Source organism: Scardinius erythrophthalmus, assembly GCF_964197995.2.
Source record: "Scardinius erythrophthalmus genome assembly, chromosome: 6".
Taxonomy (NCBI): domain Eukaryota; kingdom Metazoa; phylum Chordata; class Actinopteri; order Cypriniformes; family Leuciscidae; genus Scardinius; species Scardinius erythrophthalmus.
In genome coordinates this window covers 2610559-2754737 of record NC_138226.1, presented here as the reverse complement: position 1 = coordinate 2754737, position 144179 = coordinate 2610559, and the positions used below count along the sequence as shown (strand labels likewise).

General features: G+C 38.3%; 6 protein-coding genes across 9 annotated transcripts in view; 3 read left to right on the top strand and 3 right to left on the bottom strand.

Moving 5' to 3' along the window:
• actr3 (actin related protein 3) overlaps positions 1 to 12407 on the bottom strand; it is a 20347-nt gene extending 7940 nt beyond the window's left edge. The window contains exons 1-8 of the mRNA XM_081367597.1: positions 12188 to 12407; positions 11131 to 11186; positions 7751 to 7875; positions 5986 to 6096; positions 3634 to 3729; positions 2772 to 2879; positions 1684 to 1827; positions 1 to 112 (exon numbers count right to left, since the gene is read on the bottom strand). The exon at positions 1 to 112 is cut by the window's left edge and continues 62 nt beyond it. Of these exons, the coding sequence (XP_081223723.1) occupies positions 1 to 112; positions 1684 to 1827; positions 2772 to 2879; positions 3634 to 3729; positions 5986 to 6096; positions 7751 to 7875; positions 11131 to 11186; positions 12188 to 12231 (796 nt within the window). The 5' untranslated portion in view covers positions 12232 to 12407. The remainder of the gene's footprint in view (positions 113 to 1683; positions 1828 to 2771; positions 2880 to 3633; positions 3730 to 5985; positions 6097 to 7750; positions 7876 to 11130; positions 11187 to 12187) is intronic.
• Positions 12408 to 20002: 7595 nt separating this feature from the next.
• Positions 20003 to 22951, top strand: gpr39 (G protein-coupled receptor 39; the record flags this gene model as incomplete). The annotated part of the gene is made up of 2 exons (XM_081368553.1): positions 20003 to 20783; positions 22473 to 22951. 2 exons carry the CDS (start codon positions 20003 to 20005, stop codon positions 22949 to 22951), a joined length of 1260 nt encoding a protein of 419 aa, XP_081224679.1.
• Positions 22952 to 27613: 4662 nt separating this feature from the next.
• nmi (N-myc (and STAT) interactor) lies at positions 27614 to 40634 on the bottom strand. Of its 3 annotated transcripts, none has more exons than XM_081368775.1 (13): positions 40539 to 40634; positions 40056 to 40098; positions 37489 to 37547; positions 37320 to 37392; positions 37144 to 37202; positions 36983 to 37039; positions 36727 to 36885; positions 35027 to 35143; positions 33810 to 33975; positions 32913 to 33019; positions 31566 to 31752; positions 28421 to 28524; positions 27614 to 28314 (listed from the first exon to the last, which is right to left on the bottom strand). In XM_081368775.1, exons 5-13 carry the CDS (start codon positions 37177 to 37179, stop codon positions 28111 to 28113), a joined length of 1137 nt encoding a protein of 378 aa, XP_081224901.1. In that variant the 5' UTR covers positions 37180 to 37202; positions 37320 to 37392; positions 37489 to 37547; positions 40056 to 40098; positions 40539 to 40634; the 3' UTR covers positions 27614 to 28110. The 3 variants fall into 3 exon arrangements, with proteins under 3 accessions (XP_081224901.1, XP_081224900.1, XP_081224899.1); XM_081368774.1 differs by lacking the exon at positions 40539 to 40634 and adding an exon at positions 40262 to 40395; XM_081368773.1 differs by lacking the exons at positions 40056 to 40098; positions 40539 to 40634 and having other exon boundaries at positions 37489 to 37625.
• Positions 37535 to 68735, top strand: parp14rs3 (poly(ADP-ribose) polymerase family member 14-related sequence 3). The gene is made up of 26 exons (XM_081368770.1): positions 37535 to 37905; positions 39059 to 39240; positions 40080 to 40116; positions 40222 to 40383; positions 40613 to 40852; positions 42448 to 42684; positions 45092 to 47130; positions 47982 to 48051; positions 48223 to 48327; positions 48460 to 48522; positions 48609 to 48785; positions 50097 to 50260; positions 50343 to 50373; positions 50484 to 50588; positions 51801 to 51863; positions 53429 to 53605; positions 55115 to 55287; positions 56252 to 56354; positions 56441 to 56560; positions 56981 to 57043; positions 57127 to 57306; positions 57391 to 57570; positions 59702 to 60319; positions 63018 to 63172; positions 65186 to 65360; positions 66714 to 68735. Exons 1-26 carry the CDS (start codon positions 37734 to 37736, stop codon positions 67007 to 67009), a joined length of 6087 nt encoding a protein of 2028 aa, XP_081224896.1. The 5' UTR covers positions 37535 to 37733; the 3' UTR covers positions 67010 to 68735.
• Positions 68736 to 68809: 74 nt separating this feature from the next.
• Positions 68810 to 84579, bottom strand: ubxn4 (UBX domain protein 4). Of its 2 annotated transcripts, XR_014030361.1 has the most exons (14): positions 84446 to 84579; positions 83117 to 83219; positions 81141 to 81169; positions 80414 to 80532; positions 78732 to 78849; positions 78390 to 78513; positions 76569 to 76623; positions 76323 to 76487; positions 74717 to 74844; positions 73476 to 73578; positions 72946 to 73077; positions 71911 to 72128; positions 69985 to 70618; positions 68810 to 69102 (listed from the first exon to the last, which is right to left on the bottom strand). XR_014030361.1 is itself a non-coding variant. In XM_081368772.1 (13 exons), the coding sequence occupies exons 1-13, from the start codon at positions 84525 to 84527 to the stop codon at positions 70480 to 70482; spliced, it is 1515 nt and encodes a 504-aa protein (XP_081224898.1). In that variant the 5' UTR covers positions 84528 to 84579; the 3' UTR covers positions 68810 to 70479. The 2 variants fall into 2 exon arrangements, 1 of the variants encoding a protein (XP_081224898.1); XM_081368772.1 differs by having other exon boundaries at positions 68810 to 70618.
• Positions 84580 to 84603: 24 nt separating this feature from the next.
• On the top strand, positions 84604 to 132121 carry rab3gap1 (RAB3 GTPase activating protein subunit 1). The gene is made up of 24 exons (XM_081368771.1): positions 84604 to 84998; positions 85132 to 85187; positions 85964 to 86039; positions 86118 to 86250; positions 86328 to 86406; positions 87954 to 88073; positions 92031 to 92196; positions 93103 to 93202; positions 95266 to 95347; positions 97986 to 98054; positions 99810 to 99883; positions 99980 to 100072; positions 101146 to 101315; positions 104630 to 104737; positions 105559 to 105731; positions 108515 to 108569; positions 110884 to 111207; positions 111821 to 111958; positions 118450 to 118677; positions 121003 to 121099; positions 121181 to 121284; positions 122543 to 122658; positions 124492 to 124594; positions 131192 to 132121. Exons 1-24 carry the CDS (start codon positions 84981 to 84983, stop codon positions 131420 to 131422), a joined length of 2913 nt encoding a protein of 970 aa, XP_081224897.1. The 5' UTR covers positions 84604 to 84980; the 3' UTR covers positions 131423 to 132121.
• The last annotated feature ends 12058 nt before the right edge of the window (positions 132122 to 144179 follow it).

Below are 144179 nucleotides of genomic sequence, written 5' to 3'. Positions count from 1 at the left end.
CTTTCTTGCTGATGGCGTTGATGCCGGTGTACTGCTTGATCCATTTGGTCCCGTCTGTGTCGTACTTGCTGAACTCCTTCACCAGGTCGGGGCAGACGTAACTGAAGCGCTCCTGCACAGCAGAAAGACACGCTCAGAGGCCTCGTCTACACCGCAGGTCTAAAGCCCTATTCGGACGGGACTAGTGTATCATGGAGAGGTGGAGTAAAGTAATAATCACCAGAGCTTCTCTGTGGTTTTAGTCCTGTCCGAATGTGCGTCTCAGTGATCATCACGGACAATGTCAGTGAACATTACGGCGACTTTTACCTTCAGTAAAAAGGTCTGGAAAATGACCTCAGGTGATACTAATCCCGTGCGGATAGACCCGCTGTGAATATGTACGTAATTATTCCGTCATTTCCTGTTTAAAAGTAGTTTTCCGCAGTTTTTCAAGTATGGAGACGCTTGAAAAAGCATCAGTTGTGTTCTAGACGCTGGGACGAGTCTGTGGCAAAGCTCAAGTGTTTTACACACACCATCAGATCAGAGAGAAGATCGAACGCACTTGTTAGAGGCACGAAACATCTTTTAGCGTTAGATAAGAGCCTTTCACCAACACAATCCAATCTGAAGATAATTAATACATCGATTGACCGGACATAACTGTTTTATATATATAAATATAGGTTATATGTGTTTGTGCACGTGATATCAGGAAGCAGCGTAACACACACATGACGACAGGAGTGACGGCGGTGTGTAAATCGAGTTCACTTCTGCTAGTTTTACTGAGATCTCTTATCCCGTGCTTTAATGCCCAGTTATGATTTGTTGCCTATATGTTGCCGTTTACACGTTCTTTCAATTGTGACCCATATCCAATTCACGCGTTTACACTTGCCATACTATCTGAAACATCACGCATGCATAAAGGAGGTTCTTGCACAGATGGACGAACGCTAATTATGATTGATGCTATCTCTGTGATATGCAAAGTTCGCCAAACATCATGATTTTGAGCTGGAGGAGGAAGAAAAGGGCCATCCACTGGAGCCTGTGCATATGTTTGAGTTATTGTGTGCGAGAGAGATCTCAGGACTGGTGGGAGCATATTGTGGCGGCTGGGCTTTAACGAGGAGCAGTGGGTCCGAAATTATAGGAAAAATATAAAAAATAGGACAAACACTCTGATTAACATGGAAAAGAACCTTTTATCGCTTGTCGCGTGCAGTTAGGACACGGTGTAATGTCTCTGCCTGTTTACATGACAGTCGCACTGGCACATATCTGATTTATTTCCACATATGAATGAGGCTTGAAACCGATCTCAAAATATCCAAATGCGTGCGTTACGTAAGGAATAATGTAATGTTATAGAGAGGCGGTCGTTATAGCAAATAACAACCCCGACAGGCTGAACAGGAACAGGCTTGAATCAGCCTGAAGGGGTTGTTATTCGCTATAACGCCCGCCTCTCTATACATTATCCCGCTTATTACATGGCTACCTACAAAATAAATAAATGATTTGACACGAATTATTGATTTAAAAAGGAGTTTATTGATTTAAAAACGAATGTATTGCTTCCGCCAAAGAAAATAAACGAATAAAAATTCGGAATTGGGTCACATTTCACTGACAGTGTAAACGAGGCTAGCGTCTGGAGGACGAGTCGCTCTTGTGATCATCACACACACTCACCTTGACGGCTTTGGCGGTCTCCAGCGACTGCTCCGGTGGGATGCCCACCTCTCTCTCTCTCAGCAACTGCTGCGTGAAATACGTGATGTCCCGGCCAGCGATGGGAATGTGTTTAATGCAGCTGCCGATCACGTATCCCTCCGCCTGTCAATCAAAGCAGAGACTTCTTAACTTTCCTGCTCTGTCCTACTGAGTCCCGTGAGCATGTAGATCGACTTCAACAGGATCAAAACGCATTAGGAAACATCAAAACATGCATATCATGTGACAGTATCAAAATTTCAATCGCGGCAAAAAGTGATGTTCTTCCTCAGTATTTCTGTCTTGTTTTCCACATTCTTAAATCAAGACAGTAAAGAAGATATTCTAGTTTTCTGAAAAATGTATCAAACTTAAGTGAGTTTATGCTTAAAACAAGTAAAAATATCTGCGAAAATAAACTTAAAAGGAAAAACTAAATTATTTTTCTGATATTATTTCTTGTTTTAAACTCACTTCATTTTGACACATTTTTCAGTAAACATGACTTAATATCTTCAGTCATGTTGCTTCTCCAGTAAATGTATCTTGATTTAAGAATGTTTAGATATTTGTACTGGAAAACAAGCCAGAAACACTGAGGAAGAACATCATTTTTTGCAGCGCATCACTATAATTTCTAAAGCTTTTATCATGGTATTGAATTAAGTTAGTGTTGTCCTCCTAATAAACAAGTTTAATAACCTTTCCATATCACAAAAAGAACGCTGAAGATTTTAATGCAGTAAAACAATACACAATAAAAATATATTAAGTGAACAGATGTTTCAAACAGATTAAAGGACACAACCATAAAATAATACTATAATAAAGAAATTACAACATCTTCAGACATCTTATATGGCCAGATTGAAATGTAAAAATGTTTAAGTGTAAATAAATGTTTGAAAATAAAATGTAAAAATGGTACACATTATATTCCAGCTCTCAGGACTGACATGAGTCAAACCACAAGTGGACAGAATCATTCAGAATTAAAACAGCACATTTGACAGAATGATTGTTCTGTAGTGTGTGTGTGTGTGTGTGTGTGTGTGTGTGTCACGTACCACTGGAATGACGTGAGTAACTCCGTCTCCGCTGTCGATGACGGTTCCTGTGAGCGTTCGCTCCCCGACCTGCCGAGACGTCCATGATGCTGCCAGAGCCAAAACAGCCTGACGAACACACACACACACACACGATCAGCCAAACACAGATATGTGTGCGTTTGTGTGTGTGTTTTAGAGCTGCTCAATTAATCATTAAAAAGATTGTGATCTCGATTCAAACACCCACGCGATCTAATTCCTAAATGACAGCGAGTCGGCTCCGTCTATTAAACCTTTGACAAGCGAACAATCCAGAGAGAGCAGTTTGTCATGTGTAGATATGAAACAGCTTCACAAAGTCTTTTCAAACTGTTACAAACATTCAGATTATCACAAAAGTTTGTAGTTTGGATATAAACACTGATGTCTACGGTAGGGTAGAGTAAATCACCGTTTGAAAGTTACTTGATGCTTCAAAATAAAGATTGTATCAATTACATCGTTACAACAGTAGGTGGCGACAAGTGACTTAAAATCTATACATTTTAATTTATGTCATTGAATCATTCACTCAAAAGATTTGTTCAAAAAAGCTGATTCATTCAGTAATGAAGCAAGGAAAGTCATTGAATAATTCAGTCAAACTTTTTTTTGTTTTTTTATAATTCCTGCAAATTAATTAAATATTTTATAAAATAGACTTCATCAATTCACATTTTCTCAGAACCTCTATTAAAATACATGTTATTTTGTTTAGTCATTTATTCAGAATCGTGATCTCTATTTTAAACAAAAAAAATTGTGATTCTCAATTCATCCATGCAGCTCTAGTGTGTGTGTGTGTGTGTGTGTGTGTGTGTGTGTGTGTGTGTGTGTATACCTGCACAGCGATGTACAGCCCCGGCACATTAAAGGACTCAAACATGATCTCGGCCGTGTACTCGCGGTTTTCTGGCGTGTTTAAAGGTGGTTCAGTCTGCAACAGAGAAACCAAGAGCAGGAAGTGATGCGATGGTCTAAATTAAGATCTAGTAGAGTTACATCATGTTCTAACCAGACGCTTTACGCAATAAAAGGTGTCTTTCAATGTTAATCAGAGGTTACTATGTAACTATGTAATTTTATTTGAAATGGTTTCCATTTCTTTGATTACGAGATGCAACAAAATCTATAAATTACAACCAATCAGAAGAGTGTGTGGGCGGAGTCTCTCTGCAAGCACACGGATACAATCTTTATCATAGAATCGACTTGTTTGTTCACACTGAGTTGAACGTTTGTGTTTCCTGTAATTTATTTACAAGATCTGATGCGAAAAAGGTTGATATTCAACATCATATTAGATGCTTTTAACATTAAATGACGCACATAAACAGCACCTGAGATTATCATTGCCATACTTTGCATGTTGTTTTTCCAGCCACGACTTCACAGAAATAAAAAAACTTTTCTAATATAGCATAGAGACAGAGCGACACATGTCATAATCTGAAGGCCACACCCACACCGGGGGGGAAAACAATCCAACCGTCTCCATTGACTCTGCATTGAGAGATGCTGCCTCCTTGTCATTTATGACTTATAACAAAAAACAAAACAATGTCTAAAAGCTGCTATGTGACAAGGTGTACAGCAAACAAGCTGAAAAACCCAGAAACACGTTTTTATAAGCCGCCGACCCCAAAAAACGAGCATTTAAGGACATATAAGTGCATACAGGCTGGAACGAATGGGTAAATTGTGGGATCCTGACACTCAGTATGCACTAAAAATACACTACGTGTGCAGCAAGTTAAACATTTTGTCACTGGTGAGTCAAATATCCAAATGTCAGTTTTATGTATTATATTTCTGTAAGATAAGCTATCCTGTCGCCAATTACATTTCCCCCCAAGGGCATAATGTTAGTTCTCATAGTAATGAGACATCTCAATAGACCTTATTCAGAGCAGCGCCATGACAGGTATGAAAGTGAGGCTGTGAGGGATAGACTTGCTGTTTTCCCAATGGCATCCGCTGTAAAAAGCTGTATAAAGCTCCTAGATTATTTTCCACAGCTTATATAATTTTTTGGAAAGAAATTTTTCTAGTGTTTCATGAGCAGAACAATCCAAAATGTAAAAATCAAAGATGGTGCTGCTGTGAATAAGGTCTATTGCCTGTATCCACTTGTGTCAGTGTCAGGATCCCACAATTTACAAAATCGTTCCAGCCTGTTTCAACTTATATGTCCTTAAATGCTCGTTTTTTGGGGTCGGCGGCTTATAAAAACATGTTTCTGGGTTTTTCAGCTTGTTTGCTGTACACCTTGACGCATAGCAGCTTTTAGACTTTGTTTTGTATTTTGTTATAAGTCAAATGACAAGGAGGCAGCTTCTCGCAATGCAAAGTCAACGGAGACGGTTGGATTGTTTTCCCCCCTGGTGTGGGCGTGGCCTAAATACGCTCTGTCTCTATAGAGCTGGTAAGTCCCGCCCATCCGTAAAACCCCGCTGGACCTCTGGGTTGAAAAATCGTCAATGCAAGTGAATGTGAGAAAATAATTATTTTCTGGTCCCGTTTGAATTGTGCCATGAATGTGAACATATGTTGTCTGAATTTTTTATATAATTTTTCATGTTACGAGTTTGACAGTATATGGTATGATTCTTCGGCTAGCAGTTGTGGAAAAGACTACATGTCGAGAAAGACTACATGTCGCCTATGTGACGTCACCCCATAACACATTTTCCCTCCACTTGTCAAATCACGGTGCTAATGCTGCGATAATCTATGGAGACAGATCGAGACGCCTGTGTGTTTTGTACCCAAATTTCATCATTCAAACCAAATGGGCTGTTCTTTCTTCAGATTCCCGTCGAAAGCAGCGAAGAGTTGTAGTCCACAAAGTGCTCTCACACAAAGTCTAACCGTATCAAACTTCTACCCGCTAAATTGTAGCATTCTTCTCACGAAAAATTATATAAAAAATTCACAGACAACATATGTTCACATTCATGGCACAATTCAAACGGGACCAGAAAATAATTATTTTCTCACATTCACTTGCATTGACGATTTTTCAACCCAGAGGTCCAGTGGGGTTAGCGGAAGGGGCGGGACTTACCAGCTCTATCGTCAGCTGGTTAGGACAAAAACTCTGATTAACATGGACAATCACGTGTGTTAGTGTGTCCACCTAAAGCACAAGCTCATCACATGAGCATCAGCGATTAGGTGGAGTGTTACTCACCAACAGGAAGTAATGGTCCTCGGGTTCGGCCCTCAGGTACTTGAAGATCACCTGCTCCATAAACCTCTCCATCAGATCCCAGTCCTCCACGATCCCGTGCCGTATGGGCCACTGCAGAGACACACACACTCAGATCACACACACGTCTGGAGGAACGGCACGCTTTCTAACGGATTCTCACACTCTACAGATGATGATGATGATGAGAGACCTTCATCATCACGGCTGCTGGTCTTCATCACATGACTGATTCGAGTGTCATATCGCTTTATGCAATCTATAAGTATAAATTGTAATGCCATATCAGCAATTAAAAGCTATGTCTGAGCTGAGCATTACCTGCCGCTCACACCGGTGCTGTTTAAATACAATAAAATAAAACCAGACAAAATAAAATAGAAAAGTACAACAGATTTAAATTACATTTACATGTGATAAAAATTCTAAAACGTTTCCTGGGGCCGGTTTCACAAAGCTATTTTAGACCGGTCTATAGTGTGAGACAAGTCTAAAATTTGCTCTAGTCTAATGCAAGTTAGACTGTTTCACAAAAATAAAGACTGACTTAATTTAGACCAAAAGAATTAGACACCTTACCCAGGCTAACTTAGGTCTCTGTTACCTTGGCAACCAGCAGTAACAATCAGTTACATTACAAACAGCCAAAAGAAAAGGGAAAATGGCTCATAATTTAAACATTTCTTCTTGTTACTACATTCTCCGCTAAATTTCCCAAGTAAAATGTCCTTGTAACTGTTATACTCCTCCAACAAACACATATTCTCCGCTGGGGTAAACTGCACTGAGCGGTGAATGCGCTTACTCGATCCGCCATGTTTTTTGTTTTGAAAAGTGTCTTATTTTACCCAGAATGCATTGCAGTCCTACTTAAGATAGTCAGAGTCTTCAGTGCTTTGTGCAACGGTCTGATTTAGATGTCTATCTGAAGTCTGACTATCTACTATATCTAAGCCATAGTCAAAGTCTATATTTGTGAACCTGGCCCCTGGAAGTATTTTATTGAACAAGTCCTTAAGAGATCAATAAACTAGACGTTCATGTGGCATTTTGACACACATTATGGATAGAAATGTGATTTTCGCTCTTTCCAATGAAAATACAAGGAGTGTCACAAACATATACCACAACTGGCCAATCAAACTATTGTCTTGTATCGAGTTTGTAACTATTAATGGTAAAAAAATAAATAATAATAATAATAATAATAATAATAAATATATATATATATATGTTTTTGTATTCTTTTTTTTCCCCTTTTATTAATCAAGGATGCATTAAATTGGTCAAAAGTGACAGTAAAGACGTTCATAATGTTACAAAAGATTCTATTTAAAATAAATGCTTTTCTTTGTTAACTTTTTATCTATCAAAGAATCCTGGAAAAAAATGTATCACAGTTTCCCCAAAATTATGAAGCAGCAACTGTTTTCAACATTGATAATAATCATAAATGTTTCTTGAGCATCAAATCATTATATTATACTGATTTCTGAAGGATCATGTGACACTGAAGACTGGAGTAATGATGCTGAAAATACAGCTTTGATCACAGGAATAAATTCCACTTCACAATATAATCACATAGAAAACAGCTATTTTAAATTGTAATAATATTTCACTGTTTTACTGTATTTTTGACTGAATAAATGCAGCTGAGACTTTTTTCAAAACCACATTAAAACAAATCTGACCGACCCCAAACTTTTGAACCTACAAAATCAGTTTTTCATGCCAGTTCACTCACTTTGGTGGCGTAATTGGGTTTATCGATGGCTTCGTCTCCGATGAAGAAGTCGAGATCATCCACACCCTTCATCATCCTCCGCTGGGCCTGGTCGCCCACCTTCGCCGACTCCTTAATGGCGATGCCTGACAGAAGAAAAGGATGATGGGAAGCCAGAAATAGTCAGATTACAGTCAGTCATGAAGAGAGGCAGAAAAGAGAGAACTGAGTGCTGACGTGAGTCTACAAGAAAAGAAGAACGGCGTCATTTGAGGATGTGGTGAAGATTGTGAGATGATTTTATGATCTCTCAACCAATGAGTTGTCCAGTCATATGTGATTCAGTGCTCAACACACTCGTAACGCAGACACATACACTCTCCCAAAGCTGCTTTGAAACGGAGTTGAACTGTGTATAGAAACATTTGACGCAACAGAACTGAAATGGGATAATCGTAATGACTTTTTTAGTCGGTGAAAAGCAATTTCAAGCCAATAAACCACTTGAAACTGGCTTTGGAAGCTGCTTTTAAACACTCACTTCTATATGAGAGTTAGATTTAACTCTGCTTCCTGAAAACACCCTACAGACGTGCACTACACCCTACAGACTTTAGCCTAGTACACTAGACGTGCACTACACCCTATAGACTTTAGCCTAGTACACTAGATGTGCACTACACCCTATAGACTTTAGCCAAGTACACTACAGATATGCACTACACCCTACAGACTTTAGCCTAGTACACTACAGACGTGCACTACACCCTATAGACTTTAGCCAAGTACACTACAGATATGCACTACACCCTATAGACTTTAGCCTAGTACACTACAGACATGCACTACACCCTACAGACTTTAGCCTAGTACACTATAGATTAGGGCTGTCACTTTTGTGAAAAAATCCTGTTCGATTTTTGAGACATAAGTGTTCATTGAATCGATTGTAAAATCGATTTTCCACATGTCTAAAGACGTTTCCCATTTTAAACGCCAAATATGGGCAAATCCACGGACAACTAACAGGCATTAGGACGAACGTAAAGACGTCGCTTGAGACGCGCACAAGTCAGCAAATATTCCTGATGATTTATTGGTGCGAAGTTTCGTGCACAATGACAAACAGGAGTGCAACATTCTCGAAAAACAATAAGCAGAATGGACTACCATAACATAAATGAAAAACATTACCTCAGTCTTCAACATGGCTGTGTTTACGGTTAGAAATGTCAAACAAATTTCGCCTACGTAGGCGATTGAAGAACAGCCCGAAACTGTATCTGTATGCATGAGACTGTCTGCATACCGGCAGAATTCACAGTTTTGTAGTAAAAAGAGAAACATTATGCAGAAGTATAATTTGCTGTTATGCGTGTTTGTCAGAGCCTGCCGTTGCTGTGTGATGCGCGTTCGCTGCGGGCGCATCGTGACGAGCTGGACGCGCTCCAAGAGAAGACCGTTAAAATCGATTCCTTATTTTGGTTTTCGAAACTTGCGTTGGTTGGTCCGATCGATTGTGCAATCGATTTTCGAACGTAAAGTGACAGCCCTACTATAGATGTGCACTACACCCTATAGACTTTAGCCTAGTACACTATAGACGTGCACTACACCCTATAGACTTTAGCCTAGTACACTACAGACGTGCACTTCAACCTACAGACTTTAGCCTAGACACTACAGACGTGCACTACACACTACAAACTTTAGCCAAGTACACTACAGACGTGCACTACACCCTATAGACTTTAGCCTAGCACACTACAGACATGCACTACACCCTACAAACTTTAGCCAAGTACACTACAGACGTGGATTACACCCTAAAGACTTTAGCCTAGCACACTACAGACGTGCACTACACCCTACAGACTTTAGCCTAGTACACTAGATGTGCACTACACCCTACAAACTTTAGCCAAGTACACTACAGACGTGCATTACACCCTACAGACTTTAGCCTAGCACACTACAGACGTGCACTACACCCTATAGACTTTAGCCTAGCACACCACAGACGTGCACTACACCCTACAGGCTTTAGTCTAGTACACTACAGACGTGCACTTCACCCAATAGACTTCAGCCTAGTACACTACAGACATGCATTACACCCTATAGAAATACGCTTGGCACACTACAGATGTGTACTACACCCTACAGACAGAGTTGTCAAAAGTACCGACTTCGATACCAAATCGGCACCGAAATTTAAAAATGTGACGATATCAGCATCAATGCTATTGAACGGACTCTTAAACGCCTCTGATTGGCCATTGTGTTGATGCACTCAACATATATGTCTGTGATTGGCTACAGTGATCAACAATGACATTTGTGACGCTCTTCGTCGAGCACTTGCACAGATAAGAGCGTTTGAAAGCGGCATCTATCAGTGGATGTAGTAGGGATCTGCTGATAGACGCCTGCTTTTAAACTCTCCTGTGTGTATCTGTGTAAGCGCTCGGTGAAGAGCGTCAAAGATGTAATCGTTGATCACAGTAGCCAATCACAGACATATTTGCTGAGCGCGTGAACACAATGGCCAATCAGAGATGTTTAATAATCCGTTCAATAGCATTGATGCTGATATCGTCACATTTTTAAATTTCGGTACCTACTTGGTACAGAAGTCGCTACTTTTGACAATACAGCCTAGTACACTAGTGTCATGCATTACACCCTACAAATGTGCACTACACCCTACAGACATCAGCCTAGTACACTAGTGTCATGCACTACACCCTACAAATGTGCACTACACCCTACAGACATCAGCCTAGTACACTAGTGTCATGCATTACACCCTACATATGTGCACTACACCCTACAGACATCAGCCTAGTACACTAGTGCCATGCATTACACCCTACATATGTGCACTACACCCTACAGACATCAGCCTAGTACACTAGTGCCATGCATTACACCCTACAAATGTGCACTACACCCTACAGACATCAGCCTAGTACACTAGTGTCATGCATTACACCCTACATATGTGCACTACACCCTACAGACATCAGCCTAGTACACTAGTGTCATGCATTACACCCTACATATGTGCACTACACCCTACAGACATCAGCCTAGTACACTAGTGTCATGCATTACACCCTACATATGTGCACTACACCCTACAGACATCAGCCTAGTACACTAGTGTCATGCATTACACCCTACATATGTGCACTACACCCTACAGACATCAGCCTAGTACACTAGTGCCATGCATTACACCCTACAAATGTGCACTACACCCTACAGACATCAGCCTAGTACACTAGTGTCGTGCACTACACCCTACAGACATCTGCCTAGTACACTAGTGTCATGCACTACACCCTACAGATGTGCACTACACCCTACGTAGTCAGCACAGAAGAACAGACACTCACATGACGGAATGATGAACTGCGGTTCCGTGTTTCCTGCATATCCCAGTTTAGTGTACCTGAAACAAAAAGCAAACATTAATGCTCAAATTCATTCACTCATGATGCACGTCACTCATTTCGCAGTTCCTGGTTGGAGAGCAGCAGACCAAAATAAATAAAACACTGCAGGTCCCATTTATGAACAATTCACTCTGTCAGATTCATATTTATTTATTATGAGCACTTCATTCAAAGTGTGTTCATAAATCAAAAATATTTTTTCCTTTAAAATTACAACTCTGAAGGACCACATCTCACATACTGACTGTTTTTAACGACAATTACACCACCGTAGACCAACACACGAACCTTTTGCGTTTAAGAATTTTTTTTTATTTTAAATAATTTGTCAATTAATCACACACAGATGGGAGAACGTTTCATGTCTCAACATGTCAAACTATCTTCACACTGTCGATCTGTTCTGATCAATTACATCATCACAGAATCAAAACAGAGACAGATCTGCGGTTATAATACTTCACACATTCGTTAATGTCCAGCACTGATATTTGATACAGGTTATGGATATTACAGGACTTCGTGTTTTTCTGTGTTTGCCCATATAAGGCCGCAGCAAGAATACGGAAGTAGAGGAAGAGGAAGCAGCTGTGCGCATGCGCACAATAAAAGACAACAGATTCAATCATTTTCACTTGCTCTTCAAACACCTTTAGGTTTAAATTTTCACCATCGATCTAATCATGTTAGGCGGTCCTCTCCGCAAAAGAACAAGTCACAAATGTCATATGAGCGTTAAAGCGGAGCGTTTTATCGCCGCTCGGCGCGCCTGTAATCTCAGCATCACACATTCAGCACAAACACACTGATTTCATGACAGTTACTTGCGCATCTCTGTGCTGGTAAAAGCATATATCGCAAAATCCAAACAGCAGCTGATAAACGGAAAACAGCCATACAGCAAGAGAATGTTATCCGTGCAGAAGCGCGAGCGAGCGCGCGCGCCCGTGTAGCGCCGGTTTTCGTTAGCACTGGACAGATTGCGTTGTTAACTCACCCTGTGCCACAATCCACAACGCATGCCGGTAACCGAGCGGCCATCTCGAGTGGTTAAAGAGCCGGTGAGCTCCCGGTACAAGTGATCTGTCGCTCCGTTTGTGCGCGAGGCGGAACCCGGAAACGAGAAGGAAGCGATTTTCCACTTCCGCATTCAAGTGCAGAAGAAAGCGCGCACCCTAGAGCGGCCGCGAGCGTCACAGAGTGATGACGTGGGCGGGGCTGAGCGGCTCAAACACGTGACCGATAAAATGCCAGAACGCTTCTTTTTTTTTTTTTTTTTTCAAAGAACATTATTGGAGAGATTGTTTGTTTTGTGTGATATGGGAAAAGATTAATAGTGAAAAATCAGTAATTTTGTGGGTTTCTCCCATTACACACACTTGCAGTCTTTGCATTTCCTGTATTTGGCCCAAGTGTTCAAGTGTGTATAACTTTTGATGCAAACAATGCAAGTAAAGTTTGTACAGAGCTTTATGTGCATTTTTAGATTTTAAGTTTAACTTTAAAGTAAACGTCTAAATGTCTGTTTAGTAGTTCCTCAGTAACAGATTATGCAATTGTGCTGCTTCTAATCAAGTGTTTAAAAGCATTTGCAAATGTTTTACAAAATACTCATCCATGCACTACACCCTAAAGACATCAGTCTAGCACACTGCAGACGTGCACTTCACCCAGGTGTGGATTTTTAAGTGCACTTATTCCTGTCTCGTGCACACTCTGTGTCAAGTGGCTGTGTGTCAATTCTGTTCTATTTAATGTTTTAATAATGTTATCTGTGCATGTTGACATGAATGCAAAGCAAGCATGCCAAACTGAATGTTTGATTTTGATTGAGACAAAAAAGGAAGAGTAGAATGAGGCCTAAGCGCGCCACCTGCCGGACACTACAGTGACCTGCGCGCGAGAGAAGATGCCACGAGAACGCGCTCAGCTGTCAATCATTCTACGTGGACGCTTTGTTGATAAAACATTGATGTTTTAGGTTTAAAACTTGTCAAAGAGACATCAACAAGCTATTAATGAAAACACTCTTATCAACGATAAAACCAAAATGTAATTTATATTTTGTTTTTTGAATGAATTTGGCCAGCAGATGGCGCTCTATTGGTGCTCTGGTCTGATCTTATCTGCATCATAACTCAGTTATTTGTGCAGAGCACACGAGAGTAGATGTTATAAAGTATGGTAAGTAACGACGACAAGAATGCAGTTTAACAGAGACTTAAAACTTTACTCTCTCCATTGCGCAATCGTCAACACCTCTCATACATCAGCATCAGACCTGTCAATCAAGCGTCCGTTCACACCGAACGCGATTTCCATGGTTAGCCTACCACTAGTACTAACATATTTTAACCATGTGTAAACAAAAACATAATCTAATACATTGCATTCAAGGCATAATGAATGTTAACTGTTAACATGTTTTGAGTTGTGTTTATGTACAGTGGAAGCAGATTTCCAAATTTCAGATAAAAACATATCATTATTACCCATTTTACATTAGTAGCTAATTTTATTAATGTAATAATTTACAAGTTCAGTTTAGCGGTATCAGTAGCTATTGATATTGACGATACTGGCCTTTGAAAGTATCGGTATCATTTTGAAAATAAAATAAGTGTTATCCTCGATCAAATCACATGGATGTGATTTAAAGCCCCCCTGTGTTGAAAATCAAGCTTTCAATGTTTATGTGTCTATGTGGTGTTTTTAATATGCTTTAAGACAAACCAAATTAAATTAAATTCATAAGTCGACAGCATTGCTGAGTATTTTCTCCTTGCATGTTTGAGCTGTTTTAACAAAGCAACTTGCACTGACATATCTTAAAATATATCAGTGCCATTGCTTTGTCTCACGATGCACACCATAATGTTTTTTTTCTAAGACACATTTATAAAAGCTGCTTAAATGCCCTAATTGAAGGCCTGATCCTGGCTTAAAGGTGGTATCAGTGATTTCAGGCCCAAAAATATTTTAATTTATTTTCCTAACGATCCGCTAGCTGCCCGCCCCATAAGCATGTCGTCAAAAAAACGCGTCTCTGTAGGCAGCCTAGGCTCTGAGATCTGCACACAAAAACAATTGGTTTAGCCAAACACTCAAAACCAAAACAAATAGTGTTCCAACCAATCACCGACAGGGGGAGGGTGTTGTGAGGTTTTGTGCTCGTGCACGGCTGCACGTGAAGTCAGAGCTGAAGAAAAAGCTGGCACAAAACCTCACAACACCCTCCCCCTGTCGGTGATTGGTTGGAACACTATTTGTTTTGGTTTTGAGTGTTTGGCTAAACCAATTGTTTTTGTGTGCAGATCTCAGAGCCTAGGCTGCCTACAGAGACGCGTTTTTTTGACGACATGCTTATGGGGCGGGCAGCTAGCGGATCGTTAGGAAAGATTAGATGAATGTGAAAAAAATATTTTTGGGCCTGAAATCACTGATTCCACCTTTAATCTAAACCCTTTCTGTGAAACCAGGCCTATGCGTGACCCTGGACCACAAAACCAGTCTCGAGTCGCACGGGTATATCTGTGGCAATAGCCAACACAACATTGTATGGGTCAAAATTATAGATTTTTCTTTTATGCCAAAAATCATTAGGATATTAAGTAAAGATCATGTTCCATGAAGATATTTTGTAAATTTCCTACCATAAATATATTAAAAATATATATTTCTGTGAGTTAATGCAGCACAATCGCCAACATAAATGCGCAACTTTAAAGGAGATTTTCTCAATGTTTCGATTTTTTTGCCTCAGATTCCAGATTTACATAATAGTTGTATCTCGACCAAATATTGTCCTATCTTAACAAACCATACATCAATGGAAAGCTTATTTATTCAGCGTTCAGATTATGTATAAATCTCAATTTTAAATAATTGACCCTTGTGACTGGTTTTGTAGTCCAGGGTCACATATATTTTACACACTGAAAAAAGCCTGTATTTGACTGAAATTAGCGCAGGGAATGTTTACATGGTTGTCAATGAATGGGGCGCGTGGTTTAACAAGATCTTCCAAATAAATAGGCAAGAATAAACCTGCTGTCCTCCATGATTCTCTTTCTGACAATAAAGCAGCAAACTTGAAATCACGACTTCAGAAGTGGGAAGTAGGACATTTCCAACAGCACGTGAAGGCAGCATTAAAGGGATACTTCACCGATTAGCATTAAGCTTTGTATCAGTAGAAACCCGGTAGTATTCTAGAGTGACCTTGCTTCCCTCCCTCATGTCCCCCTGAGACGAGAGATTTCTGTATTGTGTGTCTGGAAAAAAAACTCAGATGACGCAAAAATCGTCATTTATCGTCATCTGAGGCTTTTCTATCCAGAGGCGAGAGACTACAGCCAGTAGGAGGAGCTCGTCCCGCATGTCCTCAACCCGCCCATAGGGGGATCTTACAATAAAACGCAGTCTTTTCAGTTTCGAGTCGACTAGTAGCCTAGTTGTATCATTTCTCCCGATACTGCCCTCTGTAACCGGTAGGCGTGGCTTGGGCGGGGCCTCGTAGGGCAGCGAAGCAAGTGCATTCTGGGAGTTGTTGTCTTTCATCCACATGAGCCAAAAATACATTTTCTGGCTTTTCTCAGTCTAGAAGGCACCAACTTCTACAATAATTTCACATTTCTACTACATTAATAACCCAATTTAGATACACATTCATCTTTACAGCGGTGAAATATCCCTTTAAGTATCTGATTTCAGAATTGGAATTGATTTTCGATCCCCTACCCTACTCTCTTCTCGTGTATATAAGAAGAGGGGATATTAGTGTGAGACAGAGATCTAATAAACTTTGGTACGACATGTACGTAGACTGTACGATGATCACACCTATTGGCTACGACACAAGATATTATATAGAATAAAATGTCATCAGCATGTGCTAGGGGTAAATAAACAGAGCAAGATGAATCACACTTTTGAGGAAATTGGGGTTTTTATGTGCGCTGAAAAAAAGAGGAAGCGAAAGAGGAGAATATGGCTTGGGAAAAGCATGCATGCCAATATTGCAATTTTTTTAGTTTTAGCGCCATCAATACGCCATTTTCATGATGCATTTTTATTGGCTAGTCAGGAGACGTAAGTCGTAGCAGCAAACACACACTGTGAGATGATCATGCTGAATTTATGACACTATTTTGGTTGCAAGACCGTCTCTGAATCTTTCTCACTGTACGACATTTTGTAACCATCAGATCATTCTCGGTCCTTTCACTGGTCAGAGGTCAAAGGTCAAATTTATTTATAAAGCACCTTAAAACAACATGAATGCTGACCAAAGTGCTGCACAACAGACATAACAAAATATCATCATACAATACAATTTAAAGCTGCAGTCCGTAGTTTTTCCTCTTTGTCGCCATCTCTGTTCGAAATCTGCAATTGCAGTTATTCGTGGAATTATCAACTTTACGTGGGTAAAGTTGATAATGGATGTAAAATAAAACATGGATGGCAGAACAATTTTGATCATAAAGTTGTGTTCTTATGAGGCTTCAGGACCGTTCTGGTCGGTGGCTCGACACACACCAATTCTACAAGGGAGTAAATTGCAACATCACAAACTAACATTGAATATGTCCCTTTATAAGATGTATGCAGTTCATACATGCGGACAAATGAGGATATTCCCATGCCTTACGAGGGCGGTTTGTGAAAGTTTACAGAGATCCTCTATTTATACTAAACCACATGCTTATTTCCTTATTTGGTGTGTGTGTCCATCCTGCCCTATAGTGGACCGCGACGGTTTCTCCAACATGGGCGGATGTTGCTAATAGATCATTTAGTTTTCTTCTAGCTGACCTTTCTTACCCAAACACTTCTTACATACAGGCATCCATCGTGAGTGTGTGGCAATATCTGCAGACAGAACCAGATTTAGCCTTACAATTAACAAGAGCACAACTACAAGTTAAACTCGAAAAATTAGAATATCGTGCAAAAGTTCATTTATTTCAGTAATTCAACTTAAAAGGTGAAACTAATATATTATATAGAAAATTACATGCAAAGTGAGATGTTTCAAGCCTTTATTTGTTATAATTTTGATGATTAATTCAAATTCAAAATCTCAGAAATTTTGAAAATGTTCATAAGCTGTAAGCCATAATCATCAAAATTATAACAAATAAAGGCTTGAAATATCTCACTTTGCATTTAATGAGTCTATGTAATATATTAGTTTCACCTTTTAAGTTGAATTACTGAAATAAATGAACTTTTTCACGATATTCAATTTTTTTTAGTTATTTGGAAGATGGAATTATGGGTAGCAATATTCAATTTGAAATGTAATATGCAAAATGACAATGCAATATGTAAAATGACAATGCATTTCTGTATTTAAATTAAAATTTTCCATTACATATGTGCAACATTTGGGCAAAATGAAAACTCAATTATATTGCCATTTCATACACTAGTTTTAATATGTAAATTGAATCCATACTAGACTATTAATACAACATATAGGACATGTAAAGAACAACGGTGCCGAGCACTTTAGGTCCTTTATAATAATAATAATAATAATAACCTTTATTTTCTATAGAGCCTTTAATTTTACATCTCAAAGTGCTTTACAGAATCAAATAAAGCAACAAAAATACACCATATAAAATAATTCACACTGAAAAATGTACACAAATATTCAATTACATTGTATTGCAGAAACACTGGGAACGTAAGACTGATTTATACATGTGATCACTTATCTCTGTTTTACAGCTCTAGTGTTTATCTGCGTTTGTGCTGAACTGAGACCTACAATAACACACATAAAGCAATTATGCAGCTTCACTTCAACTGCTGTTTGCATCACTGATGATTGATGACACAATACTGATGGTTTCAAAAGCAGCTTCACAAAAACTCTTAATACATTTTTCAGGAAACAAAACGTAATATCTTCAGTCATTTTGCTTCTCAAGTAAATGTATGTTAAGAATATTTAGATATTTGTACTGTAAAACACTGTACTGATGAAATTTATCTTTCAAAATCACAGCATCTTGTTAAAGCGATAATTCACAAAAAAATGATCATTCTGTCATAATTTACTCGCACTCGTGTCTTTTCAAACCTAAATGAGTTTTTTTCTCTGTAGAGCAAAAAAATATTTTTTTTTGTCCATACATTGTGGGTTTCTGTTTTGAATGCTGATGTTCTTCAGAATATCTTCTGTTGTGTTACAGGTTTGGAGCGACATGACGGTGAATACATGATGACAGGATCGTGATCATTAATGGGTGAATTATTGCTTTAAGACACTCTAAAAAAATATTCACCGTGGCTGAAACTTACACACACACTCACTCTCTCACACACACTCACACAACACACACAAACTCTAACTCTCTCTCACACACATTGTCACACACACACACACACACTCACTCACTCACTCACACACACACACTTACAGTCACACACACACACACACACACACACACACACACACACACACACACACACACACACACACACACACACACACACACACACACACACACACACACACACACACACTTTCCTGTCACACACACAGACACACACTTACAATGTCACTCACTCTCTCTCTCTCTCTCTCTCTCTCTCTCTCTCTCTCACACACACACACACACACACACACACACACACACTCACACACACACACACACACACACACACACACACACACACACGTACACACACACACACACACACACACACACACACACACACACACGTACACACACACACACACACACACACACACACATTGTCACACAAACTCACACATACACTTATACTGTCACACACACACACACACACACACACACACACACACACACACACACACAGACACACACTCATGCACACTTACACTGTCACACACTCACTCTGTCTCTCTCACACACACACACACACACACACACACACACACACACACACATACAAACACACACACACACACACATTGTCACACAAACTCACACATACACTTATACTGTCACACACACACACAGACACACACTCACGCACACTTACACTGTCACACACTCATTCTGTCTCTCACACACACACACACACACACACACACACACACACACACACACACACACACACACACACACACACACACACACACTTAAGCACACTCACAGACACGCACACTTACACTGTCACACACTCTCTTTCTCTCTCTCTCTCACACACACACACACACACACACACACACGTTGTCTTATTCGTTGTATATTCAATCCCGTAAACACAACCCTCACTGAAAACATTCTGCATTTTTACAGTTAAAATAACAACAAAAGCTGTTTTAAGCTGTTTTCCTCAGCTGTTTTTCCAATCCTTGCGGGGTCATTTTGTCTCTCTCTCTCTCTCTCACACACACACACACACACACACACACACAGTTTTGAGGAGGGCCGATCAGGACACACCCTTGTATTGTAAACGCATCACATGACTAATAGTTCCAGCTCAAATAGCGAAACTCGGTTCAGCTCACGGCAGAAACTCGCAACGCCTCCACGCTCATTTCTCAAACTCTAATCATTAACTCACACAAGATCAGCAACTGATCAAACCAAGCGGAGGAAGAAGTCGAGTGTGAAGAGGTGAGGCGCTGTGATCTTCATCATGAAGGAAACGAACCCAGTTTCAAACCCAGCTCTGTGATTTTAAGACTCAACCGTATATGTGCTGTGTTCGTTTGATGATTAATGGTGGTGATAACGGCTCAGATAAGCAGGACTAAAGTCAACAAGTCCAAGAGTGAACGCCAAACACAGTGACTGACATCATGGAGCAGAACGAGGAAGAGCCAAAAGACTGGAAATCACTGGAGCCGACTCACGGGGTGAAGGTCTTCCTCACGGTTTTGTACTGCCTTATTCTCACCCTCGGCATTGTGGGAAACAGCGTCACCATTCACGTCGCACAGGTGCTTCAGCGGAACGGATACCTGCAGAAAAACGTGACGGATCACATGGTTAGCTTGGCCTGCTCTGATTTGCTGGTGCTGTTGATCGGGATGCCGGTCGAGCTCTACAGCGCCATCTGGTTCCCGTTCTCTTCCTCGTCCGGCGACGCCTCCTGCAGGATCTACAACTTTTTGTTTGAGGCGTGCAGTTACGCCACCATTTTGAATGTGGCCACGTTGAGTTTTGAGCGTTACATGGCCATTTGCCATCCGTTCCGGTATAAAGCTTTGGGCGGAAGCCGTACGACGAAGCTCCTTCTGTCGGCGTGGCTTTGCTCATTCCTCGTCGCTCTTCCACTTCTCGTCGTTACGGGAACTGAAGGATACATTCCCGAAGGACGCCGGATGCCGGTGCAAAACCTGACTTTCTGCACCAACCTGAGCCAGCACTGGGTCATGTATCGCACTAGCATCTTCACAGCGTTCGTGCTCTATCTTCTCGTCCTGGTCGGTGTTGCGTTCATGTGCAGAGCGATGATTGTCGTTCTTCGGGCCCCGATGGGGCCTAATGAATCCGGCACGAATGGAGCCGGACGGGACGTTCCCAAACACGAGAGCACCCGCCTGAAAGCCTCCCGTAAACAGACCATCCTCTTCCTCGGTAAGACACTGTTTGCTCGCTTCATTAAAGGGGTGTGTATGTGAAGTTTTAGCTCAAAATACCCCACAGATATTTTTATATAGCATGTTAAAATTGTCACTTTTTGAGGGTGAGCAAAAACGCACCGTTTTTGTGTCTGTCCCTTTAAATGCAAATGAGCTGATGCTCCCGGCACAGGGGGCGGAGCTTCAACAGCTCGTGTCCTTTTACCTCACACACACATGCACTGAACATTTCAAAAACGTTTAGCCTTTTATGTTCAAACCGGAGTCAGACAATGATGGAGAGACTCAAGAAGAAGTGACAACATGTAGAAGCAACAGGACATTTCTGAATGGTTAGTTGATGAATTTATGAAGCTTATGTGTAGTTATCTTCTAGTCTTTGATTAGCATATTCTGTCATGATAATCTATAAATCGTGTTCAGGGGGCGGGGTTTATGTAAATTTTAGGGTTGGTGATGTCACTAACCCGGGAGGAATGTGGTGTAGTCTCTACCAGCCGTTTGTTGTAGTCCTTAAAAAGCGATTTCTTTAAAAGCAAATATCTCCCTTTGCTTTGAACTTTGAGCGTTGTAACTTTGCAGATGTTGTTTATGCTCACACAGCAACATTACACACTAACTAAAGCTAGAAAAGTGAAATCATAATCAACCACCCCTTTAATACATGAATTGTTTGTCTCCTCTCAGGTCTCGGCCAGTAAGACAAGTCAAGTCAGCTTTATTTCTACAGCACTTTCTACAGTACAGCAAGCAATTTTGCGTTTAAAAGACGTCTAATAGCTGTCCAAGCACAGCCCTGACGTCTAGGCTAAAACAAGGCATTTTCAAAGTGAAAATTTAATAGACGTCTAACCATATCCCAAGAATAGACGCATAGAACATGCTGTAACATGAACACCTTGTAATCACTTTTGACTTCACTTACATAATGGAATATCATACATTTTGCAAGTTATTTTGGCAATAACGACATGCAAACAAATTCAAGGTTATTTTGGCTAGAAGTGGGTTACTCATAGCCGGACTATATCAGGTCTGTATTAACCTAGACAGTGAAATAACGGCTATATTGCTTGCTGGGAAACTTCATCAAATATGAGGCAAATACAAATTCAGCAGCTGTAAAGCAGCTCTAAAAAGACATGTCATTATTCAGCTTAATTCAAAAAAGGTTGTTCTCATCTGGTAGTGTCTAATTTACAAGACAAAAAAAAAAAAAAAAAAAAAGGTTTACCTTTAACCTGACCTAACCTTACACAAACATCCACTGAGCACTGAGCACATTCTCTCTGTCAATCAAGTCCACGGAGATACTTGGGGAATAGTGACAGGAATTCAGACTCATTTTAGTGAGCCAGATCATTTGGTTCAGTTCAGCAATAAGAACGGCTCTTTCACTCCCAAAGGGCTCTTCATTTAAATCAGGCCCTAATAGCTATTTCCTAACAAAATGAGTGATTATTAGACATTTTCGAGTGCTCTGGAGTAGGACTGAAAAACAGAGTAAAAATATTCCTCGAGAAAAGATCTTTGCAAACTCAAGGGAACCTTGCCTACACTTTATTTGTAATTCTACATCTGTTTTGTACCTCCCTAGTGGATCCTGACATGTTGATTCTCTTCTCACACATTATTCTGCTTCCTCTCCTCCATGTCTGTCTGTGTATGTGTACGCATCTGTTAGTGCTGATCGTCTGCGCTCTGTTCGTGTGCTGGATGCCAAACCAGATCCGCAGGCTGATGACAGCAGCGTTGCCCAAGTCATCGTGGACCGCGAGCTACCTGAGAAACTACGTGAAGCTGCACCTGGTGGCCGACAGCTTCTTCTATCTGAGCTCGGTGTTGAATCCGCTGCTGTATAACCTCTCCTCACGCCAGTTTCGCTCTGCGTTCTGGCAGACACTCCTGTGCCGTTTGTCTCTCGAGCACGTCAACAGAAGAACACTGGAAAGCAGTCAAGCCTCAAAGAGCTCCAGAAACACCGTACGCCCCCTGCTGAGACGATCGCTAAACCGCATACGGACGGTCACCAGCGACAGATCGACGCCTCCATCTTCAGAAGAGAGACAAAGTGCTCCGAACTCCACAGACCAACAACCGGCCACCTCTGAACCGCTGGAGGAGGAGAGAAATCAAGCCACCACACCACCTGACACTGACTGATGAACAAACTAACTGTGTACAACTGAAGACTGCTGACCACTGAAGACTGCTGGAGATTGCTTTAAAACATGCTGTAGACCACTGTAGACCACTACAGACCACAGTAGATCACTATAGACCATTATAGACCACTGTAGATCACTATAGACCATTATAGACCACTGTAGATCACTATATACCATTATAGACCACTGTAGATCATTATAGACCACTATAGACCACTGTAGATCACTATAGACCATTATAGACCACTGTAGACCACTGTAGATCACTATAGACCACAGTAGGTCACTATAAACCATTATAGACCACTGTAGATCACTATAGACCATTATAGACCACTGTAGATCACTATATACCATTACAGACCACTGTAGATCATTATAGACCACTGTAGATCACTATAGACCATTATAGACCACTGCAGATCACTATAGACCATTATAGACCAATGTAGACCACTGTAAATCACTATAGACCATTATAGACCACTATAGATCACTATAGACCATTGTAGACCACTGTAGATCACTATAGACCATTATAGACCACTGTAGATCACTATAGACCATTATAGACCACTGTAGATCACTATATACCATTATAGATCACTATAGACCATTATAAACCACTGTAGATCACTATAGACCATTATAGACCACTGTAGATCACTGTAGATCACTGTAGAACACTATAGACCACTATAGACCACTGTAGATCACTGTAGACCACTGTAGACCACTGTAGATCACTGTAGACCACTGTAGATCACTATAGACCACTGTAGACCCCTATGGAAAACTGTAGATCACTATAGACCATTATAGACCACTGTAGTTCACTATAGACCACTATAGACCACTGTAGATCACTATAGACCACTATAGACCACTGTAGATCACTATAGACCACTATAGACTACTATAGACCACTATAGACCCCTGCAGACCACTGTAGAAAACTGAAGACCACTGTAGAAAACTGTAGACCACTATAGACCACTGTAGATCACAGCAGACCAGACGCTTTAGAGTTTGCAAACTTCAATCACAATTCAGGACATGAAGCAGTAAATGGGTCAAATGTGAAATGAGAGTGAGGGACCAAGAAACTGTTACCATAATGAAACCTGGAAAAGGTCAGAATTACAATAGAGGCCACATAAAACCTGTTTAAAAATGTTTCAGGAAACACTTCTTCTTTTTTTTTTTAAGTCAAGACATCTCTATAAGTGTTTTCATTCCCATTCATCTCAAACCTTCACTAGTGACTATGCCGAGCTGAGTTGTGACTGAATCAGTCACTCATAATACAATAATAAGAAATATTAGTGATGTTTCTTGAAAAAGTATTTTGTCAGAATATATGGCTATTTCTGAATGACTTTCAGTAGAGAAAGATGCAGTTTACCAACATGGGTAAACTATGTTTATCTAACTGACCCATGTTAAATAGCAGCCAAACCACTCTTTTAAACCTTTGGAGTAAACAGGGAATCTCAGTTTGATTGATACGATTATATATAGTATCAATTTATTTATAAAGTCCAATTAAGACATTCTACTAACAACAAGTACGTCAACTTATTCTAATAACCCTGACCCTAACCTAACACTCTACTAATACTCTAATGAAAGTTAGTTGACATGTTGTTGATTAGTTACTTATAGTTAGTAAAATGTCTAGTGGACTGACCATCCATCCATCCAATCCAAAATAAAGATTATTGGAGTATGACAATTGTTTTTTGTTGTTGTTTTTTTTAACAAGAAAATACTATTTCTTTAAATTTTGTTTCGGTGCAACCCATACAATGAGACTATTTGATAACACTGGGAAAGCACGCCCTTTCCGTCAGGAAGGAGAACACTGCGGAAGCCACATTCTTCCCCGAATGAGTTATGTGAAGATATACATATGGTCTAACCCTTAGGTTGTACTGCATACAAATATAGGGTGACTTAGCCCAAGGGAAAGACACGGGCTTCCGTTTAGGAGCAGCCGTGGAAGAATACACATATGGGATCCCGCAGGGTTGCACATATGGCACCCAGCCTAGACCCGGTTCTCAGGGATTCAAAGGCCTGAAGCTGGACGCTCCGCCACGTCCGGCTCCGAGGGTGGTGGAGGACTCAACATGTTTTCACTCTGGAGCAATATAAGCGCTCGGTAGGGCGTAGCAAGCCGTCAGAGCCGGGCCTCTCAGTGCTTCTACCCGTTTCGGCTGAGAACACGGGAGGAGACCGGCTCTACATGTAGGCTATAAAACCTAGAGAACGTGTTAGGTGTCGCTCAGCCGGCAGCTCTACAGATATCTGTTAGCGAGGCGCCACGTGCCAACGCCCAGGAGGATGCAACGCCTCTCGGGGAGTGTGCATGCAACCTGAGCGGGCAGGGCACGCCTTGAGCTTGATGAGCCAAGGCGATGGCATCCACTATCCAGTGGGCCAACCTCTGCTTGGAGACAGCCTTTCCCTTCTGGCCTCCGTAACAGACGAAGAGCTGGTCTGAGATCCTGAGGCTTTGAGTTCTGTCCACGTACAGTCGCAGAGCGCGGACGGGACAGAGCAAAGCCAGGGCTGGGTCTGCCTCCTCCAGGGGGAGTGCTTGCAGGATCACCACCTTATCTCTGAAGGGAGTGGTAGGAAGCTTGGGCACATGTCGAGGCCGGGGTCTCAGTACCATGTGGTTGTCACCCGCCCCGAACTCTAGGCACGATTCGATTCGTCTACCGAAAATGCCTGCAGGTCCCCTACCCTCTTGATCGAGGCCAGTGCAACCAGCAGCAAAGTCTTCATGGACAGAAGCTTTAAGTCTGCTTCACTTCAGCATCCTGAAGTGCTCGAAGACCAGGGAAAGGTCCCAAGAGGGTATGGATGGGGATCGAGGAGGATTTAACCGTCTCGCCCCCTTAAGGAACCTGACAACCAGGTCGTGCTTCCCCACTGATTTGCCATCTATGTGGTCGTGATACACTGAAATAGCGGCAGCATGTACTTTGAGGGTGGAGAGAGACAGCCTTCGCTCCAGCCCTTGCTTCAGGAAGGAAAGCACAGACCCTATCGAACATCTTCGGGGTCCTCTCGGTGAGAGGAACACCACTCGACGAACAGGTTCCACTTCAAGGCGTCTTGTAGACGGTGCTCGCGCTTAAGCGATGGTGTTAAGTACCTCTGGGGGTAAGTCACCTAGAACCTCCGCATCCTGTCCAGGGACCAGACATGGAGTTTCCAGAGGTCCGGACGCGGGTGCCATAGGGTGCCCCGTCTCTGAGAAAGAAGGTCCTTCCTCAGAGGAACGGGCCAGGGAGGGGCTGTCACGAGGATCATGAGATCCGGGAACCAGGTCCGGATGGGCCAATGGGGAACCACCAGCAGGACCAGCTCCTCGTCCTCCCTAGCTTTGCACAGGGTTTGTGCAAGTAGGCTCACTGGGGGAAACGCGTATTTGCGTAGGTCCCGAGGCAAGCTGTGTGCCAGTGCATCCGTGCCGAGTGTTCCCTCGGTCAGGGAGTAAAACAGCTGGCAGTGGGAGGTCTCTGGAGAGGCAAACAGGTCTACATGAGCCTCTCCGAACGCTCTCCAGATCAGCCGAACCGCCTGGGGGTGGAGTCACACTCTCATATGGAGCATCCCTATTTCTATGTGAATATATAGTTAAGTGTAATTTATTCCTGTGATCAAAGCTGAATTTTCTGTATCATTACTCCAGTCTTCAGTGTCACATGATCCTTCAGAAATCATTTTAATATGATGATTTGATGCTCAAGAAACATTTATGATTATTATCAATGTTGAAAACAGTTATTTACATTTTTATTTCATGATGCTATGATGAATAGAAAGTTCAAAAGAACAGCATTTATCTGAAATTTAAAGCTTTTGTAACATTAAACACTACCGTTCAAAAGTTTGGGGTCAGTAAGAATTTTAATTTTATTTTTGGGGGAAAGAAATAAAATAAATCAATACTTTTATTCATCAAGGATGAGTTAAACTGATCAAAAGTTACAGTAAAGGCATTTATAATGTTAGAAAATATTCTATTTTAAATAAATGCTGTTCTTTTGAACTTTCTACTCATCAAAGAATTTTGAAAATAAAATTGTACACAACTGTTTTCAACATTGAAAATAATAATGAATGTTATTTTTAGCATAAAATCATCATATTAGAGTGATTTCTGAAGGATCATGTGACACTGAAGACTGGAGTAATGATACTGAAAATTCAGCTTTCATTTGAGGAATAAAATGAAATATATTAAAATAGAAAACAATCATTTTAAATTGTCATAATATTTCACAATACAGTTTTTTTTGTTTTTTATCAAATAAATGCAGCCTTGGTGAGCAGAAGAGACTTCTTTTAAAAACTTTCAACATTTCTCATTTTCATTTAAGTTGAAATACTAAAATAACTTAAACTAAAACTTAATAAAAAACTAGACATTTTAAAAATGCAAAAACTAATACTAATGACAACTGACTAAAAAACTAATAAAAACGGATTAAAAAGAATACCAGATGAGCTTCTGTTTTGTTTACAGCTATCAGTTCTCTTACCAAAGATAGCTGGATGCCTTCATTGTTTGATCATTCCAAATCATTGGCAAAAGTGGCAAAACATCTAGTGGTTAATCATTAATGCTGCAGCCCATGTAGATAACTTTTAAATAAACTTTATTTTAATATAGTTAAAATACAATGCTCTTACAATGCATGATGTAATTTATTTGACACATAACCTACTTAATAAACTCCTTCTGTTCCAGTCATAATTGTATTTAAGGAACTTAGTTTTGTCATAATGTTATTTTAAAGAAGACAGTGAGGAGATATGATTGATATAATCAGGACAATCTGAAGAATCCCACGAACATAATAACATGTAAATAATCAGTAATGCTTCTCTTCATTGATTCAAAATAAAATCTGATTGTTGGTGCAAACACTGCAAAAAAAAAAAAAAATTCTGTCTTGTTTTCCAGTATAAATATCGAAACGTTCTTAATAATAAACATCAGAAAAATAATCTTGTTTTCCCTTTGAATTGAGTTTATTTTTCTGACCCCATTGGCAGTTATTTGCTCTTGTTTGAACCAAAACATACAGAGGAAGAGCATTATTTATGCAGTGCACTGAAGACAACATTAGGCCCTCAGCTGGCCTTCTCAATGCCGTCCTCACAGAAGAAAGCCGTCAGCTCCTTTCCACCAGGGACGTATTTGATATTCTCAACCTCTCCTCCATAGTTGCTGGGCTTCTGGAAGTGGATTTCCAGATGGTCCTGAAGATCTTCTTCATCCATCAGCTCCTGAATTCCCCCCAGAAGCACGGTGCGATTCGGGGCCCCCGAGTACGTCTGCAATGTGACAGCAAACACCATAAATCAAATGCATGCTCTTCTTCACTGAACACCTGTTTCTGATGTGGAAAATGAACACGAATGTGTGTTGTTGAAAACATACTTGAAATTTCTTGAGCTGGTAGTCATACAGAGGAAACACGTCAACCACCACATCGCTGCCGGTGTCGACACAAAACTTTCCTCTGAGAGCCAAATTCTCTGCAACTGAAAGTGAAACCAGAAAGGCCGTCATGAAAAAATATGAATCTGATATTAAACTTCATAACTGAGCAGAAACACCCATACACAAACTGAAAAACCTACAGTGGCTGAATTATGATAAAAGTTAGTGCAGATGAGCATGGGCGTAGATTACGCGGGGGATGTCCCCCCCACGTTTTATAAAATGTAAATTCATCCCCCGCACTTTTTCGTAGGGCAAGTGTGTCCACGACAAGTTGACGTTTTCGCGGGCCAATGTGTGTACATCCAGATTTAAAATTCAAAGAGTCAAGATAGTCTATACGTGACTTTCACGTTTCCATGGTAATCAGTCACTCATGCGTCACGACACGCCCATGCTCGCGCCCGCGCTGGATCCATCATTTTCATAGAGGTCACAATGAGTTCAAAACGGCAAAAAACTCTTTTTCACGAAAGTCAAGCACTGTAAGTTGTCATGTGGTATCCGAATTGTGTTGCACAATGATGAATAACTCTGCCTATTTCTCAAGTTAAATAATTAACAAGTACAAGTTTTGTTGGAAATTTAAAATATTCTCTACCCGCACAAACGTGCGCTTATTTTCAGTCTTTTTTTATTCGTAATGTCTTTTATTTTCACAGATATGTTATCAAAGCCCTTCAAATTAGAATAAAGATGGTGATTGTTAATGCTGAATTTGGATTTTCGAGAACTCCGGTCAATTTTAACATTGATTTGTACATTTGGAGTGCTGTCAATACAGAGAACAACGACAAAAATCGGTGTTGCCTACACCATGTTATCCTCTTTTTAAAATTTTCACCCTGTTGACTTCAATAGGGCAAGTACTAAACCTGCTTTTAGCCTCTTAACATCCTTGATGTGTCAATACAAGTGCACAGGTCATGTGAGTGATTCCTTCAGAGTGATCACGGGTGAATCTGACTGCAGTAGATGTGAAAGATATTAATAAAAATGATGTTATTTCAGCCAGCGCACATACCTGTATTTACATCCTGTTTTCGGTCGAAGGCCACAGTAATCGATTGCCGAGTTCACGCGCATATGTTTAGTTAGTTACCTATGATCACGCGCGTGAACTCGACAATCGACTACTGTAAATTCAGGTATGAGTGCTGGCTGAATTAACATCATTTTTATTAATATCTTTCACATCTACTGCAGTCAGATTCAACCGTGATCACTCTGAAGGAATCACTCACATGACCTGTGCACTTGTAATGACACATCAAGGATGTTAAGAGGCTAAAAGCAGGTTTAAAACTTGCCCCATTGAAGTCAACAGGGTGCACATTTTAAAAAGAGGATAACATGGTGTAGGCAACACCGATTTTTGTCGTTGTTCTCTGTATTGACAGCACTCCAAATGTACAAAAAAATGAGCTCAATGTTAAAATTGACCAGAGTTCTCTTTTAACAGCCATTATATCTGCTTGAATCATGCAGCTTGTGACGTGTAGCCTACATGATGTTTACCATATTTAATTCGGTAACGCTTTACAATTAGATAAAAAAGTTTGTAGACAAGCTTCAAGTTGTCTTGAAAAATCCTAACCAGAAAGTTTGAAGTAGTTTTAAAAGCTTGAAGTTTGACGTAGCCTACTAGCCTGAAATATGTAAACAATATTGTACAATATGAAATATAAAGTACAGAACATCTTTCTTTCTATTTTATTGCTTTAAACATAAATAGTATATTAAGCCAATTAAGCAAAAATCTGTCAACAAAGGTCTGCAAAAAAACACAAAAAAACACCTGCTATAACACTTGACTTTCAGTCCCCCTCACTTTTGAAATGATGGCTACACCCCTGCAGATCAGTATGGGACATGTACTGGGAATTCAAAATTTAGTTTGAATGATGATATCTCTTCATTCTAGAGATATTCCCATTCAGGGACTGTGGAAAAACATCTTCAAATAATTTGAAAGTCTAGTTGTAAATCACACATTAGCCAGCTAACAGGGATCGTTCTCAGAATGTTCTGGCAAGGTTTCATCAAAGTTATGAACAAACTTCCAGTAACATTAATAGAATGTTAGTTCAACTTAATCTGGTCTTTAATAATGTTCTGAAAACATTAGCACAAAAACATTATTTAAACATTATTTTGTTTCAGAATGTTCAGAGAACTCTCCAAAGTAAACATTCTCTGAATGTTTGCAAAATTAAAACAATGGAATGTTCCCTTGATGTTCGCTCTTAAAAGAATGAAAAAAACAAACAAAAAAACAATGCATTTGAACGATCAGGAAACATTAAAAAAAAATTTTATAACTTAACAGGAATGTTAGCAAAACATTCTTAGAACATGTTTTTGTTAGCTGGGTATGTGCTTCCCAATTTGCATACTTTTGCCATTTTGCAGCATAAATAGTCTCACGCAATCGCTCTCTCACTAATGCATTCATATAAATGTATTCTTTACTGCTACTTTATCTGCATCTCATTTAGAACAGGACGAAATCTGTGAGAAATATAACAAGCCAAAGACAAAAGAACTGATAAAAATAATCTGTATGATATCTGTGTGTCCTGATAATGCCAAATGTCTGATGTTACCAGTAAAAAGTGTCTTACATTATTTTAAATATATCTAGTCGTGAAACAACGCAAGCATATTCGTCTAAAATAATTCTGTTTTCATCTTCAGAATCATGAATATTGTTATTCTGGTGTCTCTATTGTCCTGTGCTTTGGGTTTCAGCACCAAGTCCAAGAATATTCATTTACACACACAATGTAATATCAAATTTAGCATTTTAATCAACTGTACATTTTCTGTTAAACTTTTATCATTTGTCTTGGGATTATCGCAATAATATTGTATCGTGAGTTCAGTATCGTGATATGTATCGAATTGTGACATGAGGGTATCGTTACACCCTAACCTAACATAGAGCATTGTATAAGTGTGTAGTGAGTGGTGTATAGTACGGCATTCCTAACACAACTTCTATGATGAACAAAAACTTTCATAAAACACACAATAACAATATAGAAGATCAAAACAACATCATGTGAGGATAAAGACACACCTCCAGTGTTGACGAAAGTTACGCGGCCTGTGCCGTTATTCTTGTTGTACTCCAGTTTCTCCACTTCACCTCCACCTCGACTGGGTCTAGAGAAGGACAGCTCCAGCCGGTCTCTCATTCGCTCCTCGGGTAAAGTGGGCGGGGCGTTGCGGAACTTAATGGTCTTTTTGGATACCTTGATATGAACCTGCATGGACAGAAGTAACAGCAGTTCACATCAACAAAGAACACATTATTCTGAGACAAATCTGTGATACTAGCGATGCACGGATATGAACATTTTGGCCAATGCCGATAACCGATAATTCTTTATATTTGAAATATTGGCCGATAAATCTAAATCCTAATTTTTATAAGATTCTTGAGAGCCTGATTAAAAAAAACTAAAGTCTCATCATTAAAATCCATTTCCCAAGCACACAATTATAATGATGTTCTCATTATAATTTTATAGCCTATGACAGACTCGCACTGCACATGTTGTACTGAACCGTATTTTCCTTTTATCAAAGCAATTCCAATCATAATAATCCATTATTTATCGGTTGTAATATATCGGCCACATTTTTTTTTTAACATTAAAAATGAACAGCCGATACTGATATGGTGGCTGATATATCGTGCATCACTACACTGATGAAAATGATTTTGTGGTGAAGTAAATACTACAGAAAAAAACAATGTAATTTACATGAAAAAGTAAATTCTATATTAGTACTCAATTCAATCGTGTAGAAATGAAAGCGTAAATATCAACGTTATAAAATTAAGTAAAATTACTCGACTTTTCTGATACTGGTGTTCCCATCATGCACTGGGCCTTGAATAATTAATGAGGTTGATGATTTTTCACTGTTTTCCAGCTGTATTTACACTGTTTTATCACTGCTTATGTTGTTAGGATTAGTAATTTGCTATTTTGTGACATTTGGAGTTCATTTTCTACTCAAAATGACACATTCAAACACAAAAACGATCCATCAAATGTTACCGTCATTGTGTATTGTCTACAAAGTATTGAGGTCTCTGCGTTCACATACTAACGTCTGATATGTAGATATGCTGTCTTACACAATATCTATTATATTAATTACTTAGGGATTTTTAAGTAAAGTATATACTTTAAAAGTGTGGTTTTCAATGTTATATAGTTTGAGTGAAATGTATTGCAAAGGAAACTTCAACTTAATAAATATTGCTCAACCTTTTACTAACCAAGTTAAAATTACTTACTTTCAATTAACTTAGTTAAGTAGAGTTTACTTAATTCCATATGTGAAATGTACTTAAAAAATATTCATGCAAAAACTTTTTAAATTGAATGAAAAACCTCTCAAATCGCTCTACCTCAAACTTCACAGAAGGATCCAGAGTTAAAGAGTATGGCTTCACATCCATCTTGGATTTGTCACAGGTCACCGAGCACTTCGCCAGTCTGAGGATCTGCTCTGCCACTGAAACACACAAAGCAGAGGCAGTGTGTCCACATTATGAGAAACATATATACAGTAGTGGCAAAAGTTATGTTTGTTTTTAATGACTTTCAAGTTCATCAAAATATGAGGAAAATATTAGATTTTTTTTACCCAATATTTTTTATACGAGGGAAGAACAAAACACTGAACTTGGTTAATGTATTTATCTGACAATTTTTTGGGGGCAAAAAGGCAAATTACAGCCACAGGTTTTAATTTACTATGCAAGAAAAAAAAAAGCATAGAAAAACAAAAATCTCACAGGAAAAACAAGTAGCATTGTTAGGAAAACTACCTACTTGCATCTCTATCTCACTAACAAATATATCACTACTAGACCAACCACTGGTATTCATCTGAATGTTCCTAGGGTATAAAATTTTATTTTTATGAACATTGGTTATGGAATAATATGCAATGCATTGCTACAGAATCAATTCCCACTATTAATGCTCCAAAAAATCTATTACAGTCTGCACTGAAGGAATCATGCTGCCATTTTCATCAATCTTTGATATATTTGTATTGTATTTGTTGTTTAAATTGTGTATTTATGTGAAACTTTATGTCGCCATCTTGACCAGGACTCCCTGGAAGAAGAGATTTTATATTTTAATGGGTCCTTCCTGGTAAAAGACAGGATGAATAAACATCCAGCAGAACCCACGACACCAGGATCTCTCTGTTGCAACTCTTACATGAATGGATCAATGCAAATAAAATCAGAAAACATTTACAGATAATGACAATCTAAAAAATTTTTCCATACCCTTCTCCTCCTCAAACGTGATGAGAGCCTGGCCGCCCTTCAAGCGAAACGATGGTCTTTGTGTGACGGTGAACACAGACGCCACGACATCCTCTCTCTCGTCGCCCTCTTCCGTCTCAAGACCACGAGTAAACTTCACTGTTTTCACTGGGATTTTGGCTTGAATCTGCATTCAGAGAGAATGAAGAGGTCAGTTACACACATGTATTCGTATAAATCACCTTAGATCTTGGGAAAAGGCCATACATGAGTTGAGCACTCTATGAATTTTAAAGGGGTGGTAAAATGCCCTTTTCAGTTTTCACAAGATATAAAATAAGTCTTTGATGTCCGATCTTTGATGAGTGTGTATGTGGAGTTTTAGCTCAAAATGCCCCACAGATATTTTTATATAGCATGTTAAAATTGTCACTTTTTGAGGGTGAGCAAAAACACACCGTTTTGTGTCTGTTCCTTTAAATGCAAATGAGCTGCTGCTCCCGGCACAGGGGGCGGAACTTCAAGAGCTTGTGTCCTTTTACCTCACACACACATGCACTGGAGATTTCAAAAACCTTTAGCCTTTTATGTTCAAACCGGAGTCAGACAATGATGGAGAGACTCAAGAAGAAGTGACAACATGTAGAATACAACATTTCTGAATGTTTAATTGATGAGTTTATGAAGCTGATGTGTAGTTATCTTCTAGTCATTGATTAGCATATTCTGTCTTGATAATCTATAAATCGTGTTCAGGGGGCGGGGTTTATGTAAATGTTAGGGTTGGTGATGTCACTAACCCGGGAGGAATGTGGTGTAGTCTCTACCAGCCGTTTGTTGTAGTCCTTAAAAACGATTTCTTTAAAAGCAAATATCTCCCTTTGCTTTGAACTTTGAGCGTTGTAACTTTGCAGATGTTGTTTATGATCAAACTACAACATTACACACTAACTAAAGCTAGAAAAGTCAAATCATAATCAACCACCCCTTTAAGCTACAAAAAATGTATTAAAGAAAGATGTGACATGGCATTTTTCAATACACTTAAAAAAATAAAGGTTCTTTATTGGCATCAATGGTTCCATGAAGAACCTTTAACATCCATGGAACCACTAAGGTTCTTTATAGTGTAAAAGGGTTCTTTCAATTATTAAAATGTTAATCACTTAATAAATAATCCCATTTAGGGCAACAGTAAATATAAATGTGCACATTGTAATAATAAAACACAGGTCAACCTTGAATTTGCGTTGCAGAGAGTCACTTTCATCCCTCTTGAGTTGAAGCTTCTTTCGTAAATCATCAAGTTCTCTCTTCAGATCCTGATTGACCCGATCAAGACTCTCCATCTCATCCTGAAATGATGAAGGATAAACACAAATACTCATCAGCTGCTTTCAGTTAGAGTGGTCACCCAGCTAACAATCACGTTCCCTTTAAAGCTACGAAAACTTCATTTCTGAATGATCCCTGAACAATCAAAAAACAATCATCCAGTTTTAAAAATGTTTCTTGTTGGTTATACGAATGTTAAAGGAACATTTCATTTTAGAATTTTGCACACATCATGGGAATGTTCCTTTAAAATGTTCTCTGAACATTCTGAAACAAGTAACATTTAAAAAACGTTAGACGAATGTCCAACTAAGACGTTTAAGAAAAAAAAAGAAGGTTCCATAAATTATGGATAATTAAATAATGTTTTTGTGTTAACATTTAAATAACATTTTTTTAAGGCCAGATAACTCTGATTGAACGTTCTGTTAATGTTACTGAAAGAACGCTGGTTCCTAACTTTGAGAGAACCTTGGCAAGTAGGGTAACATGAGGGATGATGACCCCCGGGGTAAGATGAGCCACCCACCCACCTTTTTTTTTTTCTCACCATAGATGACAAAATCTCATCTCAGCACTTTTGATGAATGTCTACGCTATTTTAAATTTTGACATTTCATCTGAATATCAACAATTGTGAGATATAGTCAGCTGAAACAGTTTTGAGGGCAATTGATCAAATTTTTTGTCTCTGGAAAATAGTGTTTTATGACGTATTATGTTGAATGTCAAAGTGTTTTGTGTCTATTTGTTAATGAGGGATTAGAGGACATATTAATGTTTATAGATCTGTGGAGTAAAAGATATAGTTTTAATTTTGAAGTAAAGAGATAAAATTAGGCCTTTGGGGTAAGATGGGTCATCCAGAAATGGCTCAGAAGGACACAGCTGGTTCCTAGTGTTATTACTTTTCAATTTAATACTTATTGTAATTAATGGTATTATTATTCAGCATTTCTATGAATTAGATGTACATTTCAGACATATTTATTTACATATTTCATTAAAACCTATAGGTTAATTGAGTGAAATCATTTAATTAGATCTCACAGTGTTTCTAATATGACATATCTTCGATTAAAATATAGGCAATTAAATATGTAAATATTCATATGCCTGTATATAAGTCATATAATTTTACCTTTTTTAGATAAATCTCTTTTACTGGTATTCTACTTTGTCTGTCATCGGTTATTCAATTGTTCAACTAAATTGTCAAAATAAAACTTTAAATAGAATAGCTGATCTAGAATTTTTACATTAATGACACTTTAAAAATATATAAATATTAATGAGAAGAAATATATCAAAAGTAATTTATACATTGTGTAAAATGTTATCCAGTAGGGGCAGGCTTGCCTCTTTTAATATTTGACATTTTGTGCTATAACAACTAGGCTAAATTAGCAAATGTTTCTATTTAAATGTATTTCCTTTAATAACTCATATGTCTGATGCATCATTATCCTGCACATGCTAAACTTATATCTAAATATGTTGTTGTTTAAAAGGAAATCCACATTGTTCTTGAGGAAGGCATCTTCCCCCAAGTTACCCTAAGTCCTGAGAAAGCTCCATGTTAATGGTTAGCCTCGAAATTCACCTGTACTTCTTGTAAATCTCTCTTAAATTGGTTATTTAGTTTTTCTTCAGAATCCATGAACCCCTGAAGTTCTGCCTCGGCTTTTTTCTTTAAGTCCTCAGCTTCAGCTTTTTCCAGCAGCAATCTGGATCTTTCATTATCAGCAGACTCAATGAGATTCTGTGTGGAATCATTAATAACGCAAATGTTAGAAATAGATCATTTATGATAAATTGTTCATAGGCCTATAGTTTCAGTGTGTTTGTGTTTATTTTACCTTGTATTTCTGTAGCTCTGCCTCAGCAGCGATCATCTCGTCGTCTAGGCTGCGAAGCTGTACGTTTTAAACACGATTTTTGACATGTTTTTCACCAAAGCATTATAAAATGTTAAACTGAATTCACATAGAAACCTAAAAAGTGTGTGAAACGGACGTACCTCGCCGTTTACTTGGTCTCCAGCGTTGTCAGACATGTCTCAAGCGAACTCGAAAGTATCTGAGGTAAAAAAAGAAGAATAAAAAAGAAGAGACGAATCAAACCACCAAATGCTTGTCCAATGACTAAATTATCAGATATATATTCAGTGAATATTATTCACCACATATTATTTACCTCCCAACTTCCTGATCCCGAACTTGGCTTGCCTCGTATTGACCAGAAGTCACGTGAGCGAAATCGAAAGTATCTGAGGTAAAAAGACGAATCAAAACACCAAAGACTTGTCCAGTTACTTAATGATCAGATTTATATTCAGTAAATAGTATTCGACACTATTATTTACCTCCCAACTTCCTGATCCCGAACTTGCCTCGTATTGATCAGAAGTCACATGAGCGAATTCTGAAGTAAAAGCGAAAGTAGGCTGTTGAATCGAATCGGTGCGCCTTGTTGATTCCTTCATTTATGATTTGCTGTGAGTATCTTCGTGTGACAATATGCCTGACAGTCACTTATGAGTGTTTTGTCACAGTTTTGTGACTTTAGGAGAAAGTTAGGCTACTTTCTCAACTCTTTTGGAGCGCAAAGATGGAAGAGAAAACTCTGATTCTCGAGGGTTTGCCGGATGATTTTGACCGTGTGAAATCAAAAGTTGAGCTTTATTTTAAAAATAAAAGAAGATCAGGAGGAGAGATCGAGCAGATTCGAGAACATCAAGATGACAAACGAAAAGCACTTCTGATTTATATGACTGAAGAAGGTAAGTCATCGCAACATCATAGCTAAAACACAGAGACAAAACTAATACCAAAGGAAGCTTATGAACTGGAAGCTTATTTGCTCCACGGAAAAATAATAATAATAATAATAATAATAATAATAATAAAGGTAATTGTCATGGTTTATCTAACAATTCGGACTTTTCTACAATACACTATTCTGAGAAAATTCTGAATTACTAAATATTATAAACTCGCATTAATATTTTTATGTTTTATAAAAATTTTATGCTCGCGTCTTTATTTTATGTTTTCATTTATTTGTAATATTAAGTTTACTTATTTTTATTTTATTGTACTTTATTATTATTATTAGTCTATTATTATTATTATTATTATTATTATTATTATTTGTAATATTACCCATAGCCTACCTATCCAATTTTTCCAACTTTTCCTACACCCGAATTATGACTACGAATTATGAATTATGTGAGTAACTTCCGTTAAACTGTAAACAATCAGCGAAAGTTTCGCTCTAAAAGCATTTTCAAAAGCTGGGTAAAATGATATGAAATTATTATATTCATTTGGGCAGAAAAACGAGAGATTCTTAGTTCATTCTAGTAAATTAAATCGGGCCACAAATGTGCAGTTTATGTTGTATTTGTGCATATTGTTGTTACAGCGGAATAAGGAAGGAGGGAAAGAATGCAGCTTCTGAAAAGAGCTTAGGTTTCTTTGGTGACTTCCAAACCGGAAGTAATCTGCAGTAGGCTCGTTTTTTATGCCAAAACCACAATAAGGGAAAAGGGGAAATATTGTGGGATTGGATTAAGAATGTTCCTTCTTTTTTTATGTTACATAGAGGATTTTCTTTATATTTGTTATGAATGCCACTAAATAAAGGGAGATATAAACTCGCAATTCTGAGGAAAATTTTAATTTTAAAATTTCTAAAATTGAAATTAGAATTGTGAGATAAAAACACGCAATTGTTCAAAAAGAGTAAGAATTGTGAGATAAAAAGTCACAATTATATCTTTTTTATTCAGTGGCGCAAACAACCTTGCAGCTTCCAGCTCAAAACAAACCTTCCACAACGTTACATAACATAGCCTACATGATTAAAAAAAGAAACTGAAATAGTTTGGGAAATGGAAGAGTTTTACAGAGAATTCCCCTGTTTTCCAGATCTGAAGAAGGTGCTTGACAAAAGAATCCATAAAGTTGATTTCAGATCTAAAGGAGCAGTTGAAGTGACAGTGAAACTACCAGAAGACACGAAAAGCAAAAAGATCAAACCACAAGTTCTGCCAAAGCCCAAGCTGGAGAAAAGCGCTCTCCTTAAGTCACTGCCCGCTCCTGCAAACCAGGTGATTCTGTTGTCTGTTATTATTTATGAATTATTATCGTTAATACATTTGCATTACATTTAATCATTTAGCTGACGCTTTTATCCAAAGCGGCTTACAACTGAGCAGAGCAATAGAAGCAATCAAACCAACAGATCCTGGGTCCTGATCTTGATTTAAAATATCAAAGAAACATAAGAGAAATAAAGTTAGGGGTGTAACGATACCCTCATGTCACAATTTGATACATATCACGATACTGAACTCACGATACAATATTATTGCGATACTCCAAAAATGATAAAAGGTTAGCAAAAAATGCACAGTTGATTAAAATGCTAAATTTGGTTTTACATTGTGTGTGTAAATGAATAGTCTTGGACTTGGTGCTGGAAACCCAAAGCACAGGACAATAGAGACACCAGAATAACAATATTCATGATTCTGAAGACGAAAACAGAATTATTTTAGACGAATATGCTTGTGTTGTTTCACGACTAGATACATTTATCAATTTTTACTGGTAACATCAGACATTTGGCATTATCAGGACACACAAATATTCCCCCATTGCATTATTATACATTATATTCAACATTATATAGTAGTTTAATGTAGTACTGACACTAAAACTCTGTAAACGTAAAAAAAATTCTCACACAGGGTGAATTATACACAATACATATCATCACTATCCACGATACTTATTGATGCATTTTTGTATTGCGATATATTGTGGCATGATATATTGTTACACCCCTAAATGTGTAATTCAGTGAAGGAGGGACACATTACTGTAATTTAAAACTAGGTCAGATGAATGTTCATATACTCACACACTTCCTCCTTATTGGACAAAGGTCTCTGCAGTAAGAACGCCTGCAACACAAATTAAAGGTTTGAATATAATGCTTTTACTTTTAGTGTTTAAAAAATTCACAGATTTTCAAAACATTAACAATGACACTTTTGGTCACATGTATACATTTGTCCATAATACAGACAATGAGGAGGATTCAGAAATACCAGATCTTCTGATTACCTCTTCATTAACTTCGGTTGATAAGGAAACACTTCAGATGTATTTTGAGCAATTTACAGAGCAATTTGAGCTAGCAAAGCACGGAAATAACAGCTGGATCCTGAAACTCTACAGCCAGTCAGGTATGATTTAAGGCCAAAGTTGCACTGGGAGTTTGTTTACTAGCTGTAACATGAAACCAGTTTTGCAAGTCTATTTTTAATGCATCACTTACACATGATGTAGGCCTCATAGAAATTATCATCAGCCAACTAGCACTAGCTAAGTCAGAGCTTACCTTAAAGAACATTAAAAAAGCAAATCATGATGATTAGTTGTCATAAATTAACATAATGTTGTCCCTTTTCTCAGATTTCAAGAAGATTTTAGGCAAGGAAGAACATGATCTTGGTGTATCTGTACAAGTGTATAATGAAGGAAGTCTGGGCGGGAAGTCAGACCCCCGTCGCTTCATCTTGACGGGGTTTGACGGCGACACAGACTGCAAGAAAATCTCAGTGTTCATTGGCAGCTGTAGCAAGACGACAGAATACACTTGGGAGACACTTGATGATGATGATAGGATTGTCGTCACCTTTAAACAAGATATTGGTGGGTTTGGAAGTCTGGTTATCTGTTATTGTCACTCTCTGCAATGTTTTGTCCTCTGTTTTTGGGACGCCTGCTTATTTTCTTTTGTCTTTTCACCCAAGCAATATTAAAATTAATATTCACAATAATGTTCTTCAGTTAAAGCCTTTTGCAAATGAGTAAAACAGTGAAGCGTGAGCATCTGTGCCGCAAACACTGCTTTTGTTCCACCACTGCTATTAAAATAAAGACTTACTCTAATTAGTCTTGTTCACTTCCTCAGTGTTTCTGTCTTGTTTTCCAGTACAAATGTCTAAACATACTTAAATCAAGATACATTTACTGGAGAAAAAAAAATGAAGTGACTTTATTCTTAAAACAAGAAAAAAATATCTGGCAGACAGGTCAGAAAAACATAATTCAAAGGGAAAACAATATTATTTTTCTGACTCGACTGGCAGATATTTTTTCTTGTTTTAAGCAAAACCCAATTAATTTTGATCAGAAAACAGAAGACTTAATATCTTCAGTCATTTTGCTTCTCCAGTAAATGTATCTTGATTTAAGAGTGTCTAGACATTTGTAATAGAAAACAAGACAAAAATGATTGTTTTTTTCAGCTCATTTTAATAGTAATTCATGATTTTAATACAGTATTCACATGACAGATTTTCAGATCTAACCTCTACAGTTTGTGCTAAATCTTAACCTCCTTTCATCATTGCAAATAATCTGAAAATGAATCATTAATGACATTAAAACAAGAGGACATTGAGGAATAAAAGCAAATATTTATAGGATCTTTATTAATGGTTCAATGAAGAACCTTTAACATTCATGGAACCACTAAAGGTTCTTTAAAGTGGAAAAACGTTCTTTAAACAATTAAAATGTTCTTCACAGTAAGAAAAAAATGGTTCTTTTAAGAAAATGTTCTTTGGGGAACCAAAAAAATATAAAATATCACCTTCCGTAAATAATGTTCAGTTCTCCATCAATAGGAAGAAAAGTGACCAACATTTGACACCATCTTCTGTCTCCACTCTCCAGCGCTGTGTTTTATATTCTCATGAAACACTTGTTTACGATTCAGCAACTTTGATCAATACAAGTAATCAATTACGAAACATCTCATCCAGGGCACCAGTAAATATGCACATTGTCAACATTAAAAACAGATGTTCACACTTCACTGTTTTACACTCTTAAAAATAAAGGTTATTTATTGTCATTGATGGTCCCATGAAGAACCTTTAATATCCATGGAACATTTCCAATTCGCTAAAGGTTCTTTAAAGTGTAAAAAGGTTCTTTAGATTATTAAAATGTTCTTCGCACGTAGAAAAAAAAGAGGTTATTTTAAGAAATTAAAAATGATCACTGAAAGATTCTTTGGGGAACTAAAAATATCTCTTCTATGGCACTGCTGTGCAAAAAACAAACGCTTTCGGAAACCTTTATTTATAAGAGTGAAGTCTTTAACTGGAGAAAATGAATGACTGCCGGCTGTGGTCAACATTCAAATAAGAGTTAATGACGACATATTCAATTCTCTGAGCATTTCATAAGAACATGCATCCAAGATAATTTTTCTTCCTTTTTCATTTTATCAACAGATGTGAAATCATTTATAAGAAAATGCACCTCAAAGCAACTGCAGGGCCGAGACATCGGAGTGACGCGTATGGAGCGGACGGACTCGGTCCTGGTCCAGGGAGATCTGGAGAAGATCAGTGAAGAAATTCTGACCCTTTTCTTCAGCAACAGGAAGAAGAGCGGAGGAGGAGATATCGAGAACTTCATATGGATCAACAGACGAACAAGCGCGGTCATCACCTTTGGGAACTGTGATGGTTGGTTTTCAGATGCAATGATGAAATATTCATTTAACACCATACACTGCAAAAATATATAGAGATGCACGATATATATCGGTCAACATATCGGTATAGGCCGATATATGTTCATGTTTAATGTTATCGTTATCAGCTCGATAAAAAAATTTGGCCGATATTATATTATTATATATATATTAAAGCCGATATATAATAGATTATTTCCTTAAGCTGAGACACAGATGCACACTGTTCACCATGATGGTTTTGAATTGCTTGAAATATGATTGGAATCACTTCAAAACAGGAAAATACAGTTAAGTGCAACATGTGCATCGCAAATCTGTCATATACGCTATAAAATTAACGGTTACACTTTATTTTAAGGTGTCATTGTTACAGTGTAATTATATATTTAAGTACTGAGTAATATTAAGCAACTACATGTACTTGCTATAGGGTTAGGGTAGGATTAGGGTTTGGTTGAGGGTTAGTTGCATGTAATTATGCATAATTTACTGTTATTATTACTATGGTAAGTACATGTAACATATGTAACAAGGACACTGTAAAATAAAGTGTTACCGAATTAACTATAAAAGAACATCATTAATTTGTATGCTTGGAAAATGGATTTTAATGGTGAGACTTTTAATCAGGCTCTCAAAAAATATATAAAAACTTGGATTTAGATTTATCGGCCAATATATCGGTTATCGGCTTTCAAATATAAAGAATTACTGTATTGGTGTTGGCCAAAATGTTCATATCGGTGCATCCCTAAAAAAATTATTAAAAAAATCTGTATTTCTGTCTTGTATTCCAGTACAAATATCTAAACATTCTTAAATCAAGATACAAGCAAAATGACATAAGATATTAAGTCTTGTTTTCTGAAGAATGTATCAAAATGAAGTGAGTTTATGCTTAAAACAAGAACAAATAACTGCAAATGGGGTTAGAAAAAGAATCTCAATTTAAAGGGAAAACTGAGATATTTGTTCTTGTTTTAAGCACAAAGTCCCATCATTTTGATACTTTTTTCAGAAAACGAGACTTAATAACTTGTGTAATTTTGCTTGTATCTTGTGTTAGGGGTTAACAGTTTAGGACCCAAGGACCAGATGTTTGAAAGAAGACCCGGAGTCAGAATTATAAAAAATTGAAGAAAAGTTTTACTGAAGATAGTTTGCAGTTTCATCAGCAGAAGTTCAGCTTCAAGACTCACACAGGAGTTCGTAGGCCGCCCCGCTTACAGTTACAAAGATCACAGCAGTTATACCATTTCCAAGGTCTAAGCTACGTCATTGCTTACAGGTTGAATGATTCTCATTGGCCAAGAAATTGATAAACATAGTAATTTTCCACACATATAAAGATAGACTGAAGCATATCTCCATTGATTATGCAGCTGACACTCAAACCCTAAAGTTAGGCACGTCGTGACCTTCTAGGTCGCAGATTTGGGTTGCTGGGTGCCAGCATGTCCCGAACAACAACTCAATCTCAATCTCCAACAATGCCAGTGATTCCTTAACCTGTAAGCAAGGAGACACACACACACCGACACACATATTTTCCAAGGTTGGATTTGGCCAGGCTCTAACTATAAACAGGAGTCTCGTCTCAAAACATCAAGATAACAAGTTCTTTCTCTCAGGATGGGACACTTTAGTCTAAATGAAAAGTATAGGCTTTAACTGAGAAATGGTCCCTTAAACTATGACTAGACTTCAATGACCCCTATATGTTTAAACACGTTGAAGACCTTTCTCAAACACAAAACCAGTCCCTATTTCATTTCTGGAAGCCGGGATAAATAGGCAAGCACTGTTACTGCATTCAGATATCAAATACTGACATTAAAGAATACATGAAAAGAACATTTCAGTAATAACACTGGTAACTTCTATAGCAAAGTTAAATCTCCAGAGAAGTCATTTAACTCATTTGATATTTAGAAGGAAAAATATTGATTAATACCTTGATTATAATCACTCATTACATATACATTGAAGCAGCAGTGGATCCCCCCCCCCCCTTCTACTGGAAAATAAGACAAAAATACTGAGGAAGTAAACAAGCCTATTTAGAGTAATTGGTAACACTTTACAATAAGGTTCATTAGTTAATATTAGTTAACTACCTTAGTTAACATGAACTAAGAATGAACAACACTTCTTCAGCATTTATTAATCTTAGTTAATATTAATGTCAACATTTACTAATATGTTATTAAAATCAAAGGTAACATTAGTTAATGCGCTGTGAACTAACATGAACAAACAATGAACATCTGGATTTTTATTAACTGACATTAACAAAGATTTATAAATATTGTAACAAATGTATTGCTCATTGTTAACTAATGAACCTCATTGTAAAGTGTTACCAAATAATTTTACTGTCTCTTCTATTTCAATAGATGCACATGCAGTGGTGGAACAGAAACACAGTGTTTGCGGCACAGATGTTCACGCTTCACTGTTTTACTCAAGTTTGCAAAAGGCTTTAACTGGAGAAAAACCCTCCCTGACTGACACCACCACAAAAGTCAACATTTCTGTCAGTGAAGATCTACTCCAATTCTTTGAAAGCAATGAGCGATATAGAAAACAACTGGAAAGCGATGCCAAACTGCTCCATGCCAAAGTTCTCATTGACAGCACTGCATTAGCAAGTGAAATAAAACTGGAGATGGACGTCAATAAAGAGTCTCTGACCGCGTTGCAAATCGCACCAACGTGGGAGTCCAAGATAATGAGAGGAGTTCAGTCGTTCTTGAGTGGATTCGACACAGAAGAGCTGACAGTAGAGGAGGACGTCTGGAGGAAAGTTGAAAAGGAGTGCGACGCTCTCGTCACGGCTGATACAGCGTTCTCCTTTAAGGAGCGCAACTCTAAAGTTGTAATTTCTGGAGTGAAAGAGCAGGTCAGGATCCTTTCGGATAAAATCAGGGTTCTCCTGAAGAACGCCGCTGTCGAGGTTGAAGTGGAAAGAAACACGATCGAAGCCACAATTCAACTAGACTGCAGAGAGACATTTGATCTAATAAAAGAGCGCGTACAGTCCAAACTAGGGCAGGTGAGTTTATCCCATGATGAGAAACTGCATATTATTTCCCTCAAAGGTTTGAAGGAGAAAGTACATTCAGTGGAGATGCTCATCAAAAACGCACAGAAGAACATAATCACGCACCAGCTGAAGCTTTCTTCGCATCTGATTGACTTTCTTAAGTCGCTGGATCTTCAAAAGGTTGAGCAGGACAACCACATTCCAGCTAGATTCCTAAACCGAAAGGATTTCTTCGGGATCTTGGTTGATAGGGAAAACCTGAAGGGAGCTGAAGACAAAATCGGGGTGATTCTCAAAGAGGAGGTTGTGTTGATTTCTCCCAATCAAACTGGTGACGCTTTAACACGCTTTCTCAGGAATCTTCAGGATGAAAGCGAGAAAGCAAACGGCGTCAGGATCGCACAATCAGACATGCAGGTTATAATATGCGGGCTTTCCAACGCAGTTGTGGATGTTACGGGAAAAGTGAGGCGATATCTAGAGACCAAGGAACCAGTGACTGAAAACGTCCCTCTGAAATCTGTGCGAGAGGTCGAGTTCATGGACTCCTGCCTGAATCTGTCCGATCTCCCTCAACTCAAGCGGCTTGGCGCTTCGTTGCTTGCGTGCAAAGCGTCAAATTCTCCTTGTTTGAAGGTCACAGCGCCTAAAGACAACATTAAAGATGCCGTGGATGCCGTACAGCAGAAGCTGTCATCCATTGTCATGGAGAAGCACGAGTATCGCAAAGCAGGAGAAGCCAAGGTTCTGGAAAAGCACGAAGACAACCTGAAAACAAAAGCCCGAGAGAAGCAGTGCAACCTGTATTTATCACAAGAACACATAGTTGCTCCTCCGAAGAGCTTCACACACAGAATAGGCGATTTCATGACTCTGAGCATCATTGAGGGAGACGTGCACCATTTCACAGCCGACGCGTTGATCTGTACGATGGATGGAAATCTAGATTTTAATAACCCCATGGCTCAGCGCTTTCTCAAGTTTGGAGGCGAGAAGATTTCAGAAGTGTGTAAAACTCCCAAGAAGGAAAAGCAGAGTCTTTTACCTGGAGATGTGCTGGTCAGCGACGCCGGAAAACTCAACGCCGAGACGCTCATTTACGCCGTGCTTCCGCAGAAAGGTCAAGCGCTGGACTCGGTCTACCTTCAGTCGTCCGTAAAAAACTGTCTCCTGGAAGCCGAGGGGAAAGGATGCGTTTCCATTGCAATGCCGGCAATTGGTTGCGAAACCTTTGGATTCTCCGTTAAAGAAAGTTGCGTGGCGATCCGAGCAGCCGTTCTGCAGTTCTGCTCCGAGCTTCAGAATTCACCTAAAAATATTAGAAATATCAGTGTTGTGGATTCAGATGGGAAGATCGTTGAGGAGTTCAACGCTCTGATCCAGGAACTAGTACGATCCCCTACTAATTTACAAACCTTAAATGTTTAACAACACTGCAAAAAAGTGGTTCTTCCTCAGTGTTTTTGTCTTGTAAATATCTAAACATTCTTAAATCATTATATATTTACTGGAAAAGCTACTGAAGATATTAAGTGAGTTTATGCTTAAAACAAGAACAAATATCTGAAGTCAGAAAATAAACTTAATTTAAAGAGAAAACTAAATGATTTTGTTAGATTTTTTTTATTGTTTGAAGCTCAAAAAACATAATTTTGATGAATATTATTTAAGGAAACGACTTAATATCTTCATTTTGCATCTCAAGTATTTTGATTTAAGAATGTTTTAAGAATGGATATTTGTGCTGGAAAACAATATTTATTTATTCATCATTTTACGCCATATCATCATCATCAAAGGCTATATTCAAGGCAAACTCAAAGGTAATAAAATTTAAAACACTACAAAATATTGATAAAATATTGCAATCGTTTAAGAATATTATCTCTACAAACAATTAAAACACAAAAATATAATAATAATAAACATTTCAATTTGATATTCAATAAAATTTCTAATATTTTGCCAGGAGAAACCTTTTTAAAAATGTCCATTAATGTAGTTTCTGAAAATAAAAATTGCCTAATATAATTTAAAGCAGGAAATGACAATAAAATATGCAAGGAAGACTTACGAAAATCATATAACGGCTTTCAATAAATAAATTTTTTGGAAATGTACAAACTCGGTATGGGTTTAATCCTGGAAAACAAGACAAAAATACTGAGGAAGAGAATCTTTTTTTGCAGTGCATCTTTTTATTTTATTTTTATTGATCACCTGTATTTTATCATTAACAGGGATTTCCTGACATGTCAATAAAAATCCCCCTTCAATCCCGGATGATTAAACATGGATCAGACAAAAGAGGTACTATATATATTTTTTTATGCCTTCCTGTAGCTCATATAGTAACATCAAGGTCATGGGCTCGATTGCAGAAACTAATACAATGTATACCTTGAACACTTTGGATAAAAGCTTATGTACTTATGAATTGTTAATGTACTTTTCTTTTCACATGACTGGGAATTCCATCAGTGCGGATCAATGGTGTGCCAATATGCCTCAAAAAGGGTGACATTACCAAAGAAACGGTGGATGTCATAGTGAATTCATCCAACAAAACTTTAGATCTTGACACTGGTAAGTGTTTCTTTGCTATAGCATCAATACTAAACAGACTTGCATCATCATCATCATCATCATCATCATCACACTTACCCTTCATGCAGTGTTTCCCAGTCTCATTTCCATCCAATCATCATCATTTTACAGGCGTTTCTGGTGCCATCTTAAAAGCTGCAGGGAAATCTGTTGCTGATGAGTGCAAAAAGCAAGGTATCATCATAATGGCACTGAATATTGAGGAATGCTTATATTATAATGGCCGTGCTGAGAGACTTGATTCGGACGTGTGTTTGCAGCTCCTCTGAAAGCAGGTTCAGCCGTGATGACGAGCGCCGGGGCGCTTCAGTGTAAGAACATCGCTCAGATGGTCGGGCCGGACAAGATCGCAGACATCACAGCCTCTCTGGGAAAGGTGTTGAACCTCTGTGAGGGAACAATGGCCACAACTCTGGCCATTCCTGCCATCGGAACAGGCATGACATAACCATAATGTTTGATATTTACAAATGTTCTTTTTTAGAGGAATTATGGAAGACCATTTCTGCCACGTAGGGGAAAAATAAAATCATAATATTGATGAAAAAATTCATTTTTATGTCATAAAAAGTTACAATTATGACATATAAAGTGTTCTAATTGATATTATGATGTACTAAGTTATAATTTTGACTTTTTATCTCATAATTGACAAAATGTCATAATTATGACTGTCATAATTATGTCATTACTGTCATAAATTCTAATATTTTGTCAGGAGAAACCTTTTTAAAAATGTCCTTTAATGTACTTTCTGAAAATTAAAATTGCCTGATATCATTTAAAGCAGGAAATTCCAATAAAATATGCAAGAAAGACTCACAAAAATCATATAACGGCTTTCAATAAATATACATGGGTGAGTCTTGTGTGACCAATTCGACATCTCGCATGTCTGGTTATTTCAATTATTATGTCATAATTATGAGATAAAATTATGTCGAAATTATGACATACGTTATTATGAGATATAATCATAATTATGACATACTAAGTTATGATTATGAGTTAAAAAGTCGAAATTATGACATTAAGTCATAATTACGATGTACTAAGTCATAATTTCGACTTTTTAAAATTTCTAAATTATTACAAAAACGCATAATACATTTTTTTTACTAACAATTTAAAAAAAAAAATGTCTCAAAACTGACATAAAAAGTCATACTGAGTCATTATTATGGTGTACTGAGTCATAATTTTGACTTATCTCAAAATTATGAAAGAAATCATAATAATGACATGCTTTCATACTGTAATTACGAGATAAAAAGTTGAAATAATGACAGTCAAAATTATGACTTGTCATTATGAGATATAAAGTCATAATTATAGCATGCCAAGTCATAATTATGAGTATGACAAAGTAAAAGCTGACATAAAAAATAATAATTATGATGGTCAAAAAATTAAGATATTAAGTCATAATTCAAATCTAATAAGTCAGAATTTTGACTGTTTATCTCATTATGACAAAAAGTCATTATGATAGTCAGAATTATGAACAAAAATATAGTCATCATGATATGAAGATACAAATATGACATAAGTCATAAGTAAAAATTTAGATAAAAAGTCCAAATTATGACATACTACTTAATAGTACATAGACTTTTTTCTTATTACTATGAGTAATGATATTTTAAATGTTATAATAATTTATGAAAGCATGTATTTTTTCTTACGTGGCGGAAATAGGGCTTCCATAAGAAATATCAAGTCCTGAGCAATAATCTCGTTTCCCGCAGGACGAGGCGGCTTTAAACCGGAAGAATCCATCAAAGCCATTCTCACAGCGATCGAGAAACATCTGCAGGAGCCGAACTCCTCCTGCTTCAGGAGCATCACTATCGTGGCATTCGATCAGAAGATCTTTGATGACTTTCGCAAATACTTTAAAGTGTGGAACAAGGTTAATACCAATGAATTCACAAAAATAGTTTCCAGATTTCTTTTTCCATCATATTCAATTTGTTCAATTTGTTTTCCTGCAGCCTGCATGCAACAAGATGCCCGAAAATCAAGGTTTTGACAACCTCCTCATGCTTATTTAGCAATGCTCTAGTGTTTTAGATACACAATAAGCCTGTTGCAATGTAATAGTGAATATTTTAAATCTTTCTCGTCCTCTATAGTCAAAATCGGAAGTGTCAGGATTGAGGTAAAGAAAGGGGACATCACTACAGAAACTGTCCGAGGGATTGTAAACACCACCAACAGAGACATGAGCCTGAGAGGAGGTCGGTATGATCAAAATATGCAACTTTTATATGAACACATCATTTACTCTAAAGCCCTATTCGGGCAGGATTAGCTTTACAAGGGTAGATGGAGTGATGTGATTTAACCACAGGACGTCTGTAAATTCGCACGGGATCAGAGATCTCAGTAAACTAGCAGAAGTGTGAGAGTAACTCGATTTACACACCGCCGTCACTCCTGTCGTCATGTGTGTGTTACGCTGCTTCCTGATATCACGTGCACAAACACACATAACCTATATTTATATATATAAAACAGTTATGTCCGGTCGAACGATGTATTAATGAACTTCAGATTGGATTGTGTTGGTGAAAGGCACTCATCTAACGCTAAAAGATGTTTTGTGCCTCTAACAAGTGCGTTCGATCTTCTCTCTGATCTGATGGTGTGTGTGAAACACTTGAGCTTTGCCACAGACTCGTCCCAGCGTCTAGAACACAACTGATGCTTTTTCATGCGTCTACATGCTTGAAAAACCGCGGAAAACTACTTTTAAACAGGAAATGACGGAATATTTACGTACATATTAACAGTGGGTCTATTCGCACGGGATTAGTATCACCTGAGGTCATTTTTCCAGACCTTTTTACTGAAGGTAAAAGTCGCCGTAATCTTTACTGACATTGTCCGTGACGATCACTGAGACGCACATTCGGACGAGACTAAAACCACAGAGAAGCTCTGGTGATTATTACTTTACCCCTCCTCTCCGTGATATACTAGTCCCGTCCGAATAGGGCTTAAAATACGCTTTAGATCTACCAGGGTTTATGATGCAGCTGCTGTCAGATCCATTACAACTCTATTACACTGTGCCTCGTTTACAAAACAATCCCCGAAAAACATATAATCCTCCGACATGATCCAGGACGCCATTAATATAATATCAAAACGAGCTGTTTTTGGAGCTTGATTAAATAAATGCTGTTTATAATGAGGAGGACGTTGTAAACTATGAAACTTGCAGGATGTTTTAATGGTACAAAGACCTCTTACATGTCAAAAGAATAATGCATTTTTAATTTATCATGTCATGACTCATTTAAATCTTCACTCAAATGGTTTAAGAATATAAGTTCGTAATAGAATAAGAAACAACTCATGTACTGTATTCGCTGTCATTGTGAATGGTTTGAATGGCTATGCAAGCCTACACCGAATTATGATGTTATAAACATGATGTTTCTCAGGTGTATCGGGTGCCATATTTAAAGCAGCCGGAGCGTCTGTGGAGCAGGAGTGTCAAAAACACGGTGAGAGAACTTTACACACCACATAATCAAACCTGGATGATAATCAATCTCATGAGCAAGAGATGTTCTGGAGATCAGGTGTGATTGGGCCGAACCGATACCAAATGACAGGGACTGGTAATGTTAAACAAACTGAAGTGAGAAACTTTCAATCCATTTTTAATGTCTTGTGAGGATGACTAACAGTATGTAAATAATTAAATCATTATGTGTCTGTAAGTCTGGTGGGATTAAATGATACACACACACACAGACACACAGACACAGACACAGACACACACACACACACACACAGTGACACCAAAAAGTCAATTCACCTTTATTTCTACAGCGCTTTATAATATAGATTATACATTTTCAAAGCAGCTTCACGGTGATAAACAGAAAAAATAACATAATCAATGATGCAAACTTCATCAGATATGAGGCAAATTAAAATTCTACAGCTCTAAAAAGACAATAGTGTCATAATACGGACACTATACTAATATATATAAAAGTATTTTAAAGCATTAATTATGCACTTTATAATGCATGAATGAATAATTGTAACCACAGTTATAATAAATTAAAACACTCATCTATTCATTGATATGCATTTAGGAAGTATAATGCATTTAAACACATGACAAACAACCAGTCTCAGATGTAACAAGGAATCTGCAAAGATTCTGAAAATATATAATGCATATTAACGTACATATTGAATGCCGTTATAATGCATTACACATAAATGCTTTAAGTAAACTGTTACAGAAAGTCTAAATGCCATTAGATACAAAGTGTCACAGCAAGAGTTATGATGAAAGATGCACAAACACACTTTACAATCATACAGAAGTTTATTGGTTCCACTAAAAGTCCTCAAAACACACAGAGCAAAAATAAAGATCTAGTGGTGATGTTGCGAATTGCAACCAGTGGCCGACAGGAAGTGATGTCGTCAGCAGAGAGTAGCCAGTTAAGCAAGAGGTTTCTTTACAAAGATAAATTAAGAAATTACGTCCACTTAATTATTCAGTAAAACGATATGTTATTACGAATATTATTGTAACTTGTCCATCATTGTGTCAGTGTTTTATTCGCCGACTTTAGCTCGCTTCTTTGCACGAAGAACAACACAAAAACGCGTTGATGTAAGCGGACCTGTGTTTGTGTAGATAGAAATGCCTCATTCTAAGGTAATAAAAACACAACGGTTCATTAAGTAAGGTCTTTATACACCACTGGAGACATAGTTATGTATATGATATTGCATATCTGTCAACAGATCCTCTTAAATATTACACAGTCAAGTCAAGTCAAGTCAAGTTTATTTATGTAGCGCTTTTCACAACACAGGTTGTATCAAAGCAGCTTCACAGTAACAAATTAAAACAATGCATCAATGTTTGTTTCTAGTGGAACGTCCACGTTTGGTAATGCTGATCAATAGTATCGTTGATTGATAAATTAAATTAAATATCCCCAACTGAGCAAGCCAAAGGCAACAGTGGCAAGGAACCGAAAACCTTTAGTGCACCTTTAAACAAGCATTTGACGTTCTGGTTTCTTTATCTGTGAAGGTCCGTTGCAGAACGACGTCGCAGCCGTGACCAGCGGTGGGAACCTGCAGTGTGATGTCATCATTCACATGGTGGGCCCGCACACGGCGGCGGAGGTCAGATCCCGCGTGAAGAAGGTCCTGGAGCGCTGCGAGGAGAAGCAGATCACCACCGTCTCCTTCCCTGCTGTCGGCACCGGTACGAGCGTCGGCTGAGAGATTGACCTCAGGCCCACTGAGATAAAAATTTTAGTTGTTTAGCTCTTAGTATGAATATGATAGCCTTAATGGGGTCATCAGATGCAAAATTCACTTTTATATGGTGTTTGCATATAAACGTATCTCACCTCAAAAAGCCTAAACACTCTCAATAATCAAGCCGTTTGGATTTTCTGAGCAATATGATGTCATAATGCTCATGCTCCGCCCACGACCGCTGACGGACTGTCCCTTATTAGCATATTTCTCGTATTAGCATATTTCCTCCCTCAGCCATTTGTATACTGTCCGCCAAGGCATCACTTTATGAGTGATAAAGTGAGCAGTTGCTCATTATCATTTAAAGAGACATGCACCGAAACGGGTCGCTGTGAACAGAGCTGAGGAGGTAAAAAGGGAATTGTTTTACACAACCATTGAGGAATTTTAACCATGAAGTCAAACTTTACATGAAGACCCTAAAGAATCATACCAACTTGTGGAAAACGGGCATCCGATGAACCCTTTAAAGGAGCAGTCTGTAAGAATGACAGCTTGTGGTCGAAATAGGTACTGCAATCCAAGTAAAAAAAAATAAAAAATTGGAGATTGTTGTCTCTCCCGCCCCTCCTCCTCAGACTCGACGCGGCTCACGCAGATTGCAAGGGGAACGAACGCAATTGACAATGAAAATTGGCAACTTGCAGTATCAGACCAAAACAAAAACAGACATCCCAGCCTGGAAACGCACATTTCAAAGTCAAACAACTGGCTGTAGAAGTGTTTCCCAGAGAAACGAGTATGTGAACTCAGCATTCCTCAATATCTGCAAACATATTATGGTATTTGTATGCTTAAGCAGAGAGAAAAAGATACATACAGCACCTTTAAAGTTATGAATAAGCTCCAAAACAATGACAAAATTTGCATTTAGGAGATATAAGCATTCAAAACTTAAATCTCAAATTGGATCAGGGATTTTTATGAGATCACCGCGTCTCATCACATCTTCTGTCCAATCAAATGCTCTTTAGAATCTAAAGCTCCGCCCCCTATGCTGTAAACACCGCCTGGCCAATGCGACGTTGACACGTCACGGAGCAATATGTGTTGGAGACGTGTGTTCGGTTGCTCAAACGCTCGAGTTTTATTATGTTTTCCATCTGTACACGTTGGTTAAGAATAAAATGGCTAGAATTTATTCACATCTCTGCTATTGAATCCAACGTATCATCGGCGCTCGGATTCGCTTCCATGGTGCTGTCAGTCTGTGAGGTAAACTAAACGCTATTGGCTATTTGAAAAGGAGGAGGAGCCATTCAATATGTCCCGCCTTCGCTTCCTGTTTCAGTGGAAATTATGTCAACGCATCAAACAAAGCTGATCGTTCCAAGACACTTCAGTGGGCCTTTAAACAGGTTTAACTGCAGCATGTGAATGACGTCTCATTCTGTTATTAAATGTTTATTAGTCTGATTCTGTTCATTTATTCATTCATTCATTCATAAAGGTGGTGGAGGAGTTCAGGCTGTGGATGCCATCGCTGCCATGCTGGAGGCCTTTGAAGATCATCTGACTCCAAACGTCTCAACTGTGATCAAGCTCATCTACATCGTGATTAACCAGGACAGCGTCCTACAAGAGTTTCAGAAAGGTCTCAAAACATGGGCTGCAAATGCACAGGTAGTGATGCCAACCATAACCATAACCAAGATGACTGAAAAAAGGAGGGATCGTTCACTGCAAAATGTTTTTTCTTGTTTTCCAGTACAAATATCTAAACATTCTTAAATCAAGATACATTTACTGAGTCTTGTTTTCTGAGTCTCATCAAAATCAAGTGAGTTTTTGCTTTAAACAAGAAAAAATATCTGCCAATGGAGTCAGAAAAATAAAATTAATTTAAAGGCATTTTAAGCAAAAACTCACTTGATTTTGAATTATTTTTTCAGAAAACAAGACTCGAGTAAATGTATCTTGATTTAAAGGTACACTGTGTAGGAATTTCTCCCATCTAGCGGTGAAATTGTATTTTGCATTCAAATGAATAGTGCTCTCTAGCGCCTCGCTGTTTCAAATGCGTGTTGCAACTACGGTAGCCGTTATGTACCAAGAAGCTATGACAACATGTCTTCCAATAGCACTTCGTCGAGTTTAACTATACATGTTCTACTGTTATGCTGCCTATATAATGAATAACACTACCACGCAATGAAAAAAAGCTTGTAATTTAGACCGTAAAATTTACTTACCTGTCGAGAAGAAAGCAGGCGACTTCAGCGTCCCTTTCAAAGTCTTTCTCCTTCATTAGCTCTTTCCACCTGGGAAAAGCTATCCCGATATTTACTCTTAAATTTTTTGCTTAACCGCAAAATGGCTCCTTACTTAAATTCAAACTTACCCGTCCAATGTAAATAAAGATAAGAAATTCTTCGCTTACGAGGATAAGTCAGATCATTGGCAGAGGTAATTTTACACCAATGAGGACATATTTATGAATAAAGACATTGATTTTAGCTAATGAAACTACTTAAACTACACAGTGTACCTTTAAGAATGTTTGTACTGGAAAAATAATTACAACATTATTTTAGCAGTTTAGTGTTATGCTTTTGTGCACATTTAATTAACATCAACCCACAACTAGGAAAGTGAGGATGATGATGATGATGAAGATGATGATGGTGAAGATGGTGATGATGAGTGGGAGGATTTTAGCTCGTCGTCTGACCAAGAAGCTGATGCCAGCGGTAATGTGGCTTTTGATGACTTATCCTTTTGTAAATGTGTTGCTATAGATGTTTCATATTTGCTTCAAATATTTACACTTCACCAGGAAACCCAATGGAGATTATAATTGGCCCAATTAAAGTCAAGGTGTTTTCTGGTGACATCACCAAAGAGAATGTTGAAGCTATTGTTAACAGCACGAACACGAGCCTCAATCTGACCTCGGGTGAGTTTGTTTTTAATTAACATGATTATTGAACTTAACTGAATCAACATTGAACTGAATCAACATTGAACTGAACTGAATCAACATTAAACTGAAACAACATTGAACTGAACTGAATCAACATTGATCTGAACTGAATCATCATTGAACTGATTCAACATTGAACTGAACTGAATCAACATTGAACTGAATCAACATTGAACTGAACTGAATCAATATTGAACTGAACTGGACCAACATTGAACTGAATAATGCCACTATTGTCTTTTTAGAGCTGCAGAATATGCATTGGTCTCATATTTGAAGAAGTTTGCATTATTGATTCTGTTATTTCCCTGTGAAACTGCTTTGAAACACTCTGAATTGTATAAAGGGCTATACAAATAATGCTGACCATTGTTTGTCTTTATACACGCACAGGTGTATCAGGAGCCATTCTCAAAGCATCAGGACCAACAGTGGTGAACGAGTGCAAAACAAAAGGTACAGCCTTCACAAATGTAGGCATTTCTGGCCCATTATAACCTTTAAGAGAACAATCGCTCATTCTTTCTCTCCTTATGAAGCGCCTCAGCCTGCCGACGGTGTGGTCTTGACCAAAGCGGGAAATCTTTCAAATATCAAACACATTGTTCAAATGGTCGGGCAGACGAGTGAGAAAGGCATCAGCAGCTCCATGTATAAAGTCCTGACGATGTGTGAAGAAAATCACATTCAGTCGGTTTCATTCCCAGCTCTTGGAACGGGTAAGTTCATGCATTTGGAAATGCAGATGAGCAAAGTCAAAACCAAGAGGTCTGGATGAAAACACAAAGTTGAATGTCCTTTAGGAGCTGGAAACCTGGTGGCAGCAGGAGTAGCCAATGCAATGACCGAAGCTCTAATGAAGTTTGTGAAGGACTCGCCAAAACATCTGAAGGTCGTCCACATCGTGATCTTCCAAGCCAAACTCCTGCCCGACTTTCAGGAAGCCGTTAAAAAGTGCAAGAAGATTTCTCGGAACGCTTCAGGTACGTTTCAGTGCATGAAACAGTAGAGGTTTGCGATGTATTTTGTCTATAATAATATGGTGATTGTTGTTTTAACGATGTACAGTCGATCTTAATCTATCGAAATGCGTTTATAATGCCTCCAAAATTCAACATAAGGGGCAAAAATGCCTCTGTATGTCTTTTATATTTATATAATTTAATATAGTTAATCAATATCACACGAAGAGTGACGTTTTTTTCTCCAAATATCTGCATGATTACAAATGTGATTTAGATTTTATTCAACAAACTAGAACTTAATAAGTGACTTGCATTTTAAATTCAATGTTGCCTATTTTTGATCTATTTTGCCAATGAAAATATTTCTGAGCAACACACCGCGGTGAATGAACGAATCAGTTGAATGAATGATTCAATGACTCACTCATTAAGACTTCGTTACTTTAGACGTTTAAAGGAATCGGCTGAATCTCAATGACTCACTCTTTAACAGTGACTTACTGCCACTTATAATTTCACATTTTAAGCATCTTTTCTGTTTAAAAATCATTTTAAATATCAATATTCAACATTTTATGTTTTTTAAGACATCAAAACATTATTTATGCATTTGTAACTGCAGGTTACTGCATTCATGTCCCTCTGAGCTGCATTAAACAGTGTGTGTAAAAGCATCTAAACACAACTTCTGTGTTTCCTCTGCATTGCAAAGAACAATTCTGTTGATATTGATTCAGTTTGATTGGTTACAGCCCTATTGTGTCTTATTATTCTAATTGAATCTACTGATTAAATGTAAGAATTTGACACAAAAGATTATGCATACATTTAATTAGGTTACCTTCATAAAGGTAAACTGCCCTTAAAAGGTAAAAATCAATTTAAACTTATTGGAAAAACTTATTGTGAACTGACCAACAAACTTTTCTTTTTTCTTTACTCTATTCTTTTGAAGAATATCAAAAACTTCAGGAGTCGGCTGTCCACAGCAATCCTTAATATCCCAGATCCCAGAAAATATTGAGATATAATTTTTTGTCAATATCGCACATCCAGATTTGGGCAGGTGTTCGATCAAAAAACTAAAAATCAAAGAAATGAAAAAACTGCACTGTGCTTTATCTGCTGTAAAATTCTTTATTCTTTAGTATTTTTGTCTGGTTTTCCAGTACAAATATCTAAACATGCTTAAATCAAGATACATTTACTGGAGAAGCAAAATGACTGAAGATATTAAGTCTTGTTTTGTGAAAGAAACTGATCAAAAATAAGTGACTTTATTCTCAAAACAAGAAGAAAAAAAATTGCCAATGGGGTCAGAAAAATAACCTTAATTTAAAGGGAAAATAAGTTTATTTCTCAGACGCCATTGGCAGATATTTTTCCTTATTTTAAGCAAATTAAGACAATCCAAATTAAGCAAGAACAAATGGGGTCAGAAAAATAATCTTGTTTTCCCTTTAAATTGAGATAGTTTTTCTCACCCCATTAGAAGATATTTGTTCTTGTTTCCAGCAAAACCAGAAAATAATACTTGATATCTTAAGTCATTTTGCTTTTTGCTATCTTGATTTAAGAATGTTTAGTATTTTTGTGTTGTTTTTAAGTACAAATAACTAAAAAAGAAAATCTTTGTTGACAACATACAGTGCACTGCAAAAAAAAAAGATTTTCTTACTTAGTATTTTTGTCTTGTTTCCAGTCCAAATATCAAAATAATTTTTAAATCAAGATGCATTTACTAAAGTAGTCGAATATATTATGTCTATTAATCTTGTGTCTTGTATCTATTAATTTTGTGTCTTGTATATATTATGTCTTGTTTTCTGGGGAAATAAATCAAAATTAAGTGAGTTTTTGCTTAAAACAAGCAAAGTTATCTGTCCATGGGGTAAGAAAAATAATCTTGTTTCTGTCTGAATTAAGATCGTGGACAGATAATTTTGCTTGTTTTAAGCAAAAACTCACTTAATTTTGATTAATTCCCCCGGAAAACAAGACATAATATCTTATCTAATTTTACTTATCTAGTAAATGCATCTTGATTTAAGAATGTTTTGATATTTGGACTGGAAACCAGACAAAAATACTAAGAAAAGCATTTTTTGCAGTGTGTGAACTAACCTGGTTACTTGTGTATTCTCAACAGCCCGTCAGCAGACACCGGTGAGCCGAACTCAACTACCGACCCTTTGTCTAGCCAGAGAAACGGCCTTGGTCTCGTTCCCCGTTATGTCCGTTGACGTTTACGGGACGTCCCATGCAAACCTTGCCGAGGTCAAGAGAATCCTAGAAGAGCTGATCTCTGATGAGTGCGTGAGTAAAGACGTCCAGTCGAAACACATCGCTGATCTTTCAGAAACCGACAAGAAGAACATCGTGAGCCTCAGCCGAGCCAATAAGGTCAGCGTTCTGGTGACCGGTCTGGATAAGCTCATCGTATCAGGGAAGAAAGATGACGTTTTGGATGCTGTGCTGAAGATAAACGGCTTCATCCAAGCGGCTCGAGACCGAGAGACGCGGGCGGGTGAGGTGAAGCGTCTGCGGAAGATGCTGTGTTGGGAACGGGGCAGAGGAGAGCGATGGGAGCCGCTGGATGACGCCGTTAGCTACGACATCGAGCTCGCGTTCCAAAGTAAGCTAAAGAGCTTTCAGTACCAGGAGAACGGAGAGAGCTACACGGTGGACTTCGGCGAGATGAAGCTCACTAACAGCAAGCAGGAGTCCTGCAGGATCAAGAGGACTCTGCTGGGAGACTCGGAAACGGGTACGAGTTACAAATCCAAAGGGTTTTCATGAGAATCAGAAGCACTGGTCTCTATATCACTGCAAATATATATATATATATATATATATATATATATATATATATATATATATATATATATATATATTTGCACTGGAAAAATATTAAAGGGTAACTCTCGCCAAAATGCAACCTAGGTTTTTTTTGTTAATATACTCGAGGCAAATTTTCGTTTAAAAGCATAATTAGGATGGAAACGCCACTTTTAAGATTGACCGTATTTTCGTTTTAGGTTAAATTGCCTGTTGACTGGGAGTGAATGGGGCACTTCTATGATAGCGTCAAAAATCACTATTTTAAAACACTAAGAAGGCTCGACACAACATGAAACTGTGCTGGAAGTCTCACCAGCGGCTCTACACATGAACTCCAGCATTGAGAACATTGTGTGTTTACACAGAGTTTACTAAAAAGAAAGGTTTTGAACAACTCACTGTCTCTGTGTCCGCCGGCATTCTTACGGTCAAAAATAGTCGATCTCCGAATGCGAATGAACGGACTCTGAATTTTAGTATTGTTTCTTATATGTGGATCCTTTTTCAAATACAAGGTCAATATTGATTTTCACTAACGACAAAACAACAAATTATCCGTGAATTTATATGGAACTAAGCTTTAGGAGCTTTCCATCTTTACTCTCCGCCCTGTTACAGAGATTGACTATTTTTGACTTTTTAGTAAACTCTGTGTTCACAAACAATGTTCTCACTGCTGGAGTTCATGTGTAGAGCCGCTGGTGATACTTCAGCACAGTGTAAGCCGTCTTAGTGTTTTAAAAATATCGATTTTTGATGCTATCATAGTTGTGCCCCATTCACTCCCATTCAACAGGCATTTTAACCTAAAATACGGTCAAACTTAAAAGTGGCGTTTCCATTCTAACTAGATGTACCGCATGGCGGTACAAAATATGACCGCCGCTCAGGCCTGCACTGGCTTTCCACAAAAATAAATGACGTGGAGCAATTTGGCTGTATTGCGTGTTTATGTATATACCTAAAAAAAGTAGTAGTATGTGCATGTCTGTCTGTGTGTGTGTATGTGTGTTTGTTTATGTGTGTGTCTGTCTGTGTGTGTGTGTGTGTGTGTGTAAGTATGCGTGCGTACATGTGTGTGCGCGTGTGTGTTTGTGTGTGTGTGTCTGTGCATGTGGATTTGTGTGTGTGTGTATGGGTGTGTGTCTGTGCGTGTGGATGTCAGTGTGTGTGCATGCTTGCGTTTGTTTGTATTCCTGCATGTGTGTGTGTGACAGTTGGGGTTGCCAACTTCAGAAAAGGAAAATGAGCAACATACCATAAAAATGTCTTCATCCTCGGTGCCACGGTTCAGGTAGTTATTTAGGAAAAACTGCATTTTTTGGGGTTTGGGGGGGCCCAGCGCAGGGGGGGAGGGGCCCCCGGGGACCAAACGAAATTTTTCCTTAGAAGTCTAGTGGGGCTACATGCCCACCAAATTTCATGTTCCCCGGTGCTTCGGTGTCCCTGGTATCGTTGACGAAAAATTTACGGGGGCCCCAGCGCGGGGGGGGAAGTGGCCCCCGGGGACCAAACGAAATTTTTCCGTAAAAGTCTAGTAGACCAACATACCATAAAAATTTCTTCATCCTCGGTGCCACGGTTCAGGTAGTTATTTAGGAAAAACTGCATTTTTTTTGTTTTGGGGGGGCCCAGCGCGGGGGAGGAGTGGCCCCTGGGGACCAAACGAATTTTTTCCTTAGAAGTCTAGTGGGGCTACATGCCCACCAAATTTCATGTTCCCCGGTGTTTCGGTGTCCCTGGTATCGTTGACGAAAAATTCAGTAAGGTGACGAAAAAAAAAAAAAAAAAAAACTTTGACAATCCCTATATGACCGCTTTCGCTAGCTACGCTAGCGGCGGTCATAATTAAGCCTCGAGTAGATTAACAAAAAGACCCTAGGTTGCATTTTGGCGAGAGTTACCCTTTAAATCAAGATACATTTACTTGAGAAACAAAATGATCTTGTTTTCTGAAAAGTGTCAATATTAAGTGAGTTTTTGCTGAAAACAAGAACAAATATTTATCAATGGGGTCCGAAAAATAAACTTAATTTCAAGGGAAAACAAGATTATTTTTCTTACTCCACTTGCAGATATATTTCTTGTTTTAAGCATAGAGTCGCTTAATTTTGGTTAATTTTTCAACAAACAAAACTTAATAATTTCAGTCATTTTGCTTCCCCAGTAAATTAATCTTGATTTAAGAATGTTAAGATATTTGGTGCTGGAAAAGACAAAAAATTCTTAAATCAGGAAGATACATTTACTTGAGAAGCAAAATTACCTTGTTTTCTGAAAAATGTGTCAAAATGAAGTGAGTTTTTGCTGAAACCAATAAAAAATATCCGTCAATGGGGTCCGAAAAATAGATAAAAGATTATTTTTCTGGCCCCACTGGCAGATATTTGGCCAGTTTTAAGCATAAAGTCACTTAATTTTGGATAATTTTTCAGTCAACAAAACATAATATCTTCAGTAGTAAATTAATCTTGATGTAAGAATGTTTAGATATATTTGTCCTGGAAAACAAGACAGAAACACTGAGGAAGAACTTTTTTTTTTTTTGATTTCCAGTTGTATCATATGTCGTGAATTTATGATGGCAGAAACTGTTCTTTTAACTTCACTTGTTTGTTTCCCAGCGATCATTCATCCTCCTCCAACATGGACCAAAATGGATGGACAGGATTTAGAAATAATCACCTTACAATCAGATTCAGCAGAGTACAAGAAGATAAAAACAGCCTTTCTGGGCTCCAGTTTACACGCTGGTGTCTCACCCGTACAGGTTCAACAGGTAAAATGATGATTGAAAAAGTCTTATTTTCCAATAAAAAAACATGTAAACTTTCTTAAATCAAGATACATTTACCCGAGAAGAAAAATGACTGAAGATTAAGTCCTGTTTTCTGAAACATTGCTCAAAATTACTCGTTTTTGCTTTTTAACAGGAAAAATATTTGCCAATGGGGTCATTAGATTCATGATTCGCTAGATTAGTTTTTTCGAACACTTTTTGGGGTTAAAAATGATCCAGAATAAATTTGAGCAAGTACATAACCAGCCAGTGTTCAACACTCTCTGCTTGCCGTAGCTCGATTCTAAACGGTAAGCTTGTAATGATGCTTTTAACTCCAGTGGTACTGGTGGATTTGCGTCATTACGTCACATCTGTCCACATAAAGAAGAGTCTCGGCTAGTAGGCCATGAGTGTGAGGATGCCGGAGGTGGAGATTTATAGCCTTTTCTCACAGCACTTATATATAATTAAACTGAGCAATTTGATGGCGGATCCAGAAAGGTTCAAACGACGATCACCAGTGACAACTGGAGATTCACCCGTCGTAAAATGCAAAAGACTTTGGAGAAAAAAAGAGCCTGCAACCGGCCCATGGGAAAACAAGGATAATATCGGAAGGGCATTAAATGTAGTCACGCAATGCTGATGTTGTTAACATTAACAATTTGGGAACAAAGTATTTTTGCATGGTTTGACGTGATATGATAAGCGATCGTTAGATTTAATCAGCGCGATTTACTGCAATGCTTTTTCCCCTTAGTTGGTCAGAACAAAAGTGGATGTTACTTACTTGTTCAGACGACATTTTCCAGTGAAAATTCGGATGTTGGTCATTCTTCCAAAAAGATTCTGAATGCCAGGATCCACAGAAGCGGCGATTGACAGCCGCACGTTCTCCTCAAAACATCGGATTCATCCGTGCTGTGCCGTGCCGACGCCCAACCCACGTAAAGCTGATAATTCCGCGAATAACTGCAATTGCAGATTTTGAACAGAGATGGCGACAAAGAGGAAAAACTACGGACTGCAGCTTTAAATATTAGTAAAACAGATTATCATCAGAGCCCGTCTACGGAGAGCCTGGCCATTCCCTATTAAGTCCTATTGTACCGAATTGTGGTTGTAGTTCCACCAGAGCTCCACTGGGGGCGATCGGCCATGAGTGCAGAATGAATGGGAGTCTATGGCGCTAGACGGCTAAATTTGTCTCTTCACCTGATTGCCGTTGAGAAATCTCAGATTTGATTGTAGGTTTTGCAAGTTCAACATGGGTTATAGGTCGAAAGTTGAATGAACGAGTACTTATGTCGTTTTGATTTCTTACAGGTTGAGTTGTTGTTGCCCATAACACGCTAGCATTCTGCTAATGAACGCTGATTGGTCAGTGAAGGACTGATTACGACCAGAGATACCGCTTGATGGCATCGTGTCATCCGAAGCGGGACCAGAAACAAACAAAACAAAACTGTGTTGTCGATGCCTCGAGAGAAAAGAAAGTGCAGAGCTGAAAGCACCAGAGTGACTGAAGGATTGCCGTAAAGCAGTATCTCTGGTCGTACTATGTGTATGATGTCATTGACATTTTAAAAGACTTTTTAAAGCAAATAAGTGACTCTTAAAAATCTAACACCCAGCAATGTGTAATTTCTTTGCATCTCCTTTCGAATACAACATTCAAATTACTAGACAAAAAATTATATCCTGAGAAAAGTGGATTTTGAGGGGTATAGCGCCATAGACCTCCATTCATCCTGCACTCGTCCTGAGAGCCAGAGTGGAACTGCAACCAGTTCAGAAGCCGGAAGTTTACTGAGAGTGAAAGTTCTCCCCTTATTAGACATTCTCTGTTATCGTTCGATCTTCTCCAGTGAATACATCTTGATTTAAGAATGTTTAGATATGTGTGCTGGAAAACAAGACAGAAACACTGAGGAAGAACATCATCTTTTGCAGTGTGTGACTCTGATTTCACATTGACAGGCCAGTGTTTATTAACGTCTGGTTTCTCAGATTGACAGGATTCAGAGTCAGTCGCAGTGGCAGAGATACTGTGTGCTGAAACACGCCGTGGACAAGAAATATCCCAAACAGTCGAACGAGCGTCTGCTTTATCACGGCACTACCAAAGAGATCTGCCAAAAGATCAACACGAACGGCTTCAACCGGAGCTTCTGCGGGAGAAACGGTGTGTGTCTCAGGTCACACAGCTGACCCATAACTGCCTGATTTTCTTTTTCTTTTATTAGAGAATATAAAGACACACAGAATGAGAGTATGTTACATTATATGCCAGGGAGCAAGAACATAATTTCTCATTATTTTGAAAATTTCTCATTATGACGAGATAGTCATTATTACGAGAAAGTTTCTCATTATTATGAAAATTTCTCATTATTATGAGATAGTCATTATTTTTCGAGAAAGTTTCTCATTATTATGAGATAGTCATTATTACGATAAAGTTTCTCATTATTTTGAGATGTTAAGCCATTATTATAAGAAAGTTTCTCATTATGAGATGTTAAGTCATTATTACGAGAAATTTTCTCATTACAAGAAAGTTTCTGATTATTTTGAGATGTTAAGTCATTATGAGAAAATGTCTCATTATTATGAGATACTAAGTCATTATTGAGATAGTCATTACGAGAGTTTCTCATTATTTTGAGATGTTAAGTCATTATTACAAGAAAATTTCTCATTATTTTTAGATGTTAAGTCATTATTATGAGAAACTTTCTCAATATAATCAGATACTAAGTCATAATTATGTGAAAGTTTCTCATTATTAAGACTTTATCTTTTTTTTTTAATCAGTGGCAGAAACGGGCTTTCATAGATACATGTAGAGTCTTCAAGAAAAAGATTAATCTTACCAAATTTAAACTTGTGGATCAAATATTTAGCCTAAAATATAGTAAGATTAATTAAATTAAAATAAATATCACTCTTCTCACTCATAATTATGGAAACTTGGTTCCACCATGGAATAAATATAGAAAATTTTAACTTTTTACACCACAAAATATATTCTTCCTAAGTATTTTTGTCTAGTTTTCCAGTACAAATATCTACACATTCTTAAATCAAGATCTATTTTTTTGGAGATGCAAAATTACTGAAGATAATAAATCTTATTTTTTTTTTAATCATCCAAATTAGCTGAGTTTATGCTTAAAACAAGAACAAATATCCGCCAGTGGTGAAAGAAACAAACTTAATTCAAAGGGAAAACCTTTTTTTCAGACCCCATTGGCAGATATTTGCTCTTGTTTTAAGTATAAACTTACTTTCTCTTGTTTTCTGGGAAAATCATCAAAATCCATTTACTTGAGAAGCAAAATGACCAGGATATTAAGAATTTTTTGACATTTGTACTGGAAAAACAAGACAAAAATACTGAATAAGAAAATAATTTCTTGACAATTCTGACATTTAAAAGTCACAATTACCTTTATTATTCCGTGTTGAAAACGAGCTTCCATACATAACCCCCAGTTTCTCCACGATACTGACCTCTGACATGTTTTGTTTCAAGCGGTCGTTCACGGTGACGGCACGTACTTCGCTAGAGAGGCCTGGTACTCCTGTCAGGATCAGTACTCCACCACCGATGAGAAAGGGCTGAAGTACATCTACCAGGCGCGAGTGGTGACGGGCTCCCTGTGTAAGAGCCGGCAAGGAATGAAGGAACCGGATCCCATCAGGCCCGGGGACCCGGGGGCCGGCCTGCACGACTGCGCTGTGGACACCCTACAGAACCCCTTCATCTTCGTGGTGTTCTGTGACGCCGGAGCGTATCCCGAGTACCTCATCACCTTCAAATCTATATAGTCTCGCTCATCTCTATCTGACAAGCACACTATCAAGTTTACAGGCTCTGTGTTGATAGATGACATTACACAGACCTTATCACAATATCACCATGACATTACTGTGAACAAATGTCTTCAGATGCAACTTTTATCACCAAAGAAATAATAAAAAACCATTAAATCAATTGGTAACAACTTACAATATGGTTATGTTTGTTAACACTGCTTAATGCATTAACTATCGCACTGCAAAAATATTATTTTCTAACATAGTATTTTTTACTTGTTTCCAGTCCAAATATCTAAAAAAGTCTTAAATTAAGAAGCATTTACTAGATAAGTACAATTACATAAGAAATATCTTGTTTTCAAAAGTGAGTTTTTGATTAAAACAAACAAAAAAAAAATCTTAATTTAAATGGAAAACAAGAAAAATTATCTTTTTTAAACAAGATTATTTTTCTCATCACATTGGCGGATAATTTTGCTTGTTTTAATTTAGATTTTTTTCAGATAACAAGATATAATTTCTTATGTCATTTTACTTATCTAGTAAATGCTTCTTAATTTAAGAATTTTTAGATATTTAGACTGGAAACAAGACAAGAAAATTATTTTTTGCAGTGCATGAACTAACAATGAGTGAGCATTATATTTATTACAGCATTTATTAATCTGGTAATGTTCGTGTTCACAGTGAATTAACTGATGTCAACAAATACAACTTTTGATCTTAATCTCAACATTTACAGACAGATTTTCAAGATTAATAAATCGTTGTTAGCTCATGTTAGCTTAATTAAATATCAACAGATGCAACTTTTGATCTTAAAAATGGCTTAGTAAATGTTAGGATTAACATCAGGATTAATAAATGTAGTTAATGTTAACTATGAAACCTATTGTAAACTGTTGCCAGTCAACTACACGGTAAGATAATCTGGTTACACTTTAGATTAGAGTTCAATTATCCGTATTAACTATGACTTTTGCCTCAATAAACTCTTAATTACTGCTTATTAATAGTTATTAAGGTAGTTGTTAAGTTTAGGTATTGGGTGATTTAGGGATGTTGAATATGATCATGCAGAATAAGGCATTAATATGTGCTTTATAAGTACTAATAAACAGCCAATATCCTAGTAATATGCATGATAATAAGCAACTAGTTCATAGTGAGAATTGAAGCCTAAACTAAAGTGTATTCATCAAAATTTACAGAATAAAGCTCCCAAATGAAGATAATTTAAAGACCATAATGTGTCTTTAGAAGTGAATATGGTGGCACTTTACAATGCATGAACTAACAGTGAGCAATACAGCATTTATTAATCTTTCTTAATAAAAATACAGCTGTTCATTGTTAGTTAATGTTAGCTCAGGTCCATTAAATAATATTTTCAGATAGAACTATAATAATGTATTAATAAATAATAGTATTAAGATTAATACATGCTCTAAAATATTGTTCTGTTTGTTAAAAAGATAAAGTGTTTAGCTGAATATAGTCATATAATATATAATTATCCGTTCACACGCGACACGTTCTCGTGTCTGGATGTTTTTAAGACTTGTTATTAGAACGGGAGCATTGTGATCATCACTTTTTATGCCATTATTTTTGCTATAATGAATCCCTCTAAGGATAAATCGACAGTCCATTCTGCAGTGTTTTAATAATTCTGAATGTATGAAACATTGATTTATTCTGTATGTGAAAATTTGTAACAAAAATAAATATTTTTGTGATCTCTGTGAGACGAGCGTCGTAACCGGAGAAACACAGAAACTGATGATCCAGTGAAAGACGTGAAAGCAATGAAAACTCAAAATATGTTTACCTTTAATATGAATTACAAAACATGATCACACTGAGTACAACAGATAATAGTAACTGCAAATTATTGTGTCAGGTAATTAATCAGTTTGAGTTGTCCTACATTTTTGCACATTAATGAATTTCTTAAGATAGTTCTACACTGTAAAATATTTTTTTAAAGTTTTAAGTACAAAGTTATTTCAACTTAAATTACATTAAAGTGACTTAAAAAATGAGTTGAATCTCGCATAACAAACAAAAGTTGACTTATTTTGAGGAGTTAAGGCGAGACACTACAGGTGAATAGGGTAAAAATTTTAACTAGCAGATATCACCATGAAACTTTCCCAGTTGATTACCTACATTAAGATGAGAAAAAAATGTATTACAAGTTTTTTGTAATTTTAATGTTTGAATATGCACATTAGGCCATATCTAATTAAATATGCACTAATTTGCATATATAAAAAAAAGAAAACAAAATCTGAGTATTGGATAAAGCCAGGTTCAAAATTATTTTTTCATTGTGTTCACATATTAGATGGGGAAAAAATTACAGAGGGATTTATGGATATCTACTTTTGTTATGTAAATTAGAATATACTGTCAATAGCCTTAAAACATTGATTTTCGCTATGTTTTTTGGATTAAAATGTTATATAAATCAGGCTAGGAATAATATACTTACAAATCCCTCTGTAAATGTCTTCATAATATAACTAGGTACAAGACTGGAGAGTTTGGTGTATATCGGTGCTACTGAAGTGGAGATTTCAGACTTGGAGAATGAGAGAAAAGTCATTTTGAGAAAACGGGCTTTAAAGATTTATCATCAGCCAATGAGATTGCGCATTCAGCCCTTTTACTTTCACGATTGGTTGCTGATAAAAAGAAAATGACCATATTTGGATCCCACAGCATTGTACAGGAGAGAGAGAGCTTTCTAACGGTATATATATATAATCAGCGGGATGATTTACAACGCCAACTTTTGTTGAATTTATGAGAAATCTACAGACACAAACAGTGTAGTAAAATAAAGACCTAAATGTGTATTTCGGACTTTTTTTCACCACAAGTCTGAAAGAAGACATGTTATTGAAGACAAATATCCCAAAATCTCAAAATTAACCAGTTTTTGCCTGCCGTGTCTCGCCTTAAAGCAATGGAGAAACTTAAATGTTTTACAGTGTAGAGGATTAAACCGCAACAACAACAAAAAAAAAAAAAACAGAAGAATGACTTCAGTCGAAGTGTTTCATTGAAAAACATCTTTTATTCTATGGTTAAAGGATCAAGTAGCATCTGTGCTGAACTAGTAGAAAGACATTCTATTGCCGAGGCATTTCATGATGCTGTGGGGGGTCAGAACCACCGTATAAAACGCCACAAAGCCCTCAGGAATTCACAGCTTTATTAAATACTGTAACTGTATTAAATCAACCCTGGCAATAACAGAACATCATCCGTGAACCAGTGTGTTTGTCAAGCCTGGAGTCGTCCTGGTTAAAGTAGTCGGCACGCAGAAGCGAAGTACGCTAACCCGATTTGATTAACCCATGCGGGATGGAGCGGGAGGGACGGGGAGATGGAAACCATAGCCCTAAATGATAAAACCCACCGTGTTAAGACTGAAACACACTCAAATCAAACCGCTCGGGACCGAATCACTACATCTGCTGCGTGGAGTTGCCGTTCCAGGTGTTGTTGTCGTCCTCGCTGTCTTCCTGAGTCCGTAGTCGGTATATTTTCCCATCTTTCTTGAAGTCCTCTGGCCTCTTCTCAAGAACCCTCTTACGAACTGCATCTCTGGGAGCGGGAAACAGCAGAACGAGGAGAACTGAGTAGAAATTCCTCTCACTGACACACATTATATATTGATAGAGCCTTGACGACTCTCTCACTTTATAAGCAAAACATTTGACATAAAGGGTTTAAATGCTGAAGCAACAGATCTAGTGTTGATTAGTTATGAAGCGAGATCCAGTGACATCACAGACTCTTTCATAGCACTACAATAGCCACCTATTTTTATGCAAATTTTAGGATATTGCATAAAAAATAAAAAACAAACATTGGATGGAAACACCAAGATGCGCATAAATTCTAAAAATGTGGACAAAAAGCATGAACTCAATTGAAGCAGATCATTCTTTGTATCTGATCAGATGATGTGCATAAACTACAATGCAAACACTTTTACCAAATAAAACCCATTGATGTGAGAGGAGAGAAAAAAAAAAAAAAAAACTTTGCCTCTGATAACTGGACTAACCAGCGGACCAATCACATCGCAGCGTCTCAGATGTTGGTTTGGTGGTTAGAATAAGCCGGAGTCAAAGTGTGTGATCAGAATGATTTGGTTTAATTCCCTCAGAAGCGTCTCACGCGAGTGTGTTCCCGAACACCAGCATCCGAACGCAAGAGAACATGACAGAGTTTACTGTGTTTCGTCTGACGCTCTGAGACGCATTTATGATGGAGGGAGAAAGAGCCTGATCGCAGAAACTTAGTTTTATAACTGATATTTTGCATCAATTTCCCAGTAAGTGATGATTTTGTTCACTTGAACACATGGGACGTATTACGCCCTTTTTCTAAGTTTTGTTTTTTTGGGGTTTTACTAGAACAGGTTTTCCTGCTTGAATGTTGATTATGTCAGTAACGCTCTGTTTAGTTCCTGTCTCTATGAAGCCCCTCCTTCTGAAAAGCACACTGTGCTCTGATTGGTCGGCTGGAGCAGTGTGTTGTGATTGGTCGAGCGCTTCGAGTGTGTTTGGGAAATGTCCCGCCCCTAATTACCATAACCGCCAGTTTAACACACTACTAACTAACTCAACCAGGCCCCGCCCCTTTATTCTGCGAATGAATTATTATAATGAGGAATATTGTGACGTGTTCCTGGAAGAAACTCGAGACTACAGTGGAGGCGTTTCAGGGAGTTCAGAAACACTGACACTGATATAGAGGATAACTGGAGCTTTTTCATGATCAATCAGCAACATTACACACAACAGAAAGATGAACATGAATAATAAAAGCATAATAGGAGCCTTTTAAATTCACAGCTTAGAATGGAAACACATCACACACAGACGCACCTCTTTGGTTCTGCGCCCGCGCTGGAGCCCGCGCTGGAGTCGTGTGTGTTGTGTGTGTGCTGGTTCCGGGCGGCTGTGGGAGTCGGGGCGGTGCTGAACAGGAATCCTCTGATGATCCTCCAGACGGCCAGCAGAGGGTAGAGGAGCGAGCCCAGCAGAGCCCAGACGCCTCCTCCTGAGGACGAGCTCACCACAGCGTTCGCCGGCCGGCTCGACGCCTGGCGGACCAATCACAGCGAGGACAGTTACAGTTATTCATTTAGAAGACGCTTTTATCCAAAGAGACTTACAAGTGAGCAGTGTTGTGTGTAACTCATTACAAGTAACTTGAGTTATGTAATCAGATTACTTATTCAAGTAACTTGTAAAGTAACGCATTACTTTTTCAATTTACAACAAAATATCTTTTTCACATTTATTGACTAAATCTGGCCCTACATGTCTTGTTTTTTTTCTTTTTAAGTGTATGAATGTCAAAATTAAGTGAGTTTATGCTTAAAACAAGGCAATTATCTCCAGTGGGGTCAGAAAATTTATCTTGTTTTCCCTTTGAATTAAGTTGATTTTTCTGACAGAAAATAAGACTTTATATATTTATATCTATACAAGTCATATTGCTTCTCCAGTAAATGTATCTTGATTTAAGAATGTGTAGGTTATGTGTGAGTGTGCGTGTGAGTGTGAGTGTGAGTGTGAGTGTGAGTGTACTTGTACAACTATCTTTGTGAGGACCAGTTTGAGTTTTAGACCATTGGAGTGAGGACAAAGAGAGTAAAGTGAGGACACGTTGGCCGGTCCTCACTCTCTGAGAGCCTTTAAAGGCCTGTTTGAGGGTCGAGACTTGGTTTTAGGGATAAGGTTATAATGAGGTCAAGGGTCGGTTTAGGGTCAGGGGTCGGGTTAGGCACTTAGTTGTGATGGGTAAGGTTAGGGTAAGCGGCTAGAGATTGCATTGTGTCAATGAATGTCCTCATAAAGATAGATGTACAAGAATGTGTGTGTGAGTGTGTGTGTGTGTGTGTGTGTGTGGCTCACAGGCAGCAGGACGATGGATGCGCTGGGTGCGAGCTCCAGCTCCAGCAGAGATTTCTCCAGGTCTTCAGCGGTGAACTCTCTCCTGGGGAACATGGTGGCGAGCGAGAACTGACCGTATCTGTTCCCGACCTCCTGCAGGAACACACGACTCATGACACTTACACCACTCTCAGGCGTTAGACTCTACGCACGTGTTCATTACAGTGGCAAACAAACACAGATTTGACTTTGCTAAACATTTTTACAAAACATTTCATCAGATTTACTTTGTACATTCAAGTTGAAAAATACTCGCTTTGCATAAAAGCGTCTGCTAAATGAGTAAATGTAATGTAAATGAAAACACTACTAACAGGAAATGAGAAGAAGAGAGACACTATTGAGGTTTTGCTAATGTATCAGAGCGAAAACTCAAACCCGGTCAACACAATCATCAGATTCATTCAGGACATTCATACAGAGAGAGACGACCCCAGGTAAAACTACATCACTGTGAGGTCATCATCTCACACACACACACACACACCGACCTGAGCAGCGAACTGTCGGACCTCCTGCAGACGCGCCTCTGAGGGAAACTGGTTAGTGAAGGACGAGCCGTCCGGCAGACGAAACTGAATCCTGGCGACCGCACTGAGACGACCAGAGAGAAAACATCATCACTCATCACTCATCTAACGTCCTGTTACACTGTGAACATATCTAAACATTCTTAAATCAAGACACATTTACTGGAGAAGCAAAATGACTGAAGATATTAAGTCTTGTTTTGTGAAAAATGTTCATGTTTAAAGCAAAAACAAATATCTGTGTAAAGTTAATCAATTATAAAAATCAGTTTAAAGGGATATTTCACTGCTGGAAAGATGAATGTGGACACTCCCAAGCCTGTGATTTTAATTTACTCAGATATTTAAAAATCACAGTGGCCAGAATTATTTATTAGCTGTGCACACTGCAAAATATGATTTTCTTTCTTATGAATTTGATCTGGAAAACAAGACAAAAATATGAAACATTCTTAAATCAACATTGACTAAAATGTGTCAAAATGAAGCAAGTTTTTGCTGAAAACAAGACCAAATATCTGCCAACGGGGTCAGAAAAATGATCTTAATTTAAAAGAAAAGCAAGATTATTTTTATTTTATTGCTTTTAAGCATAAACTCACTTCATTTTGATATATTAGACTTAATATCTTCAGTTATTTTGCTTCTCCAGTTAATGTATCTTCATTTAAGAATGTTTAGATATTTGTTCTGGAAAACAAACAGAAACACTGAGAAAGAACATTATTATTTAAAAAGAAATTGCAGTTCAGAGAAAAAAGGCAGAAACTCTTATTACAGCTTCTGTCCAGAATTTTCATTTCGCTGCATCAAAGACTTTTCATGCATTACAGCAACGAGAATTTTGGAGTAAACGATGTCATCCGTCACAAATTAATTCTAAAGGTTCTAAAAACACTTGATTTTGTGATATCACCTTTTCTCACAAATGTCAAAAAAAAATAAACAAATCTAAATGTTCTAAAAAAACACTTGATTTTGTGATATCACCTTTTCTCACAAATGTCAAAACAATACAAATTAATTCTAAAGGTTCTAAAAACACTTGATTTTGTGATATCACCTTTTCTCACAAATGTCAAAAAAAAATAAAAAAATCTAAATGTTCTAAAAAAACACTTGATTTTGTGATGTCAGCTTTTCTCACAAATGTTACAATAATTGTAAAGGTTCTAAACACAGGCTTGATTTAGTGCTGTCACCTTCTCTCTCTCTGTGTGGCGTCTCTCTTGGCCTCGTGTTCGGCGGCTCTGGCTTGCAGCGCTGCTAGTCTGGTGGCCTCTGTGTCCTGCTGGTTCTGAGCGTAACGGGCCGCTCTGTCCGCACGGTCCTGTGGATCAAACCAGAGTCAAGAGTGTGTGATGATGTGTGTATGTACAACAGCACAACTCCAGTAGGGACTGGATCTCCGACTGGACGAATGACACTGATCATGAGCACGTCTGACTTTAGTTTGTCTAAGAGCAGTGAGACGCTCGAGGTCGTGTTGTACAGTGAGTCGCTGCACATCCTTCAGACATCACTGTGTACTGGGTAAAAATACTGATTTCTCAGTTGTAATTTTGATGAACCGATAGTGATTCTTAAACCCTAAGAATGGATCTTTTAGTTGATGCGTGAACAAAACACTTTGTGCTTTGTTTCTTTTGATATGCTTTCAAATTCTGTTTTATTAAGAAATTCAAACAATAATTGTGCTTTTGTGGCTCTTTAATGTTGCGTGAACCGATCATCTCTTCCTCTTTACTACTAGTTACGGCACGAAACAAACATGAATGAACATCAGAAGGAATGTTGAAATATACAGTACGTTGTTTCAACTGTGGAAAGAGAAAGCTTATGAACAATATGTTATGTAACGGTACATTTACCTCAGAAAAGTCCATAAATAGCTATAAAAATAGCGCTAGAGCGAAGCATTTTGATAAATATATATGCACTATTATACATTCATTATATTTTTTACTAGTGCTGGGCAATCGCATCCAAAACAAAAGTTTGTGTTTACATAATATATGTGTGTGTACTGTGTATAATTATTTTGTATATATAAACACACACATGCATGTATATATTTAAGAAATATTTGCATGTGTATATATATATATATATATATATATATATATATATATATATATATATATATATATATATACACACATGCATGTATATAGTTAAGAAAATGTGTTATTTATATATATTTTATATATATATATATATATATATATATATATATATATATATATATATATATATATATATATATATAAATAAATATTTTATATATAAATAACACATTTTTCTTAACTATATACATGCATGTGTGTGTGTGTATATATAAAATGCTTTTCTTACTCAGTATTTTTGTCTTGTTTCCAGTCCAAATATCTAAAATCAAATATCTTAAATCAAGATGCATTTTACTAAAGTAGTAAAAGTCCATAAGATATTATGTCTTGTTTTCTGGGGAAATAACTCAAAATTAAGTGAGTTGTTGTTTAAAAAAATTTAAATGATATGCCAATGGGGTAAGAAAGATTATCTTGTTTCTGTTTGAATTAAGATTATTATTCTTACCCCATTGGCAGATAATTTGCTTTTTTAAAGCATTTCCCCAGAAAACAAGACATAATATCTTATGGCATTTTACTTTTCTGGCAAATGCGTCTTGATTTAAAATGTTTTAGATATTTGAACTGGAAACGAGACAAAAACACTAAGTAAGAGAAGCATTTTTTGCAGTGTGTGTGTCCGTGCCGTGCCAAACCCTACTGTCCAACACGAGAAATCACTGATCTGAGGTGATACCAGAGCGATCTGCTGCTTGACTCGTTCTCTGGCCGCTTTCTCCTCTGCCTTCTCTCGATTCCTCTCCTCCAGGAGGCGTTTGGTTTTCTCGTCCTCCTGCTTCTTCTTGTAGTCCAGGATCTCCTTCCCCATCTTACGCCTCTCCACCTCCTTCTTCAGCTCGTTCTGCCCGTGTGAGAGGAATGTGGCGTCATTCACGTCATTCAGCTTTCAATGGACGTTCAGAGAGTGTTAAGAGAGAATTACCTCTTCTTCTGCTTTCTTTTTCTGCTCACGTCTTTCCTCCAGCTTCTTCGTTAACCTACATAAGAAAACAAATGAAAAAACGTTTTCTGCAGAAAACCATTATGAAGACAATGCTTGGGCATTCAGCGTGCTGAGTTCATATTCTGGGCTCATCTGCATCATCAATACGCTCTGAATTTGATCTTTTAATGTCAGTGTTTTAGGACTTTAAGTGATTAGAGTATCCTGCAGTTTTTAGTGCCTGAAATACTGCAGCAGGTGCTTATATGCATCACAAGTACCCAAAACTTCTATTTTGTTCACATATTTTAGTTTTTCTTCTTTTGAGATGGAAAATTGTGCAGTTCTATAGATGTTTTTGCCTCCAGGTCTCCGCTAGTGAAAACTATGAATTGATCTGAGCTTACGCACTTCACATAAGGTACATAAGTTTAGATCAATGAGGCTTACAATCAAAATGAAATGTAAAACCGGTGCTAAAGTTGATAAACAAATATTGAATCAAATATTTGGCAATAACAAAGTATAATGAGAGATTTCTAAGCAGTTTTTTGAATGGCTGGTCATTTTTGACCAGGAACAACACAAGAGTAATAAGGTGGGAAACACCAAAAAAAAGTACATCAAAATTGCATTTTAGTCCAATGCGATAACATTTAAGATGCTGTATGTAAGTTTTTGACTGTACTAAAGGATAAAAATACCATAATATGTTTGCAGTTCACATACTCGCGTCTCTGAAAAACACTTCCACTTGGGCTGCACAATATATAGAAATTATCGAAATATCACAAATGTATATATCGCAATATGCATATCGCAATGGCTTGCAATAACTGCGGTCATGAACTAAAGATGAAGAGAAAATCACTCACTGCTCTTGGCTGAATAACTTATGTAGCTTTAATAAGAATCAGTATATAATTCACAGTGAAAACTAAGCAATGTTTTATTTTTACATTTGATTATTCAGTTTCTGTTGTTTAATAACCCTAATGTAGGATAACCTAAACCCTGTGGTTTACACTGATGTTAAAATAACACTTCTTATGCTACAGTAAAACACTGCTGTTCACTTTCAGAAGTTGTAGGGATGTTTTCTTGCCACAAAAAGAGCGTGAAACACTCATGTAGGTTACATAATTTTTTATATATTTTAAAGATAATTTAAGTTTATTTTACACACTTTAAGCATAACAAATATCGCATTATTTAATGAGTTATCGCATATCGCAATTTTCTTCAATGTCGTGCAGCACTAACTTCTACAGCCAGTTATTTTACTTTAGACGATCCGTGTCGGAATGTCTGTTTTTGTTTTGATCTGTGCGATACTGTATGTTGCCAATTTACCCAATAGTATTTCGACACCCCGGGGTGCCAGATGGCGGAAAACACAGCATATTGCAGTTAAGGAAGCTAGTGAACAAATCAATTAATCAACTCATCATCTTGCACTGTGTAAGTCTCCTCGCCTTCCATTGTCAATTGCGCTCGTTCCTGTTGCGTGTCCTCAAACTGGCAACCCGCGCGAGCGTCGAGTCTGAGGAGGACGGGGCGGGGAAAACAACTCTCTCCAATATTTTGAATTCGGACTACAGTACCCATTTCAACCACTAGCTGTCAATCTCACACACTTCACCTTTAACTGGCGTTTTCAGTAAAAAGAAAATCCTCTCAAGGTCGAAATGATCAGAGGGTTCATTTATTTCAGACAAACCCTCCCATAACGGCATGTAAAAACACACTGAACTGTGACTGGCTTCACATGTACATCAGACGGGCTCTCGCTGTCGAACTACTCCAGAATGCTCCACTCACCTCTCCACTCTGGCATCTAAGGGCTCGTCTGGCTGAGACGCGTCTTCTGACGGCAGGCTTTTATCCTCACCTGGAGTCACATAACCTGACGCTCCTTCCTCCTCCATCGGCACAGACAGGGATTCTGGGGGAACAGAAGGATCACTCAACGAAACACGCTTCACCAGAACAGTATTGAAATCGAAACATGCAAATCTCTGTCGCTTGAATGTTAACCTGCTAAATCAGCAGTGCGTGTCTGAAACACAGCTGAACCAGCACTAAATGCAAATCAATCTTTCCTGAAAACCAGATGTGAGCGAACCATCATCCAGCCACCTCTCGACGGCTTTAAAACGTCACCTTTAGATGTGGCAGAGCTGAGGTTAGTGACGTTCAGAGCGTCCTGAGGCTCACAGGCGGGAGTTTGATCAGGTCTCTCTGTGTCCGTCTCGGCACCTTCAATCTGCTCCGTGTGCATCTGTACAGAAGCGTTTGTTAGCATGTGTGTGTGTGTGAGTCTAACCTGACAGAAATCTGAGGCTACATCTACATTAAAGTCACTATGGTCAAGTCTTTATGTAAATAACGTCCCCTCCCTCTTGCAGCATCTCTTCTCTGATGATGTGGGCGGAGCAAACTGTCACTCACATGAGATCCACCAATAGCAAATCACCACCATCCAATCAACTCCCTACAGACAAAATCAAGCCCCGCCCACATTTGTTCTAGTTTGAGAGGCCGTTTCACTCGGATATACGAGTATACTCGAGTTTTAGGGCTGGACGATACGATGATATATATAACTTTGATATCAGTGATCATCCGGATTTAGACTTGCCTATATTGTATTTATATAAAGCGTTCACAGGCAAATTTGCTTGATGTATTTCCCTGGCGTCGTAATCAAGCACATATAAATGTCAGGAAACACGATTCCTGTCTGCATGTCAATATCCACGGATCACTGGATCTTTGGTAAGTTGTAAGGAACAGTATATCAAGTTTAGTTTAAACTGATAATCGTTTGTTTTACTCGTGTTTTCGCAGTTTCTTCTATTAAATCCAGTCACTCGGAAGCTCTTCTGCCACTCAGTCCGGCTGAGGGACTGTGTTCCCACGGGAAAGTGACGTCAATGCATTCCCTCTATTAAGCCCGATTCGGGCAGGATTAGCTTTACTAGGGTAGATGGAGTGATGTAATTTTACCACAGGACGTCTGTAATATTAATGGCCAATTCGAACGGGATAAGAGATCTCAGTAAACTAGCAGAAGTGTGAGAGTAACTCGATTTACACACCGTCGTCACTCCTGTCGTCATGTGTGTTACGCTGCTTCCTGATATCACGTAAACAAACACATATAACCTATATTTATATATATAAAACAGTTATGTCTGGTCGAACGATGTATTAATGAACTTCAGATTGGAGTGTGTTGGTGAAAGGCTCTTATCTAACGCTAAAAGATGTTTCGTGCCTCTAACAAGTGCGTTCGATCTTCTCTCTGATCTGAATGGTGTGTGTGAAACACTTGAGTTTTGCCACAGACTCGTCCCAGCGTCTAGAACACAACTGATGCTTTTTCAAGCGTCTCCATACTTGAAAAACCGCGGAAAACTACTTTTAAACAGGAAATGACGGAATAATTACGTACATATTTACAGCGAGTCTATCCGCACGGGATTAGTATCACCTGAGGTCATTTTCCAGACCTTTTTACTGAAGGTAAAAGTCGCCGTAATCTTTACTGACATTGTCCGTGATGATCACTGAGACGCACATTCGGACAGGACTAAAGTCACAGAGAAGCTCTGGTGATTATTACTTTACTCCACCTCTCCGTGATACACTAGTCCCGTCCGAACAGGGCTGAAGTCACACTCTGTTCACTGGCTAGTACACTATATGATACAACTAATCTGATGGTCAAACTATAGTTTTGCAGAACTAACAAAGACAAGTCTTTCAGTGTGAGCAGGTTCTCTCCGTCATGTTTGCTTGTACATGATCATTTCTAACCGTTGTGACGTGTGTTTATTCACCTGGGTGACTTTGACGATCCTCCGTTTCAGCTCGTCCGCCGTGACGCTGCCAGCGATGACCTCCAGAGGAATACCGTTCTCTCCTATGAAGAAACTGGAGGGGATACACACCACCGGATCTGTGCGGGCTCAGAGTTAAAGACACAAACACACCTGGAATATCTGAGGACTCTAGGGCTGTGCAACGATTAATCGCATCCAAAATAATTTGTGTTTACATAATATATGTGTGTGTACTGTGTTAATTATTTAGTATATATAAATACACACACATGCATGTGTATATGTAAGAAAAATGTGTTATTTATATATAAAATATTTATATTTATATAGAAATACAGTATATATACAGTATATACATGCAATTTTCATCAAATATATACATGCATGTGTGTGTATTTATATATACAAAATATATTTGACTCTCTGTAGATGTGCTGTTCGTGAGCATGTCTTCCTTCAGATTGTCACAGGAACGCCTGACTCTTATTGGTCATGAGTTTCATGTTTTGTTTCTTTAAGCACAGAGAGCCCTGTTCACATATGAATCTTGTATTTGCTATCAATGCAATGTGAACTTTTTTATTGTTTATTTTAGTAACCATTTGAAAGCTTAAACACTCAAAATGTTTCCTGTGAAATTGGACATTACATTAGGTGTATTTATATAGTTTAGATGTGCCAGTAAAATCCCACCGAGCGTCCACAGAAGAACAGCAAAGGATACAGATCTGAGAGAACTGGACACATGTTTCACTGAAAGAACAAGAGAGACAGACAGAGACTGGAGTGAGTGGAGGGAATCATCCAGACGACCATGTTTACATGCACAACTTTTGCATGTCATTTTGATGAATCCGAACATAGTGTTTACATGAACACTAAACATCTGATCGGGTTGATGTGCGCATTTATATGTCACAAGCTTCAAATTGGAATTTATTTTTTGACATGCGCTCACTGCACGAATATACAGTTTCCCGCTGTTTGCACATAATAACTATTCTCCAACATTGGTTCTTTATTTGTTTTAAACAGCAGGCTTAATATTTATCCATTTCTGGTCGTAATTTGGAGACAATGAGCATAAGAACCGTTGTGCCGCTGGTAAAAATGCCCAAAACCGAGTCCCAAGTCCGAAACGTTGTCCGGCTCCACTTCACAGACGCAGTGAACGGAGGATTATAGGATGACGGTACACTCATTTATACGACACTTTATTCAACAGGAAGAACAGCTCGTTCAGCGCGTCATACACTATGATCCACTATTTCTACATCATATATACGGTTTATAAGGTTTTCAATCCGATCAAGTGTTTGCATGTTCTCTCGATCGGATTAGAAAAGGAATAAACATCCGATCGAAATTTAATGCGGATCGAGCTCAGTCAGATCGATTACGGAGTTTACATGAAGGCGTTTCAGTCCGATTGAGCCGTCAATCCCATTAAAGGATTATTTGGTTGCATGTAAACGTAGCCACTGATCTGATGTGTGTGTGTGTGTGTGTGTGTGTGATTGGAGGACATCACTGAGATGACACTGATCTGATGTGTGTGTGTGTGTGTGTGTGACTGGAGGAAATCACTGAGATGACACTGATCTGATGTGTGTGTGTGATTGGAGGACATCACTGAGATGACACTGATCTGATGTGTGTGTGTGTGTGTGTGTGTGACTGGAGGAAATCACTGAGATGACACTGATCTGATGTGTGTGTGTGATTGGAGGACATCACTGAGATGACACTGATCTGATGTGTGTGTGTGATTGGAGGACATCACTGAGATGACACTGATCTGGTGTGTGTGTGTGTGTGTGTGTGTGTGTGTGTGTGTGTGTGTGTGTGTGTGTGTGTGTGTGTGTGTGACTGGAGGAAATCACTGAGATGACACTGATCTGATGTGTGTGTGTGACTGGAGGAAATCACTGAGATGACACTGATCTGATGTGTGTGTGTGATTGGAGGACAGCACTGAGATGACACTGATCTGGTGTGTGTGTGTGTGTGTGTGTGTGTGTGTGACTGGAGGAAATCACTGAGATGACACTGATCTGATGTGTGTGTGTGATTGGAGGACATCACTGAGATGACACTGATCTGATGTGTGTGTGTGTGTGTGTGTGTGACTGGAGGAAATCACTGAGATGACACTGATCTGATGTGTGTGTGTGATTGGAGGACATCACTGAGATGACACTGATCTGATGTGTGTGTGTGATTGGAGGACATCACTGAGATGACACTGATCTGGTGTGTGTGTGTGTGTGTGTGTGTGTGTGTGTGTGTGTGTGTGTGTGTGTGTGACTGGAGGAAATCACTGAGATGACACTGATCTGATGTGTGTGTGTGTGTGTGTGTGTGTGTGTGTGTGTGTGTGTGACTGGAGGAAATCACTGAGATGACACTGATCTGATGTGTGTGTGTGACTGGAGGAAATCACTGAGATGACACTGATCTGATGTGTGTGTGTGATTGGAGGACAGCACTGAGATGACACTGATCTGGTGTGTGTGTGTGTGTGTGTGTGTGTGTGTGTGTGTGTGTGTGACTGGAGGAAATCACTGAGATGACACTGATCTGATGTGTGTGTGTGACTGGAGGAAATCACTGAGATGACACTGATCTGATGTGTGTGTGTGATTGGAGGACAGCACTGAGATGACACTGATCTGGTGTGTGTGTGTCGGTCTCACTGACCTCTGAGCGTCCACTCGTATCGCCACACAGCAGTTCTCCACCGCATCCGACACACTCTCCGTCTCCCAACTGGAGATCAGCTGAGAGGACTGATCATCACTCCCTAATGACAGACAGATCGATAGACGGATAGAGAGACAGACAGATTAAATGACATCGACAAACAGACAGAAAGACATGATAGATAGATGGATAGACAGAACAACTGACAGACAGATAGATAGATATAGAACGACAGACAGACAGACAGACTAGAACCACAGATAGATAGATAGATAGATAGATAGAACAACAGACAGACAGACAGATAGATAGATAGATAGATTAAAAGATAGAACGACAGACTAGAACCACAGATAGATAGATAGATAGATAGATAGAATAACAGATTGATAGACAGAACGACAGATAGATAGATAGATAGATAGATAGATAGATAGAACAACAGACAGACAGATAGATAGATAGATAGATAGATAGATAGAACAACAGACAGACAGACAGATAGATAGATAGATTAAAAGATAGAACGACAGACTAGAACCACAGATAGATAGATAGATAGATAGATAGATAGAATAACAGATTGATAGACTAGAACCACAGATAGATAGATAGATAGATAGATAGATAGAACAACAGACAGACAGACAGATAGATAGATAGATTAAAAGATAGAACGACAGACTAGAACCACAGATAGATAGATAGATAGATAGATAGATAGATAGATAGAATAACAGATTGATAGACAGAACGACAGATAGATAGATAGATAGATAGATAGATAGATAGATAGATAGATAGATAGATAGATAGATAGATAGATAGAATAAAAAATGGATAGACAGAACAACAGATAGACAGACAGATAGATAGATGATAGATAGAATAACAGATAGATAGAGAGAACGACAGACAGACAGACAGACAGACAGATAGATAGATAGATAGATAGATAGATAGATAGATAGATAGATAGATAGATAGATAGATAGATAGATAGAACGACAGATAGACAGAAACACACTTGAAATCACATGATCGTCTCAGTCAGTTTGACGAAATTATCCGGTTCTGACTGGACAAATCAACTCACTCTGCACTGGATAAACAAAAGACGTTATGATGGTGAAATATTAGAATAATGACTCAGCTGATGCGGACATGGCGTGTCAATATAAGCGCATATCTGATTAATATAAGCGCATATCTGACACATTAACCGGATCCATCTGTGTCCTGTCATCCTCTGTCATCGACTAATACTGTAAAAACACAGTCAAACAGTTAGTGTGTGTGACGGAGATGATGATGATAGTCAGGTACCTGTGATCACAACCACAAACACACATTTGCGCTGTTTAGCTGACGCGATGGCCGCTGGGATTGAGCCCTCAAACCAGCGCATGATGAAGATGACGATGATGAAGATCAATGCTGCTGCTGAGCTCCAAAAGATTCGACAACTCACAGCTGCCGGAAGCTGCGCTGAGAACACGGAAGCAGTTCGATCCAAAGAAATCTGGGAAATGTCGTTTAATTTTATTTTATTAATGTCATACGATTTATTTATTTAACATTTATTTATTTATTATTTAAGAAAAAAAAAACAGGCGCATGTAACATCAAAATTCCAAAAAGATAGGAAAAAAGACGCCTAATACAGATTAATAATATTTGACATATACCTTTATAAGCTACTTTGTAATAATCCAGATGGCTGCGCATTAAATTAATAAAAAAATCCTTATATTTAATGGAAAAATTAAACAAAAACATAAAAGAATCGTAAGAGTACATTTTTTTAGATTTCCAGACGCATCACGTGACGGCGGTACGTCATTCTAAACAGAGAGCCAAGATGGCGGCTGACAGTGATGTGAGTTTGTTTATGTATCATTACATTATGATCTGCATCATGTAAATGTCATATGTGTCATATAAATGCACGCAGTTATTTGACATGTGTCTGCTTTATTCGCTTCTTTAACTGTCACGGGTTTCTGTTTCAGCCCGAGTCTGAAGTGTTTGAAATCACTGATTTTACCACCGCATCGGAGTGGGAGAGGTACAGAAAAAAGCATTTAAACAAACATTTCCTCAGTAATCTCACGTTTCTGTGGCTTTTCATGCGGTTTTATGATTAAAGTGCACTAAAGTCATCTTGTGTTTGTGTTGTTGAGTCCTTGTGAACGCCCATTCTCGCCACATAAGAATAAAACATCATGACTTGGTAAAACATAATTATGATATTGATCAAGTCGAAATTATGAAAGAGTAAACCTTAATTATGAGATGAAATTATGACATACTAAGTCGTTACATACTCGTTATGGGGTATAAAAAAAAGTCAAAATAATAAGATAAATAATTATTGTTGACTTACAAGATCATTCAAATTTTTGATAACTTAGTATGTCATAATTTAGACATTTCATCTTATGAATATTGCTCACTGTCATAATTTCAACTTGTCACGTCATAAATATGACTCAGAATGTTATAATTTCTACGTTTCATCTTATAAACAACTTAAAAATAGCATTAGCCTGTATTCTAAAGCATTTATGAATTACAATCATTTAAGTTCAGATTAAATGGTGCATTTTCACCTCTATGGTCAAAAAGGGATGCGACACTTAACAGGTTAAATGTTGTGTTTCTTTGTGTGATATTGGTTCATGGTCACTGTCACTATATTATTGATTGGTATTTATTTATATGACGGCACAGTAACTATTATGCATGAACTATTCATCTGTGCATTCATTCTATTATTCATTCTATATAAATGTTCATTTTCTCCATTTTACTCTGAGGTTTTGTACTTGTGTGTCTTTGTAGATTCATATCCAGGGTTGAGGAGGTGCTCAATGACTGGAAGCTGATTGGTTGTCGTGTTGGGAAACCACCGGAGAAGGTCATTACCCATGATTACAGTTACACGAATGGTGTATGAAATGATGTACGCAGAAGTTAACAGTGTTGATGTTGACAGGGTGAATACACCAGCGGCATCTGGGAAGAGACGAGTCTAGAGATCAACTTTGCTGATTTCAAGTTCTCCATTACACATCACTGTCTGAAACAGGAGTCGGCAGAGAGTGAAGGCGTAGATGAGCCAGAGGAAGGTACGTTTGGCACGTTGACCTCGTCAGCTGACCTTTGACCTCTTCTGCGTGTGTTGAACGGTGTCTTCTGCTTTCAGATGCGTATCCGCTGGCCATGCAGGACCTGCTCTGCATGAACAATGACTTTCCTCCTCGAGCTCACTGTCTGGTCAGATGGTAAGAAGCTCTGTAAAGCCCTATTCGGGCAGGATTAGCTTTACTAGGGTAGATGGAGTGATGTAATTTTACCACAGGACGTCTGTAATATTAATGGCCAATTCGCACAGGATAAGAGATCTCAGTAAACTAGCAGAAGTGTGAGAGTAACTCGATTTACACACCGCCGTCACTCCTGTCGTCATGTGTGTGTTACGCTGCTTCCTGATATCACGTGCACAAACACATATAATCTATATTTATATATATAAAACAGTTATGTCCGGTTGAACGATGTATTAATGAACTTCAGATTGGAGTGTGTTGGTGAAAGGCTCTTATCTAACGCTAAAAGATGTTTTGTGCCTCTAACAAGTGCGTTCGATCTTCTCTCTGATCTGATGGTGTGTGTGAAACACTTGAGTTTTGCCACAGACTTGTCCCAGCGTCTAGAACACAACTGATGCTTTTTCAAGCGTCTTCATGCTTGAAAAACTGCAGAAAACTACTTTTAAACAGGAAATGATGGAATATTTACGTACATATTTACAGCGAGTCTATCCGCACGGGATTAGTATCACCTGAGGTCATTTTTCCAGACATTTTTACTGAAGGTAAAAGTCGCCGTAATCTTTACTGACATTGTCCGTGACGATCACTGAGACGCACATTCAGACGAGATTAAAATCACAGAGAAGACCTGGTGATTATTACTTTACTCCACCTCTCCATGATACACTAGTCCCGTCCGAATAGGGCTATAGACGCGTCAGATTTTACAAAGGATATTCAGATAATGATTGAGAATCTCAAATATGATGCAGTTCAATGTTTAGTATTGCTCAGACATAGTTTATCTGTTTATAGATCATATCACAATAAAGACTCATTCAAATCTCATTCTCCACTAATGGTGGTTTTGAGACTTAAAGGGACAGTTCACCCAAAAAATTAAAATGTTGTCATCAGTTTCTATGTTCTGCTGAACACAAAAGAAGATATTATAAAGACTGCTGGTAATCAAACACTTGGTGGTAACCTTTGACTTTACTATGCAAGTCAATGGCTCGTGTCAACTGTCTGGTTCACAACATTCTTTAAAATATCTTCTTTTGTGTTCAGAAGAACATAGAAACTCATACAAGTTTGGAACAACAGTGAGGGCGAGTAAATGATGACAGAATTTTCATTTTTTGGGTGAACTATCCCTTTAAATACTGCAGTTTAAGCTAATTAATTTAAATGAATAATATTTTTTTAAATCATTGAATGAATGACTTCACTTGTTTCATTACTGGAATCTCTTGAATAAATATAAATAATAATAATAATAAGCATATTTCTCAGTTCGGGTGTATTTTGGCAGTGTAATAGTCTCCTCACGAGTACGGTTGTGAGAAACAGCGTGTTGTCAAAATTGACCAGTCAGTGAGTTTCCTCAAAGAATAGTCGACTGAAGAATCTTGCCTGTATATTACGCTGGTTCCAGGTCCTCCTGAGCGTTTGCATGTAATGCGGTGTGTCTGAACGGACCAGAAGTCCTGACGCACGTCTCTGTTGTGCTGTAGGTTTGGCATGCGTGAGTTCGTGGTGATTTCTCCCGGAGCGAACTGTGAAGCCATCGTCAGTGAGTCCAAGTGTAACCTGCTGCTGAGCTCCGTGTCCATCGCTCTGGCAAACACAGGCTGGTGAGTGAACCGTGAGTCCCAGCATGCTCCTGGATCTCTGATGAACACCTGTGATCCTCACATCCTCACTATCGTTGCTTCATTCGCCAGTAAATTCTCCTGCATTTGTTGAGGGTGAAATTTATTCACTTTATTTTACAGTGTCCTCGTTACATGTTACATGTACTTACCATAGTAATAACAGTAAATTATGCATAATTACATGCAACTAACCCTCAACCAAACCCTAATCCTACCCTAACCCTATAGTAAGTACATGTAGTTGCTTAATATTACTCACTACTTAAATATATAATTACATTATAACAATGACACCTTAAAATAAAGTGTAACCGTTTATTGTTATGATTTATTATTAATATCTCCATTACAATTTTTCCTTTGGAATTAAAATAGCCCCACATCATCACATAGCCTTCACTATACCTAGAGATTGGCATGGTTTTATTTCAGTTAGCCTAATAGCTGGTTTGATTTGCATTGAGAGATGATCTTATGGAAAGTACCCCATGCCAATCTTTAGGTATGGTGAAGGGTGTGTGATGATGTGGGGCTATTTTAATTCCAGAGGCCAAGGGAACGTTATCAGGATGCATAGTTTCCTGGATCCATGAAGTAACTGGCCTTTAAAAATAAAAATCTGCCTGCCTCTATGGGAATTTAACATAGGGGTGTCCAGACTTATGCACCCTGTATTTTAAGGAAGAACATTTATTTATTTACGATACATGATTCATTCACGAAGAAAATTGGTGTCCTTAAAGGTTGGATTTTTCCTCATTTTTTTAATTAAGGCATTAAGTTCAATTTCCAAAAGATGAAGCAACAGAAAATAAATAAGTTTTGGATTTATTATATCTGAAAATAAATAGCAGTTGAATATAATAGCTCTCTTGTTAATTTTAACCTCTAATGTTATATTGATGTACTAAATGAGAGGGTTCCCTTTATAGAAAAATCAAGCTATAATCGGCTGTCGGCAGAGAAATTTAGTATCAGTGCATCTCTAGTTATTATTATATACTGGTAAAAATAATAATAGCACATTTTTATGGTATATTATTATTATTATTATTATTTTAATTACTATTTTTACAATTAGTATTGTTGTATAATAATAATAGTAGTGTATTGTTATCGTTTATTATTATGCCCTATTATTATAAACCTCTAATCTCACTCTATTTTTAATACAACTACTAAAAAGCTGTATTTTGTACCATATACATTCTTAATTACGAGTATCTTACTGAAGTCTGTATTGACACACGTCATTTTGGAAAACATCTGTCTCTTTGTCAATGTAAAATATGTTTTGACACATTAAAACTCATTTATGAAGTTAGATTGGCCAAGTTCCTGCATTAACAGACAGTTTTAAATGTCTATGCAACAATGATCAAGGATGATCATGTTGCCATGGCTTTCTGGGGCATTGTGGGATAGATAGTTGTTTTTAATAATCTCTTAGCCTCTTTTTAAATGCTTTATGTGGATGTTCTGCGTATTGCGTCGTGTGATGTGCTTTGTTATTATTGTGCTGCGGAATGTATTCACTGTAATTGTTCATACGATGATATGAATTATGGGTGTTCAGAGATGTTTTGGCTCTGTTTGATTAATGAAAAACAAATATTTTGTTTATAAATGCATTTACATCTGTCATATTGCTGCAGTACACTTAGAGCAGCAGTGCTGCTGTTTTGACATCAGGTGGCGCTGTTGAGCTGTGTTAGCGTGTGTGTGTGTGTGTGTGGGTGGGTGTGTGTGTGTTCATCTGCTAGAGACACCAGAGAACAGGAACTTCATGTGTTAAAGTTCACCTGCATTTAATAATTTTATCCCTGTTTTTTTCCTGTGAAAAATTATTCATGCCTTAAAATAGCTTGAATGTAACCCGACACCCTTGCTTCATTTAGTATACGTGGAACCATGAATATGCAAATTAGTCTCCGCCTCCATTCAATCACAGCATCTCGGGTTACCTGATCCACTCGGTCGACCGAAGGAAACGCTACACAAGTGGAAATGTTGGTTTAAGAACGTTTGAAGCAGAAACTGATTCAGAAGAAGTGGAAGAGTGAATTATACAGGGTTGTCTATAAGTCGACGTATCAGAATGATAATGCGTTTCATGTATCAACGTCAGACACATGACTGTAATTGATATGATTAGCCTTTGGCTTGACTACATTATCAAACAGCTAATAATTAGTTGCTAATGTCACACAAACGACGTTCTCGTTCTCCATCTCAGAGTCAAACATCTGCCTAAAATCAGCATCCTTACAAACGCTTTAAACATCATAGAAAGTCAGTGGAAAAAGGCATATGGTACAATGTCATATGTCATATTAACTGACATATACATTTCTTGCTGTATTAATTAATCTTTGTTAATGTTAGTTAATAAAAATACAGCTGTTCATTGTTGGTTCATGTTAGTTCACAGTGCATTAACTAATGTTAACCAAAACAAACCCTTTGATTTTAATAATGTATTAGTAAATGTTGAAATTAATATTAACTTAGATTAATAAATCCTGTAGAAGTGTTGTTCATTGTTAGTTAATGTTTACTAAGGTAGTTAAAGGGGTGGTATAATGCCCTTTTCACAAGATGTAAAATAAGTCTCTGATGTCCCCAGAGTGTGTGTGAAGTTTTAGCTCAAAATACCCCACAGATATTTTTATATAGCATGTTAAAAGTGTACATTTTTTAGGGTGAGCAAAAACGCACTGTTTTGTGTCTGTTCTTTTAAATGCAAATGAGCTGCTGCTCCCGGCGCAGGGGGTGGAGCTTCAAGAGCTTGTGTCCTTTTACCTCACACACACATGCACTGGAGATTTCAAAAACTTTTAGCCTTTTATGTTCAAACCGGAGTCAGACAATGATGGAGAGACTCAAGAAGAAGAGACAACATGTAGAAGCAACAGGACATTTCAGAATGGTTAGTTGATGAGTTTATGAAGCTGTTGTGTAGTTATCTTCTAGTCATTGATTAGCATATTCTGTCATGGTAATCTATAAACCGTGTTCAGGGGGCGGGGTTTATGTAAATTCTAGGGTTGGTGATGTCACTAACCCGGGAGGAATGTCATGTAGTCTCTACCAGCCGTTTGTTGTAGTCCTTAAAAAGTGATTTCTTTAAAAGCAAATATCTCCCTTTGCTTTGAACTTTGAGCGTTGTAACTTTGCAGATGTTGTTTATGCTCAAACAACAACATTACACACTAACTAAAGGTAGAAAGGTCAAATCATAATCAACCACCCCTTTAACAAATGTTAACTAATGAACCGTATTGTAATGTGCTACCAGGCATGTAGTTCATCATAACAGCATGATATACATCATACACATAATTCTTAATTCACCCTCTATATTGCTAAATGTACCAGATTTTTCCTGTCCCTTCTAAAAGCTGTTTTTGTGCTCACAGTGTTAAAATGTCATGATAGGAATGATAGGAAAAGCCCGTTCCACATGTGTGACCCTGGATCACGTCACCAGTCTCGAGTCGCACGGGTATATCTGTGGCAATAGCCAACAATACATTGTATGGGTCAAAATTATCCATTTTTCTTTTATGCCAAAAATCATTAGGATATGAAGTAAAGATCATGTTCCATGAAGATATATTGTACATTTCCTACTGTAAATATATCAAACATTTATTTTTGTGAGTGAATGCAGCACAATCGTGAACATAAATGAACAACTTTAAAGGAGATTTTCTCAATGTTTCGATTTTTTTGCCTCAGATTCCAGATTTACAATAGTTGTATCTCGACCAAATATTGTCCTATCATAACAAACCATACATCAATGGAAAGCTTATTTATTCAGCTTTCAGGTGATGTATAAATCTCAATTTCAAAATTGTGACCCATGTGACTTGTTTTGTGGTCCAGGGTCACATGTTATATCTACACACCTGCTCTTCTTCTGTTTTGCAGCCACGTGCCGCTGTTCGTACAGATCCAGCAGAAGTGGAGGAGGATGTTTGCGGGCGAGTGTCAGGGACCCGGTGTTCGCTCGGACTTCGAGATCGTGCATCTGCGTAAAGTGCCCAGCCAGTACAACCACCTGTCCGGCCTGCTCGACATCTTCAAGAACAAGATCGTGAGTTCTGGTGATAAGCATTGGTCTTACGTTTTCAGAGCATGTTTACACACAGAGAACATGCTGATCGGATGTGGACATTTAACTCTAAACACTAGGGGTGTAACAATATATCATGTCACATTATATCGCAATACAAAAATGCATCAATATGTATCGTGGATTGTGACAATCTGTATTGTGTATAGTTCACCCAATGTCAGTACTACATTAAACTGCTATATATAATGTTGAATATAATGTATAATAATGCAATGGGGGATATTTGTGTGTCCTGATAATGCCAAATGTCTGATGTTACCAGTAAAAAGTGGCCTACATTATTTTAAATATATCTAGTCGTGAAACAACGCAAGCATATTCGTCTAAAATAATTCTGTATTTTCAGCTTCAGAATCATGAATATTGTTATTCTGGTGTCTCTATTGTCCTGTGCTTTGGGTTTCAGCACCAAGTCCAAGAATATTCATTTACACATCAACGTAAAATCAAATTTAGCATTTTAATCAGCAGTTCATTTTCTGTTAACATTTTATCATATGTCTTGGAGTATCGCAATAATATTGTATCGTGAGTTCAGTATATTACACACTACATGAAAGATAATACACGAAAAAAGCATAATAGGGCCACTTTAAAGTGTACTGAAGTTCCCTTTTTACCAGGACTACTAGTAAGTGGTTTTACTAGTTGAATGCAAAAAGCTTCAACACTTTTCTAATCAAAACTCAAATGCATTGCCAGCTTTATTTGATATTGATTAACTGCATTTCTTGTCATAGAAAGGTGCATTTGACAGGTATGCATTTAAGTATGAAATTTAATAATTGCACAATTGATTGTTTTCTTTCTTTTGTCATTTTTACCGTCTGTCTCCTTCATTCTCTTGATGTTCTGTGTCCACAGGGCTGCCCACTGATGCCGCTGCCACCCATCAACATTGCCATTCGCTTCACGTACGTCCTTCAGGACTGGCAGCAGTGCTCGTGGCCTCAGCAGCCGCCAGGTGTGTGTCTGATCTGAGATCAGTCTGCAGCGTTTCAGCGTGTTGCACTCAGTAGAAGCCTGTGAGGAGGGTTTAATGACTTCATGGACGTACCGGCTGCGCTGAAAACTCATGTTTTCTGTTGTTATTCGCTTCTGAAACTCTTAAAATTCCCTTTTAGTCAATCATTTTATCCCTTAAAACTCATCTTTGATCACCAAAATGACATATTTAAATGTTTTTTTCCGTTGCCTTAAAATATCTTGAGTGTAACTCGACACCCCTGCGTCATTTAGTATACGCGGTTCTATGATTATGCAAATGAGCCCCGCCTCCACTCACTCACTCAGCTCAGAGATCCACTGGTTGACGATCACACGTTGATCTGATTGGTTACAAGGTAGAGAAGAGTTAGCGCTGAAAAGGCTAGGGTTATTTTTGCAGCTGAACTTATTGCATATGCATTTGTTGGAATTTCCCTTTTAGACGCAAAATTTATGGTACAGAATTTTGTTTCAATGAAATGATTGTACTATATTTAAGTTCAATAATATTTTTTATTTAACATTTTTTATTTTTAGGGGATTTTATGGTACTAAATTATATTTATGCTGTAGTTATAATCCATTTATTCACTTTTTGAGCATAGACCATACATCTTTAATGCTTTGGAGCACAAACTTAAGTTTGGTCTCTTTTTAAAGACGACACTTGGCAGGTTATTGCTGAAGTGACAAAAGTTTTAAAAAATGAACTTGAAATTTATTGTAATGAAAATGTTTTAAAAAAATCTGTTTTTATATGAAATATATATTTTTCAAAACACTTTTTACTCTAAAACTGTGAGAAAATCTAATCTAAACAATCTGTGTTCTAAATTTGAGGTTGATATCTCAACAAACAACCTTTCAGTGAGAATTTGTTTGTGCGCACTGCGCAGTGGTAGTCATTTTTGGCCACAAACAATACAAGTATGACTATTTTTTCAGGACCATTTAATCTTTTCCATATTCATGATTTTTTTTGTGTTCACACAGCAAGTGCCAAAACCTTTACCAGGTTTCGTACTATTCCGATGACAAAAAAACACAAAAGACCGAACTCAAAAATAACTGAACGGCACCAGAATGATTCATGCAAAGTGATTTTCCCTTTGAATTAAGTTTATTTTTTTCTTGTTTTAATCATAAACTCGCTTCATATTGAAGAGTTTTTCAGAAAACAAGACATACCAGGAATGATAACTATAAAGATAGCTGTAATTATAACTAATATAATATAGTAAATTATAGTAAATATAGTAATATTATTATTACCAGCAGACGATATCGTTCTGTTTACTAGCTGCAGTTTTGATCGTCTGTCACTTTAAATTGTTCAACTCTTTAAAGCAGGATGGATTCTGATTGGCTATCAGTGTTATCAGCTGGAAAAACATCGTTTCCGAAACTGATTCCAACGATATTGTTTCTCTGTGCTGTTATAGTTATAGTTATAGTTGTAGTGTGAATGATTATTAAAGCTATATCGTTATCGTTATCATTATCATCCTCATCCTTTAATATCTTCAGTCATTTTGCTTCTCCAGTAAATGTATCTTGATTTAAGAATGTTTAGATATTTGTACTTGAAAACAATACAGAATTACTGAGAAAGTCAAATATAATTTTCTGCAGCGTTTCCTAGGGAATATGGAAATTTTTATTTGCTACATTGGAGAAATTGTCGCTGTTGCCATGGAGTCGCATGTGTGTCGATCAGAACATCTCTGTCAATATCACATTTGCTCAGTGGATTCGGTGCGCCGTGAGTGTTTACCTCTGTATTAAGCAGGGTAGAAGATGTTTACACAGCCAGATGATAATATTCTACGTATATCCTGAGTTGATTAATTTCACTGCTCTATATTACTTTGATCATAAGCTAAAATGAAAGTCAAAGTTAATATAAAATGAAAAGGTGTGTGTGTGTGTGTGTGTGTGTGTGTGTGTGTGTGTGTGTGTGTGTGTGTGTGTGTGTGTGTGTGTGTGTGTGTGTGTGTGTGTGTGTGTGTGTGTGTGTGTGTGTGTGTGTGTTGTTTTTAGACTTTGATGCGCTTCTCACTGGAGAGGTGGGCGGCGTGGAGTTTGGCAAACTTCCTTTTGGAGCGTGTGAAGATCCCATCAGGTGCGTTTGTGTTCAGTGTCACGGCGGTAGTTAATGTTCAGAGCTCATTTTCTGTTTACCAAACTGCATTAAAACGGCATTAAAGGGAGATCTGAATAAATAGATCATTATATAGGTTAATAATCCATCTTAATGCAGCAGTGCCATCGACTAAAAGGGCAAAGGATTTTTCAGCAATTTTCATGACAATTAAGCACAAATTCTCACTAATGTAATGCAAAAAACAAAACATATATACTTATATAAAGTATATATATATATATATATACATACACACACTACCGTTCAAAAGTTTGTGGTCAGTAAGATTTTTTTATGTTTTTAAAAGAAGTCTCTTCTGCTCACCAAGGCTGCATTTATTTGATAATAAAAAAAAAATAAAAAAAACAGTAATATTGTGAAATATTATGACAATTTAAAATGACTGTTTTCTATTTTAATATATTTTAAAGTGTAATTTATTCCTGTGATCAAAGCTGAATTTTCAGCATCATTACTCCAGTCTTCAGTGTCACATGATCCTCCAGAAATCACTCTAATATGATGATTTGATGCTCAAGAAACATTTATGATTATTATCAATGTTGAAAACAGTTTTTTACATTTTTATTTCATGATGCTATGATGAATAGAAAGTTCAAAAGAACAGCATTTATCTGAAATTTAATGCTTTTGTAACATTAAACACTACCGTTCAAAAGTTTGGGGTCAGTAAGAATTTAAATTTTATTTTTGGGGGAAAGAAATAAAGTAAATCAATACTTTTATTCATCAAGGATGAGTTAAACTGATCAAAAGTTACAGTCAAGACATTTATAATGTTAGAAAATATTCTATTTTAAATAAATGCTGTTCTTTTGAACTTTCTATTCATCAAAGAATTACACTTTAAAATATATTAAAATAGAAAACAGTCATTTTAAATTGTCATAATATTTCACAATATTACTGTTTTTTTTTTACTGTTTTTTTTTATCAAATAAATGCAGCCTTGGTGAGCAGAAGAGACTTCTTTTAAAAACATAAAAAAATCTTACTGACCCCAAACTTTTGAACGGTAGTGTGTGTGTATATATATATATATATATATATATATATATATATATATATATATATATATATATATATATATATATATATATATATATATATATATATATATATATATATATATATGAAGAGTTCAGATGCAAAAGCCTCTAAGTGCCATCTGAAATTTTCTTCTAGAATGATCATTTTTATAAAGCTTGTATATTTAAGTTAAGTAATTTCACTTAAATGACAATTAATAGGTAATTTGCATTGCCATTTAAGTGAAATTATTGAACTTAAATATACGAGCTATCATTCTAGAAGAAAATTTCAGATGGCACTTAGAGGCTTTTGCATCTGAACTCTTCATATATATATAATTTATTTATATTTGAAAGAAGTCTCTACATTTATTTGTTAAAAAATACAGTAAATATTGTGTAATATTATTAAAATTTAAAATAACAGTTTTCTATGTGAATATATATTAAAGTGTAACTTATTCCTGTGATCAAATCTTAATATTCAGCATCATTACTCCAGTCTTCAGTGTCACATGATCCTTCAGAAATCATTCGAATGCATTTGATGCTCAACACGCATTTCTGATTATGTTGTCAAAGTTTTTGCAGATTAAGATTTTTGTGGAAACCATGATGCACCACCATTCAAAAGTAAAAAAAAATGTTTAAATTGAGATTATTTACTTATTAAAACTAATTATTAAACTAATATTTATATTCAGCAATAAATTGATCAAAAGTGACAGTAAAGACATTGTCATATGTTACAAAAATTCTATTTTAAATAAACACTGTTCTTTTCAATTTTTTTATTTTATTTTTTCAAATCAGCATATTATAATGATTTCTGAAGGATCATGTGACATCATGATCACTTTACTATATATTCAAATAGTAAACACTTATTTTAAATTCTGATAATATTTCACAATATCACTGTTTTACTGTATTTTTGAATAAATAAATGCAGCTTTGGTGAGCAGAAGAGACTTCTTACTGACCCCAAAACTTTAAGTTACCGGTAATCAAAAATAATATTATGCTGTTTCGGCAAGTCTTTTCTCAATCTGCATAAAAATCATAAATAATAATTCAGTTCACTAAAATAATATGACGATTGTACTCTATAGATATACTTTGACTGACTGGTTTGTTTTTGCAATACAGTAAAGGTGTTTTGATTGTAGGTCATTTCTTAACTCGTTCTCCCATATAGACGTGTGTGGTGTGTTGTCCAGTAGGTGGCACTGACCCCAAACTCCTCATGGACCGTCAATAACAATTACATCACTTCCTTTCAGAACATCAAAGCATTGTCAGACAGATATGTTGACGAATAGGCGCACAATCACACAGTATCAAAATGCTTTCAACTCCTGACTAATCACATGACCCAAATTAAGTGGAGTTTAAAGTTTGACAGAAATCAAAATGTTAAAGAAGGATAGTGGTGCTGAAACTAGATTGTCATCAGGTCAGATCTTATAAGAGGAATCTTTTGAAATGTTAATTTCTTGCATTAAATAGTGAAATGATTAGTAAAGGCTGCACGTGTAAATCAAATCACGCTTTTTTTTTTTCAGTGAGCTGCATCTTGCAACAACGTGGCCGAACCTGACGGAGGGAATCGTTGTGGACAATGATGTTTATTCGTGAGTGAAGTTTCCACCAAACACACACACTGTGCTTTTACAAAACTGACATCTCTTTGCACCGTGAATGATGAAAATAGAACAGCGATGTAATCGTTTTTTTATAGCACTGAGTAATTCATGAATATGCATGATGCACGAAAACAACTCCAGCTGATGTCAGTGCCAGATCCATGTTTCGTCACCTCGTAAAGAACCTGTTACCCATAATAATTTTTCACAGCTCAGGAGAAGAAGGTGTGTGTGGGGTGGGGGGGGAAGCGTGCACCGCCTTATAAACACCCAAGCCTAAAATTGATTCGCGCCGCATTATTTTACGCCTTTTAGTTTAGTGATGAAGTGCTGCTCGGTGAGCCGTAGCATCGCATTAACACTTTGTGTTGTTTTCTCAAGTCTCATTCGGTGTGTGGGCATGTGCTGATGAACTCTTACTTCTGGAGTACAGAAAGAGTTCTTTCAAAATGATTTTGAACAAACATTCACACAATGAAGTGCGCTCGAGCACTCTTATTTCGCACGCTCTCAGACGATCTGATCGTGAAAACGCCATAATTGCCTGATTTTTCAACAGATTTTTAAGCATTAGTAGTCATTGTTCATTTAGTTATTGGTGACGATGGGATAAGCACTCAACGCTTCTCCAGGGGAAGGACGTGCATGTGTGCATGTGTTCTTCCTCTGTATTTTTGTCTTGTTTTCCATCCAGTACAAATATCTAAACATTCTTAAATCAAGATTAGGAATGCACCGATATGAACATTTTGGCCGATGCCGATAATTCTTTATAAAAAGCCTATAACCAATAAATTGGCTGTAGAAAGTTTTTATAAAACATTTTAAAGCCTCCCTGATTAAAAAACTAAAGTCTCACCATTAAAATCCATGTCCCAAGCACACTATTATAATGATGTTCTTATAATTTTATAGCATATATGACAGATTTGCAATGTTGCACTTAACAGTATTTTCTTTTTTTTGAAGTGATTTCAATCATATTTCAAGCAATTCAAAACCATTATGTTTAACAGTGCGCATCTCTAGTGTCTCAGCTGAAGGAAATAATCCATTATTTATCGGCTTTAATATATCAGTCAAATATTTTTATTGGGCTGATTTTTTTTTCTTCTTGTTTTTAGCAAAAACTCACTTAATTTTGAACAGTTTTTCAGAAAACAAGAGTTAATATCTTCACTCATTTTGCTTCTCCAGTAAATGTGTCTTGATTTAAGAATGTTAACATATTTGTACTGGAAAACAAGACAAATATAATAAGTAAGAACATTAAAAAAAAAATGTTTTATTATGTTTGTCTTGTAAAAAAAAAAAAAATGTCCTCATCATTTTTGTCTTGTTTTACAATAAAAAATATCTAAACATAAGTGACTTTATGCTTAAAACAATAACAAATATCTGCCAATGGAGTCAGAAAAATAATCATGGCTTCCGTTTAAATTAAGTTTATTTTTCTGACCCCATTGGCAGATATTTGTTCTTGTTTTTAGCGAAAACTCACTTAATTTTGACACATTTTTCAGAAAACAAGACTTAATATCTTCAGTCATTTTGCCTGCAAAGTAAATGTACCTTGATTTAAGAATACTTAGTATTTTTGTCTTGTTTCCAGTACAAATATCCAATTGTAGTGTATCACAAAAATGTTTATATTGCAATGCCACTTCATAACCAGACACAAGCGTGTTTGTTTCAGTGAAGGTTTGTTTTAGTTCTCCGTGTCTATTTTTTCTGCTCTCTCAGAGATCTGGATCCACTTCAAGCGCCTCACTGGTCTGTTCGAGTGCGGAAAGCAGAAAACCCGCAGTGCTTGCTGGGTAAGAGCGGCCGCTAACACACGAACATGCAGAGCGAGAGGAAGGATGAGCGCTAGATGAGCGCGCTTGAGCCTGATGTGTTGTCTTGATCCTCAGGTGAATTTCTCATGGAGTTCTTCAAACTTTGCTGTCGGAAGGAAACCACGGAGGAGATTCTGGGGAGAAACTCGGTTGAAGAGGAAGGGAAAGGTCATCCTGAACATTTTCTTTCTAGATATTAATTAACCACATATGTCTGGACTAGCCGAAAATCTCATTAAGCATCTTCTTGAGACACATTTCACTGGTTTTAGGGTTTTGGTTTTTATCTGAATGGTAAAGACAATGATTGTTTAAGGTTTTAGGGTTATAGGGTTACTGATTTTCTTCTTGTTCTTGTTTCTTCTCTGTGAGAGAATAAGCAGATGTACATGTTTGATCCGAACGTGCGTTAATCAAACTTCGTGTCGTCTGAATCAAGTCAGCTTTATTTCTACAGCGCTTTATACAATGCAAATTGTTTTAAAGCAGCTTCACAGTAATAAACATGAAAATAACAGAATCAATAATGCAGAATTTATCAAATATAAGGCAAATCATTTCAGTGTTTATTCAGTTCAGTTCAATAACTGTGTGATCCTTTAGGATCTGTTCTTTCCATTCATGTCTGCCATTTATTCCACCATTTTAATATCCTGAAACACTGGATTGGAGATATCCACATTGCAAAAGTAATTTTCTTTCTTAGTATTTTTGTCTCGTTTTCCGGTACAAATATCGAAACATTCAGAAATCAAGATACTTTTATTCGAGAAGCAAAATTACTTAAGATATTAAGTGTCATTTTCAAGTGTCAAAACAAGAACAAATATCTGCCAGTCAGAAAAATAATAATGTTTATTAAATGTTAATAATGTCCCTTCAAATTAAAGATGATTTTTCTGACCCCCAATGGCAGATATTTTTTCTTATTTTAAACACTTAATCACCTAATTTTAATAAATTTTTCAGAAAAAACAAGACCTAATCTATTTAGTCATTTTGCTGCTCAAGTAAAAGTATCTTGAGACATGTTTATACTTGTTTTTATACTGGAAAACAAGACAAAAATACTGAGGAAGATGGAAGAACATTATTATTATTTTTCACTGCACCCTCATTCTGAGGGCAAACGCTACATTGAATCAGTTTCTAACAGTTTTGCTCAACTCTCATCACTTATATATTGTGTTTTTGCGTATGGTTTGATTGACTGATTCCTCCCACCTCTGATGTTTCCATAGAGAACAGTGACATCACTCAAGCCTTGTCCAAACTGACGGAGCCGGCTGCTGTTCCCATCCACAAGCTGTCCGTCTCCAACATGGTCCACAGCGCACGCAAGCGCATACGGCGACACAAGCGGGTCGAGGAGTCGCCTCTTAACAACGACGTGCTGAACTCCATCCTGCTGGTGAGGAGCTGTTAAAACAGAGAGCATGCTGGGTGTTTACATGCGCCTGATCAGCAGCGTGATTAGTGTGAGGAAGTGGATGATGATGATGTATTGGTCAGAAGCCGACCGTTGTGTAATAATTAGTGCTGGGCAACGATTAATCGCATCCAAAGTAAAAGTTGGTGTTTACATAATATATGTGTGTGTATTGTGTATAATTATTTTGTATATATAAATACACACACATGCATATATATACATATATATATATACATATATATATATACATAATTTATATTATATATAAATATTTTGTATATAAATAACACATTTTCTTAAATATATACATGCATGTGTGTGTTTATATATAGAAAACAATTATACACAGTGCACACACGTATATATAAACACAAGCTTTTACTTTGGATGCGATTAATCATTGCCCAGCACTAATAATAATATATAATTCTCTCTCTGTTCTTTACCGTGGGCTTCATCTTGTGTAGTTTAATGCATTTGTAAGTTGGCACAACTTTAGCGAAGCAGGAACTGCGGGTGGCATCTGTAAGCGCTGATGTAGCACATTCCTGTTTAATTAGCCTAAACGAGACTGATGTTTAATTCGGGAGTCACGTTTGCTGTTTGATTCGCATTAAAACATGTCAGATGATTCGTGCAGGTTATTTGCATATTTAGCAATTTGGCGTGTCTGCACCGGACCAAACTAAATTACTCTCATTGCAATCATTGCAAATATCATGAATTGATTGATATGATTAGTTATGTTTAAATCGCTTCTGACTGTAACGTAACTGTCGGCTCGTCTGCTCATTGAAATCTTGTGTATATTATATATATATATATATATATATATATATATATATATATATATACAGTCCTGGTCAGAATTATTGGCACCCTTGTCAATATGAACAAAGAAACCTTCGGAAAAAATCTGCTTTGTTAATCCTCATGACCTTTTATTAAAGGGGTGGTTGATTATGATTTGACTTTTCTAACTTTAGTTAGTGTGTAATGTTGCTGTGTGAGCATAAACAACATCTGCAAAGTTACAACGCTCAAAGTTCAAAGCAAAGGGAGATATTTGCTTTTAAAGAAATCGCTTTTTAAGGACTACAACAAACGGCTGGTAGAGACTACACCACATTCCTCCCGGGTTAGTGACATCACCAACCCTAACATTTACATAAACCCCGCCCCCTGAACAAGATTTATAGATTATCATGACAGAATATGCTAATCAATGACTAAGATAACTACACATAAGCTTCATAAATTCATCAACTAACCATTCAGAAATGTCCTGTTGCTTCTACATGTTGTCACTTCTTCTTGAGTCTCTCCATCATTGTCTGACTCCGGTTTGAACATAAAAGGCTAAAGGTTTTTGAAATGTTCAGTGCATGTGTGTGTGAGGTAAAAGGACACAAGCTGTTGAAGCTCCGCCCCCTGTGCCGGGAGCAGCAGCTCATTTGCATTTAAAGGAACAGACACAAAACGATGTGTTTTTGCTCACCCTCAAAAAGTGATGACTTTAACATGCTATGTAAAAATATCTGTGGGGTATTTTGAGCTAAAACTTCACACACACTCTGGGGACATCAGAGACTTATTTTACATCGTGTGAAAGGGCATTATACCACCCCTTTAAAACATTAAAGTCTCATTATAAAATAAATGTTTTTTCTCTAATGCACATTGGCCACAATTAATGGCACCCTTTTATTCAATACTTTTTGAAACCTTTTTCCAAGAGAACAGCTCTGAGTCTTCTCTTATAATGCCTGATGAGTTTTGAGATCAGAGACCATTCCTCCATACGTTATCTCTCCAGATCCTTCAGTTTCCCAGGTCTATGTTGATACAGTCTCCTCTGAAGTTTCCTATAGGGTTCAGGTCAGGGGACTGGGATGGCCGTGAGAGAAGCTTTAGTTTGTGCTCCAATCTTTGTGTTGATTTTGATGTTTGTTTTGGATCGTTGTCCTGATGGAAGATCCAACCACGGCCCATTATAAGATTTCTAGCAGAGGCGTCAGGTTCTGATTTTTTATCTGTTTGTCTTTGATAGAGTCCATGATGTCGTGGATCTGAACTAGAAGTCCAGGACCTCCAACAAAAAAATAGGGTTACAACATTAAAGCTCCAGTGGTATATTTAACCATGAACGTAGGGTACGTTTTATCCCTGTTTGCACCATCTGGTGGGTTCTGGCCTTTTATTTAGTTTCATCTGACCACAGAACCAGGTCTCTTTTGAAGTTCTAGTGTCTGGCTAAATGAATACGCTGGAGTTTGTTTTTGGATGAGCAAGGAGCATTTTTCTTTTTGACCCCGAGACTCAACTATTTTCTGCTATTCACCAGCTGTGATTCTCTGAGAGTCTTTGGCCCCTCAAACTTTCCTCACCATGCATTTAGACAATATAGACACGTTTCAGACAGATTCGTAACGTCTTTAGTTGATTGAAACTTCTTAAAGGGATATTTCACAGCTGGAAAGATGAATGTGTATTTAAATTGGGTCATTTATGTAGTAGAAATGTGAGATTATTGTAGAAGTTGGTGCCTTCTAGACTGAGAAAAGCCAGAAAATGTATTTTTGGCTCATGTGGATGAAAGACAACAACTCCCAGAATGCACTTGCTTCGCTGCCCTACGAGGCCACTCCCAAGCCACGCCTACCGGTTACAGAGGGCAGTATCGGAAGAAATGACACAACTAGGCTATTAGTCGACTCGAAACTGAAAAGACGGCGTTTTATGGTGAGATCCCCCTATGGGCGGGTTGAAGACATGCGGGACAGCTCCTCCTACTGGCTGTAGTCTCTCGCCTCTGGACAGAAAAGCCTCTGATGACGATAAATGATGATTTTTGCGTCATCTGAGTTTTTTTTCAGACACACAATACAGAAATCTCTCGTCTCAGGGGGACATGAGGGAGGGAAGCATGGCCATTCGAAAATACTATACCCTTTAATTATTGCCCTGATGGTAGAAATTGGGATTGCTTTAGCTATTTTCTTAAAGACACTTTCTATTTTGTATAAGAGCTATATTCTTGTATTTTACTCTTTGTGATGGATGATTAAAGGAATTTGGCCTTTGTGTTATCTCATATTTATACTCCTGTGGAACAGGAAGTCATGGCTGGAAAATTTAATTTTCCTAGTCATCCTGGTGTGCTAAAAATGGTAAATATCAAGGGAAATATATACTTCAGAAATATAAGACATTTCTTTTTATTATCAATCTTGACAACAGTTGTGCTGAGACATCTAAAATGTGTTTTTTTTTTTGTGTGTGTGTTTGTACAGTATCTTTTCCCAGATGCAGCTTTGGATAAAACAGACAGTAGTGATGTGAAATCCACACAGCCCAGCCCAGGTGGAAAGACTGAACCGGACAAAGACTCAGAGGATTACGTGAGTCTGAACAGAGAATCATTGAACATTATCACGCTATGAGATGATTCAGATGTAGAGCTGCACAAATTCTGGATAAATTGAGGATCACAAATTTTTTTTTGTTTCAAATAGAGATCACGATTCTACCACTATTCTGAACAGACAACTAAACGGCATTTATTCGAGATTCTGACAAAATGCAGTCTAGTCAAAAAATGTTTTAATTAATTTGATTTAATCTTTTTTTTTTATTGGTTTGAATGAATGAATGGCTCACTCATAAATAGTTTCATTACTGGATGAATCAGCGTTTTTGAACGAATCTCTTGAACGAATGATTCAATGACTAATTTTTAACAGTCACTTGTCGCCACCTACTGGTGTAACGATGTAATTGACACAATTATTATTCGAAGCGTCAAGTTACTTTCAAAAGATGATTTGCTGTATTTTGGTTGCTACCGTAGTCATCAGTGTTTATATCCGAATTATAAACTTTTATCCCAGTACTTCTGTGATAATATGAATTATTGTAATACGGAAATTATGATACTGTGTATGTGGTTGAAAAGACTGTATGTGAAGCTGTTTCATATCTATACATGACAACTGCCCTCTCTGGCTCAGAACTCATATCTGAATGTTCGCTGTGATCGTACTTGTCAAAGGTTTAATAGACTGAGCCGAATCGTTGTCATTTAGGAATAAGATCACGTGGGTGTTTGTATCGAGATTGTGATCTTTTAATGCTCTACTGTGCAGTAAAACTGAGCAGCGCTGGTGGTTTGCTCAAATGCACAGAAGCGTTTCAGCGCCTGACTGTGTTTCCCTGTGAACAGCATCTCTATAATCAGCTGAAATCAGCTTCGTGCGACAGTCTGACGTACCGTCTGGCCTTGTGCATCTGTATGGTTAACTTCCATCACGGAGGAGTGCGTGCCGTCGCTCACCTGTGGCAGGAGTTCGTGTTGGAGATGCGCTACCGCTGGGAAAACAACTGTCTGATCTATGGGTAAGAGAAGTCATACAAACCATGTGACGTGCAGAATAAATGCCCCTTCACATCAAGAACCATAACTATATTAGTGTATGTTCTGTTATAAGCAATTGACCCTTCACAGGGAGTTTGATTGACAGGCGATCTGACCAATCATAATCCGCCATCCGCCGAATCCGCCATTTTTGTCCGACAAAGCAGTCAGGAGAGTTAATAGATTAACGTTGGAGGATTTGAACTTGAAAAACGGTGTACTGACGTCTTTCCACGGTTAAAACAACATTCCTTCTTATATTCATTCATGTTTATTTGATGCTATAAATGAACTAGAAGGAAGAGATGATCGGTTCACGAGCAGCTTTAACTGAGCGATCTGTCACGACACATTAAAGAGCCACAAAATGATATTTATTGTTTAAATTTCGTTAAAAAATGACCAAATTTGAAAGTTGAGCAGTGTCCTCTCTGCTCCGCGATCATGCGCGATGTGTGTTTCACTGCGTGAGAACATGATGTGGCGTGAGAACGGCGTGGCTTGTCGGTCATAGCAACAGTAACTAAAGGGGGCGGGTCTTTGCTAACGGTCAATTGTAGTTTTTTTCAAAATTTGCTTTGGCTGGTAAACACATTTGAACTACCATTGGTCTGTGGTGATGATGTAATAGGTGGGTGTGGCTCTGAGGCTCCGCCTCCTTTGATGTGAAAATCTTCTCCGGTTCATTTCTTCTGTTCAGTCCATAAAGGTCAGACACGAGTAAAACCATAATTACACTGGAGAGCCGCTTTAGTATAGAAACTAATTCTAACTGAAAGAGACACTGACACTGTTTTTCATGCTTAATACTGTAAAGCAATACATTATATAAACTGCAATATAAATAAAATGTGATTCGACTGGATTATTAAAACTTTATCATTTTAGTGATTGTGTGATGTAGATTTGTCCTGCTCTTCAAAAGAACTGATTCACAGAAATGAATCAAACCTGCCTATAGTCTGTTGCTGTTTTAAAGAGGTTTAAATAAGAGACCTTAATAGATCATCTGTCTAAAGGCTCTAAATGCTCTCATACTCAGTCGAGTTTGATTCACCACCGACAGTTAATGGCCAAATAAAAAGCACACAGTGATTTTTGTTTTATTTCACCAACATAATATCAAGTAATCACTTAAAGGATAACTGTCGCCAAAATGCAACCTAGGCTCTTTTTGTTAATCTACCCAAGGCAAACTTTCGTTTAAAAGCATAATTAGGATGGAAACGCCACTTTTAAGATTGACCGTATTTTCGTTTTCGGTCAAATTGCCTTTTGAATGGGGCACTTCTATGATAGCATCAAAAATCGCTATTTTTAAAACACTAAGAAGGCTCGACACAACATGAAACTTTGCTGGAAGTGTCACCAGCGGCTCTACACATGAACTCCAGCATTGAGAACATTGTTTGTGTACACAGAGTTTACTAAAAAGCAAGATTTTGAACAACTCACTGTCTCTGTGTCCGCTGGTGTTTTGACAGTCAAAACTAGTCGATCTCCGAATGCGAATGAACTGACTCTGAATTTTGGTATTGCTTCTTATATGAGGATCCTTTTTCAAATACAAGGTCAATATTGATTTTCACTAACGGCAAAACAACAAATTATCCGTGAATTTAAATGGAACTAAGCTTTAGGAGCTTTCCATCTTTACTCTCCTCATGTTACGTTGCATTCGGAGATCGACTATCTCTTAGTGATATCTTCTTAGTGTTTTAAAAATAGCAATTTTTGATGCGATCATAGAAGTGCCCCATTCACTCCCATTCAAAAGCCAATTTGACCGAAAACGAAAATACAGTCAAACTTAAAAGTGGCGTTTCCAGTCTAATTATGCTTTTAAACAAAAGTTTGCCTCGGGTAGATTCACAAAAACACCCTAGGTTGCATTTTGGCGACAGTTATCCTTTAACAATTAGGTTTCCCCATGTTTAAAATGTGTTTGCTAATAATGACAGATATTTTGAAAAACATGGCTTTCAGTTATTCCAAAGATGACAGGAAATTAACATTTTAAGTAAACATTTTTTAAGTAAAGCCATGGCACTTTGATTTAGAACATTCTGTCAAACTGATTAGGTGCTTAAATAATATAAAACACATCATATATCCTATGTAAACATTTAAATGTAAACTTGGCTATTACTTTATTGCAGTTATGTATCAACCAACTTTGCATGTGTGGATGATACCACAAAAGACCATTCTGCAAAAATAAACAAACAAACAAATAAATCTCACAAGAGAGCATGCTGGGACCCCCAAATGCTCAAACCAAAACTACACACTTGGATCCGTTTAACCCCTAGATACTTGTACTTGAAAACAAGACAGAAATTCTGAGTAAGATCATTTTTTGCAGTGGAATTAGTTTAGAATGAATATGAAGTCGATTGATTCGTGACACGCACATGTTTTCTTGTCTGCACGCTACTGTCATCTAAATGAATGCAAAAAGCCCAGGAATCATTGCAGTGGAGGTGATGAATTGTGGCAGTGCTGTAATGTTGTTGTACTCCGTGCCTGTTGGGAAAGAGCTGCAGGCGTCCGGATCATTGATAACATTGGCGGAGAAACAATAACGCGGCGTGTCATGGTTCCTCTGGTGTCCCTGCGGTCCTTCATCTCCTCATGTCATTGTGTGCAAATGAGTGAAGCCTTTGAATACGTGCAGCTCTGTTCACCTCACGGCTGTTGTGCTGTGGCCTGATGGGAGACTGTATTGATTGTATGATGAACGCCTCTGTGTTGTGTGTTTCAGACTGGCGAGTGGCCCTCCTGATCTCAGGTGTTGTCTTCTACATCAGAAACTGCAGGTGAATCTTCATGTGCATTGAAGGGTGTGTGTGCACACTAGTAGTTTGGTTCTTTTTGGACCAAGAAAATTATACATTTTTAGTCACTTAGCATTCACTGTGTCATTTTGAACACCGAACCTGAAGATACAAAACAACAAAAACGGCTTTTATGAAGTATATTTTGTGACGGAACTTAACGAACATTCAAAACAATGAGCTGAGAACTCATGAAGAGCTTTTAAAATGTGTAAAGGAGTCAAAACAGCGAATTCCTGTCGAATTTCCGATACTGTAGTGCAGCATCATGACTATAGCCGCGTTTCCATTACAAATTGCGCAAATTGAAATTGCGAATTGAAAATACGGCCAATGGAAACGCGTCAATTTCGCTAAAAACTCCCATTTATCGCAAAAAAGTTTTTACGCTCGCATGAGGAGATTTTTTAGGCAATTCGAAAAAGAAATATTTCGCAAAACTGCAATGGAAACAGTTTTTGCGCATTTACAGTCACCTGACGTAGATGACGTGGCGTGTTTGGACAGAAGACGAGACAGAGTTCTTTATTAAATTCATATAAGACAGAGGAATTACAGGAAAACTGTATTCTAAACCTCAAAGAACTGCCACAATCAAGACCTTGATGCAGATATGAGGGAGAAACACCCAGACACCCCACCAACATGTGCCAATATGAGCCGCTCTCAAGTATAAGGGTCTTTCCTTGCCATCAATGCTTGGATAACACACATACGTCTCCTTTGATTAATAATAATGGCCGGTGGCTGAGATACATAAACCGACCCATGTCCGTTGCCATGATTTTTGGATTGACTTATCGTGAGTGGAAAAAAATTAAGTTTTAGTCGCATAACATTGGTTAATGGAAACGCCGTCATTTCGCAATAGTTTTTTTTTTCGACATTTAGAAAAAATCGCGAGAGTTTTGCGCAAATCTGTAATGGAAACATGCCTACTGACGAGAAAAACCAGGTATGCTTTACTGTCCCTCTCAGAGTCGCATCTTATGACATCATGTCCTGTTTTTGGTTCGTTGAGATGTCTTTGGTCCGGGTTGCATTCATATTTCAGTCGAACCGCACCAGAGTTAGTTTTGAAGCGGATCGAGACTCCCTGAAAAGGTGGATCTTGGTCCGCTTGTTTGGTGCGCATTAGGGTTCGGATGGCAGCGTTCACACTTATTCAAATGAACCGCACTAACAGAGCAATTGCACCAGGGTTCATTTTAATCCAACCAAACCTGGCAAGTGTGAACACACCCTGAGAGACTCTTTACACACGATCACATCTGTGGGATCAGCGTTCGCATGATAGGCATGACAAATCAGACAGTCTTCAGTCAACTGAGCTTATTTATGAAAATATCATCTCTTAAACATCAGTTTCAGTGTGAAAATGAGTTCAGAACTAATGTTGGTTGCAAATTGAAAACAAACATATTTTGAGCAGTTAGATTTCTTAGATTGAAAATATAAATCAAGCCAGGCAGTCTTAACTATGATTTTAAAAATTCACACCACAACTATAACAATAACGGCACAGAGGAATGATATCGTTTGAATCACTTTCAGAGCTTTTTTAAAAACATTGACAGCCAATCAGAATCCATCCTGCTTTAAAGAGCTTGAGCATTTAAAGCGGCAGACGACAAAACTAATATAGTTTTCTTTATAGTTCTTGGTGTGAATGGGCCTTTAGTTTATAACTTATTAAATAATCCTTTATATAATTCAAATTTTTGATCTAAAGTTAATTATGATTTTGATATAACTCTTAGGCTGTCCATTTAATTTTTCCAAGGACATTATTTATTTATTTTGACAAATTATAGAAAGAATGGCACATTATATGTAGTTAAAGTCAACATAAAACAGAGTACAGTGAAGAAAGGGAGTTTTAGAATGACATGCGAGTAAATGATGACATAATTGAGAAAACTTGTTTATGCTTGTAAAATAATTTTTATTTGTTTTCATGAACTTAATACTTTATTTCGGCAAGGGCGCATTAAATTAATCAAAAGTGACTGTAAATGCATTTATAATGTTACAAAATATTCTATTTAAAATAAATGCTGTTCTTTTAAACTTTCTATTCATCAAAGATTCCTGAAATAAAGTATGACAGTTTTCACAAAAATCTGAAGCAGCACAACTGTTTATTAATAATAATAATCAGAAATGTTTCTTGAGCATCATATCAGCATATAAGAATGATTTCTGAAGGATCGTGTGACACTGACGACTCGAAAGAAAAAAATTAAATGATAGTGAATATTCTTGTGTGTTTAATTTTGCTCTGCATCACCTCCAGATGCTGAACTGCTGCATTGAGCGAAAGAGAGCAAGAGATGAAGGGAGGAAGAACGCCACATCGGACGGAAGCCGAGACAAAAGCCGCTTGGCACCGGAGAGCGCCGGACCTGCTGAGGTTTCTCCCGGGAAGTCGTGGGACTCGTGGAGCGACAGTGAAGAGGAGTTCTTCGAGTGCCTGAGCGACACGGATGAGATGAAGGAGGCGGACACAGAGAACGAGAAAAAAACAGCCAATAAGAGCAAAGCAGAAGGTCGACTGCAGCCACACGGCAAAATCACACTCCTGAACTCACAGGAGCCGCTCTACATCCCCATCACACAGGTATAACACACTCGCTGGTCAAAGGGATAGTTCACCCATAAATGAAAATTACTCTCCCTCAAGCCATCCTGGGTGTATATGACTTTCTTCTTTCAGCCGGACACAATCAGAGTTATATTAAAAAAATATTCTGGCTTTTGCAAGCTTTATAATGGGAGTACCTGAAGTTTTGAAGCCCAAAAAAGTGCATCCATCCATCATAAAAGTAATCCATACGGCTCCAGGGGGGTCAATAAATGTCTTCTGAAGCGAAGCCATGCCTTTTTGTAAGAAAAATATCCATGTTTATAACTTTATAAACAATGGCTTCCGGACTCTGCCCTTTTAGCATAAACCCTCCGCCATGTTTATCTCCTCGCTAGAGCGTTTAACAGTAAGAAATGTATTTTTTATTAAAGTTGCTAAATTTATTTAGTCAAGAGCATTGAGTGATTTTCTGTTTACCTACCTTGTCCACCAGCACTTATCCACTCCACAATCCTAAACCAATGCATCTCCAAACCAAAACATTACAAAATCCTCTTCTTTTTCTTCTCTGTTTTAGCATCTCTCCATATCTAATCTAATCTAATCCCCAGTTTGGTCATAACTGTTGTGTGTGTGTGTGACGCAGGAGCCGGCGCCCATGACTGAAGACCTGCTGGAGGAGCAGTCGGAGGTACTGGCCAAACTGGGCACGTCGGCTGAAGGTGCGCATCTCCGTGCCCGTATGCAGAGCGCCTGCTTGCTCTCAGACATGGAGTCGTTTAAGGTGAGGCCGCTGCTCCGTGTTCATGTGAAAGGATTTTATTTGTTTGAGACTAGGGCTGCACAATTAATCGCATCGAAACCGCACGCGATTTGGCTAAGGCTGCGATTATTTTGTACGTTTTGTCAGTGCAACGGCTGATCGGTAGTAAATGAACACCAGAGGGCGTCACACACACACACACACACACACACACACATGCCACATATGCCCCGCTGCAGAAGTACAATAACACCGTGTCCTAACCATAGATATCATATAAAGGCTAGATGTCTTAAGGCAGAGTCACTTCCGGCATCACCGGCGGCCATCTTAGGACAGGGCTCTGTGAATTAAGGTGAGTGAGCAGCACGCACACAAATCCTCTTATCTCGCTGAAATCTGGACGGATTTACAAACGGTTTGGTTTCTTACAAACGTTATTAACATGGCTATAATTCTGAATGCTTAAACATTTTGAACATAATTATTCATATGTATGCAGTATAATAGCTACATCTCTGACGTTTATAACAAACCAAACCGTTTGAAAATCGGTAGAAAATTGAGCAAGTTATGGTTATTAAGTACATGCACCATGTTATGAGTGAGCGAGCACCCTGTCGTAAGATGGCCGCCGTGTGCGGATGTCGAGCTCCATTGGCCAGCAGCGCGGACGAGACATCTAGCCTTTATATGATATCTATGGTCCTAAACAGACGCGATGCGATAAGATTCCAGCGACAAATAATTTGTCTTTCCACACTAGACGTAACGCGACTGCGAGATGCGTCAAAATCAATCAAAACCCACAGCCAATCAGAACAGCGTGTGGGCGGTGTCAGCCAATCAGAACAGCGTGTGGGCAGAGTCAGCCAATCAGAACAGCGTGTAGGCAGAGTCAGCCAATCAGAACAGCGTGTGGGCGGAGTCAGCCAATCAGAACAGCGTGTAGGCAGAGTCAGCCAATCAGAACAGCGTGTAGGCAGAGTCAGCCAATCAGAACAGCGTGTGGGCGGAGTCTCACGGCACCAGAGAGTAATCTTGACGGCACTCGCAAGAAAATGGATAAGTAACTACATAATCAAATTCACAAATATTACACCATTTAAACATTATTAAAAATACATAGGCTACTGAGTTACTAAAATAATCTTTGTCAAAAAATACACTTGTTTGTTCACAGTTTGAACGTTCTTGTTTCCATTTTTTTAATTTCAAGATCTGAGGTGAATTATCCATTGTTGCTTTTACAGCTACAAAGCTGGAGCACTAAATGATATTCAAAGTCACATTACACGCTTTTAACATTAAATAAAGTACATAAACAGTACCTGAGATTATCATCGCCACACTTTGTTTGTTTGTTTGTTGTTTGTTTGTTTGCTGTTCCAGCGCGACGCCGCAGAAAAATAGAAACCGTTTCTAATATAGAATCGTCGCGTGTAGTTAGGACACGGTGTAATACATCATTCCAGGAAATCCCTATCGCTGAATAAACAGAAGATTGAAACGCTTTGATTGATTAAACATGACTAATAAACACACGACTGCCTTATTCTGTGTCAGAAGCACATCATCTCATAGAAGGAGGAGCTCAACTGTCGTTATGAAGTGAGTTTGGAGTAAAAGCATGTTATTAAATGTTGTCTTTTGTTGGACAAGAGGTTCATAAATGCTTCTCGTGTCTGGAAAGATGTTTGACGCATGTTGCTTTTTCAAATTCACGATATAAGTGACTCAAACTCATGAAAGCATTTACAGAGCCGTACGTCACTGACCAGCTGCGCATACAAAATAATCGCAGGCTTTGCGATTTCAAAATCACGATTAGCCAACTCGATTTGAGTGTGATTACATGGAAATTGCGAATAATCGTGCAGCCCTATTTGAGACACAATGAGAGGTGTAAAGGTTACGATTACACTGCATTCTGGAGTCTTTCATTTGTGTGTCCTGGCAGCAGATTGGACTGGAAGAACATCTCCATGATGTTCACATTAGGGATAATAAAATCACGATTTCTAAACCACACTATTCACAGAGCCTACACACAGACTATACACAGTCATCTATAGTTGCGACGAAAACAGAGTACGGGCCATTCACACAGAACGTGAGTTTTTTTGCGGTAAAAAATGTAAGACCAGGTCAAGAGACGTGTTTTTTTTTAAGGTGAACTTTATTTATCTTGGTCAAACACGTCCGTCTAGCGCATTTACATAGGAAAACAATGGCACATTTCGAACCTGGAGAATCAAAAATATAGGCATTTATGGTAATACAGGCATTTGCAAGCTGCGCACCAGATTGAAAAGAGTTCAGAAATGCATAATGAAATGACAGACACATAATTTATGCAAAGATATGGCGCCCACAAATATCGTCAATAAAAGCCGGCTCTCAAAAAATGATATGGACAAGTGTGTGTGTGTGGGGGTGTGTGTGTGTGTGTGTTTGTGTATGTATGCAAGAAAATTTGATCATTTGATCTTTTTGATCAAAAATCATGATTGTATTTTTAAATGTATCTTAAAGCAAGAAAAAGTATTTGTCTGTGGGGTGCGAAAAAAAATCATAATTCAAAGGGAAAATGTTCGTTTATATTTTTTCTTGTTTTAAGCAATTCATTATTTCAAAAAAACAAGACGTAATATCTTATGTCATTTTGTCATTCAAGTAAATATATGTTGATTTAAGAATGTGTCGATATTTGTGCTGGAAAACAAGACAAAAATACCAAGGAAGAACATCATTGTTTGCAGTGTGAGCAGCTCGTTTTGTGCATTTGTGCCGAATGACGGATATCACATGGCAATGCAGAATGAGTCAACAACCAGATTTTATAGCCGCTCACATCTTTCTCAGCCCCAGACAATGGCTCCCGTCTTCATCTGTGCACAATTCGCTGAATCTTTTATAGGTTTCACCTTTTAAAAACGCTTCTTGGCAGAAGCCAAAGGGAGAAGCATCATTCATTTTCATAAGCGCCACCCTTCCATCCCTCTCTGTCGGATAACGGCAAATTATCCCGCAGCGTTATGCCGTGGACAAACCCGAGAGATTAAGGAACAAGGGAATTGTGTGGGAATGAAGCGTTCTGTAAGCACAGCGAGCGTAGCCTCATTTCCAACTTCTGCTAGCGCGCTATAAAGCAAAAATGCTCGTTTTTGATCACCGGGGGGCGAGACCAATGTGGAAAGGTGACATTTTGTGTCTATTTTGCCTCGCTATAGCCTGTTCAACTGCCCTACAAAATGCTCTAATTTCCTGAGCAGACACACCAGCTCGTCTTATTGCAGTGGCGAACTGCTGTGAGCGCAGCGATCGCAGTAAATGGCCCCTTTAGCTGAAGATGGCCTCTAAATTTAGCAGCAGTGCTGTCTGTAATTGTGCTTAGCCAAGCATAATTTGGCATTTTGGCTTTAATTACCATCTCCCTCCGGGTGGAGAGCAGAGAGACCCGAATATGATGAATGGGGCGTCTTAAAACTGTGACGGCGTGCTCACACACCATCATCCCGCTCCACATTCAGACGTCAGATGCTGTATCCACTGTAAGCGCTGAACTAGTAACGAGTGACTGTGAGGATGAACGTCAGTAACTCATCACAAACTAGATCTACACCTTTTTTTTTAATCAAATGTGAGTCGTGCCGGTGGAAGAACTCTCTAGCACAATGCCAGATTCGAGTTTGTGTTTGGTAAGCCGTTGCTAAAGTCGGTTGTCGGCTCACCTTTTAGTGCTTAATCCTGTATAAGCTTCTTTCTTCTGCTGAACACAAAAGAAGATGTTTTGAAGAATATGGTTAAGCTAACCGTTTTTGGACCCCATTGACTTTAATGGTTTGTAAAAAAAGTACTATGGAAGTCAATGGGGTACATCAACTGTTTGGTTTCGGACATTTTTCTAAATATCTTCTTTTGTGTCAAGTAGAAGAAAGAAATTCATACAGGTTTGGAACAAATTGAGGGTGAGTAAATGATGACAGAATTTTCATTTCTGGGTGAATTATACCTTTAATGACGTACAACGAGAGATATGAGAAATACGTATTTTAATGTGCATTCGTGTTGCCAGATCTTGCTAGAAAAACAGCGAATAAGAACAAGCCCACAATACGAAAAAAACCAAGTCATATCCTGAAAATAAGACCAAAATATCACAACAATCACAATCGATCGCTTTATGATCAAGCTTGAAGTATTTTGGCTTTTAGTATGTATATGTTAGCCTTACTGTTATCTATAAGCTGGTGTGCTCCAAAACAATGACAAAATTAGTATTTTAGAAGATATAAGCATTAAATATATATTTTTTTATTATTATAAAATGTACAGACTCTCACTTCCGCCAATATGAATCAGTGATTTTGATGACATCACTCTGCACTTCAGCTTCTCATCGTATTTTCTATACAATCAAATGCTCTGTAGAATCTGAAGCTCCGCCCCCTACAATGTAAAGAGACGCTGAAGCTGCGGCTGAAATTGGTCACTTGTTCACACATTTACTGTTTTATATACATGGCACATTTTCTGAATGGCACTATATAGGGGATAGGGAACGATTCAGACAGTGTAAATATGCTTTCCATTGGGGCGAATGAAGTCTGGTCTAGTCACGCGAACCGCCGTAGGTCCAGAGACACGACAGAGCGGATCATGTGACCGAGTCGCGAATACCAGAAAACGTATCAGATCCATTCAGTTCTGCACAGAATTCTGTATTTTAAAGCAATATGGAGGAGATTAGGAGGAGAAACGGTTAGAGATTAGGAGGAAACTGTGGCTTTATCGAGCTCAACAACTCTGGCCGATATACGTGACCCTGGATCACAAAACCAGTCTCGAGTCGCACGGGTTTATCTGTGGCAATAGCCAACAATACATTGTATGGGTCAAAATTATCCATTTTTCTTTTATGCCAAAAATCATTAGGATATTAAGTAAAGATCATGTTCCATGAAGATATTTAGTAAATTTCCTACCGTAAATATATAAAACATTTATTTTTGTGAGTGAATGCAGCACAATCGCCAACATAAATGAACAACTTTAAAGGAGATTTTCTCAATGTTTTGATTTTTTTGCACCCTCAGATTCCAGATTTACAAATAGTTGTATCTCGACCAAATATTGTCCTATCCTAACAAACCATACATCAATGGAAAGCTTATTTATTCAGCTTTCAGATGATGTATACACCTCAATTTCATAAAATTGACCCATGTGACTGGTTTTGTGGTCCAGGGTCACATACGTTCCGCTCTGTCTTCCTGTTTCAGTGGAAATTACATCAACAAATTGAATAATGCTGTGTGTTTCAAAGCACTTCAATGGGCCTTTAAACAACAAGCCCATAAACGCTTATAACAAGTGGACATGGCAACACTGCAAGAGCTGCTCTGTGACGCAGCCTGTCCAAACATAAGCAAAACACGACGCCTCCATCGACTGAGCTTTAGTTAAAACTCCTGTCGTTTTCTTCCACAGTTCGAGGTCTGACATGAAATGCATTTGGGATTAAACGTGTATCTGTCTGCAAGTCTCAAAGCCTCGCTGAAACTTGCTGCATCATTATGTCTTGTCCGTGTGTCTCAGTAATTATCGAGTATGAAAGCACGCAGCGAGTGACAGAAAGGTCATCCTGAGAAAGTTTGCGGCTGGAATTTGTCTCCAGCTTATTCACAATAGAAACGTGTGATGAATCGCTGTAGTCGCAGCTCAGTGCTGAAGGACTGCACTAATAAAAACAGTCAATTACATGCTTTATTCAGAGGCTTTCTGCCTCTTTTTTGTCTGCACATGTATTTATGTATTTGAATGTGTATGTATCATTATTGACAGATGATACAAACAATTTTGTAACATTTGTTTTTAGGAAAAAATACAGTCATACTAAACATTATTCAGACACCAGATATTTTTTTTATATTTTTTTTACTAGTGTGTGCAGGACACTATAGTTCATTTATGCTAGTGAGGATAACAAAATAAAGTAAACTGTGACATATTATACCCAAACATTCTTCTAATGTATACAAATTTGTTACCAAATATTATTCAGACACTTTGTCCTGATCATGTTTTGCTGAAGTGTGTTGTCTTTAATTGCTAATGCTCTTTTTACACACAAACTGAACACAATGAAGCATTGCTTGGTGATTGGTTGAGCTAAACTGGTATTATCTAATTGTGTAGTTAAATCTAACAGCTGACAGATATTCAACATAATTCATGTGTGAGACAGTCTAACAGAAGGACGGACAAAACCTGTGAAATATCAACTGAGTTCTGCTCATATTTTATTACCGTTTTCTAAACTATAGCGAATAAACTGAGATAATGTGAGAAATGTTGAAGGTGTCTGAATAAATTTTTGTTTGACTATATGTTTAAACCACACAAAACACCTCTGCAATTGCCTAGTATTTGGGTCCTAAATGTGACCCAAACATTTCTTAAATTCAGGTGTGACATTAAACTCAAGCTGTGTGTGTGTGTGTCCACAGGCAGCAAATCCAGGCTGTTCCCTGGAGGATTTTGTGCGCTGGTATTCCCCGAGAGATTACGTGGAGGAGGAGGTGAGCGATGAGACGGGCCAGACGGTCATTCGGGGCGACCTAAGCGCCCGCATGAAGATCCCAGGCAACATGTGGGTTGAGGCCTGGGAAACAGCCAAAGCCACTCCGGCACGCCGACAGAAGAGGCTGTTTGATGACACCAAAGAGGCTGAGAAGGTCAGAACCTCAAGTCAAGTCAAGTCACCTTCATTTATATAGCGCTTTCAACAGGGTTCCCACGGGTCCTTGCAATCCTTGAAAGGTTGTGAATCCAAAAATAACAATTCTAGGCCCTGGAAAGTTTTTGCAAATACACACACACATACATATATATACATATATATATATATATATATATACATGTATATATCCGCTAATGTGTTATTTCGCCAACACTTCATGGCCTGTGCACACTAGCTTGCTTGATTTGCATTAGTTACGCTTATTTACGCATTACATTAAGTGTTTCTCAAGTGAGGTGCTTTGTGTTGTACGGTGCCATGACGTTCACGCGCGCACAAAACTACTATGATGGAACCTCAACGTTTGTTGTTGGACACAACAAATGTGTCCCCATATTAAGTCCTTGAATTTGATGGTATTGGACCTGGAAAGTCCTTGAAAGGTCCTTGAATTTTAAGTTAACCAAGGTGTGGGAACTCTGTTTTAACAATATAGATTGTTTCAAAGCAGCTTTACAGTGATAATAGGAAATTAAAGTAGCACAGGTTGTTTTGGCTTTACAGCAGCTCTAGACTAAAGTTATTGTCCAGCTAAAGTTAGTTTTGATTGATTCACTTCCGTTGCAAAGATCATTAGTTATTAACTTTGGGGCCGCTAACACTACACCGTTCTAACAGAAAATACTTAATGCGCTCCCTTCGCTTATTCACACAACAACAGTGTCTGGCGGCTCGAGGACGCAATCCTTGAAATAGGTTCCATGGTGCAAGCGTCCAATTTTTTTTTAAAGCGTTATCATCTCCGCGTAAGAGTCCAGGTTCACATGGTCTCGGTCCAGGAACATAATGAGCCTGATCTGCTTTTGTTGCGTGTGTGTGTGTGTCTGTATTGGATTAATATGACACATTCATTTCAAGCTTCTTGCGAGAAACATAATCATTCTCTGTCATTCTTTCACCCTCAAGAAGATATAACATGCATAACAACAAATAAAGCAATAAATAAGAGCAACATAGCTAAGAGTTACCATAAAACAGGAGAACCAAAACAGAAATCAGAACTCAGATATAAATGAAGAAAAAACAACCGAAGAAAATAATCAATATGCTAAAGAGAACAGGCAGGTTTTTAAAAGACGTTTTAAGCTATAAAAACACACTCGCCCGTCAGCGTGTCCCATGCATTCTGCCCAGCCAATCAGACGGCAGACTGGAAGTGGGTTAAAATGCAAGGTGTCGTCACGGGACTCGGCTTGGGAAGTTGAAAGGGAGTTCAGGAGAACGCTGGCATCCGTGAAGGTCGCGTCTCTTTCTGTCCTTCAACCGTCTGTCGAGCCCTTGTGGGGAAGCTGCAGGATTTACACTGAATTCATTTGCTGATTTAATTTCCTCTACTGTGTTTTGCTCCAGTAACGTGTCCTGGCCAATGACAGTCGTGCGTGTTTTCTGCGGTGTGTGTAGGACGGCCTGAAGGCAAGCGTTTCACAAGGGCAGCGGTGCAGCGCTAAAACACACACACACACTGAGGCTGTAAAGGCTAAACCTTCCCAACTGCATCAGTAATGCTTACATTTAAATGTACAATCAGAAGCATCGTTAAAAAAAAAAAAAAAGATTAAATTGCTTTAAATTACATTTAAAATGAGAAACATTACATTCAAATAATTTAACAAATTAATTGCTTAAAGCTGCAGTCCGTAACTTTTTTGGGTTAAAAATGATCCAAAATAAATGTTTGAGCAAGTACATCACCAGCCAGTGTTCAACACTCTCTGCTTGCCATAGCTCGAGCTTGTAATGATGTTTTTAACTCCAGTGGTACTGGTGGATTTCCATGGGAAATTCGAGCATGTCTTTGCGTCATTACGTCACATCTGTCCACATAAAGAAGAGTCTCGGCTAGTAGGCTATGAGTGTGAGGATGCCGGAGGTGGAGATTTATAGCCTTTTCTCACAGCACTTCATATAATTAAACTGAGCAATTTGATGGCGGATCCAGAAAGGTTCAAACGACAATCACCAGTGACAACTGGAGATTCACCCGTCGTAAAATGCGAAAGACTTCGGACTTCGGAGTGGCTACAGAAAAAAAGAGAGTGCAAAATTTCGGAGGCAGTGTGCAAGAACCTTAACTCTACAAGCAGTTTATGGTGTGTGTTAATTATCATTGGTACTGGACATTATAATTGGCTATCTGAATGAGAAAATATTGGCATAAACACAGACTGTCTTATGTAAACGTGTGTGTGTGTGTGTGTGTGTGTGTGTGTGTGTGTGTGTGTGTGTGTGTGTGTGTGTGTGTGTGTGTGTGTGTGTGCAGGTGCTGCACTACCTCTCGGTGCAGAAAGCGTCTGATCTGACGAGACATCTGCTGCCCTGTGTCCTACACGCTGCTCTTCTCAAAATCAAGGAGGAAGGTTTGTGTGAAACAACTACAGCTGCACACAGTTTCTATAGTGTCTCTGATGTCCCTAAACATGAGGTGAATGTTCTTCCAGAGTCGACTGAAGACATCCCATCCGTGCGTAAGGCACTCCAGCATCTCACGTCTCACGCCAGTAAACTTCTGCGTCACCCTAGTCCCGACTTCAAGAAACTGGAGGTGAGGGTCACGCCACACTATCAGACACAGTAGCTGTGCCCCAGATGACGCACTATACATTATGTACTTGTACACTATGCACTTATGCACTATGCACTTATGCACTATGCACTTATGCACTTATGCACTATGCACTTATGCACTATGTACTTATGCACTATGCACTATGCACTTATGTATGCACTATGCACTTATGTATGCACTATGTACTTATGCACTATGCACTTATGCACTATGTACTTATACACTTTGTACTTATACACTATGTACTTAAACACTATATACTTGTGCACTATGCACTTATGCACTATGTACTTGTGCACTTATACACTAATACACTATGCACTTATACACTATGTACTTATGCACTTATACACTATGTACTTAAACACTATCTACTTATGCACTATGTACTTATGCACTTATACACTATGCCCTTATACACTATGCCCTTATGCACTATGTACTTGTGCACTTATACACTAATACACTATGCACTTATGCACTATGCACTTATGCACTATGCACTTATGCACTATGCACTTATACACTATGTACTTATACACTATGCACTTATGCACTATGCACTTATGCACTATGTACTTGTGCACTTATACACTAATACACTATGCACTTATACACTATGTACTCTTATGCACTATGTAACCAGTTTTTCGGTTAAATAAGTGCATCATCCGGGTACTTAAAGTGCACTATTTCTTTATAGAATTTGCAGTGAAAACGCACTACTCGCACTATTTATACTACAAAATGGCGTAGAATAGTGCAAAAGTACGCGATTTGGGACGTACCTAGTGTAATCCCAATGTGAAAATCTCAGAGTAAAACTGGGAGTTGTGAAATATATGATACACCAGTGTTTTGCCAGATGAGAAGTTTATCCATGTATCATCTTTTTACTCTTTTAGTTCCTTTTATAACTGTTTTAATTTTTCTTGCTTTTCTTTTGTGATTATATTAATTCCTTTCTGTGTAAAGCACTTTGAATTACTTTACTTTTAACTTTATTTTATTAATAAAACGCTTAACAACTGCACCTGCAGACCAAAGTGCTGTACAATCAGAAGCATAAAAACAAACATCACATAAAAACAACATGTGTTTGATTACCATATTGTTACCATATTGGAATTACTGTAGTGTATGAAATGTGCTATATAAATAAACTTGCCTTGCCTTGCCTATCAGGCCGCTTCTACGCTTGCATTGTGAACGTGTGTCTGCTCTGTGTTGTCAGGAGGTTATTAATCAGATGAGCGCAGTGGAGGCTGTCGTTGCAATCGCACGCTCGCTCAAGGCCAAGTTTGGCATCACTAAAGGAGAGCGGGAGGAAGATGGTGACGAGCTGGAGAGGTAAAGTCTGTTTAGTTTCACCATACTGATGCTCAGACAATGCAAGTCACTTGTACAGATGCACAATATTCTCAACATGTCATCGGAATCGGCTAAAAATGGCTTAAAAAAATATTTATCGGCATCAGCCCCATATCTGCCGATATGCCTTGCAGATGTGAAAAAAGGAAACACACTGATGGAGTAAAAGCAGTTTTAATTTTTGTTCAGAAAAACCTACCTCTGTTTATGACTCCACCCTCCTGGTTGATATAGATCCGCCCCCTTACTCGACATGACTCCACCCTCCTGGTTGATATAGCCCCGCCCCCTTACTCGACAGGACTCCACCCTCCTGGTTGATATAGCCCCGCCTCCTTATTCAACATGACTCCACCCTCCTGCAAGCAATGAATTTTTTTTTATGACTTTAGCTTCAGTTTTAGATAACAATAATAACCCTGGTATAAACTGTAAATATGAGGCTTTAGTCAGTATTTTTAACATTGTTCATTAGTCTAATTTTCACAGTTTAAAGTGTGTACTAAACTGTATAATTCTGCTCTTGAGTTATTGATTTTATTTATATTATTTATAATTCTGCTCTTGATGTTAGTGAAGGTTTCTTGCACCAAAAACAGTAAAAGTTTGCTTTTCAGGATCATGTCACAATCTCTCATTTACTCGTGTTACTCCAAACCGGAGTAATGTTTAGTAAAAGAAAGTAAGTCATACAGGTTTGTAACAGTGAATGAGAAGTGTCAAGCAGGAGGGCGGAGCCAGATAAAGAAGGAAGGAGGAGTCACGCTGATCAATACTGCCATAGCAGGAGGGGCGGAGCCGTGTCAAGCAAGAGGGGTGGAACTGTATTGCGTGTGAGGGCCGGAGCCATATCTACCAGGAGGGTGGAGTCTTGTTGAGCAAGTTGGGTGGAGCTGTATTGAGGGGGCGGAGCTATAGAGAGCAGGAGGGTGGAGTCCTGTTGAGCAGGAGGGGCGGAGCTGTGTCAAATGTGAGAGGCGGAGCTATATCAAGCAGAAGGGTGGAGTAATTGTTGAGCAAGTTGGGTGGAGCTGTATTGAGGGGGCGGCGCTATAGAGAGCAGGAGGGTGGAGTCATATTGAGCAAGAGGGGCGGAGCCGTGTCAAATGTGAAAGGCGGAGCTATATCAAGCAGAAGGGTAGAGTCATGCTGAGCAAGATTGGTGGAGCTATATTGAGGTGGGAGGAGCTATATCGAGCAGGAGGTTTGAGTCTTGTTGATTGGGGGGCAGAGCTATTTCGAGCAGGAGGGTGGAGTCTTGTTGAGCAAGATTGGTGGAGCTATATTGAGGTGGGCGGAGCTATATCGAGCACTAGAGTTGAATCTTGTTGAGCAGAAGGTGCAGAGTATTATCATGCAGAAGCGGGCAGAGCCGTATCATTCAAAGGGGGCGGAGTCGTGTTGCGCAGGAGAGGTGGAGCTTGTGCTGTCAGTCTGACAGGGGCATGTCAGCTGAGTCTCCTGGCACTCGTTAGTTCCCAGGGGCCGCTCGGGGCCACAGCAGGCCGGTCCAAGACAGACACACCGGCCTCATTAAGATGAGACCCGGAGCTGCCCGCAGGAACAAAGACAGTTCAGTGCAGGTGTGTGTGTGTGTGATTGTGTTGAACAGGCTGAATTCACACACACACACAGAGAAACAGACAGACATAGGCGTAGTTGTTCTTCTCTGTATTATGGCAGCATTTCTCTGGCGACTATGAACATGATAAATATTCCTCTTCCTTCCTTCATCTAAACACTCTGGCATCCTCTACCTGTACTGTACAGTCACTGTCTCACATTATATAATTATTCCTGTCTGTCTCTCAGGTTCGTGAGCTGTTTGCTGGAGGAGCCTGAGGTGTGTGTGGTCGGTGCAGGTCGAGGTCCTGCTGGAAGCATCATACATAAGCTCTTCGTCAGTTCTCAGCGGGTAAACACACACACACACACACACACACACACACACGCCCGATCAAGGGTTTTATGTTTTATCATAATCATGGACTGGATTCTCTCTTCTCAGAAACATTGGCCAAAATCGACCAAAATGAGTCGGAAAATACTGGATATCAGCTCTAATCTATTATTGTGCAATGTGCATCCGTGCTTGCTTTTGATAAAAGCATCTGCCAAATGCTTTAAATGTGAATGTATAATTCTGTTCTTGAGGTTACTTATGTTAGTAGCACTTTGCAATAAGGTCCCATTAGTTAATGCATTAACTAACATTAACAATGAGCAATACATTTGTTAGTGTTTTTTAATGTTAGTTTATAAAAATACAACTCTTAGGTCATTAAGTAATATAAACAGACACAACTTGAGTTTTGAAATTAACATTAAGATTAATAAATGCTTTTTTCATTATTAGTTTATGTTAATTAATGTAGTTAACAAATGTAACCTTATAGTAAAGTTTTACTGAGACGTTGACTGTCGGAGTAAAATCAACCTAGGGTCCTTTGCACCATGACCTCGAGCCAAACCCCCCCCAGAAGCCTTTATTCCCTTGGTTGAACATTATTAAAGTTAGAGCTTATTTAGAGATATCAGCCGGATGGTTTAGTGCAGCGCTAATGGATCCAAGGCTGTATCTGGTAAATTACCGCACTAATAATGTCCAGAATGGACCAAACTTCTACAGTAGCACAAATAGGTTCTGTACTCATAAAACGAGGCATTGGAAAGTTTGTAAGTACATCAGGAGTTTATTTAAATAACGCTTGCCTGATGGCTAATGCTACGGCTAACCCGCACGTCGACGTCACTTCAGTGGTTTGGGAAAACCCTGTAAAAGTCCTTTGCAAAACTCACAACTACCAGCAAAATATTAGTGCATTCCTAGAACTGGGCGTCGTTACACTACATCCTTATGATCGCTTTCTGCAGGACTTTTACAGGCTTTTCACAAACCACTGAAGTGACGTCGACGTGCGGGTTAGAGGTAGCATTAGCCGTCAGGCAAGTGTTATTTAAATAAACTCCTGATGTACTTACAAACTTTCCGATGCCTCGTTTTATGAGTCCAGAACCTATTTGTGTGACTGTAGAAGTTTGGTCCATTCTGGGCATTATTAGTGCGGTAATTTACCAGATACAGCCTTGGATCCATTAGCGCTGCACTAAACCATCCGGCTGATATCTCTAAATAAGCTCTAACTTTAATAATGTTCAACCAAGGGAATAAAGGCTTCTGGGGGGGGTTTGGCTCGAGGTCATGGTGCAAAGGACCCTAGGGTGATTTTACTCCGAACCGTCCCTTTAATAATTTTACGAATGCTTCATATCTGTGAGACGGAGCCGGACTCGTTCACATCATAGGGTCTCAAAGCGACTTTAACAACAAGAAGAGCCAAGGGTTTAAAAAATACATTTAAAAATCTGCTCTAGCTGTTTTTCTGTTTGTCATAATTAGCTAAATTAATGAAACGCAGCAGATGTCTTAGTTTCATTTAGAGCTTTAATGTGACACAGAGGTAATTAAACACGCCAGGCGAGTGATTTGTTTAAAAAAAGATTATTATAGAGAGTGCCGGTTAAACAGCGTGTTTGATGAAAGGCTCTAAAGTCTGTCCTCGCTTTAGTCTTGTGTTTATGTTAGTAGTGGTTTAGTTAGTGCCACTAGCAGTGGTCACTCATCAGTGTGCTAACTGTTAGCTGGTCAATCTCACAAAGAGATTTATGCCGTGAAAGTGATTGATTTCAGTTGATTTCACGGTAACACTTTACAGTAAGGTTCATTAGTTAACATTAGTTATCTACCTTAGTTAACATGAACTAAGAATGAACAACACTTCTACAGGATTTATTAATCTTAGTTAATATTAATTTCAGCATTTACTAATACGTTATTAAAATCAAAGGTTGTATTTGTTAACATTAGTTAATGCGCTGTGAACTAACATGAACAAACAATGAACAGCTGTATTTTTATTAACTAACATTAATAAAGACTAATAAGTAACAAATGTATTGCTCATTGTTAGTTCATGTTGATTAATACATTTACTAATGTTAACCTTATTTTAAAGTGTTGCCGATTTCACTGTAAAATCTGACCTGTAAATCAATTAAAACAGCATTTTTTGAAGAAAAAATAATGCAAAATATAATGCGTTCATTTTTCTTTCAATTTTGAGGCGTTTCCATGAGATTCACCTGAAACCTCAGAGAGGGACATTCATTTCCCCCCCGTTATTTCTTAATATTAGTCACTTCCATTTGTGTCATCGTCATTCCCAGGATGCAGTTGTGCCTAATGGTCCCAGTGTAAATTGTAATTCTCAGCTACTTAAAGTTAAACAGGCCGAAAATGCGATATGAGCGTTGAAATGTCAGCCGGTGTGGTTCTCGAGGTGAGCTTCAGACGTCTGTGCTCACAAGTTTTCTTTTAAGTGAGAAATGTTTGAAATTGAGTTTGTTTGCCTGAAACTCTCGCTCAGTTAGCCCCCCCCCCTCCTCTGTCTGCAGTGTGTGTGTGTGTGTGTGTGTGTGTGTGTGTGTGTGTGTGTGTGTGTGTGTGTGTGTGTGTGTGTGTGTGTGTGAGGACTAAATTATAGCCTGTGTGTTGCCAGGCTGCAAATAGAAAGGCAATAATTATCCCAAGCATCCCCATGTAAATCATGTGAAATCAGGGATTCAAATGAGGTGAGATTTCCTGGAAGAAAGAGAAATGAGAGAGAGAGAGAGAGAAAGACGGACCTCACAGAGGAGGAGAGACTTTGTTGCATGTGTTTATGGATATGTGCATGCACTGATTGCTCTGATTTATCATGTTTTGGATGTTTCCAGCGTGTCACCAATGAACAGAGAATGGTGCCGTGACCCGGACTCATCCAAAGCATTACTGCACCAACGACCAATCAGATTCTTTATTAATATTTGATTTCTTTTTATAGGAATAACATTCTGAAGGAACATTATATTGATGTTTATACTCATGTTTAGACCATTTTGAACTCTTTCCTCTTCAGGGATGAATCTTGTCGTCGGATTTCAACCCAAAATCAAAAGAAAAGACATTGTATTTCGCTTAAAGATAATCAAGCGTATAGAACCATTACGTTTTTTGTAGCATTTTATTGTCATGACAGCTAACCACATTCCCCCACTCTCGCATTATTCTTAATGATGATTCTCATTACTGTAATACAATCATTTGTCAATTAAAGGCAGAACAGAACAGCAGTCACTGTGATAATGTATAATTTGGACATTTAATTGTGCTTAATTGTCATTAAAATATTGCTACCAATAATCGTAATGGTTTTAAAAATTGACTTTTTTTAATGCATATTCAATTTTCTCCTTTTGATTTTTTGCTTGAAATACGACCTGCACGTCTTGAGTGGTTTGGTGAGATTCACCGTTGCACGTTACAGCATGGACTGAACTTTTAAAAGTGCTCTTATTTGGCCTTGTTTGTGTTGTTCTTTTTCTTCATCTTTTTTGTTTGTTTGTTTGTTTGTTTGTTCTCTCCTAACACCGCTTGTCTGTCACTCTTGTCAAGTTGGCCGACTCCAGTGACGAGGTAAAATCAGCAACATCTGACACTATATGATTCCCCACCATTCACTGCAACAACAAAAAAAACAATAATGTTCTTCCTCAGTATTTTTGTCTTGTTTTCCAGGGCAAACATTCTTAAATCAAGATAAATTTACTGAAAAAGCGAAATGAGGTTTTGATGAAAACAAGAAAAAATATCTGCCATTGGGGTCCAAAAAATTTACAAGATTATTTTTCTGACCCCATTTGCATTCTTGTTTTAAGCATAATCTCACTTTATTTGGACAGATTTCAGATATCAAGACTTAATATCTTCAGTCATTTTGCTTCACAAGTAAATGTTTAGATATTTGTACTGGAAAACAGGACAGAAATACTAAACAAGAAAAACATTTTATTGCAGTGTTTCAGACAGATGTTGATGTCAGTGAGGAACACAATCTGTAGAATCTGAATGTCTGTCACTAATCGCTGCTTTTTGATTTTTTTTTATCCTCTCTTTGATTCGTTCACATTCTGTGCGCATTCAGGGCTTCCTGATGGACATGGAGGTTTGTTTATAGACGCGTCTCAGTGCTATAGAGATAGTTAGTGATGTTCTTCGTGTGTCATTTTAGTGCACATGCTTTAGCTCATGCCTCGTTGTGTGATTAAACAAAAAACATCCCTGTAGTAAATTGTGTTATTGTCATCATGGGATTTTCTGTGCAGATGGACGCCATGTCATAGGTCGATCTGAATCCAGAATGTGCATTTTCTCCGCGTTCTTTCGCCACGTTCAGTCTCTGAGATGTGAACAGACATTTGCTAATTTGCAATCAGCTTTGCAATTAGTGAAATTTGTTCCTGTACGGAGGGGAAAAAAAATAGATTGTGTCAATTTGCTTCACTCCTCCAGTCTCAAAACGCTCATTTAAGTCTCACCGAGAGCATTTGTTGAGAAGCATCTTTGCTTTGTTGCTCCTTGACACTCTGGTAAAAGACAAATAGGTTTATGTAACGTTGTAAGCTTAGCCTATTATAAAAACATGTTAGCTTTATGCATACAGCACTTTATGCAGTACAGATTAGCTACGTCCACACTAAAGATTTAGGAGCGACACCGAATTCAAATTTGAGAGTGAATCTCCTTGTTGATTGACAGAGTGGGGACCACATCAACCTTCTGGCATCTTGTTTGTTTGATAATATTTGTTAATAATACAGCGACCAAAGACTCGTTGGCCTGGTTTCACAGACAAGGCTTTGATTAAACCAGGATTAGGCCTTCGTTCAATTAGGGCATTCATGTAAACATTACTGGTGTGAATCTTCAGACAAAACAATGGCACTGATGTATTTTAAGATCTGTCAGTGCAAGTTGCTTTCAGTAAAAAAAAAAGCATTTTAGTCATTCACACAGAAGATTTAGGGCCCTATCATACACCCCGTGCAATGCAGTACCAGGCGTGACGCAAGTGTTTTTTTCTAGTTTCAGCATGACGCAGTTTTCATTTTCACGTCCTGCGCCACGTTGTTTAAATAGCAAATGCATTTGTGCGCCCGTGGGCTGCTGGTCTGAAAACGAGGAGTGTGTTCAGGCGCATTTTGAGGCAACTGAAATAGACTGCACTATTGACCAACAAAAACCTGGTCTAAAGTCAGTTTTAGAATATTATAAAATATATAAATATATATTTTTATTCAACTTTTTTTTTTAAATATTTAGCGCATTCGTAATGTGCATCTATAGGCGGGTCCACAGCACTTTGTCCTGTTGATGGTCTCGCTTTAACCAAGCGCACGAGCAGATCCTTTTCCTCGCTAGAGAAGCGTTACGCTTTTCCGTTTGCAAATTCCGCCATGTAAATAGCCAATCCGCCATGACGCGAGCGCAACTGGCTTTTAAAGGGAATGGGAGAAGAGATTCTGATTGGTTTATTGCACGTTACGCCCGAAACACACCCATTACTCATTAAGAGAATATGGACAAAACACACCCATTTCTCATTAAGAGAATATGGACAGAACACACCCATTACTCATTATGAGAATAGAGACAACCCTTTTAGACCATGCACCGGGAGCACCGACCATTTTTCCTGTCGTTAAACTAGCAAAAGTGGATTCGGACACACCCTAAGTGCACTTTAGACCTTGGCTCGGTAAAATAGGGCCCTCAATGTTGATTCAGTTCAGTTCAATAACAGTGTCGATCTTGCACAATCAAATCAATTATAAAACAATAAATATAAGGAATGCAAAAAGTGCTGCACTGGGTGTAACTTCAGTATCTCGGTGCTCTCTGGGTCTAGGGATGATTCCACTCATAAGAAAAAACTATCCAAGGCACTTGAATAATTAGTTTTAGAAAAATATAAAGTTTTATTACATGGCTTGGTTGAATTCCAATGTAGAATGCGGTGTGTTATTTCTTGATAACCGCTGCTAAGTATAACACACCGTTGCCATGAAAAACAGAGCGTTGCTATGGACGCAGGATTCTAACCGTAGAGACGGAACGGACTATTTTCTTTAGCGGAAGCAATACAATCGTTTTTAAATCAATAAACTCCTTTTTAAATCAATATTTTGTGTCAAATTATTGATTTATTTGGTGGGTAGCCATGAAATAAGTGGGATAATGTAGAGCGAGGCGGTTATTATAGTGAATACAACCCCTTCAGGCTGATTCAAGCTCCGCTTCGCGTCGGGATCCCGATCAGCCTGTCGGGGTTGTGTTCGCTATAACAACCGCCTCGCTATACATTATCCCATATATAAATGCCTCATTCATTCATTCGTAAAAAGCCTTTATTTTTTCATGGCTTAGATTTTAAAAACAGGAGACAATCAATTAGTCACAGCAATGATCACCTGGTCATAACGGCACAGGACAAACAGAAGAGACAAAGTTCAAGAAAATATGTTTTTTCTTACAATTATAAAACAAATTCGATTCAGGTATAAAGCAGATCTGTTTTCAGAAAAAAAACCTTTATGAAAAAGCCTGATGTGTTTTGTGGGCTGATGTGTTCAGGCCGCCCTGTTGGCTCCGATGGAGGAAGAAACGGGACGTTTGGGAGGAACGGATGACAGGAAAGCGGTTCCGGATTTTCCGCCCCCCGCTGGACGGGAGATTCTCCTTCGGACCTGCGTCCCTCGACCCGCGCCGTTCTCCAAAGCCCTGCCCCAGCGCCTCTTCTGCGTGCTCATGCGGGACGAGTTCAGGCTCGCCGGGGCCTTTTCATCCGACACCTCGTTCTTCTGAGCGCATCCGTCGTGTGCGGGACGGGCTGGTTAAATGGGACACGGCTTTAGTGAAATCAGCGAATGGTAATGGTGTCTCCTGCTGTTCTTACAGAGTTGAAACATTGCAGATGTAATCACGGGAAACGGCTGTTTCTGGATCGGCCCTCAAGGCAACTGCTCTTCTGAGGGTCTCATCACCTTCGCTTGGATGTTAAAATGGTTTTATATCTGGTGGGTTTTCACACATGCTAATAATATCAGTTCCCCTACTGTGTGTTTGATGAGAAAAGCTTTAGATTGACTACTCAATGCTTCGCCTTAGGAAACATCATCAGAACACACACACACACACACGTTACTCACTGACTAGTAATAGTAAATAAAAAATCATGTAGCATTTAGCATCATTGTATTGGTTTCTGTCTCGGATCAGAGGTGAGATCACGTCGAGTGCGTTCAGACGTTTATGTATCGATTCGCTCTTGTGCTTCTGCTTTTTCCTTCGCCAGAACGTCAGTCGCTTTCTGCTAATGACATTAATGTAGAAGTCTGTCTGATGATGTATTGTCAGTCTGTGATATTATCTATCTCATGCATTTGACCAGATCTAAATGTCAAACCAATATGATCATCTGCATTGTAAGACTGTCCTAATTCAGTCGCACATTTGACTTGATGAAAATAATAAAATGTCTGAACATAATTAGGCTTTCCAGCCAAACTTGTTATTGTCGTTGTTCTCGTTTCATGATCATTGCCTCATTAGCGCTTTGTGCCGCTCGCGGTGCTTTAATTGCATTAAGGGCTTTAAATGAATGCTGACGTTAGATCGTTAATACGGGACGTTAGTTTGGGGAACTTCTGCTCCGGATCAGACGAGTGCGTCGCGATTCTGTTTCAGCTGATAAATAACTCTCTATGACGTCTTACGACCCCAGAAACTTTCACACAAAGAATGATAACGATAACAATATAATGACAACTATATCAGCGTCCACACCTACTTTGATTATTAAAGGTATAGCGGAGGATCTTTCCGAATTTTAGATAAGACCCGCCCTCTCCACTTTTTGAAAAGTTTGATTGATTCACCAGAATGATTGACAATTAGGAGGACCAATAGTATAGGTGATCCACCCGGAAGTAAAAAATCCTCCGCTATACCTTTAAGGATGGATTCTGATTGGCTGTCAATGTTTTTTTTGGGGGGGGGGGGGGAAACGTTCTGAAAGTGATTCCAACGATATTGTTCCTCTGTGCGAAAAAACACCCGATTTTTAATTCAAAGCAAGAAAGGTAACAATAACTATATCAGCGTTTGCTGGATGATGTCGTTAGGTTTATTATAAGCACGCTGCTGTTTTGTCGTCTGTCGCTTTAAAAGCTTGAGCTCTTTAAAACAGATTCTGATTGGCTCTCGTTCATCAGCTGGGGGGGGGGGGATTCGCTCAGAGGGGGCGTTTACACGACACCGTTTTCAACTCAAAACTTTTTATGTGTTTTGACCGTTAATTTAAACGACAACAGCGTTTTAAGGGCCTGAAAACACAAACTTTGGAAAAAACGGGTTTCAAAAGAGCAAGTTTTGAAAAAGATACAGTAATCGTCTCCATGTTAACTAGAAAAACGTGAATTTGTGAAAACGGTGATGTCATGCGCATGCGTGTTCAGTCAAAGTGACATCGCCATCTACTGGCCTGGCAGCAGAATACGCCATTTTTAATCATTTTCATGGATTCGTGTGAACGTTTTGGCAACGTTGTTAGCGCCATAACTGCATTCATATTTTTGTAATATTTTTCCTTAGATTAAAGGTGCAATGTGTAATATTTCTGAGGATCTATTGACAGAAATGCAATATAAGTTCCATAACTATGTTTTCAGTGGTGTATAAAGACCTTACTTAATATGAACCGTTATGTTTTTATTACCTTAGAATGAGCCATTTATATCTACATAAACGCGGGCACCCTTTAACAAGTTTTATACACATTACGTATGCGTAATAATTTTGAAGAACAGTAAGGAGGAAGGAAGGGTTGGTGCTAGACATACGTTTGACTGTGGAAAAAGCTAGAATTTATGTTTCTGGACCGGGAATAAGTGTATAATAGTTTTTGAGTTTGATTTCTCTTAAAATGTAACTTCACAAAGAAAAAGTAAAGCTTTACAAGACAGGTTATGGATTCACACGTCAAATCCTTTGAGCAATACCCTTGTGGAAATGGCTAAATTGAATTTAATAAACTTTGTTACCTAGCTTTTCTAGTAGCCTTCAGTAAATTAACGTGTCTAAGAAAATGATTTATAAAACATAAATATCAGTTGACCCTGTGTTTCTTTCTACACTGACAGACGAAGACAGGAGAGAGCAAGTATTGACAAATAATCTACTTCCCACTGACATGGTTTTAAAGCTATTGTTATTAAAAAATGTTGGGCTTCTTGAAATGCACATATGTAAATCAGAGAAATCCACATTTTCTTGGGGAGGACTTAATATATTAGGATATGATTTAAAGTCCCCCTGTGGTGAAAATCCAGCGTTTAATGTTGTTTATGTGTCTGTGGTGTTTTTAATACGCTTAAAGACAAAGCATGTGTAAATTCATAAGTCGACAGCATTGCTGAGTATTTCCTCCTTAAAACTGCAGTGAACCAAAGACAGTCTCAAAAACACGCTTTGAAATCGCTGGTGTTTCTGACGTCACAAACTACCTTGTAACCAATCAGATCAACGTGTGATCGTCAACCAGTGGATCTCTGAGCTGAGTGAGTGAGTGGAGGCGGGGCTCATTTGCATATTCATAGAACTGCGTATACTAAATGAGGCAAGGGTGTCGAGTTACACTCAAGATATTTTAAGGCATAAAGAAATTCTCCATTGTGTTTGACCTACTATGGCTTAAGGGTGAGTGAATTATTTTTTTATTTATTTTTTGGAGTGAACTTATCCTTTAAGGTAAAAGTTGTTACTGTTTCTGGAAACCTTTTTGCTTTGACCTCATATTTATACCATGCATTTATGCTTTTAATGTGTTGTAGCCTGGAATATTTTTATATTTTAAATATTATACTCCTGCGGTAGAACACATAGATGGACTACTATGAATGGGCCTTATAGTTATCATCCTTGTTGCGCACGGGCCTTGATGCATTTATCCAATGCGACTCTGCATTAAAGCTGTCATTTATTTGTCACAATAACGCACGGTGTTGTTGATCTCACGCCCTTCTGTTGTGATCAGCAGGAAAACTTTATTTTCAGCACTTTATCTTGCGCCGATTGCGCTCAGTTTTAGGCTACTCTGCGGCTGCGAGCGGGAGACAGCTTGAGATCTCGCTGGCTTTGGCACCGTGCGATCGGTGCCGTGGGAGAAGCGCTTCACAGCTTGATGATCGGTGTCTGCTGGCTGGTCCCGTAGCGTTTCCATAAACAGAGATATGGCTGTGAAACGCTTTAACACCCGGAGCTCCGCTTATCACGGTTCTTGTTGCCATGGCGACGTTCAGCACTTCCCCCGTTTCCAACCGGCTCCCCTCTTTTTTTTTTTCCCGTTTGGTGTTTGGCAACGCACACGCGTCGAGGAGGAGCGTGTGGGCGTCGGAGCGCACGCACACCCCCGCCGGTCTCTTCGGGACGACGGGCAGATTTTCACACACATGTCTGTGTGTGGAGGATGGAGGCCTTGTTATTTTGAATTCCCTTTTCGAGGGCCAACCAAACCTTGTCCAAAATCAAACGCGCGAAAAACACAAAAGTTGATGCGGTGCGTAAAATGGAGGCGGCGACGGCAACAACAAAAAGAGGTTCAGAACTTCTGCCTTTGTTCCAGTTTGAAAGCTCTTCTCTCCTCCTAGCCAAACACGGATGAGATGTTACAATAACTTTAGAGCAGAGCAAAAAAAAATTATGCAAACCCATTTTTCACAAAGTTTTTGCTCTACTTCTAAACTGTATTCCCGCTCAGTGTCGTCTCCCTCTTTTTCCTCCCGTTAAACCCCCTCCGAGGCGCACGGGCTTGTTGTCATAAATCATGCTGGCACTTCTCGGTTGGAGAAGACAGATGCGGCCCGGATAACGCGGATTACGAGCTGGATGCGGTGATTGAGTCTGTTACTCGGGACGGGTTACTTACTACAGTTGATGTCTAACACACTTCTTTGTTCTTAAACCCACGTTATATCAAAATTGACTATAGTGTTCATTATCAATAATTTATCAGTGTAGGCTACATCCCAATCCTTTTTCCTGCCGAACGACTGTCCTGCACAGTTCGCCTCCAACCATTATTAAACACACCTGACTTTAATTTTCAAGTGATCCTGAAGACCTTAATTGGTTGCTTCTGGTGTGTTTGATTAGGGTTGGAGATTAACTGTGCAGGACAGTCGATCACTGTACATCATTATTATTTTTATTCATGTGCCTTGTAATCTTTAATCAAAATAACTTTTGCAGCGACTTCTCTTCTCTGATGATGAGGAGGCAACCTGTCACTCACATGAGATCCACCAATAGCAAACCACAACCATCCAATCAATTCCACATAGACAAAATCAAGCCCCGCCCACATTTGTTCTTGTTTGAAAAGCCGTTTCACTCGGATATATGGAAGCTTGTTTCCACCACAGAATCAAAAATAGCCTATAAAATAGGTAATTGCGACTTTTTATCTCGCAATTCTGCCTTTTTATCTCAGAATTGCATGATATAAAGTCGCAATTGAGAGTTATAAAAACAGAATTGCGTGATATAAAGTCACTGCTGTGGTATAAAGTCAGAATTGCGTGAATCGTGATATAAAGTCGCAATTGCGTGTTATAAAGTCAGAATTGCGAGTTTATATCTCGCAATTCTGACTTTTTTCAGAATTAAATGTTTATATCTCGCAATTCTGACTTTATAACACGCAATTAAGATTTATAAAGTCAGAATTTGCTGATATAAAGTCGCAATTGCGAGAAAAAAAGTCGCAATTGTCTTTTAAAATGTTTGATTCTGTGACGGAAACAAGCTTCCATAAATATAGGCTACATCACAATATGGAAGAAAAAACTGTTGCAACTTCTGTTTCATGTCGACTTTAATCCCGTCACTGATGACGCTTTCTTTTGGTGTCATACTTGTGATTTCTTTCATTTGAACAACAAACTACACTAACTGCTGTGTCTGAAATCAAATACTATATAGTATGCGAAAAACAGTATGCCAAAAGAGTAGTATGCCCAAATAAATTGGCTGCATCCAAAATCACACTCTTCCCTACTTTTTAAGTGAAAAACAGTATGTGACAAAAGAAGTATGTCCGAATTCACAAAGAGTAGGCAAAAAGTCCTCGGTTGACCTACTTCTCCCAGTGAGATTCTGAAGTGTGCATGTGATGGACACTTTACTATCCCATGAGGCCACGGGAGAGGATTTGTGAATGGCAGTAAAGCCACACAACTGACGCTGGTAGGTCACATGATAATGACATCATGGCAAATGTAGTAGCCTATGTCCATATTACATTCATACACACATTCATACTATATAGAACATACTTTTTAGCTGTCTAAAGTAATTAGTTATTACTTATGCAAATGGCAGTAAAGCAACGCAGCTGGTAGGTCATCATGTGACTGTAACAACATGGCGGCTGTAGTACGTCTGAATTTCATTCATACTACCCACATTTATATTATATAGATTGTACTTTTTTAACACTTGCATGGTTATTTCAAATGTAGTTCTTAGTATGTGATTTCAGACGCAAGTATTGCCTGTTACTGATTTCTACTTCTATATCCCTGTTCAGTTTACTGTATAGCAAATCTACTGAGCTAAACATTTTTTATTTTATGCAAAAAGTATATTTCATGAAATAGTTTGGACTCTAAAATTGCTAGAAAATCAAAGCCACGTCTAAACAAGGTGTTGCAAATTTGAAGTTGATATCACAAAAGTTGAGCTAAAAGATTTTAAAAGAATTTTGATTGTTTAAGCTATGAAATGATACCTAATTCATGATGATTACTATAATTAAACGCTTTTAAAACGTCACGGCGTCCTAGACACCAGTATTTTAACCATTCATTAAAGATGAGTCTGGTCAACTGTTTTTGTCCGTATAATGAAAGCCAATGGGGTCCAAAGTTGTTTGGTTCCCAACGTTCTTCAAAATATCATCATTCACAGAAGAAAGTCAAACAGGTTTGAACAACATGAGGGCGAGTAAATTATGAGAGAACGATCATTTTTGGGTGAACGATCCATTTTATTTTTAGCTTGTTTGTGTGTTAAACACTAATTGAAATGAATTGGCAGCACATAATAATGAAAACATGATCTGTTTGTACAGAGAGTGTTAGGTCAGCACTGGCCACAAAAAATAAAATAAAAAAAAGGTTTGTGTGTGTAGGAAGTGCTATATAAGATTATCTAAATCTGGTTTTGTGCCTCAAATACCAACTCCCACATGCAATAGGTTGCATAAGCTTCGGTGTCAAGATCTCTTTAAAGTGAAAACCGCAAAGTCTTCTCAAACCAGCAGCTTATGTGTTAGAGATGCAATGTTTAACATTTATGAGCATCAGAACTGATTGTTTAAACAAACATAATTTTAGACCTAATTTTAAGATCATGAGGCCCGTACTGGTGGCTTTGACTCCTAAATGAATTCGCACTGGCCTCTTTCTGTGAGAGCCAGACGTGCAGATTAGTGTCAGGATTAACTGATTGCTAAATAGGAGCAGATAGGACTACGTAGGTGTTTCGTGCTTCACTGGTTCGGCTTCAGCTCCTCAAGCCAATCACAGGCCTCATGTTGCGTACGGCTTATATTCCCCATTATACCAGAGAAAGGACTAAATGCCATTACACAGCCGATCCTGTCCCATGACAGGCTGTGTTTTATGTGTCTGTGTGATGTGCAGGTTTGCTGATGTACATGCTGTCCTGAAGATGATTCTTAGCAGTTCCAGAAAGCAGAATTAAGAGCGAGCGTGGGCTGATCATTGATGAAGAGAGCTAATGGACCCTTCGCCGATCTCCTGAAACGACTCAATGGAAGCCATAAAACCTCAGCTCTCTATTCTCTATCTCTACCCCTATTCTCGTATGCAAGATTTTTACACTGCAAAAAAAAAAAAAAATTGTTAGTATTTTTCAAGTAAAAATATCTAAGCATTCTTAAATCAACATGCATTTACTTGAGGAGCAAACTGACTGAAGCTATTAAGTCTTGTTTTCTGAAAAGGAGGCAAAATGAAGTGAGTTTTTGCTTAAAACAAGAACAAATATCTGCCAATGGGGTCAGAAAAAGGCACTGTCTCATGTTCAGAAGTGACCCTGTTCTCAAGCATTCGTAAATGATTCCTCCAACCCGGTATGTTAAAGGGTTAGTTCACCCAAAAATGAAAATTCTTTCATTAATTACTCACCCTGATGTTGTTCCAAACCCATAAGACTTTTGTTAACCTTTAATGAAATCTGAGAGCTTTCTGTCCCTCCATTGACAGCTACACAACTGCCACTTGATGCTTCAAAAAGTTTATAAAAAGATTGTAAAACTAATCCATATGAATTGAGCGGTTTAGTCCAAATTTTCTGGAGACTCGATCACTTTATTATGATTAACTAATTTCATTTAGGCTTTTATTCACATGTAAACATTGATAAGCGAACATAAGCAGAAGTTCAACCGTACTTGATGCGCGAGAACAAACCACTTGCTGAAGCTCAAACGTTCTGCGTAACACGAGAATGAACCTCATTGGTTTTTCAGAAGCTCAAATGTGATGCGTAACACGAGAATGATCCTCATTGGTTCTTGCTGAAGCTCAAACGTGATGCGTAACACGAGAATGATCCTCATTGGTTCTTGAAGAAGCTCAAATGTGATGCGTAACACAAGAATGAACCTCATTGGTTCTTGCTAAAGCTCAAACGTTCTGCGTAACACGAGAATGAACCTCATTGGTTTTTCAGAAGCTCAAATGTGATGCGTAACATGAGAATGATCCTCATTGGTTCTTGCTGAAGCTCAAACGTGATGCGTAACACGAGAATGATCCTCATTGGTTCTTGAAGAAGCTCAAATGTGATGCATAACACAAGAATGAACCTCATTGGTTCTTGCTGAAGCTCAAACGTGATGCGTAACACGAGAATGAACCTCATTGGTTCTTGCTGAAGCTCAAACGTTCTGCGTAACACGAGAATGATCCTCATTGGTTCTTGCTGAAGCTCAAATGTGATGGGTAACACGATAATGATCCTCGTTGGTTCTTGCTGAAGCTCAAACGTGATGCGTAACACGAGAATGAACCTCATTGGTTCTTGCTGAAGCTCAAACGTTCTGCGTAACACGAGAATGATCCTCATTGGTTCTTGAAGAAGCTCAAATGTGATGCGTAACACAAGAATGAACCTCATTGGTTCTTGCTAAAGCTCAAACGTTCTGCGTAACACGAGAATGAACCTCATTGGTTTTTCAGAAGCTCAAATGTGATGCGTAACATGAGAATGATCCTCATTGGTTCTTGCTGAAGCTCAAACGTGATGCGTAACACGAGAATGATCCTCATTGGTTCTTGAAGAAGCTCAAATGTGATGCGTAACACAAGAATGAACCTCAATGGTTCTTGCTGAAGCTCAAACGTGATGCGTAACACGAGAATGAACCTCATTGGTTCTTGCTGAAGCTCAAACGTTCTGCGTAACACGAGAATGATCCTCATTGGTTCTTGAAGAAGCTCAAATGTGATGCGTAACACAAGAATGAACCTCATTGGTTCTTGCTGAAGCTCAAACGTGATGCGTAACACGAGAATGAACCTCATTGGTTCTTGCTGAAGCTCAAACGTTCTGCATAACATGAGAATGAACCTCATTGGTTCTTGCTGAAGCTCAAACGTTCTGCATAACACAAGAATGAACCTCATTGGTTCTTGCTGAAGCTCAAACGTGATGCGTAACACGAGAATGAACCTCATTGGTTCTTGCTGAAGCTCAAACGTTCTGCATAACACGAGAATGAACCTCATTGGTTCTTGAAGAAGCTCAAATGTGATGCATAACACAAGAATGAACCTCATTGGTTCTTGCTGAAGCTCAAACGTGATGCGTAACACGAGAATGAACCTCATTGGTTCTTGCTGAAGCTCAAATGTGATGCGTAACACGAGAATGATCCTCATTGGTTCTTGCTGAAGCTCAAACGTTCTGCGTAACACGAGAATGATCCTCATTGGTTCTTGAAGAAGCTCAAATGTGATGCATAACACAAGAATGAACCTCATTGGTTCTTGCTGAAGCTCAAACGTGATGCGTAACACGAGAACGAACCTCATTGGTTCTTGCTGAAGCTCAAACGTTCTGCATAACACGAGAATGAACCTCATTGGTTCTTGCTGAAGCTCAAATGTGATGCGTAACACGAGAATGATCCTCATTGGTTCTTGCTGAAGCTCAAACGTTCTGCGTAACACGAGAATGAACCTCATTGGTTCTTGCTGAAGCTCAAACGTTCTGCGTAACACGAGAATGATCCTCATTGGTTCTTGCTGAAGCTCAAACGTTCTGCATAACACGAGAATGAACCTCATTGGTTCTTGCTGAAGCTCAAACGTTCTGCGTAACACGAGAATGAACCTCATTGGTTCTTGCTGAAGCTCAAACGTTCTGCGTAACACGAGAATGATCCTCATTGGTTCTTGCTGAAGCTCAAACGTTCTGCGTAACACGAGAATGATCCTCATTGGTTCTTGCTGAAGCTCAAACGTTCTGCGTAACACGAGAATGATCCTCATTGGTTCTTGCTGAAGCTCAAACGTGATGTGTAACACGAGAATGATCCTCATTGGTTCTTGCTGAAGCTCAAACGTTCTGCGTAACACGAGAATGATCCTCATTGGTTCTTGCTGAAGCTCAAACGTTCTGCGTAACACGAGAATGAATCTCATTGGTTCTTGCTGAAGCTCAAACGTTCTGCGTAACACGAGAATGATCCTCATTGGTTCTTGCTGAAGCTCAAACGTTCTGCGTAACACGAGAATGAATCTCATTGGTTCTTGCTGAAGCTCAAACGTTCTGCGTAACACGAGAATGATCCTCATTGGTTCTTGCTGAAGCTCAAACGTTCTGCGTAACACGAGAATGAATCTCATTGGTTCTCGCTGAAGCTCAAACGTTCTGCGTAACACGAGAATGATCCTCATTGGATCTTGCTGAAGCTCAAACGTGATGTGTAACACGAGAATGATCCTCATTGGTTCTTGCAGAAGCTCAAATGTTCTACGTAACACGAGAATAATCCTCCTTGGTTCTTGCTGAAGCTCAAACGTTCTGCGTAACACGAGAATGATCCTCATTGGTTCTTGCTGAAGCTCAAACGTGATGCGTAACACGAGAATGATCCTCATTGGTTCTTGCTGAAGCTCAAACGTGATGCGTAACACAAGAATGATCCTCATTGGCTCTTGCTGAAGCTCAAACGTGATGCGTAACATGAGAATGATCCTAATTGGTTCTTGCTGAAGCTCAAACGTTCTGTGTAACATGAGAAAGAACCTCATTGGATCTTGCTGAAGCTCAAACGTTCTGCGTAACACGAGAATGAACCTCATTGGTTCTTGCTGAAGCTCAAACATTCTGCGTAACACGAGAATGAACCTCATTGGTTCTTGCTGAAGCTCAATCGTTCTGCGTATCACGAGAATGAACCTCATTGGTTCTTGCTGAAGCTCAAACGTTCTGCGTAACACGAGAATGAACCTCATTGGTTCTTGCTGAAGCTCAAACGTGATGCGTAACACGAGAATGAACCTCATTGGTTCTTGCTGAAGCTCAAACGTTCTGCGTAACACGAGAATGAACCTCATTGGTTCTTGCTGAAGCTCAAACGTTCTGCGTAACACGAGAATGAACCTCATTGGTTCTTGCTGAAGCTCAAACGTTCTGCATAACACGAGAATGAACCTCATTGGTTCTTGCTGAAGCTCAAACGTGATGCGTAACACGAGAATGAACCTCATTGGTTCTTGTTGAAGCTCAAACGTTCTGCGTAACACGTGAATGATCCTCATTGGTTCTTGCTGAAGCTCAAACGTGATGCGTAACACGAGAATGAACCTCATTGGTTCTTGCTGAAGCTCAAACGTTCTGCGTAACACGAGAATGAACCTCATTGGTTCTTGCTGAAGCTCAAACGTTCTGCATAACATGAGAATGAACCTCATTGGTTCTTGCTGAAGCTCAAACGTGATGCGTAACACGAGAATGAACCTCATTGGTTCTTACAGAAGCCCAAACGTTCTGCATAACACGAGAATGAACCTCATTGGTTCTTGCTTAAGCTCAAACGTTCTGCGTAACACGCGAATGAACCTCATTGGTTCTCGCTGAAGCTCAAATGTGCTGCATAACACGAGAATGAACCTCATTGGTTCTTGCTGAAGCTCAAACGTTCTGCGTAACACGAGAATGAACCTCATTGGTTCTTGCTGAAGCTCAAACGTTCTGCATAACACGAGAATGAACCTCATTGGTTCTTGCTGAAGCTCAAACGTTCTGCGTAACACGAGAATGAACCTCATTGGTTCTTGCTGAAGCTCAAACGTTCTGCATAACACAAGAATGAACCTCATTGGTTCTTGCTGAAGCTCAAACGTGATGCGTAACACGAGAATGAACCTCATTGGTTCTTGCTGAAGCTCAAACGCTCTGTGTAACACGAGAATGAACCTCATTGGTTCTTGCTGAAGCTCAAACGTTCTGCATAACATGAGAATGAACCTCATTGGTTCTTGCTGAAGCTCAAATGCTCTGTGTAACACGAGAATGAACCTCATTGGTTCTTGCTGAAGCTCAAACGTGCTGCGTAACACGAGAATGAACCTCATTGGTTCTTGCTGAAGCTCAAACGTTCTGCATAACACGAGAATGAACCTCATTGGTTCTTGCTGAAGCTCAAACGTTCTGCATAACACGAGAATGAACCTCATTGGTTCTTGCTGAAGCTCAAATGTGATGCGTAACACGAGAATGATTCTCATTGGTTCTCGCATGTCAAGCGAACATGCTTGAGCTTCTGTTTAACGCAACTGATGTGTTGATGAATGTTTATATGTGAATAAAAGCCTAAATTAAATCTGTTCATCATATAAAGCGGTCGAGTCTCTTCAGAAAATTTGGACTAAACCGCTCAATAATCATATTGATTATTTTTACGATCTCTTTATGAACTTTTTGAAGCGTGGTTTGAAGTGGTACTTGCATACCTGTCAGTGGAGGGACAGAAATCTCTCAGATTTCATCAAAGATAAACAAAAGTCTTACAGGTTTGGAACGACATCAGGGTGACAGAATTTTCATTTCCCTGTGAACTATCCCTTTATGTTTAAAAAATCTAGTTTATGATTTCCCACATCTGTGGCAGGAAAACAAGAGCTGTGGTGTCTGGAGAATTCAGACAATCATAGAGAGGTTTGGACGAGTGTAAATGTTGGCATTTCAAATGGGAGTCGTGACCCAGTGGGCCAGTTAGACACACATCGATCCTCCTTTTGCAATGAGAGCCAGTAATTAGTCGGGATTTTCTGAGAAACACAAGGAAAGCCACCAAAGAGCGCAAGGAACGATTTTTCGGCCCCAAACACACACACACTCGCTCGGGTCACACTTGCACCAGTCCCATCATGCCCCGTACGATAGCATTTATTCCAGCCATTGATTTCTGAGAGGCCGCCTGTTGGGAATCTGCAGTTAAATGGCAAGCGTATCTCGATCCGAC

Coding starts and splice junctions, on each gene's coding strand:
- nmi (XM_081368775.1), bottom strand. CDS start 37,179: ATGTCTGACAACGCTGGAGACCAAGTAAACGGCGAG. Junction 35,144..36,726: donor GAGATTTACAAGAAGTACAG/GTGAATTTCGAG, acceptor TCATCATTTCAG/GATGAGATGGAGAGTCTTGA. Junction 28,315..28,420: donor ACCAGCTCAAGAAATTTCAA/GTATGTTTTCAA, acceptor GTCACATTGCAG/ACGTACTCGGGGGCCCCGAA.
- parp14rs3 (XM_081368770.1), top strand. CDS start 37,734: ATGGAAGAGAAAACTCTGATTCTCGAGGGTTTGCCGGATGATTTTGAC. Junction 39,241..40,079: donor TGCCCGCTCCTGCAAACCAG/GTGATTCTGTTG, acceptor TATTGGACAAAG/GTCTCTGCAGTAAGAACGCC. Junction 56,355..56,440: donor CCAAGAAGCTGATGCCAGCG/GTAATGTGGCTT, acceptor ACACTTCACCAG/GAAACCCAATGGAGATTATA.
- ubxn4 (XM_081368772.1), bottom strand. CDS start 84,527: ATGCGCTGGTTTGAGGGCTCAATCCCAGCGGCCATCGCGTCAGCTAAA. Junction 83,220..84,445: donor GTTTGTGGTTGTGATCACAG/GTACCTGACTAT, acceptor GTCTGTCATTAG/GGAGTGATGATCAGTCCTCT. Junction 72,129..72,945: donor CATCCATCGTCCTGCTGCCT/GTGAGCCACACA, acceptor TTGGTCCGCCAG/GCGTCGAGCCGGCCGGCGAA.
- rab3gap1 (XM_081368771.1), top strand. Junction 92,197..93,102: donor ACATCTTCAAGAACAAGATC/GTGAGTTCTGGT, acceptor CTGTGTCCACAG/GGCTGCCCACTGATGCCGCT. Junction 111,959..118,449: donor CAGACATGGAGTCGTTTAAG/GTGAGGCCGCTG, acceptor GTGTGTCCACAG/GCAGCAAATCCAGGCTGTTC.